This window comes from Hydra vulgaris, chromosome 15, assembly GCF_038396675.1.
Source record: "Hydra vulgaris chromosome 15, alternate assembly HydraT2T_AEP".
Taxonomy (NCBI): Eukaryota; Metazoa; Cnidaria; class Hydrozoa; order Anthoathecata; family Hydridae; genus Hydra; species Hydra vulgaris.
In genome coordinates, this window is record NC_088934.1 from 42,117,643 (window position 1) to 42,261,821 (window position 144,179).

General features: G+C 28.4%; 3 protein-coding genes and 1 long non-coding RNA gene across 4 annotated transcripts in view; 2 read left to right on the forward strand and 2 right to left on the reverse strand.

Moving 5' to 3' along the window:
• Positions 1-10,287, forward strand: part of LOC100211593 (probable ubiquitin-conjugating enzyme E2 C) — a 20,281-nt gene extending 9,994 nt beyond the window's left edge. Inside the window, exons 4-7 of the mRNA XM_065818714.1 lie at positions 1,931-2,071; positions 2,206-2,269; positions 9,554-9,613; positions 10,095-10,287. Coding sequence (XP_065674786.1) covers positions 1,931-2,071; positions 2,206-2,269; positions 9,554-9,613; positions 10,095-10,156 — 327 coding nt within the window. The 3' untranslated portion in view covers positions 10,157-10,287. The remainder of the gene's footprint in view (positions 1-1,930; positions 2,072-2,205; positions 2,270-9,553; positions 9,614-10,094) is intronic.
• Positions 10,288-22,427: 12,140 nt separating this feature from the next.
• Positions 22,428-25,270, forward strand: LOC136091300 (uncharacterized). The gene is made up of 2 exons (XR_010643888.1): positions 22,428-23,129; positions 23,468-25,270. It is a non-coding gene; the product is annotated as an uncharacterized LOC136091300 (long non-coding RNA).
• A 2,293-nt stretch (positions 25,271-27,563) lies between these two features.
• LOC136091968 (uncharacterized) lies at positions 27,564-30,197 on the reverse strand. The gene has a single exon (XM_065819688.1). It carries the CDS (start codon positions 30,195-30,197, stop codon positions 27,564-27,566), a length of 2,634 nt encoding a protein of 877 aa, XP_065675760.1.
• Positions 30,198-42,421: 12,224 nt separating this feature from the next.
• LOC100204511 (vam6/Vps39-like protein) lies at positions 42,422-91,528 on the reverse strand. The gene is made up of 5 exons (XM_065820229.1): positions 90,945-91,528; positions 68,788-69,124; positions 54,844-55,163; positions 53,776-53,828; positions 42,422-44,080 (listed from the first exon to the last, which is right to left on the reverse strand). The coding sequence occupies exons 1-5, from the start codon at positions 91,480-91,482 to the stop codon at positions 42,653-42,655; spliced, it is 2,676 nt and encodes an 891-aa protein (XP_065676301.1). The 5' UTR covers positions 91,483-91,528; the 3' UTR covers positions 42,422-42,652.
• Positions 91,529-144,179: the final 52,651 nt, after the last annotated feature.

Below are 144,179 nucleotides of genomic sequence, written 5' to 3' on the forward strand. Positions count from 1 at the left end.
TTTAACAGGGCCAACATCACCGGGGGCTACTTTTTTTCTTAAAGACTTTTTTTTTTTAGCTATTGACGATTGTGCTCCTTCGCTTCAAAACCTGTGTTGTTGGACCTGTTTAAAAACGGAAATTTTAACTTATGAATGAATGTTTTTACAGCGCTGATAGTTCTTCACGTTTAATACTGAATAATAACCTAGCATCTATAAATAAAAAAATTTCAATTTTTACTGCTATAAAGTTGAAGAAACATTTTAACTTTTTTACTAATTGCTAGGTTTATAATATGTATAAATGGGTTTTAGATTTAAATTGAACCCTTTAATATTTTATAAGAATCTCTTGTAAAAAGTTATATTTTTTAAGCTGTATGCTGATGTATAGTCTATATTAATATACTATAAACGTTTATATGATCTTTTTTTACAATATATTTATACATATTTTCTGAAATCAGACTATCACATGCCAAACAATAGTGTGTCTTTCATATTATCATAAGATCTAAACAATGTCTTATTTGCATTAATAAATATTGCTGTATGCTGTCTTTTATAATCATAAATAAAATGCCAATAAACAGTTTATTAGTAATAAATTGATTTTCATTTAACAATTTTCTACTTTCTGTAAAACAACATTCTTACTTTCTGTGGAACAACATTCTTACTTTCTGTGGAACAACATTCTTACTTTCTGTGGAACAACATTCTTACTTTCTGTGGAACAACATTCTTACTTTCTGTGGAACAACATTCTTACTTTCTGTGGAACAACATTCTTACTTTCTGTGGAACAACATTCTTACTTTCTGTGGAACATTTTTTTGAAATATTCAGTGACTGGAGAGTGCTCTAATAGTTTGAGTAAAACTCAAATTATTGATGCACTCTCTTCAACAATTTGAGTAAAACTTGATTAAAACTTGTCTCCATAGGTACATACTAACTACATCTACATGCTGAAAGACTACTGATGTAGTTTTGGTTATGTACCAAAATAATTTACTCCTTGTGTGAATACTGATGTTCAGTGGTGCATGCATTGGATCTTATTCTCTATAGTTTATTTTAAAAAAACTATGAGGCTCTAAATAAAATATCATCTTCACAATATATAATAAAACATCATCTTCACAATAATAACCTAATATTTCTCAAAAAGGTTAAAACTGTTGGCCAGATTTTGTTCTCCATGTGGGTGTTAAAACACTATTCTGAAGCTATAAAAGTATTATCTTTTATATTTTAAATTATGCAAAAACTAATAGTTTGATCAGCTCTCTAACTTCTTGTAGACTTGGCAATTGGTTTGTATCTAATGTTCTTATAAACTTGTTTGGTTCTTGTTTTGTAGACTGCTCTTCAACATTTTTGTAGACTTGGCAATGGGAATTTTACTAGCACTAGGGTTTCATTTCAAACCTAAGTAGAGTTTGGCATTTGATTACTATACAAATGATTTATTAAATTATTTATAAGTTACCTGTTTTAAATTTGTTTCTTTCTTTTTGTGATATGTGAAATAATAAAAATGCCTACTCTAATTCATTATTTAAAGCATATATTTTTTGAAAAAAAAAGTATAATATGCTGTTTCTTTTGCAGATCACAGAACTTAAGTGTTTGCTTTATTATTTACTTGTAATTGTTTTATTTTTTATGTGTTTTTATTCAATGAATATCATTTGTCAAACTGGGTTAACACAAGTAGAAGTAATCTTTAATTAAAAGTTTGTATAACTGTCAAGTGTAAAAAATTTATGCACTGTAACTGTTTGAAAATCTGAAGATAAGTAGAACTCACAGAAATAGTGTGCTTGGTAACAACAGACAAATCATGATGAATAGGCCACTGTAGTAAAGAACATTGTAAACATTTAAATTTTGATTTAAAATTATAAAAACTGCTTCATAAAAAATATTTTTTTTTTTTTAGATTTATCAAGGCTTAGCATACAAAATGAGTTTAAACTTTCCAGAAAACTACCCTTATGAAGCTCCAACTATTAAATTTGTTACACCATGTTTTCATCCAAATGTTGATGCACAAGGAAATATATGTCTTGATGTTTTAAAGGTAACAATTATATTTAATGTTTGTCAAGGTGATTAAATCAATGTAAGCTTTAGTAGTAGTTTTATAAATACAGTTTAATGCAAAAGCTTATTTATGAGTTATATAATTTGATTATATACTTAACTTATTTACAGGAAATGTGGTCTTCATGTAATAGTGTTCTATCTGTGTTAGTTTCCATACAAAGTCTTTTACAAGGTATGTTTGCAATGTTCAAAACAAGGTTTGTCTATTATGTCTAAAAATATTTTCTTTTATATAATTCTTTAAAAAATTCTTTTTTCTTTTATATAATTATAGACTTTTTGACAACAGTTGTATTTAAACACTAATGTGCACTGCAATAGATAAATTGCTAATAAAATTTTATATCTTTTATAAAAGAAATATATATATATATATATATATATATATATATATATATATATATATATATATATATATATATATATATATATATATATATATATATATATATATATATATATATATATATATTATCACTTCCAACAAGGCTGCAAGCAACCATTATTAAAGTTGGAAGTTACTGGAAGAGAAAAGATAAAGTTTATAAAGAAAGATAACTATTAACAGACAACTTAATAGGTTGGAAATTATATGAATCAGAAAAATACCAGACAAAGGGAGCAAATTCCAAAGAACTGATGTTTGAGGAAAGAATTTTTGGAGCACTTAGGAACAGTCACAATAAAAGGATGAGACAATTGAATGATGAGTAACATGAGAGAAAATTATAGTAGATGGCACAAAAAATGCTAGCTCTTTTGAGCAGCCCCCATCAATTTATTTAGAGAAAAGAGAAAGAAAAGTAACATTATGATGATGTAACAATGGTTGAAGGTTGGCTGCAAGACCCAACAATGTCCAACTTTGTTTGCAATATGTTTTTGCACTTTTTCTAAAAGAGAAAGGACATTCGAAGATTTGCTCCAGATAAAGCAACAGTATTAAAACCAATGATATTGGCTGAAGGATAGAGAGTAATATAGAATAAAGAGAAAGGTAATAGTGTGAAGTATATATATATATATATATATGTATATATATATATATATAGTGTATGTATATATATATATATATATATATATATATATATATATATATATATATATATATATATATATATATATATATATATATATATATATATATATATGTATATATTTATATTTATATATATATATATATATATATATATATATATATATATATATATATATATTCATATGTTTTTAAAAGCAAAAACTTTTTTTCAAATGCAAACATGTTTGCAATTTCATGTTGTCTCAAGTATTTTATAAAATACATTGAATGTAATCTAAATAAAAATCTGAACTCTTTTTTTTCATTAAAAAACTATTTATAGAATTGTTTAAGCATCTGTAAATCATAAAAGCATCTGTAAATCATAAACTTTTAATAAAATTATTAAAATTCAATGCTTGTGAGTTTTTCAATTATTAATAGAAGCAAGAAAAAATGTTTCTTAAAAAAGGTTTTCTTTATACTAGAGCTGTGTCAAAGGTAAATTTTTTCCTGATACTGACACTACCAATACCTAAAAAGTAGATAATGCGTACCAATTCTTAAAAAAATTGTTATACCAATATTTAAATATTGAAAGAAGGTTATTCAAAATTTACAAACTAAATTTGTGAACATATTGTAATCAAGCTGGTTTATTTTCTTAATGCTTTAAGAAAAATTATTAAGTTTTAATTAATTTTTCTGTTTGAAGGAAATTATTTGTGTACTAGTTATTAAAATTGTATGTTGTTCTTATTAAATAAATGTTTTGTTTTAATGCTGTATAAAATTAAATTGCTAAAAATATTGTTTTTAAAATGAAAAGTATTTTTTTCATCATTTAGTCAAGATTCTTCACACCTTAAGAGTGGACTTAATGCATAATAACAGTTATTAAAATTTCTATAAGAAGTAAACTTTCAAACAATGTTAAGTTTCTAAAAAAATGTTTCCAAGCTATTAATTACTGTTATAAGTAACTTTAAATGCTTGCTAAATAGATTAGCACATTGCTTTGATTTGACTCTTTTCATAGTGGAAAATATGATTCACACAAGTATGTTGAACTAAAAATTGAAATGAATTTTATACTAATCTTTTTTTGAAGTTAGTTTGACTTACCTTCAAGAACTATTTTCCAAAATCCAATTAAATTAGTGTTTTATGCAGCATCATAAGTTTTTTTGATTTTCTTGGTGATCTAATAATTATATTTCAAATTAAGATATATCTTTAATCAGTTTTCTTGGAATCAGACTGCCATCAATAATAACATAAATTAAAAAAAGATTTACTACAAATTCTAGAAACAATTAAAGTACATGAAAATGTATTTTAATAAAAATTTATTAAAAAAGTCTTCTAGTAAATCTTTTAGTTTTTCTCTTTAAGTAATCATTTTCTTTATTTTAGGAGAATGATTTAGTTTTTAAGCCAAGATCTCTCTGTTAAAGAGTAATTTTTTTTTGAAAATTGATTGAGCAAGATCAGATATATTTTTTCTTTTCCCTTGAAGAGACTCATGCATAAATGTTGCATTACATCAGTTCTTGCAAAAATTTCAAAGATTTTAAATGTTTTTAAATTCAATAAAAAAAAATTTAATTGGTCCTAATTTAAAATAATTTTAATTTGTCCTATTTGGTCTCTTCAACGCTGATTTAAAAACAATTGGAAAATTAAAATGTTTTACTGCAAAATATTCTTGGTGAATCATTCAATAAACTGAGATAAACCTAGGGTTCTAAGGATAAATTTTTAATAAGCCTCAAAGCCTAACACTTTTCCCAACAATTGTTGATGCACTATCTGCAGCAAAACTAATTAGCTTGTTGGTAGGTGCATTTTCTTTAGTCATAAAAGTTTTAAGGGGTTTCTGTATATCGACTTCACAAATTAGGTTATCCAGCTCAACAAGTCAAGTAATTCTATCGCAATTACATCTAAAGTTACACATCAAACATACTGCCATTTAAGGTCTTGAATATCTGTTGATTTATCCCATGCTAAACTAAATGCGGTAGTGGTGCAGTGGTAGGGCGCTTGCCTCATAAGTTAGGAGTTCCTAGTTTGATCCCCACCACATCCCTGGTAGTACTGCGCTAAACTTGTTTTTCCATGCAGCCGCCTAATTTGTCAAGGTTTGTGTTTTGGAGTTATAAAGTTGAGAAAGGGTTGTAACCACAATTAAATTAGCCTTCTCGACTATATTGCCCTTCTCGGCCTTGGAGAGGTGAAAGAACATTAAAAAAAAAACATAAATATCGATTTATTATTTTTTTTATTTAATGTCTATTTCCTTAAACTTTATTCTTGTTTTTTTTCCATTCTTACTTATTTTTGTGAAGCAAACTGCTGTAAATAAAGTATTTGCTTTATCCATTTTTTTGAAGCAATTAGTTTATTGATAAACTAATATTATTAACACTTTTGAAATAATAAAAAATAATGATATTTCAAGAAATGTATGGGCTTGTTAGCAGCTAAAGTGTGTCATGAAATAAATGTGAAAGTAGAAAAACAACTAAAAAAACGTACTCCTCAATTTTTATTTTGATCCAAGTAATTATTTTAATACAATAATATAAGAAGATCAAACATTTAAAAAAAAATAATTAATTATTCCTGTGGGAATCTAATAAAATTTCGAGCTTTTGCTTTAGCGGTACCCATAAGCTTGCGCACAGAATAAGAATCAAAACTATTTAATGCTTTTTCAAGTGATATTTAATATCTTTAATGTTTCTGCAAAGCTTTTTTGTTTTTTTTATTTTTCTTTTAATAATAGCCCAGTACTTTTCAATAACTCTCAATTCTGGGCAGTTTAAAGGATTTTCTGTTTTAGGCACAAATTTCACATTATTCTTTTTATACCATTCCATAGCTAGTTTACAATAATGAATTGAAGCTAAATCAGGCCAGAACACAGGTCTGTTATTGTGTCATTTATTGAGAGGTAAAAGGCGTTTTTGTAAACATTTTTTAACATATATTTGATCAGAAAGTGTGGATTGAGAAATATAAGGTGCTGATTTTTTGCCACAACTGCAAATAACTTGCCAAATCAAAGCTTTATTAGCGAACTTGTCATGTTTTGTGTATTTAAGATTCTTATCTGCTTTTCCTCCATATTTGGCAATATAATAAACAGCACCAGAAATTTGTTGATGATCATACTTGATATAAGTTTAATCGTCTTCAATAATACAAAAATTTTTAGAAATAAAATTGTCATACAACTTTCTGCCGTGGGTTCTTGCACTTTTTTGTTGATTTTCAGAATGGTTGGGCACTATTGTGCTTTGAAAGAATAAAAACCATGTTTGTTTCTAACTTTTGCAACAAAACTATGAGAAAATCCATATATTTTTGCGCGTTCCCTTAGTGAAAAGCTTGGGTTATTCTTAAAACTGTTAACCAGTTTTCTAACTAGTTTTATATCTTTAAAATCTTCCTCTCTTCCACCACCAGATTTGCGTTTGATCGATTTTGTTTGATAAAAACGTTGAATAACACAATTAACGGTGTATGGATGTATTTGCAACGATTTTGCTATCGAATTGTAGCTACTATTAGGATTTTGTAAATATTTGTGCATAATTTTTTCTTTTATGTCTTCTTCTTTTGTCATTTTTAAAACTAATTTCAAGTTAAATCCAAAAATCAACATATTTTTTTGAAACCACAACACGTTGTAAACAAAATACAAAACAATTAAAATGATTTTAATACAACCACTGAAAAAAAATGACGTTCTAATTCTTTCACATTTATTTTGTGTTTCGTTAAATACTTTATTTGTCCATTCAATTTTCTAAAATATCAACTAGATAGACTGTTTAGTGTAACACTAAAGCCTTGTGTCAACTATATTGACTGTTATGCATAGAAGCAACCTTTATAAATCAATTAAATAAACTGCTTGTATGGAGGAGGGGGTGTTACCCCTCCTCCATACAAGCGTACATGCTTTATCGTACATGTAAGTGTACATGTTATGGAGGGGGTGTTATGATTGAAATGTGTTATGATGTTATTTTATGTAAGCATACATGTTATGGAAGGGTGTTATGAATGAAATGTGTTATGATGTTATTTTATGTAAGCATACATGTTAGAGGGGGGTGTTTTGAATGTATACAAGAATGTATGTGTGATGAATGAACAAGTGTTATGAATGTATACAAGGGTGCGTCTGTTAAAGACAGCCAGTATGTATGCAGTTTTATTATCTCTCATTCTCTATCTCTTTTAAAACCTGATTTCTTTTTGTTTAACAAAATAATTGAATTTCACTTGGTAAAGTAATCAGTATTATGTTATGAAATAGAAATAGGTCAAGTTAACTAAAAGTTTTTTTCTTTTTAACATTTATGTGTAAGAGGAGAGGATGGGGTTGATTTTGCAGGAGGAGGGGGGTTGTTAAAAGCATACAAATGCAGTGGTTTTAATGTGTACGTACTTTATGGATGCCTCCTTTGTCTGAATTTTAACATCTTCTAAAATGTCTTTAAGTAATTTCTTAGTTTTAAAAGCTCTATATAAAAGCTATTTAAAAGCTATAAATGGAAAAAGCTTTTCCGTTAAACATTTTGTTTAACAGAAAAGCTTTTCCCATTTATAGTCAAGAACATAACATATTGGCATATCTCCAAAATTTTTATGCATATCTCCAAATTTTTTGCTTTTTTGGCCTACTTTGGCACTATGCTTATTAATAGTTGACTAGATTGTTTTATCTAAATATTCATGAATATCAGAACTACAGTTAGTCGTCTATATTTTGATATTTAATAGTATCATAATGACTGTTAATCATCTTATATTGTGATATTTGTAAATATCTAAATGATGTTTTTAGGTATACTTAAAAAAACAATATTTTTTTTTTATTTTCATGTTTTTTTTTTAAATACAAAATACATAAGATGGGTAATAAAAAAAAGTAATAAAGTACTTTGAGAAAATGTATACATATATATTGTCTTGATTTTTGATAACAGAGATTGTGGCATTCTTGATTTAACAGAGATGTTGCATGTTTGATAACAAGATTGTTGCAAGTTTTTGATAACAGAGTGTCGCATATATAATAATAATGCAACACGTTATTATCTACGTATAATGCATACAGGGCAATTCTGAAGAGGTCTTTTATGGACGGTGTCGCATGATGTTTTTTTGCCAACTAATGACAAAAAGTAAAAAAAAAAAAAAAAAGGTCTTTGGTATTTAATATTTGCCAACTTAAGTTCAAAACTTGCCCAAACAAAAACTACATGTACACATGTGCTGCTTTAAATGCACATATAACAGCTTTAGGGGGGGGGGGTACACCCATACACCCTCTCTTTTGGGGACAGCTCTGAGTGCATATCATGCTCTGAAGCCTGTTTTACTACAGGCCTAAAAATCACGCAACTGATAGAAAAAAATAGAGTTTTTGTGGAATTAAATAATTCTTCTTTAATATAATTTTTTTTTCACTTACAATGAGACAAAGGTTAATGTTTTTAACTTTGGTTTAAAGTTTGTTTTATGTTTGTTTAAAGAAAATTAAATTTTTTTTTATTACTTGTTATTTAACTTAAAAAGAATGTATTTAGCTTGAAAAAATGTAGTTAAAGAATCTATAGAGTTAAAATAAGTTTATATAGATAATTTAAATAGAGTTAAGATAATTTAAATAGAGTTAAGATAAATTTTTAGGCATTTTTATGTTTTTAATCATTCATTTAAAAACTTTATAAAAAATATTTAAAGAAAATTTACATATAATTTTTGAAAGTAGTTATTTATCAGGTCTTTGTACTTGACTTAACACAACACCTAACTCTAATACTGCGCTGCTTGTAGGATTTGCTTTTTTCAACAAAAGCAAGGAAATGATAAATGCTATAAAATTTTGTTATGTGCTTTTTGGTTCTCGGTAAAGCAAAGATTTTTATAGATGTCTTGATAAGCATACACGCTCCAACTATCGTATAAAATGCGTTTGAAAACAAATATGAAGTTCTCGGTGTCTTTTCACTTCTTCTTCATCTGTCGACTGGGTTAGATAAAGTTAGTGTAATATGCATTACAAGACATACAGCATTTCATAACGTAACTGAAAATTTTTTCCCTTTTGCATTTAGTCGCATCAAACTTGGGCCCTGTTCTATAAAAAATTTATAAAGTTGTAAAACTTACAGTAAAACTACAATTGAATATACGTTTTTAGCTGTTTAAAATTGTAGTTAACTCAACTAAAATAATTTATAGAAAAAATCAATGTAAGTTTTTAGTAATATGTTCACAACTTATACGTTTTAGCTACGTTACAAGATAATTACTATTGTTAACTTATTGCTGTTAGTTTTTTGGTTTGTTATAAACAAACCGAAATGTTTATTTGTTCTTTACTTTTATTTTGTTATAATTTTCTTATTTTAGATCCAAATATTGAAAGTCCTTTAAATCCTCAAGCAGCAACACTTTGGAAAACACCAATAGGTATTTAATAAATTTAAATTTTTTGTAAGTTTTATTAAAAACTTACCAATTTCAGGCTAAAATTCAACTTCATTCAACGAAGGGATGAATGACATTAAGCTTACATTCAGGGTCGGACTGGCATTTACGGGCCCGGGGGGAGACATAAATGCAGGACTGCCTTATATATTAAAATTTCCCTATATTATATATCAAGGACCTTTTTTTTTGTACGTTTAACCCTTAATCACGTAGTTTTTTCTCAAATTGTATAGGAAAAATAAAAGTTACTTATATCTTGATTTGAACCTCCAACCCCCCTCGCTAGTCCGACCCTGCTTACATTCCTGTGATATTTGCGTGTGTTTTTATTTTTCTAATATCTATTAAAAATATCTTGTTTTTAAATAAATTTTATATTTTTATTTATATTAAAGATATGAAACCCGGAAAAGAACTTTTTAAGAATGTTATTATAAACTTATATTTTACATTTTCTCAGAATACAAACGAGCTTTGATATCTGCATCCTCAGACGCTATCGAGGTGTTCAATTCGTGGTAATAGTGAGATTATAAAAAAAATAACTCTAATTGTAAATAAATTCATAATTAAATTACTGGAATTCTATTTAATACAATTTGTTGTTCGTATTTTTATACACATGTGTATGAAATATAATATTTACAAGTTTATATTATTTTTGTGTGTGTATGTATATATATATATATATATATATATATATATATATATATATATATATATATATATATATATATATATATATATATATATATATATATATATATATATATATATATTTACTAGAAAAAAACTTCCCTAAGACACACAAACTTCACAAAATGTTAAACAGAAACACTGTAAAGGTAAGCTACAGTTGCACTGAAAATATAGAAAAAATTATAAAAAACCACAACAAAAAAATTATCTTCCCTAGAATTGAAAATAATGATCCAAAATGCAACTGTCGAAATAAAGCAGAATGCCCCCTGAATGGTAAGTGCAAATCCACAAATATTATATATAAATGCATCATCGCAGCAAAAAACCAACCCAGCAAAGTTTATATAGGATTAACGGAAGGTGAGTGGAAAACCAGATACAACAACCATAAATCATCATTCAACAATATTAAATACAAAAATTCTACCGCCCTATCAAACTATGTCTGGGATTTAAAAAACAATTTTAATGAAACCCCTATGCTAACATGGTCTATTCTCAAATCAGTACCCCCCTACTCAAATATTTCCAAAAGATGCCCACTATGTCTATGAGAAATTTACTATTATATCATATCCAAAACCTGAAGAACTGTTAAATAAGAGAACCGAAATTATATCAAAGTGCCGCCACGAAAATAAATTCTTATTAAAAAATTACAAAGCTCGCTACAAACCTGACTAACAACTATAAATTAAAATAACTATACTAATCTGCTCCATATATCTCTAGGCTGACTAATAAATTACTCACATACACAGCTTTTGTAATATATTTCATAATATTATGTGTATTTTTATATCAATTTTAATTCTTATTTTTATTTTATTATTTTTTAATACACAAATAATACACATAAAGATTATTTTAAACAACATTAAACATATAACTATTTCACAGTTATTAGCCAACTAAAAACAAATTAATAATATTATTAACCTAACTACTAATCAATTTCCGTCCCGTAACGATCTAAAATACAAATATAAACCTTAACGTCCACAACAAAATAAAACGTTCAAAAATCACCAACCGCCTTACAGTGGGTTAAGCCATAATTAGTTAACCTTTCCCCTTAAATGCGTTATGGTATCTGTATGTACGCGAAAGTAAACAACAAAAATAAGTCGAGTAAAATGTCAAATATTGAAAAGAGTTGAGATTGTCCGATTAGACTTTTGTGTATCTCATTTCACACCTATTAAATTTTTTAGTTCAAATTTATAAACTATATTATTGGAATAAACTTTGCACTATATAAACTTCGAAGAAAAGATAACAACAAGTGCACCGAACAATGTTATTCAACTAACATTGTTTTTCAAATAACAAAAACAAACAAAAAAGAAGTTAGGATTTTACATGTTGTGTACCTAAATGCTTTAGCAACTAAGTAAAACATAAAAATTTATTATTTTATGCCATTCCCAATAAAGAAAATATTGAAGAATAAAAAAAATATTAATTTCTTATAATATTTAATTTTTACTTTGTAATTTTTACATGCCTTTAAATCCTTTCAAATATTTTTTTAATCATAATCTAAAAATAAAATGTATTTAAACATGGTAAAATCTTATTTACAAATTTAACTGATAGCACAAAAAAAGTCTTCATATTTGTATAGAACAAAGTCAATTTCGCTCTTTTCTGTAAAAGCTTTGATACCTTGACATTGGTATTTTACTTATGGGGGATTTTAATATGGATATACTAAAATATAATGAATCAAATCCTATATCTAGCTACCTTGACTCGCTTATTTCTTTTTCACTACATCCTGTTATTACTCTACCGACACGCATAACAGCTAAATCACAAACACTTATTGATAACATCTTTATAAACTTTAATTCACCTGACCAAATCTCTGGCAATCTTACTATCTCAATATCTGATCATATGGCTCAATTTATCTGCATTCCAAGAAAAACTAATCACCCTAAAAAAAGTAAATTCTACAGGCGATGCTTCAAGAACTTTAACAAAAATATATTTATTGAAGATGTTTCCAACATTAACTGGGCCCTTTATATTAAAAAAGATGATGATGTAAATCAATCTATCAGTTTTCTTTTAAAGACATTTGAAAAAATATTAGACCAACATGCTCCATACAAAAAACTAACTAAGCAGCAAATTAAACTTAAATCAAAACCATGGATCACCAATGGCATACTTAAATCTATTTCTATTAAAAACAAACTATATAAAAAACACACAAAATGTAAAGATATTAGTACTAAAAATGAGCTGTTTTCTAAATTTAAGTTTTATAGAAACAGAATCAGCAATCTACTAAAAAGTAGTAAAAAATCTTATTACACAACCTATTTTAGTAAAAACTTAAACAATATTAAGAATACTTGGAAAGGGATAAAAGAAATCATTAACATAAAACCTTCCTACTATAGTTCAACTCTCAAACTTAAATTGAAAGAAAATATTATAACAGATCCAACTACTGTATCAAATATATTAAACAACTTTTTTGTTACTATCCAAAACAAACTTCAAAACAAAAACATACCTTCAACATCCAAATTTACTGACTATTTCAACTCTCCAAATTCTAATACGTTCTTTATTGATCCTGTCACAGAGAATGAAATCTCTGGTCTTATTAAAACCACTCTTAAAACTGGAAAAAGCTTTGGTCCTAATAGCCTTCCTACATTCCTTCTTAAACTTATTCCAGACATAATTTCTAAACCTCTCAGTATTATTATAAATAACTCATTTCAAAAAGGTTTATTCCCAGATGCTTTCAAAGTTGCTAAAGTCATTCCAATATTTAAGAAAGGTTCTATAATGGATATGTCTAACTACCGACCTATCTCTCTCCTTTCAAACCTAAGCAAACTCTTCGAAAAAGCTATGCATAAGAGGCTCTATGCATTTTTGAATAAATTTAAATGCCTTTACAAACACCAGTATGGGTTTCGTGCTAATCATTCCACGACTCACTCACTTATAAAAATAACTGAGTCAATTAGAAAAGCTCTTGATAATAAAAACTTTGCATGCGGTGTCTTTGTAGATCTACAAAAAGCTTTTGATACAGTAGATCATTCTATCCTACTCAAGAAATTAGAATATTATGGAATCAGAGGAATACCTCTTAAATGGTTTACCTCCTATCTTCACAACAGATCTCAGTTTGTTTCAGTCGGTGACTCAAAATCTACTCAAATAAAATGTTCCAACGGTGTTCCTCAAGGCTCAGTATTAGGACCACTACTTTTTCTTCTCTATATTAATGACCTCAATAACTCAATTAAGTATGCAACTCCTTACCACTTTGCTGATGATACTAACTTGCTCATTATCAACAAATCTTTAAAAAAAATTAACAAATACATTAATCATGATCTTGCCAATTTAATTCAGTGGCTTCGCTCAAATAAGCTTTCCCTCAACTGTAACAAAACTGAACTGGTCATATTCAAATCTAAAAAAACAAAAATCAATAAAAATTTAAACTTCAGATTAAGTGGCCAGAAAATCATTCCTGTAAACTCAATCAAATATCTTGGAATTATAATTGATTCCAACCTATCGTTTGTATCCCACCTCAAAGACTTAGCCTTAAAATTGAGCAGATCAAATGGAATGCTGGCTAAAGTTCGCCATTATGTCAATCTGAAAGCATCGTTAAACATATATCATGCCATTTTTGGCTCGTATATACGATACGCTTGTCAAATATGGGGACAATCTCAACAGCAAGAAGTTTTAAGGATATCTCATCTTCAAAACAAAGCTTTAAAAATAATACATTTTCAGAATTACAAATCCAATCCTAATGTGCTTTATCTTACTTCTAAGATCCTTAAACTATGTGACCTTGTTCAATTCTTGAATTGCCAGTTTGTCTGGAACCACCAACACAAAAACCTACCTCTTACCTTCAACAATTTCTTCCCAAAAAATGCAAATAACCGATACTATCTTCGATCAGCTGATAATCTGAATCTTGCAGTCTTAAATCATCGTTCTGTTACTTATGGATATAAGTCCATAAAAAACCAAAGTATAAAATCTTGGAATAACCTTCCCTATGACCTAAAAGCTCTTCATTCAATTTATGTTTTTAAGAGTAACCTATTCCATTCCTTCCTAATCAAATACAGTTTATAAATCCAATGATATGCGTATATATGTATAAGTGTTTGTGATAAGCTCATGTGAATAAGTGTGAGTGTATATGTATGTAAGTGTATATGTATACATGGATGTGTATGTGTGTATGTATATGTTTGTATATATTTATATGTGTATATATATGTGTGCGTGTGTATGTAAGTATATATATTTATATATATATATTTGTGTGTGTGTATGTGTATGTATATGTATGTATATATATATATATATATGTGTATATGTATATATATATATGTATGTATGTATGTATGTATATATGCATGTATATATGTGTGTGTGTGTATATATGTGTGTATGTGTATGTATATATATGTATATGTGTATGTATGTGTGTGTATATATATATGTGTCTATATATGTGTGTATGTAACATAATGTGTGTATGAACATAATTTTATATTCTAATATTTTCATAATTACTGTCGTGTAAGGTTTTTATATAACCAACTTTATTAATATATTTGATTATCTATTTGAGTTTGTAAATCACAGTATAGTATAAATCACATTAATAAAATATGATAATAATATAAATCACATTAATAAAAGGTGTATGTGTGTGACTAATACTAAATGACTATTATTCTTTTTATGATTATTGTAATTATTTTTATTGTTGTCATTTTATTTTTATTATTATCATTATACTCTTATCATTGTATTGTTAGTATTGTTACTACTACCACTCTTATTATTATCATTATTAGTATTTTACTCCTTTAACTTTTAATGTTTGCTTTGTTACAGCTGTGGACGATTATTACTATTAGCATTAACAATATATTTAGTAGCATTTATTTACAAGGTTTTTACTTAAGATTAGTACATGTACTATTTGTAAACTTCCGTGAATGTAACAACTATTTCAGAATATATATGAATTGATTGATTGATTGATTGATTGGTAAAATTAACTGTTTGATTATTAGTTTTTGCTAACTACTTCCATACAAATAGTTTTTTTGGTACAAGCTTTTTGTACACAAAGGTTTCTTTTTTAAAATGAGCACTTCATTTCGTAGCTATCTTAGTTAATACACAACCCATCAGGGTTAGAACCAGTCATGGCATTTAGGATTTATAACGAGATCACATTTTTTAGCATCACAGATAACTTTTTCTTTAAACTTATCATTAGTAATATCTTCATTTTCAATACTCCACTGACAAGCTTGTGACTGAAAACTACTATCACAGTTTCTTATAAGCTTTTTTAACAATGAAGTTGAAGGAGTATTATTTCGGTTTATAAACTGTGCCAAAATTTGATGCAGTAAGTTTTTTTTTTTGTTCTTCAATTCATTATTGTTTTTCTATTGAACTTTAGTTTCTGACTTAATTTGAATTATTTTCTCAACATTAATTAACATTATGACAAGCTTTAATTTTCCTCAGTCAAATTAGTTTTAATTAAATGGTCCACATAATGTAGAAATTTTTCCATTATAACTAGGCTTAAATTTTTCAACATTTTTTTCATTTACTTGTTAATAAATATTTCATAAAAATGATTTTGGCCAAATTTAATTTCAGTAATTAACACAGCCATTGTCATTCCTTGGTAACATTCTATGTAATAAAATATCTGGTTTAACTCTAATCTATTTTATTTTAGTTCTCTTTGAATAGCTGATAACTAGCTAAATAGCCAGCTATTTTATGCTTAGCAGCTCTTTTTTCAAAATATCGTCTTAAACTATGTAAGTAGATAATGTAAATATCGTCTTAAACTATGTAAGTTGTCTTTTAACCATTAAGTTACATCTTTAGAGATTATTTTGTTTTCATCACTATTAAATTTCTCGTTTGTATTTATACAAAATGTTGCATTTAGTGGAATCATGCTAAGGCTTTTAAAAAAGCTGGAACCAACAGGAATATTTATAGAATTAATTATATATTCTTTTACTTATGTATATTTTTAAAATATATTTAAAACAAGCTTCTTAGTATCTTCAAAATCTTAGTATACAAATAAATTCGGTACATTCTCTTTTTAAAAAAGGTAAAGCGTCTTTAAAAAAAGAAACTCGACAAAAATCTTTTTCGGATTTAAATTGTACAAATACTGTCCGCTCCGTTACTAAATCATTACCATACATCATTAATGAGAAGAAAGTCGTGGTCGCTCACAACATCATTTGCTTTAATCAGCAAGATATTCAAATTTTCATCGAAATTAACCAGGTCAATGATATTGTTGCTTAAATGTTGAAATTGGTAATCATTGACATCCATTGCATTGGCCGAAGTAATACTTTCATCACTGTTAAAATTCTGCAATATTAAAAAGAAATTCACGGAAGTACTTAAAATAAATTTAGTTATTATAGAAACAAATAAATTAGCAAAATAACAAAATACACAAATATTTTTTAACCGTACTAGTGTTTTTGGAAAACATATATCGCTTTAAATTGTAGCGTGTACATACTGTAGCCCTCTTACAGAAGCAACTTAAATCTCGATACAAAACATTAAATTTTCTGTCTGTGTGCAGCTGATGCAATTTCATAGTGCCTGTAATAGCCTTTAATGTTTTGGTACATTTTGAGTCAAAAGAAGTAATTTTGGATCCCTCAATATAGTAAAACTTTATTAATGAATGTCTATTGTTAAGAATATTATATAAACTTTCTGCATCTGGAAGGTCAGAACCCATATTAGGCAATTGATCTGCCTGACGTTTCACAGATCCTCCTATCGCATCTGTGTCTCCCTTGCCATGCCCGCTTTAAATAAAATTCCAACTGGCTAAATTAAATTTTAATTCGTATATCAATGTAGAGAATAAGAAGAAGTTTTGCTTATTCCTATATTGTGTTGTTTGTCCATCAGAAAAAAAATGAAGATCTGTAACTTGTGGGTTATCTATCTTGAGTTCAATTAGCACGGGTTCCAGATGTGCCCATATAGAAGGAGGATCGTACCTCAAAGAGTCGGATATAGTTGTAAATGACTGATGTCCATCCATTTTATAAATTACTCCTGTATGCAATGTAGCTTGTTTGTTACTTGCTCCAAAATGTGAAAACTGAATTGCAGCAAAATTCTTACACACAGTTCTCTGAAAAATCTATATGTATAACAGTTTTGTTCTCATTTACTGTTTCTTTTAATTATTTGTACATTCTGAACTGGTGTCTTATTATAAAAACATGCTTGAATAGCTCGTTTCGAATTGATTCACAGAATTTTAACTTAAGATCTTTAAGTGTTCCACGCTTCACACTTTTCCTGATAATATTTGTTGTTTTCTTTTCTCCCATCTTTTCGTATTCCTATTTTTCTTTTTCTCACTGGAACCAAACTATAATACTTTCATCTTTTAGCAATCCTTTTGCTTGAAATTGAACACGAGACTTAAAACAAATGTTACATTCTCTGAACATGCATTCTCTTCTATCAGTACTACAACAAACTTGTTTCACTACTTCTTCAATATTTTTTCTTTCAAAACACGCAGGTTAATAAGTTTATCACAAAGTAATTGTATGTTCTCGTGTTTTTTGCACAGATATGTATCTCTATCTTTAGCCGACGGATTGCGGACAAAAAGTAGGCGATAACGATTAAACGTTGTATATGAAATGTTGTTTCTCGTTTATTCCGCGCTAAATTTTTCATAAAAGTTAATTAACGAATCGAGTAGTAGTCGCTTTTACTTTTTATCTTTATTTTTTGTTACAGTCTGTTTCTTTCCAGTTGTTAATCTAGAATTGTCATCACATGTAAGAAACTCTCTGATCAAATCCTGTGTCAGCATCAAGCAATGCATTACCACGATGGCATCGCTGTTTGGATTTGTACTTTTTGATGAAAAAAAGAGTTTGGGGTTTTATTACCTGCTAATAAATTTGACATTCTGCTTGTTTCATTTGTAAGAAAACCGTTTTCTACAGAAGAAGTAGATGATCTATCAGTGGTTGTAGGTGAATTTGCTTGTAAACCAGACAGGAAACCTTTAAGCCTTAACCAACGTTTTTTTATTTTTGGGCTGAACAATTAACCCTTTCCAACTCCTCCGTTAATGTTTGTATTTTTCTATAAGTCTTTTTTTTTCGGTAAGCAACCTTTGCTCTACCTCTCTGTTTGCGTTCGTTATTCCTACTCAACTCGCATTCCGGTGACTCTGATAACGATGTTTCAATCTTTTTTTTTGCAGCTCTAAACTTTGCTTTCTGGACGCGCCAACAACGACGAACAACTCGTTTTTTTCTTTCTGATAATTCTGATATCACTTTAACCTTCTTCTGCTCACGCCGCATATGCCAACGTTTGCGTTCTTTTTCGCGAAATATGTGTGCATTTTTTTCTAATTGTCTGTCCCAAAACGCTTTCTGAATCTCAGCACGAGATTTCTTTGAAGTTTTCATGTTATATGCCTAGTTGTATTTCTTTTGGAAAAATAGTATAATAACTGTAATTGTTAATACACCAAAAGTTTATTTATTAATTATTTATTATTATTAAAATATATTTCAAGATTTACATTTATTTTAAAAGCCAAATGTATTAGAGTCAAATGTAAATAAAAACCAAACACTAAATGAAATCCTAACTTGAAAGTAAAAGAACGCAGCGTACATATGGTAATCATATTTAACGCTGCAAGGTAATCATATTTTATCGCTGCAGTAAGTCCTTAATGGTTGACGTGTTTATTTAATGCAGAAAATAGCTTAAATTAAAGCTTTTGATATCTTTATCTTCGTGATGTCAGCTCCGTTATGTTGTTGTCAACTCCGTTATTAAGAGGAAATCACGGAGTTGACAGTAACGGAGTAGACATAATTATACATAATCAATAATATCTCATTATTACTCATTGGAAAAAATCTTTAAAATCTTTTATTGCTATATTGTCCAAAAGATTTAAAGAGTACTAAAACACGCCATATAAAAATTTGTAATTTTACGGAATAAAAATGTGTAACGGAGTAGACTTCGAATAAGAATATCATTTTTAAAATAAGGTAATTAGGCATTTTTATATAAGTAATGCTTGCAGCACGATATAACTTTAAATATTAATAAATTCCATAGAACTGGACTTTTTTTCATTATTTTAATTAGTAAATAAGTAAAAACTACAAACCTGTGACTATTTTAGAATGTAATAACGGAGTGGACAAAAATGTGGGGACAGCAAGTTTTTGACAAGAGCTACATGAGGATAAGGTGTAAATTAATACATGTATTAAAGTACCATATATTAGCATGTCTAAAGCACCAAATTATAATACAAAAGAAAAAAAATTATTGAGTATAACAATATAGTCCTAGATGCAGGACATCTACGGAGTGGACAATTGTGCACACAAAGTTACAAAAATTTTAGTTGGAAATATCCGACAAAATGCTAGTTTATATTAACGATAAGTATTACTACCCACGGTGCTGTTTTTTATGTTATTTGTACAAGAATTGCGTTTTTATAGCTGTAGGACAAAATTTCAGTAACGGAGTTGACGGATTGAGAAAATGACTCAAATACCTGGGGGTTTTCATTGATGAGAGCTTCACATAGAAAAATCTGTCTGCTCGAAAGTTTCAAAATGTATCGGAGTTTTATATAAGGCGCGTACTCATTTAAATAAAAATAATTTTACTAAACTTTATTACTCTATTCATAGTTGAATAAGTTATGAAGTTATTGCCTGTGTAGCACAGACAAAAGCAAGTTACAATGTCTCTATCGCCATCAAAAACATGCAATCCGTTTAACTAATTTTGCGGATCAGTTCGCTCATTCCTCAATATTTTTTAATCAAATGAAAATCCTCAATATATATAAACTAAACGTATATAAAAATTTATCTTTTGTTTATATGTGGAAGTAAGATTTATCTCCTTTAATTTTTAAAGAACTTTTTTTTTTTGAAACCATTAAGCAAGTTTAACATAAGGAGTAATAATTATTTAAATGAACCACTCTGTCGAACAAAATTCAATCAATTTTGTATAACTTATCATATAGCTCATCTCTGGAAAAAATTATTTTGCCTAACTTCAACTTACCCCTAACTTATCCTGTTTTTAAAAATAAGTTAAAAGACCTCATTCTCTCTATTGAAAATATCTTAAAATATTATTAATTTATCTTGTGATAAAAAATAATTTTTATAGTCATGTATGTTCAAGTTTTGTTTTATACTTGTTTACAATTTATTTTCTTTTATCAAAGTACGATTTATTGTTTTTATGTTATTTTTTGCGTACTCTTATTGTAAAAAGGCGTTTTTTAATATTTTACGTACTCTCTTTTGTAAAAGGCTTCTGACAATAAGATCATTATTATCTTATTTTAGAAGTCTTGTTTGTATTTGAAAAATATGTAATTTATATATATTACGTCAAATGTGAACAAAACATTAAAAAAATTTTTTTTTGGTTCAAAGTCAACGCAAATATCTCTTGAGAGTATAGTATATTCTTTATTAAGCTGTTATTATTAAATAAATTATGAATACTTGCAGTAAGCAACCCGTAATACGGGTTAGTAATAAATGAATAACTAATAACAATTTAACTTGATATATTATCTAAAAAATATAAAATGCAAACTCATCTAAATATAGGGATGCAATTGTCCCGATTTTTCCGCAGAAGAATGCTATAAAAGTTTTAATTTTAATTAGTTTAGCGCTGCGCTCTCCTCCGTATAATTGGGTAGTTGGCTGCCCTATCTTTAAAAATATATATATTTTTTTTGCTTTGCTCGCTTTTGTTTGTCTTGGCATTTAATTAACGACAAAAAAGACCCAAAACTTAAGTTATTAGGTTCTTTTTAATAACAACAGGCACCAGAGAAGGAAAGCCAAGTTCAACTATATAGGTACTCGATAACTATATAGGTACTCCGAGTACCGTACTCGATGACAAGACTGACTTAAGTCATCTGCGAGCTTCCTATGACTACAAATAAGTAAATCTTTTTATCAATCTTACACAAATTTCGTTTTATCATATTTATACACTAACATTATTTTGAAATGTGGTAAATAAACTTATAGTGAAACATCAGCAGATTTATTTTTATTTATTTTATTTTTTATTTGAATTGGAGTAATATAGAGATATATTTCTCGGATTATTTTTGCATACACGTTATTATATTGTTGTAGTTGGTATTTATTTTATTCATGGCTCGGAGTTGTAAGCAACTGTATTTTTATTTACTTCGTATATTTCGAACTTTATATTTATGATTTAAATTTGTATATCTTTACTGCCAATCAGTGATTGGTTACTAGGCCACTGCCAGGATTAAAATTTAATAAGAATTACCCTGGAAAATGTTTTTAATGTTATAAATAAAAAATTTCCAATAAATATAAATTTAAAAAAATTAATGATTGTTTAGGGATTTGAGTTCAAATAAATATTGACTCATCTGTTTTAGGGATGAGGGGCGCTAGGAATTTTGGTAAACAAAAAGTTTCATAATTAAAATTCCGAAGTCATAACTAAAATACTTTAAACTGGAATTTTTGTTTTTACGGTATTTATGTTTTCATTTTACACTATTTCGAATGTAATATTAAATAAATATGTGTATATATATATATATATATATATATATATATATATATATATATATATATATATATATATATATATATATATATATGTGTATTATATATATATATATATATATATATATATATATATAATATATATATATATATATATATATATATATATATATATATATATATATATATATATATATTATATATATATATATATATATATATATATATATATATTATATATATATATATATATATGTATATATATATATATATATATATATATATATATATATATATATATATATATATATATATATATATATATATATATATATATATATATATATAATGTGTGTGTATATATAATATATATACACACACACTTGAAGGGAAATGCCTGAAATAATAAAAAACTAAGAACTTGTAATGAAAGCAAGAGGTATACTGGTTTGCCATCAGAGCTTCCAATAAGCGAACTTCCAACCTACAGATAAGTGATTCAATATTCATATCTTATTTGTAAAAATATGTATGAAGTAACAAGTATTAGTTCTTCAGAGATAATTTTAAAAGTAACAAATGAGTTGATCAGTCTCTGGAATGAGTTGATCAGTCTCTGGAAGAGAGTTTTATCAGCTGAAGGAAAATGAAAAAATGCATACAAAAACAAGGAATATCTTGATTACAACTTTGAGCATTTGTTTGATTTGTCTTCTTGTGGTTGTGAACTTTTAGTAGTAGCTTGCAATATTAATAACATTTTTATATGCAATACTTATTTTTAGCTTGTGTTAAACTTTATACAAATAATTGTTTATAACTTAATATCATATTTTTTTATAAGTTAAATGCTAAATTAAAAAGATTGTATTGGATAATTTTACATAATTTTATAATTTTAATGATATGTTTTTGTTTTCGTTTTTTCTGTAATGCTTTTTTATAAAAATAATATTAAAATTATTTTAATAGATTTTAAATATTTTTATAATGCATGCAATTTTTTTATGCATAGATCTGTTAAGTGTAAGAATCCTTTGGATTGCAAAACAACACACTTTGCTTGTCTCTGTGAAAGCGGCAAAAAAGTAAATAATTTTAATTTTAAAAATTAGACTTTATTTAATTCTTTAATCTTTATTTAATTCTTCAATCTGTAGTAACAATCAAATACACGTCAGAGTGAAAAAATAAAAATAGAATAAAAACTTCTTCCATTTTGTCAGCAAAATACTTTATTTTGTTTTATTATTAATAATAAAAAGGCCTAAGAGATGGTTTAAACTGTAATTTTCTTAAGTGTTTAGGATAATGTATAATATATTTGAGACTATTTTATTGTATTCATTCTATTCTAGAGTTACTTTAACAAGTTTGTTATTGAACTGAGTAAACACCTTTTTAAAAAAGTTTAAAATTGTTTTAGGTACCACCATTGGATAGAGAATATTTAAAAAAGATCAAACATCGAAAAGTGGAATAACAGGAAGATTTGGTACAGTTAACAGGAAAATTGGTACAGTAGATAAAAAAACAGCTGCCAGAGAAAAAAGAAAGCAAGAGAGAGAAACTAACGAGAAGATAAAAAGATGTATTAAGCTGCTGAAATTCAATGTGATTCCAATCTGAATACTGAGTTATTTGATAACAATAATAAGTTTGAATCTGTTCCAGACTTTTCTACAACCATGTCAGTTGAAAAAAATTATACTCATTTAATAAATTTGGCAAAAGCTGCTTAACGGTTTAAAATAAGCTATGGAGCAATAGCTGCATTGGCAACAGCTATATTAATAGACTATGGTATTGTAAAAAAATCTAATAAATCACAAATAATAACTGAAAAAAAAGAATCAGCACTATCATAAGTTCTAAACACTTAACTGATGTTAAAGAATTAAAGGTTATTGGAATAGATAGAAAAATTGACAAGTCTACATTAATACATTCTGTCAGTTATAACACAGATGCAGATCCTATTATTGTTGCTTCAACCAAAGAAGAACATCATCTTACGTTTACAGCAGTATATGGGCCAACAGCATAATTTTATTTGACTCATGTAGTTATACCTAATGGAGCTGGCGCTACCATGGCAAACGCTACTGCAAATGTTTTAACATAATATAATAGTATTCAGAGCTTAGTCGCTGTTATTGTAGATACCACAACTTCTAATACAGGTGCAGATAACGGTTTGGTTATAAAACTCAAAAAAATTCTTAAAAGAAGTTTGACCTTTTAGGATGTATGCTTCATCAAGTTGAACTTCCACTGCAACACATATCTGAATTAGATGGAAGCACAAATGGTCCTAAGTCTTATAAGGGGCCTATTGGAGAAGCTGCATCTCATCAAACTCTTCATAAACAGCTATTAGTTGAGTTCCCATATATTCGGAAATAGAGTTGTTTATAAGCAATCTTAGTACAGACCAGCAAAGGCTTTTTGAGTACTGTGTGGGTATCTCAAAAGGTTTTATATCTAAAATATTTTTTGCAAAAAAACCTGGAACAATTTTTCATGATAGATGGCTAACTCTAGCTTTAAAAATAATGATGGTTTATGTTAGAAATGATAAACCATCTCCTGAGTTGTTAGTAATAACTAAATATATTGTTTAAGTCTATTGTGTAATGTGGTTTGCTATTAAGCTCTCCGGAAAATACAAAGATGCATGTCAACTTCTGTACAAAACCATTCAATTAGTCAAACTTCAAGACAGCAAGATTCAGAGCATTGTTTTTTTACAACTTACAAGGACATTCATATTGTTATTTGCAAGAAAATTTCTTGTACTGCGTGCTGCTGGATGAAAATCTGAATATAAGAAATCAAGCCCTCAACCAAATCCTTAAGATAAGAGCATTGGCAGAAGACATTACTTTTAAACCAAAGCTTAAGCAGAAATCCATAATGAAAATAAATTTTGATGCTGTGTCTTGGGATTATCTTGTTTCTGTTGATGATATTCAGGTTGAGTTCCCAACAACTCTTTGCATAACGTCAGAAAATCTGAAAGAGGTTATTAAATCAAACCTAAATCTTTGGGTAATAGATATGCCTAACAATTCTCAATCAATTAACCTCAGAGGCATCTAAACAAGTTTATGGTTACGAAAAGAGACACAAATTCATTTTGACTAAAACTCAAAGTCGAAGAGAGAATAAAAGAAACTTAAAAAAGTGTGTCACTCTTTTATAAAATGAATATCTAGTATATTAGTTATACTTTTTGTTTATTTGTTTTTTTCTATAACAGCTGAATGAAATATTTACTGTAGTCAATAATCTAAGTATAGTTCTATTGATATTAAATTCCTAATTACATATACTTCCAGGGCCGGTTTTCTAAGGAGGGGGGCAGTTGGCGAAATGGACAGAGGTTCCACGATTTAGGGCCCCCAAACGCTAATGAACTTCCAATTAATACTTTTTTTCTGTAATTAGTTTAACAACTATTCAAAATGACTAAAAATACGCATAAATTTATTGTTTTTGAATTTAAATTTGGTTTAATCTTAGTTTCAATAGTTTTTCTGTTTTTTATCTTTGGAACCTTTTTTTTCAACCAACTGCAAAAATTCAAAAAGGCTCTTACTATAAAATTATATTTATATCTGTGGGCCCCTAAAATTATTATAGCACCCGGGCACCAGAAGTAGAAAATCGGGCTTTTAGACCACTAAAAAATAGGCTATAAAACATATCAAAATGGCTAAAAATTGTGATTATTAAATCAAATTTCCCGAAGTGGAAATAACTTTAAAAAAAGTAAATGTTATTGTTTTGTGTTATTAACATTGCAATAAACAAATGGCAGGGTGACTCTTTATATTAATAATTATATATATAATAATTATGTCTTATACAGATGTGATCGTAAAAATGGAAAGCGTGGAGGTGGTGTATGTATATACATTAATGATAAATTTAATTCTTATGAAGTCACTTTCAACGATATAAATATTGAAAATAATGAACAAATATTTACATGTATTAACAGTAGTAACTTAAAATTATTGGTTGGTTGTATTTATAGGCTTCCAAATACCGACAACACTTTGAATGATAAAATAATCAGCACAATCTATATTGCTAAACGTTATGTTGATAATAAGGTTTTTACTAACATATAAATTGTTGGAGACTTCAATTATAACACAATTTTATGGTCGAATGAAGATGTTTCGTCTCATAATCCTCATGCTTCTAATTTTATCAGTTGTTTAGAAAATTATTATTTTTTTCAATGTATTGATAAACATACATTTCAAAAGCTAATGGTACTGCTAGTAACATATTAGACTTATTAAAACTGATGATGCTAATCGTATCGACTGTAATGAGCATAATGCACCTCTTGGCAACACAAAACAAAATAATATGTCAAGTATGGTTAAATTTAACTATAAACGTGGTGATTATGAATCATTATCAACATTTCTAAATAATACTGACTGATCCAATGCGTTTAATAACAACATTAATGAATCTTACGACGTTTTTATAAGTCTTTATAATTCAGCCTGCAATAAATTTATTCCTTTAATGAAAAGCATCAACAAGTCTCGCAAATTATGGATAAATGATGAGTTAAAGTCACAAATAAAATAAAAAAACAAACTTTGGTTGAAAAAAAAAATTTGAATTGGTCAAATAGTGAAACAAAAAGGGAATATAATCGAGCAAAAAGAGCAGTCTCTGAGCAAATTGAACAAGCTGTCCGGAACTATGAATCGAAAATAGCACAAAAAGCAGAACCTGATCCAAAATTATTGCATAGTTATATTAAAAGTAAGCAAAAGATAAAAAAGTTATAATAATACGATTGAAGACCACAATGGAGTATGTACGAATGATTCAAATATAGTTGTTAATATCTTAAATGATTACTTCCATTCTGTATTCGTTAATTATGGCTCTGGAAATCTACCATACTTTGATATACGTTGTGTGAATAAAATGGAAAATATAGTTGTGGAAGAAATACTTGATAAATTAATTGCAATCGATACGAAAAAAATTTATTGGTCCTGATGTTATTCATCCTTAATAGTTGTAGTAGAGTTTTTGCTCAACCATTGACATTACTTTTTAAAGATTCACTATCTGAAATGTCAGTCTAATGTGATACCATTGTTTAAGAAGGGTAATAGAAGTAAAGCATCTAATTACCGGCCGGTATCATTGACAACTGCGGTATGCAAACCGTTAGAAAAAAATCAATTAGATAAAATCATTTTTATCAAATCATAAACGAAGAGTGGTAATAGGTATTTCTTTGTCTAGTTAGAAAATGGTTCTGTAATATTAATTCTATATTTGTTTTTCTCCCACACTTTGTAAATATCTTTACTCAATATATATACATTTGCAAATACCCCCGAGGGTATAATAAACATTATAAACGTTATATACAATGTAATAAATGACACACCCACAACGTTCCTTCTGTCGCAATACAACAATAGTTTATATATAATACAGTTATTTACACTAATTACAACACCCCTTGATCTCTAGATCACAAAGTCCGCATACTTATTCGGAAACCTCCGCACTCGCGTCGATCTTCGGAGATTTAGGTTATCCGCGATGGGTTCTTCCGATTCTCTGATAGACAAGTCAGCTACAATGGGAGCAGGACGGACGTCCGACATGTGTCTCGGCAATCCATTGATTTCTACCGAAACTCCTCGTCCTTCATCTGAGACTCTTCCTCTGTTCCATTCGCTCGTGCATTTTGAGTCAGGTGGTTTTACAAATACTTCTTGTCCTTGTGTATAGTTGTGGAGAACTTCCGCGTTAGTTTTGGCAGAAATTGTGTGTGGTTTCCACTCGTAGGAAAATATAGCTTTGTAGGGGAGCGATGTTTCCTCGCCATTTTTTCTGGGAGCTATGTTATACCAATATACCATTTTTAACGGGTCTTTGCCACTTCTGGCTGCCATGCGCTTGATTGTGCGATGATGACGTTCAACAATTCCATTTCCAGATGGCCTGTAAGCGCAACGAAACAAGATGGACACTCCCCAATCTGCGCATAATTCACCAACGAGTTTTGAGCGAAAAGTCTTGCTGTTGTCAAGTAGAACTTGCCACGGAGGTCCTCTTTCTCGGAATATTTCTTCTAAATGGAAGCACACTGTTGTTTCTTTCTCGTTCTGTAGCCTTCTCCAAATTGCAAACTTGCTCCTTTTTCCACAGTCAATAATAGACAAGTAAATCTCTGATTTGTAGTGGGTTATGTCAATAGCCAAACGATGCCAGCTCTTTCCAACTTCAAGATTTCCTTCTTCCCATCTAATCGGCGCAGGATCCACCGATAAACATCTTTCGCAACTTTTCACGACTGATTCAACGTCTTTTCTGCAAACTTTCTCCTTCGGATATGTTTGTTTCATCAAATAAAGTGTTCGATTGACTCCAAAGTGATGAAGATTATGAAACGACTTCACATCAGGCGGTACAACGTTTGCTGTCATTGCAGAATGGTTTGCATGCAGCCAGTTCTGTGGTACTCTCGTAAGAGCATCGGCTTTGTTTTCTGCTGACTTTACCAGGAAAAGTTTTAATTTTATATTGCACTCCTTCACAAGGTCTTCAATTAATGACAACCGGCGACGGACAAGTGGTTCTCCAAGACCGTGTACTCGAACGGGTTTGTCACCGATAATTAAGGATCTCAACCAACCGACAACAGTAGCCGAATCACACTTTATGTTAATACATTCGAATCCCCATTTTGTTGCTAGATTAATTCCTTTTATCACGGCTTCTAACTCTGCAAGATTAATGTGAGCCGTATCATCTTGTTTCCTCAGCCACGAACAGTCTTCTACTATTTCCCCAGCCACTTCCAAAACTATGCCAACAGCTAAACTGCTTGCATCGCACCACACTGTTGCTTCAGAAATGTTTTTGACGTTCCATGACCCATGAACGGGATCTTCTTTTGTAAGTCTTTCATTCAAACTGCTTACTAATTTAACAACTCGTTCGTTCACCAAAGAGTCCCATCCACAACTACTCGAAACTCTTTTTAGATAGCTGCACGAAGGGCGCAGCCAATTTGCTATTGGAAAATGTCCGGTCAGCTGTCCGCACCAAGAAAAGATTTGCCGACGTGTCATTTTTCCTTCCGGAACTTTGGGTATGTTGTCACGTTTCCAACGGACTTGGTTGCATTGTTTGTACACTCGCAATCCAAGCACACGACCACCGACAAGTTTTTCTGGCAACTTAGAATCCAAGCCATATTTTTTCAAGAGTTCTTGAACTCTGCAACTTGACACTATGTTATTATTGACAATGATATCATCAATAAATGAATCCGTCCCAGACTCGACAAATTTATCTAAGGATAATACCTTTTTTAAGATTTTAGTCATTATTCTGGGCGCCACATTTAAACCAAAACCCAATCTTGTTAGACAGTAACGCTGCCCTTCATATTCCACAACTTGATATTTCCATAATGCTTCGTCGACACGAATTTGCAGGTACGCTTTCTTTAAGTCGATTATCTCAAGATTTTCTCCCAACTTTCTCCAGTTGCGAAGTTTGGTACTGCAAACATCGCCATCTGCAGTATGACTGGATACAAATTGATTCAACTCCCGGTAGTCCATCACCGGACGTATTTTTAACTTATTTCGTTGAGTTACTGCCATCAATGGAATGATGCCATTACATCTCCCTTCAAATGGTTTCAGCCATCCCTGTGCTATCCATTCACTTATTTCCATTGCGTACTCACTTTTAACGTCCTCAGAGATATGATAGTTTGGAATTTTGTTAGTTAACGTTGGTGGTTCCATCAGCCATTTCCAAGACACGCTCCAACTGCCATTTTTGAATTCTGCTACGAAGTCTTTATCAATCAGCTTTAGAATAGTAGACGAGGATACTTCACTCGTTTTTTCTTGAGAAACAGCAGTAGCACCGATAGTTAGTTGTTCCACATTGAAGTTTATGGTTTCGCCGTCCCTCCCGACTTGGACACCTCCAAGCAGTCGTATTGCGTCCATACCAAGTAGCATTTGATATTCGGGAACAATGTCTGCCACCAGGCATTCCAAATCGATGGTGGTATCATTTATAGAAAGATTAACAACAATCTGGTGTTTTATTTCAATTGAGTTTCCATTCATCATAACAACCTTTTCTTTTGCGAGTTTGACATTTTTTTCGTTTATAATTTCCCGACTTAAAATGGATTTGGAGCATCCAGTATCCAACAATGCTTTTATTTTTCTTCCATTAACATATACGCAGAGAGTTGGCGGTTTTAAATTTTGTGGGAAGCCGCTCGCACAAAAACGGGTGGCTTCCCTTCCACGTTTTTTGAGTTTGTACACTTTTTATAGCAGTGCAGGGCCAGGTGATTGTCCATTCCACACACAAAGCACCTCTTCTTGTCAATTTCTTCGCTACAATTTCGACTGATATGTCCATCCTCGCCGCAACGGTAGCAAGTTACGGTCTTTCTTCCGCGTCCTTGAGGAACCTGCCTTGGACTGATGGCAACAGGATTCACGCAACTAACAAAACATGATTCTTTACGACGTAAAATTACCAAACTTCTTGATTTTTCAGCGATCTGGAACAGCGACATTGTTGATATTGAGCATGCGGTTTGCAGCTGTTTTCTTGCTTCGTCAGGTAACCCGAGAATGAATGCGCACCTTATCCACTCTTCGCTTACGTGAGTTGATATTAGCTTGCTCAGCCTCGTTAATTCTGCGAGATATACGTCAACAGACTCGTTCTCTTTAAGACGGCGATTTACGAATTCTTCGTATGCTGTTAGCGGAGAAGCAGAGAAGGCAGTAGTCAGTGCATTTTTCACTTCTTTGTAGTCTTCTTTTATTTCATCACTAAGACCTTGATAAACGGCAAACGCTCCGCCAGAGAGAAATAAGGGGAGCACCACATGCAACTCGTCAACTTTTTGAAGTTTTGCAACTAGTTCCAATTTCTGTATCCATTCTGAAAACTCACCCGAACCATCGTATTGCGACACCAAATCTGCAAACTTTATCACTATACTCATTGCCGAAATAGCTTGTAATATTAATTCTATATTTGTTTTTCTCCCACACTTTGTAAATATCTTTACTCAATATATATACATTTGCAAATACCCCCGAGGGTATAATAAACATTATAAACGTTATATACAATGTAATAAATGACACACCCACAACGTTCCTTCTGTCGCAATACAACAATAGTTTATATATAATACAGTTATTTACACTAATTACAGGTTCTTAGTGGTGTCCCACAGGGATATGTTCTGGGACCCTTACTGTTTTTAATCTTCATAAACGTTTTTTCAACTTTATTATCCAATCCATGTAAACTATACGCTGATGATAATAAAGTTATTGCTGAAGTTAATGATGTAATTGGTAAGCAATCACTGCAGGAAGATATTTGGTTAAAAGTCTGGTTGATGAACTTTAATTTTGATAAATGTAAAATTATGAACATAGGGAAATACAATGCAAATAATGATTATATGATGGATAATAATGGTAGTATTGAAACTTTAGATAAAGCAACGTGTGAGAAAGATGTAGGTGTCATAATATCAAATGATTTAAAATGGGATACGCAAGTCAAGTCAGCTTTTACGAAAGCTAATAGTAAATTGGATATATAAAAAAATGTTTTAAATTCAAAAATGCTAACAATATCAAGTTATTATTTACATGTTATGTTAGACCACATTTAGAATATGCGGTACAGGTTTGATCTCCTAATCTTGAAAAAGATATTAAAAATCTGGAAGATGTTCAACGACGTGCAACTAAATTGATTCCAGAATTAAAGCACCCACACTATTTAGAGCGTGTTAAAAAACTGAACTTAACAACACTTAAAGAGCGTAAAATAAGAGGTGATCTTATTCAAATGTATAAACGGTATAATGGTATTGATACTATTAACTGGAATATTGCACCTGTATTAACTCATTCTTCACAAGTATCTGGTCCTGCATCTCAGGCAATAAGTAATAAACATCGCTTATGGTTAAAAAATAGCAACAACTTTTCCATCAAATTACGCGAAAACTTTTTCACGGTTAGAACGATACGTGTATGGAACAAATTACCAAATGAAATTATTGAAGCTGATAACCTGAATGTATTAAATACAAACTAAATAAACTAATGTTTTTATTTTTAATTTCTTAAACTTTAATTAATTTATTTTTATTTCTATTTATGCATTTATTTACTGATTTATTTACCTTTTATGTTACTCTTCATTTAGTTGTTCAATCTATAGTAACGTCATAGATCTAACTTGGTGTTAGATCTCAACAGTTTCTTTAAAAAAAAACATGCGAAAAAAAAAATGCTGCTATATTTGTAATGGAAGACTGTTTCCAACAAAAAGAATCAGGAATTTACTCTAAATCATTGTGGACATACTTACATGGATTTTAAGTTTTATAACAATATCTTTAACAATGGAGTGGTGCCGGAGTACCTATCAACATTTATAATTGTCCCAAAAGTAAAATCCTATAAAATATTCCCTATAACTATCGTGGAATTAGTATCACGCTCATTTTGAGAAAGCTCTTCAAATATGCTAGTATGGAAAAATGTCCGGAAAAATCAGATAGCTATTCTGATCAATTTGGTTTCAAGCACAGTAGCTCCACTGCTCATGCAGAGTTCCTTTAAAACAATAAAACTATTACATAATAAAAACAAATCAATATATATTTGTAGTTTAGATGCAAATAAGGCTTCAGACAGCTGTAACTGAAACTTGTTGTTTGAAAAACCTTATTACAACAAAAAGCTACTGCTATCAGTAGTTCGCGCACTATAGTGCACGAACTACTATAGTATAGTGATAAGTATAGTGATTGTATACAATCACTATAATTTTCGGTACTACTAATATATCGTACCTTGGACATAAATCAAATCATTTCCGTTTATCAAAAGTGCTGTTGGAAGGTCAGCATTAAATTCTTCTTAAATATATCAAAGTACAGGAAAAACTTTAAAATTGATGACATATCTACCATCCTCATTCGAAACAAATTAAATCTATTTATGATACTACTGAACAATCTGACCTGTTTTTCTCTGATTTTGACGTAGATATTTGATGTTACTAAAGATAACCTATTTATCAATGAAGAAATATAAACTTGCAATCAACTTGAGCTAAACTTCATCCAGTGTTTGATAAAGGAAAAAAAACAACAATTAAGGGTTGCTACAATGACGTAGGAGAAAATGTAGCGGCAATTTTGGATTATTCCTTTGAATTCTAAAATATAAGAGAACAAAGGCAAATATTTACAAATTTGATGGAGAAAAATATTTCAAGAAGAATTTAAATTAGACTTTAGGCTGAAAGTATAAAAAATTAGTTTTATATACTTTGTTTGTTTTACCTGTAAATTGGGTGATAAAAAGAGTAAATAAATAATATAAAAACAGACCTATATAGGTGATCTTCTATTAAGAGAACTTTCTCTATAAGAACATCTAACGATGTTTTGTTTGAAATTTTTTATTTTTAAATAACAAATTTTATAGCTATAGTAGCTTTTAGCCATGTTTTTTTTATTTGGTCAATAATGAAGTAATCTATAATCTATACAATAGTAATCAAAACAATAGTAATCAATACAATAGTAATCAAAACAATAGTAATCAATAGTATAGTAATCAATACAATAGTAATCAATACAATAGTAATCAATACAATAGTAATCAATACAATAGTAATCAATACAATAGTAATCAATACAATAGTATTCAATACAATAGTAATCAAATATCTATAAATTTACTTTCTCAATGTGGCAAAAATTTGTGTCAATGGTTTATATTTGAAGTTATTTTTTTAAATCTATTTTCTCAGTTTGGTAGATATTACAGATTTATCTTAATATTTATTTAATAACTGACATCTTACGTATTTTTTATTAAACCTATGTAAATATATTTTGAAATTTTGAAATTATTTTAACCTGCCAAATACTCGTTATAAAGAATCTTTGAAAATTTAAAATCTTCTTGCAATATCAGCAGTTATTTTAATTAGCTTATTTTAATTACGATATTTTATTACATCAGGGAGTTCATGTGAAGCTTGAGGTGGTATCGCATCACTCGTATCTACTTTGAGTTTAGTTCTGCTTAAACACGTTCCGTTCCATTTAAACAGCGAGTTTTTTAAAAATTGATAGCTTTTGTTGCGAGCATGTGGCTCGTATATTTCTTGAGTATTACAAATGATCATCTTTTTAATAATTTCTTTCATGTTACAATTAACTACACATATCGCCTTAAAAACTAGTTTAAATAATTTATACTTTGAAGTATTAGATAACTAAACCTAAATACTGCTTATAATATGCTGTATATACACTTGCTGTCAATTATATATATATATATATATATATATTATACAAATTAACGACTGTGTTTTTATTTATAATACCAATACTTCCATCCATATTTTCATGAACCGCATCTGGATTATATAACACTTATGAAACACATTTAACATTAAATAACACTTTTTTTTATAAACATGTTCGCTTCCAACAAGGCTGCAAGCAACCACTAATTAAAGATGGAAGTTACTGGAAGAGAAAAGATGATGATTGTAGAGCAAGATGAAGAAAGCGAATTCCATAGAACTGATGTTCGAGGAAAAAAAACTAGATAAATAAGCGATTTTGGAGCACTTAGGAACAGTCACAGAAAAAGGATGAGACTTAATTGAATAACAAGTAACACGAGAACGAATTTTAGTAAATGGCACAAAAGGCGCTAGCTCTTTAGAGCAGTGCCCATTATAGTACTTGTAGAAAAAAGAAGGAGAAGCAACATTACGATGATGTGATAATTTTTAGAGGTTGGCTGCAAGAGCTGGTCCAACTATGTTTACAATGCGTTTTTGCACCTTGTCTAAAAGAGAAATAGCATTATTAGAAGATCCGCCCCAGATATGGCAACAGTATTCCATACAAGGCCGGATTTGAGATTTATAGAGATAGAGAACAGAATCCGAAGTAAGAAAGTGTCGAGCTCGATAAAGAGATGCAACCTTAGCAGATGCTAATTTTGCAACTGATTTGATATATGGTTTCCAAGAAAGATTGGAAGTAAAAGTTAATCCTAGAAGATGAAGACGCATCGAGTTCATCACCGTTCATAAATATAGGAAGATCTAAATTATTGCGATAACGATTGACTTAAAAAAATTGAGTTTTATGATTATTGAAGTTCACCAGCCACTGTGAGCTACATGCTATAGCAATAGTGAGATCCTTTTCAAGCTCAAATGCCCCCTCAAAGCAATCAGAGAGTGTTAGTTTCTTATCTCGACAAGAGTAATTGGTAGTATCATCAGCAAACAATGCCACCTTAGATGTGAGAATATCTGGAATATCGTTAATTTAAATTCAAAAGAGTATTGGGCCAAGGATAGATCCTTGAGGAACCCCTGAAGTTACAGAGTAAGAAGAAAAGTGCTGTCCGTTGAGGGCAACTTTTATACTACAATTGAAAAGGAAGGATTCAATAATCTTAAAGGTGTTGCCAGATACACCATAAAAAGAAAGCTTATGGAGAAGACCAGCATGCCAAACTTTATTAAAAGCTTTTGAAATGTCAAGAGCGATGGCCTTAACCTCTCCACCTTTATCTAATGCACAATAAAACATATCAGTTGTTACTATTAGCAAATCAGCTGTAGAACGAGAAGATCGAAATCCATATTGATGGTCAGAAAGTAAATTATTAGATTCAAGATGAGAAATTAAGTGTTTGTTAATTGAAGATTCAAAAACCTTGCTTATTATAGGAAGAAGACTAATGAGACGATAGTTGGACGAATCAGATCGCTCTCCAGAATTTTTGAAGATAGGGATAACAGATGCCGCTTTTCAGCAGGCTGGAAAAAAAGACTCTGATAAGCACTTGTTGAAAAGTTTAGAGAGTATAGACGACAGCTCAGGAGAACACTTCTGCAAGACAATAGCAGTTATGTTGTCCGGGTCACAAGCTGTAGAAGAGTCTAGGCAGGAAATCACTTTAGATACAGAAGCTGGAGTGATACGAATGTCACGCAGTGGATCAACCTGTTTGTTGGCAATATCAGGTAGAACGCAACTAGTGGAATCAAGAGATGATATTTATGAAAAGTTTTCAGCAAACAATTCAGCTTTGTCTTTAGGTGAGGTGACAAAGTCTGAACCCTACAAGAGAGGTGGAATTAAAGGTTTGCCCTTATTATTAATACAAGTAAAGATTCTCCAGAAGTCACGAGAGACTAATTTTTGAGATGAGATGCGAGATTTCATGACCTGAGAATAGCGGGTTTTGGCGTTAGACAAAACCTTTTTACAATGGTTTGTAGCAGTAATAAACAGACGTCTGTTTTCTGGAGAATTGTTTTGCTGATAAATATGGAAGTAACGGTTTCGATTGGCAATCGCAGAAGCACAGTGTGAGGAAAACCATGGAGGAGAGTGAGGCTTGACCTGGAATCGTCGAGAGGGAACAAAAGATTCCATGCCAGCCTGAATCCACGAAGTTATGTAATAAGCATTATGTATTTGTCGACAGGAAGACAAAAGATTTCTACCCAAGGGCCATCACGGAGAAAATCACGGAAAGACCGAGTCAGCTTTAAGGTAGTTGTAAAAGCTACGATAATAGTGGTATTCAGGTGATAAAGAAGAACGAGATATTAGTTTTAGAGAGATCAAACTGTGGTCAGAAGCACCTAAGGCTGAATGTGGAGAAACTGACTAGCATCAGAAACAAGACATAAGTCGAGTAGAGAAGGTAAATGATTCCGGTTGTCTGGAAAGCGAGTTGGAAAGTTGACTATTTGAGTTAGGGATTGAGAAAAGTTAAAGTTGTGGGCTTTAATGCCTGCAGAGTCACTTACACTAGAGTCAAGCCATTCAGAGTGGTGAACGTTAAAGTCACCGATAACAACTATATCAGCTGATGGATAAAGAGAGAGGGTTGGTCAATAAGATCAGAAATAACATTAAAAAGAGTGCAGTCTTGAGATGAAGGATAGCTATATAGAACAATGAGAAAGGCAATAAAGCGAAGTGGTGCTAATCGAAAGCACATATAAGAATAGTCTGTGGATTCAAACCTAGTTTCACGACAAATGGGTGAATTCTTACGAATGTAAATGCCCAGGCCAAGCATGTGACTATTGGAATTTTTACGAATTATAGGAAGATAACCATCAACACTAAGATCGCAAGATGAGACAGTCGAACTCAAATTAGTCTCATAAAGAGCAAGTAGGTCTGGTAAACTTTGCAAGAGATAAGACTCAACAGGAGAAAAGTTACTTCGAAGACCACGAATATAAGTGAATGATAGGTTTAGAGAACTTGATGATGATGATGGATTTTTTAAAATATTTTTTGGTACTTTATTCAATTTTAAATTTGAATGAAGAACTTGACTCATAGCATAGATAGTACTCAGAACACTGTTTAATAGCCCAAGCAAATGCCTCATTACTACTAATAAACCCTAAGCCGTAACAAAGGGCTCCAAATGTGGCCTCCGCAATGCACTAAAAGTACAAACAGGGACACCATCCATGCGCAACATGGCACTGTTAATACTTTGATATTCTTCAGCTGTTTATGGAATCAGCCTCTCTGAGAGCTACCACAGAGTTTGGGAAACCTGACTACCAGCCGGCCTCAGAACCATAAAACTGAGTTTTAGAGCTGTACCCTCATTAGGAGATAATAGAATGAGTTGCCTAGTCATAAAAACAGAGACACAAGCAAAACCCATGCATTAAGTCAAGAAGATCCAGCATTCAACATCCTAAACTGGAAACAATGTATTAAAAATACATCTGCGCCAGTCTAATAGATGAAGAAGGGGTGCGAGGCTGATCTCTAGCCTTTACTCAACCAAGAGCCCCAAGGCAGGGGGTGTTTTAAGTCGGAGTTAGGATCTCCTAGCCTTTGCCTAAAAAGACGTATCCTACAAGGCAGCAGGACATGAAGCAGATTGTACTGGGTTACATGTTACAAGTTGCAGGATAAGCTGACCAGACATAATAACCTGACCTGACTTATGAAACACATTTAACATTCAATGATTAGGATTAATAAACAGATTCTTTGAAATTATATTAAAAACACACTTTTTTGCTTTTTAACTAGCAAAAATTATTATTATTGTTTTATATTATTATTATTTTTATATTTTTGTATTTTATATTGTATTTTATATGTCGGATTATGAAGATTTTGTAAATAAGCAATTCTTTAGTGCTGAAACAGCAATTTCTCAAACTCTGAAATGTTTTATAATTAACTTTAGGCAGATTGCATACATCATATAAAAACATATTGCTAAAAATTTGGTTAAAAACTGATCACTAGAAAATAAAATAACTCTGACGGGAGATTGAAAAATAGAAATTAAATGCAAAAAAATATTTTAAAAATAAATAATGTATGTAAATTTTAGAGCAAAATATTAAAAAGCTACCAGCAGCATAAAGAGTTCCTTGCTCTTGCTTTTCCTTATCATTTTTATTCTTTTTAATGTCCCTGATTGTTTTTCTAGGCAACTTTACATCGGATTTATTTTTGTATGACGATTGATATAAACGTATTTTATTTTCTCAATTGCAGCCATCTATCATAAATGTTCCTGGAGTCATATTGAGTTTTTCATAAGTCATTACTGATGCTTTTCATTCAAATTTCAAATGTAACAATGAACAGAATTTAGTTTTCGGTTACCATATCATCATGTTAAGGCTCTCATTTTTAGTTCTAAGTTTTTCCATGCATACATTTTGCAAGCATTTCATTAGAGTTTAGTTTTTTATAAAATGGTTTTAGTAACTTAATAGTATCACGTGGCAAATCAGGGCCAGGTTTATAAAGAGAAGGTTGGTTGGGATGTTTTCAATCAACATTGTTCTGGCACCAAGTTTTTTCATCGTATGGACAATAGCTGTGATAATTTTGTATGCATCAGGGTTTGTATTTTTTTTCTTTCTTTTTTCTTCTTTCAATATTTGGATAGTACTTCAAAATCCAAAAATTTTCCTGTTGACATAGATATTGCAGTATAAACACCGTTGTATGAGGAAAAACTTCAACATTGTCAAGTGCCATCTCAAGAAACACTGGTGTTTATTAAATTGGATTCATCAGTAGTATGTTAGGATGCTTTTACAATTTCAAGTGCAGCACCAGACATTTTTAGTGCAATTGCTTCAACTTCAATAGCAATTTTTCGAACAATTTTAATGTAAGTGTTTTAGCCATTGGCGGTCGAGATCGATAAGATAACAGAAGCTTTTTAGGCCAGTATGGCCCTGACCATATGAACGCATTGCTTAAGTAGACCTTTGGTAAATATCAAAAGTTCTACAACTTTCAGAACCACACTTTTTGGATGTAAAAAATGGTTCATCATTGAACCCACATTTACAGAATATAATCAATGAGCTGGAAAGTCTAATTTTTTTTTTGTTATTTTAGCTAAATTAAGTCTACAAGTTTTACATTCTGGACAACATAACAATTAAACAACAATGGCTAATAAAGTGCTATCAATTATCCTGCATCCCCCTGCTTTTTTTATTAGAACTTGCAGAATTATTAATAGGGTTTACCTTGGAATAAGATACATTTATTGAGCTCTGTGAATCTGTTAGTAGAAGGCTAGTATTTGCTGAATTTGTTTTATTTAAATTAGGGAAGACCGGCGCTAGTTGGCTCGGTTTTTACTCTATGAGCTCTGTAGCCCTAACAGTATATATTTTTTTAAAATATTAAAGTGTAGTCTTAAAGAGTATGAATTTGGGTAACTTATAAAACTTGCATTCATTTACAAAACTAAATTCTTGGGGCTTTTACGGGCCCTCAAAAAAAAAAAAAAAAATTGCGTCAATGTACCCCACCACGGGGTATGTTGGCGCAAACTATAAAAATAATTATTAATGTACTATTAAGTACAAAATTAATAGAAATTTTTTTACTATTATTTTTGGAAACAATTTTATTCCAAAATTTAATATTACTTTTAGCTGGTACCAAATATTAGTCCGTATAACAGTCAAAACAGTAGCCCACTTTTTATCTGTGAAAAAAAAATCTAAAAAGAATTTTTTTTAAATTGTTTTGTAAGAATAAATTTTTTCAATATTGTTAAAAATTAAAAAAAAAATTAATTATAAAAATATTTTTTTTTCCATAGTAAATGCTATGAGCCAACCCCGTGAAAATTTTGGCAACTTACCCCGAAAGCCTTTTTTTTAATAAACAGTCTATAGATCCTGAAAATCGGCAAAAGTCTGACTGAAACCCAATTGTGACTGTAAACCAATTGTGACTGGAACTTTTACAATAGTTTTTTTTTTATTACGACAATTTTTTTTGAAAAGTAAAAAGGAAGAATTGTTACATTTTACATTTTTGTCCAAAAAACGCATAAATCTTAATATCTCCCATGCGCATCCGCGAATCCTGACAATACTATAGTGATTGATGAAATGGTCAATTAGGAAGATTCTGTGCAATTTTTGTCACTTTCTGATGAAAGGCTCTGAAGTTTAACGCAGTTTGACAACTTACCCCTGCGGTCAACTAGCCCCGGTCTCCCCCATACAGATTTCCATAAAATCTTTTTTTCTTTTGGAATTGGGCAGCAAATTTCACACGTTCTCTACCCATTAAAAGTATAAGGTTTTAATTATATAAACATAAACAGATGCACAGATATATATAACTTTTAGATGACATTTCGTTTAAAAGAAACTTCTAGAGGAAATTTATGAGAAATCCAGTTATTGCTTTTAATCTTACAGATGGTTTGATTAATGGAAAATAGAAATAAATTATAAACTTATTTTAACAAGCTTTCTCAGTTATATTTGTTATCAAAAGTTATATTTGGGGAGAATTTTTTGGCCAAGTAAAAATTTAATCGTTGCTATGGAAATTGTCAAGGGCGCATAAAAAAGTAAGGTTTAGCTAAGTTTGCTTTCCTCAAGTTATATGCTGAATTTAAAAAAATGGTTTTTAGAATATGATTCGCTGATAAATTTTAAATAAAATAAAACAAATTTTTTTTGAAAAATTTGATATTTCTGAGGGTATACCAGTTATATATATTAAATTTTTCAAATCAATTACAGTGTACGAGGTCACTACGTTTTTCGAATATTTAAGCCGAGTATTTTTAGTTTTCGATCGTCACTAAAGTGTTTAATTATCGTTAATTAAAGTGTTTAATTAATGATAATACGCGTAGTCGGACACGTTTGAGTAGAGCAAATTATAAGAAGGGTTAATCAAGTTTGCGTACAAAACTCTACATGACGTAGCTAGAGGGCTCCGACACAGAAATACCTTGCGACAACCAAGTATTCGATTGATAACCCAAGTTGCTGATTTTAATTGTATTTTGACTTTGAGGTTGTCGGATATTAGTACTATAAGGTCTCGCTCAATACATTTTGGAACTATATTGCACCCATTACCGTCAATATCAGCCACAATATTATTAATTAGTTTTTGCAACAACCAACTCGTATTTTGGCATTGAAATTCAAAGGCCACCTGTGCAACCAATTTACAGCGCTGTCGTTGTCCGCTTGCAGTTTTTTATAATCCGAGGAAATTCATTATCAAACTGATTTTGTCATTATCAATGTGATTTTGCCATTATTGGTTTAAAACATGGTATAGTTATAAATGTATTCTGGTAAGTCATTGACGAAGAACACAAATAACAGTAATCCTTGATTTGGCAAAGTAGGTAAAAATTTAATAAAGCAGGTGTCCTCGAACAAACTTTCTTTAAAATGTTACAGGATTCAATCCAGTTTGTACGGCAGCCTTTGTGATGTACAAATCCATGTTGAGACTTTGATATTGGATTGTGCACAGTGATTTAATATGATATCTCTGATAATTCTCTCCGTCACAGTTTGCAGTTATAAGTCTTGCCTTTACTTTTTTTTAAAGAGTAGGCGTGACAATTGATTTGCATTGAGATTTTAAAACTCTATGGAAGTCGTGAACCCTTATTAAATAAAGTTAATTACCAAAGCTCTAATTGCTTTGCACATCACCAAGTATTTAAACCTCATTAATAAAAACAATTTTACTACTTTGTAATTAAAATCATGTTTTTTTTTGTCTTCTGGCGCTCCTATTATTTTGACGCCCAGGACACGTATGCTCTATTTGCTCTTCCCTCTCGGCGGCCCTGATTGTAACAGTTCGAATACATTACTCATAAAATTTTCTTTTCATTTAGTTGAATAAATTGAATGCAATAAAAAAATATAACGCAAAACAATATTTATAATTTACTTTTTTTTATAAGTATAAAAATCTATATAAAAATAATTTTATGTTAGAAATGTGCATATTACAATCCTTGCAGGAAAAGGTTTCGAATTTTTATATTTACATCATATCGTTATATTAATAAAATATTTTTTAGAAGAAATTCAAGATGGATCTCAAAACAAAAATTTTCCATATTCTAAAACAACGACAAAAGAACTGACTACCATTTTACAAAAAGAACTAATTATCAAACAAATTTGGTGGGCAGGTGTTGCCCGGCAAACCTTTCCAACAGAAATAATGAATTATTACACCGTTTGGGTACCTTGCAAATGCACTTGTACCAATCCTTTTGTGGCAGATGCGACAGTTACGTTCTTCAGTAATTTCACATTTTGTGCTCTGGTAATAAATTCGTTGTTCAGATATTTGCAAATAATCAGCATATATAAGACTTTTTCTTACAATAGCTGAGTGTTTGTTTTGTATCTTATCTTTTAGTGCTGTTGTTAAAAAAGCCAAAATATCTTTGATTTTAGTGTAAGGAGGCAAAAGTTCTAGCGCGTCTTTGATTTCGATTCTTTTTGCGTGCTTGCATAAAAGATCAAGAGCAACTTGAAGATCGGGATTCATTACCACATCATTGAATACAGAGTTAGGTGCAGTAAGAGAAGGTAATTGTTCTGGTTGTAAATACATTTTTACTAAGCTCAAATAAACATTTCTATCAGATTCATCTGTACAGTTTTCTGCAGAAAATATCTTGTGACAATGTTGCTCCGCCATTTGACGGTCTTTTAAAATATATATGTAAATAGCTAGAGCCTCTTCATGCCGCTTTTCTCTCCCGTATAATAAAGCACGCTCCTCATGTAGAATGTTCTGCGGAAAATACCGAAGAAGCTTCGATGGCTGATACTGAGTAGAATGTTCCAGAAAAAAAAGAAGCCTTGAACGTAAATCTCCTAGTTTTTCTGGCTCTTTGCCAGCTGGTTTTCGCTTATCACTACTTCGCAACGAAATAAGATAATCGCGCATTAAAGGAATAATTGACTCTATATAGCAACTAACCAGACGATTATGAAATTCGGATTTTGTTTCTTTCCAATCAAAAATGATGTGTTCTAAATACTTAGTAACAGTACTTGCTGCATACTTCTTCAAATGCTCTAACACGCGATCACGTGGAAGTTGTTCGATCTCTTGTGTATCGTTAGTGAATATTGTTAAAGCTTCATTTGGATATTTTTCTAAGACCCCAATCGAATATTTAAATATAAGAGATAAATTTGATTCACCAAGTTTTTGTAAATATTCTATTGTTTTACTTGGTCCTTTCAGAGGGCTTGAATCAATATCTGATTGCTCCGAAAGAAGATTTAAAGCTTTCTCATGTTCATTATTACTCTGATAAAGAAGCACAAGTTCGTTGAACTTCTTTTTTTGCTTAAGCGCGGTCTCGCATTCCTCAACGTGACAGTGGTTACTAAGACGCAAAAGAGGTGCTATAAGATTATCATTTACTTGTAGGTAGCATTTAAGTAAAGTGGTATCAATTAAACAAAGAAAGCTTTTGCTTGTTTCAAATTGCTGACTGTTTGACACCGATGGCTGTCGGCTTCGTGTGACTGCTGACTGTTGAATGCTTGTGAAAGTAGATTGTTGGGTCTGAAACAAAACAATAATTTAACTCCTAAAAGATATATGCAAATGTAAAACATAAAATTAAAATTAATAAAAAAGTATAAAAAATAATATTAAAATTAATAAAAAAAAAAAAAGAATAATACTAAATATTGACGACTTGCAGTAAATTAGTGGTTAACTACAAAATGTCAAAAAAATTTATTAAAAAAACATGGTTCCCTTTTTGGTCCCATTTTATTTTATATCTACATTAATGATCTTCTAACAAAACCTCTAATGTTGCTGATGATACATCTCTACACTCCTCTAGTCTTTATAAAAAGTTATCACTTTTGATTGCTTAGGACAAGTATTCATCTCGAATAGAGTTGCAAAAAAACGTGTTTTTTTGGTGTTTTTTGACTTTTTAAACAAGTTTTTTATTTTTCTTGGTAAATAATTTGGAAGAGTTTTTGTTTTATTCTGTCTATTTATAGTATATGATCATTATAATCACAAATATAATGTATAAACACCAATTTAAAGTTAATGTTTTAATAAAAATTTTAAGAGCAATTTATTAAGTGTATTTATTAGGCGGTTTAGTATTAAGTTAGTTATAAATCTAGGTATATTGTATGAGAATGTTTATTTGTCATGTTTTACTTCTTAAATATTGCTATACATCCTAAATATTACACTCATTATATACAGAAACTATACTTGTCCATGACAAAATAACCATTTTTCATAATTTAAATATACTAATATACAACATGATGCTTATTTTATATCAGACTTCAAATCTTTAAAGAAATAGACAACCCTAATATTTATTATGTAATAATTTAGTTTTACATTGTTTGTTACATATTTTGAATTATATTGCCAGTAACCCCTTATAAAAAAACCCTTAACTTTATTTAATTTACATATTCTAATATTTTTGAATAATAATGTTTTATTAGTTTTAATTCGTTATTAATTTAGTGCTAAGTAGTGTAGCACTGTGTAGTGTAGTATATACTCAATTAAAAAAAAGGATAAATATTTAAGCAAAAAAATTCAATAATTTAGTAATTTTAACATGTATTTAAACTATAAGATATTCTAATTAGGTGTGCTTTCTGAGTTCGAGTCTTCCTGCCCTAGACTACCCTCATCTAATGATTCATAAACAAAGTCACTGTCACTTTCTATATTAACTGCTTCAGACTCTGACCAAGGCATTGAAGTGCTAGGAACTTTATTCACACTTGCATTATTAATTTGAGGAGTAGTTATGCTTGTACCATTTTCATAACTGGTGTTTTCAACATTTTCAAGTTTTAAATTTTGTGAAATGAAAACTAGTTTTCCAGCCCTTTCAGTCGTTAAGTGATTTCTTTTTGCTCTATGAATGTTAGAATAAGTGCTAAAACTTCTCTCACATACTGCACTTGAAGCTGGTAGCTGAAGAATTCTAAACAAACTTTTAATAGTTCAGTAAAGGAACACAACCCTTTCCACCAATTTATGGGTTGAGTTATTCTACCTGCAGTCCAATTAAAAGGTTTTGAAAAAATACCACCATTTGATTGGTAATTAGCCAAGTCAAACATCATAATTTCTTTGTTTACTTCAGGCAATGAACTTACATACTTGCAGCAATGTTGTGTATTGCCTCACATGCATCAATCTATAAAAAGATTTTTCTTTCAATAATTTTACAATTATTTTATTAATTTAAATAGTATTTTCAAATTTGAAAATAGTATTTAATATTATTCAAAATTTTTCCAAAATTTTACTTTTAATGCCCAAGCCATTTTAGCCTTGGGCATTAAAAGTAAAACTTGGTTTTAAGAATCATATATGAATTATGTAAATACTTTTTGTTCTCCAGTCAAGACTCTGCCTTGAAATTTGGGATCTAGTATATTGGCAGCCAAGTGAATTTCTGTTAAACAAAAATCTTTTCTTTTCTTGAAGATTTTTTTTGCTTCTTCTTCTTCCTTTTTTGAGAATGGGCTAACTGTTAAGTTTTTAGAGTAAAGTAATTTATTAAACCTATTTTTATGATTGTATAATAAAATTAGTTACATAGTTCAATTTTTTTGTAATATACATTATATTTATACTTTTAGTTGTATTACCTAGTTCGCACAGGTAGTTTCAAGGAAATGCATGTTACTAAACCAGCTGATTTTTTTTGTATATCTTTAAATGCTGCAACAGATAAATGAGAATTTTTTATCTCTTTAACAATATCAGTTACTTGTGACATCAAAACACTTTAAGTTGTCAATTTAAAAAAATCTGTGAACAGTAAATTTAAACCATGTGAAATGCATCCATAGCAATGAAGATGGGGATAACAATCTTTTAGACGAGTCCATGCATTTTTCATATTTGCAGCATTGTCAGTCACAATGACCAAAACTTTATTAGGATTAATTTCTTCTAAAATTTTCTTTATTTCATTTGCCATATATTCACCAGAATGGCTTAATGTTCCAACAATATAGTTTAGGATATATTATATACTGTACTATATAAGTATTATAAACCTATTTACTGATATATTATTTCTGCTTACTAAAATGGTTTTCAGTGTTGTTTGTTATAAATTTAATATCAAAATTATTTATAAAATAATATGCATATTTTAAAAGTCTACCAGTCTGTTAAGTAAATCATTTTCTATTTTATGTGGAGTGACGATCCAGTAGCATATATTGCTCTGGCTAGGTGTGTATCAATCAGTTCCTGCAAAAGAAAATGTCATATTGGTACATCAGCCAATCATGAAACAAATCTTAAATCTATGCATCATGAACTTTTAATAAGCTAGTTGCCATATCAGTTAATTCTTCAATTAAATCTTAAAATTTAAAAATATAAAACACACCTTTTCAGTTTTTGTCATGCTGTCAAACACGGAACTTGGTGTTTTACTTCTACAAATTGATTCAGAAGAGGATGTTCCAAAAGAATCAGATTGTGGATTTTTTGCTTTTGGTTCAGCATCTCCAGAAGAGTCTTGCTGTTTTTGACTATGAACTAATATATTTGCATATAGACTTTTTATTTCTTTAGGACATTTTCAACATTTTTCAATATGCTTAGTCATTTGAGTTCCGTTTTTAGACATAATGTCAAAGCAAAAGGAACGTTTAACTCTTTCCATTTTGCTAATTGTTTCATGGATATAAATAAATTGGCAACTATGGTTTTATTTCTCCCTCTTGTATGGCCTGCTTTACTCATTTTTAAAACTAAAAGTTACTATGTTATGCAAAATATCTAAAATTTAAATATAATTAAATAAAGAACATAATTGATTATTAAAAAGAGCTTTTAAAACTGCTTATAACTTTTTATTTGCAACTTAAAACCTTATAAGTACAGTAAATTAATAATAATAATAATAATAATAATAATATATATATATATATATATATCAAATATTAAATAAAATTAAGTAAATGTATTTAAGTATAATAAATTTAGATAAAAAGTGTTTAATGTGTCAATATATAAAAATAAAGTCAATAAAAATTAAATAGAGGAAGATAAAGTTAACTAATAATTTTTTATACAGGACTGCTATAACCGTGTTAACCTAAACATTAACAATAAAACCTTTAAACATACCAAAAGAAAAAGAATTTTAGTCAAATTCAACCTTTGTTTTCCAATATAAATCTGAAATTAAAATGTGTTTAATAATATTGCCATTAAAGTTAAATTTAGTAGCTTAAATGATGAATTTTTAAATATTTCCCAAAAAAACCAAAAAAACGGACCCCTGCGTTTTTCCCCCAAAAAAACGATCAAAAAAACCAAAAAAACAAGAACCAAAAAAACGCGTCACATCTCTAATCTCGAATATGATTTTTTTGTGACAGCTCAGCTGATTTTATTCTTTATGCCATTTTCATACTCATGATTCCTATCCAAATTATAAAAATCTATAAACAATCCTATATTATATATTTCAGGTATATTATCATATTTCAGCTTGGTTTTTTAAAAATGTCTGTTCATTTTTAGTCATGTAAATATAGTTAGACTAACTCTAGCAGCCAAGTCTGAGCCTTTGTAACATCATTGAAACATTGGGCCTTTTTCCTTTTTTTTTCGAATACTACCATGGTTGTTGGTCAAATTAGATACCATATTGTTCCTAAATTCAATATTGTGTGGGTTGCCATTTAGCAAAATGGCAACCCACTATTAAATTAATATTATCTAAACTTTTAATTTTTTCTTTATATATTGAATAATAAAATATTATGTTAATATTAGTGTATTTACAACTTTGAAATAATTGACTGTCAACTAAATTGATTAATATACTTTCTTAAGTTGACCGAAATTGATTAAATTTTAAAACTTTTGAACTCGATCTTGAGTCAGAATACTGTAGCTCAACTTAAAATTGAACCTGTCATTTCGAAAAGGACATAAGTCCAAAACTTTTAACAGTTAGTTTATAAGTTTGAATTAAAAATTTCTGTATGATTTATGTTTTTTATAAAAAATAAAAAATACATAACTTATATACAGAACGCATATAAATTATGTATTTTTTATTTATCTACTTCTATGTTTAATTTCTTTAGCAACCTAGACATTATTTTAATAAAAATCATATTTTTGTTGATTTTGAAAAGTTTTAGTAAATGAACTTGTGCCCTTTTCGAAATGACAGGTTCAATTGACTTTTACAGAAAAGAATTTTTAAAAAAGAGTTTTAAACGATTGAAAAACTCAACTTTTATAAAAATACTCATGAAGTTTTTAAGCCCATTTTAATTTTTGTATTCGTTTAATATGAAAGTATTTATGCAAATTACAAGCAAAAAGTAAATAAACAAAATTAAAAGACAGATAAAATGAAAATTTAATTTTAAAAATTATAAAAACCAAAGCTTAATCAAGTATAAGGTAACCATTATATATATTATGTATAATATACATATACATATAACCATTATGAATAGGGCACATTTACTTAGACATATAACCATATATACTTGAATAGGGCACATATAATTTTACATATGAATAGGGCACACATAATTATACATATAACCATTATGAATAGGGCACATATAAAATACAAAAATGCTTAAATTTTTATCCAATAAAATGGTAATAAAACTACAAAGAATGATTTTTTTTGTCATATCAAAGGCCTACATTTCTAAATATTATCTGGTAAAATCAAACCTCAGTAGAAAACTGAGGTTTGATTTTACCAGATAATAATAAGTTTTTTGCTCTTCACCTTGCATAAAACAGCTAAAAGCTGTTTTATGCAAGGTGAAGAGCGAAAAACTGTTTGTATAATTTGTAGTAGAAACACTTAAACTATATATTTATACATCATATTTATATTTATATATCATATTTATATTTATATATCATATTTATATTTTGAATAAACCACACACATAAATTTTAAGTTTATCTTAAGTCATCTTTATAAAATATAAGTAAATAATAAAAAAATAATTACTTATAAAAATTAAAGACCTTTTAAATAAATAATAAATTCTATCTAGATGTTAAAAATGTTATTATCATAAATTTTTTACATAGTATAAAAAAATAATTTAATGATACATTTTTAAATTTGATTAAAAAATAAAAATTCCAGGACATTTCCGAATATTTTTTGAAAAAATTCTTAATTTCCAGGACATTCCAGAGCACTTGTAAAAATCCAGGACATTCCAGGACTGTGGTCACCCTGCCATCCGGAAATATAAATGCATTTTGTGTAATTAGAAATATCGCATGTGTTTAAAAATTTTTTTTTTTAATAAAAACTTATAATATCATGTCATATCATAGATTATTTATATTAGAAGCACCAATATTCATATATATATATATATATATATATATATATATATATATATATATATATATATATATATATATATATACACATACATATATATACATATATATTACATAAAGTAATTAACTATTTAAGTTGCAACAACAAAAAATAATTTATCTATGCTATCTAGGACTTTTTGCCATTTTGTTGGTGACTTTTAATACCCTTTTAATAAAATTCCTTACCCTTTAGAAAAAAAAAAATGCTGTTATGTGAGTTCAAACCTCATCATTTTAAAATTTTTTATGCTTTAGATAGTGTTCTATGGACCAGAATAAATAAAATTTAAATAATGCTATGTCTGGGGAATACGGAGGATGTAATAAAACTTCCCAGTTAAGCTGCAGCATTTTTTCTTTAACCTTGCTGAATGTTGGTCGATTTGGTCAAACTGTCTTCCCGATTTCGTGAAGATGTCTTTGAACTCTTGACCAAGTGATCTGAAGAGTGTTTGCTATTTCCTGGATACTCAGTTTGGGATTTGTTTACACTAGCGTTTTTTAAGCCCCATTATTAAACCCTACCTAGCGTTAACTTTAATTGCTATTGGTAAAGTTAAAAGCACAATTGAAAAACTTTGTAAACCAACGTTGGTACTTATTTAAGTCTCCATACACATCACAATTTTTGTGGTTGTCGCAACGGTTGCAATAATACCTGATTGAGAATAAAACAGCATGCAATGAAATAAATGCTCTTCAGTTAATTGTCTGCCAATGTATTGTTGCACAATAAAACAGGTCTATACACATTTAAGCTCTGAGACTAAAGTAAACATTCCACACCAAAAATAATTGTATACTTATGGGTACACCTAATAGATCAAAGTAGAGATTGTTTGCAATCACTCCTCCACAAGATTTTACTTATCTCTTAAGAATTTAAATTGAAAGATATTTCTCATATTTTATGGAAAAATATCAAAAGTTGCCAGATAAAAATCAAAAAATTTTCTGTATCACAGCTTTTAATATTTTTCATAAACAGAATTTTTTTTATGAGTAGAGTTCTTGATGCATTTATTGAGTATATAATTAAAAACTTTTTCTTATTCAAAATTTATACATACTATACATTCATAATAACTTCTTTTCTACACATTTGAAAGAAGAAAAGAGTTTTCCTTTTTTAACATGATTGTTTGATCAATTCCATGGGGCAGGTCATAGTTGGTATGAATTAATTTTATTGCTTTTATTTGTTACAAAATTATCTTGAGTACATTCAAAATTCATGAATAATACGTAATAGTAATAATATAGAATACAGAATATTACATAATAATAATATTATAGACTGTTGTTTAAAAAATCTTGGAAGAAACAGAAGAAATAAAAGCAAATTTTTTTTTAATGTCATCATTTTGTATGCAATTTAGATAAGTTTTATATAAAATTTAAATACAGAATGAAAATTTTTTATAGATCATATAATTTAAAATAGAAAACTATAGCATGATTTTTGTCAATCGACTGGAACTTGTGTTTCTATTTTCAGAGGAAAACCACAGAGAGTTTAATTTGTGCAGGGAATGTTAAAGGAAAAACCACAATTCTAGAGCTACATATGAAAAGGTTGCTATAAAGATAGCAAACTTTGAAAGACTGAGCAAGACACTAATTAAAATATTAATTGGTAGTGTAGATGAAAATCTTTTAATGGATAATTTTATTCAGCATAATGCAGAACTTCATAAGTTGTGTAATAATAAATTAAGTGTTATAAAATTAAAAAGGCTGAACGACTTTTACTACTTTAGCAATTAGAGTACAAGAAGATGATGGTGTTGAGCATTTTTTTTCTTTTAATGAATCACCTACTAAGTAAAAGTGCTCCTTTAAAAATAGTTTGTGAAACCATTTTGAAATATTTTTCCTATAAAAGCTTTGATGGGGCACTTCATCAGGTTTCAACATTTGAATTGGAAAAATGTATTAGAAAATGTGCCACAATCCTTGAAGATAGCACTTTGTTATGTAAGCTTCGTGCTCTTGCCCAAGATGCTAGATATCACTTGTCTGTTGTCTACAGAAGATCTAATAAAAAAGAGATAAAATATCATTCTGACAAATAAAACAATGTTCAGGAGCTTGCAGAACTAAACACTATATGATACGAAGGATAAAAAAATTCCTGTTTTTTTTAAAATTAAAAGTTACAAGTTAGTTACTTTGCTGAGCTATACCAGAAAAGGGTCAGTGAACTTGGCGGAAACAATTCTGAAAGAATCCGTAGAACAAAAATAAAGGTTGTTAGAAAAAAAAATTAAAAGAAAAAAATGATTGTAAAAAATCTAAGGAAGTTTACTGATAAGAAATTTTTACATTTGACAAAATGGTTGCAAATGTTTTGAAGATTTATTATGAAAAGAATTATAAAGACGAATTTTCATATCATCTACAGCAGCTAATATCTTGCAGCAAGATATTCTTCACACATGTTTCTTCATATGTATGATGCTGCTGTAAATAGTGGACTTAAAAAAGCCAAAGTCAGAACTGTAGATACTGATGTTGTAGTTATTGATCAAACTTATTGTTATATATTATATATATTGTTATATATTATTGTTATATAAATATATTATAAATAGTCAGAAAATATTTCAGTTCATGAAAATAAAAATAATTTTTCATCTTCTTTTGACTTATTCTGAAAGAACAGAGTTTACCTCTAGTTCACCAAAACAGAAATGTTTACAACAGAAGATTTACAGTTGTTCCTTGTAGGAAGATATCATCAGCAATTTTCATTTAGTTGAAAGATTTGCAAATGGTCCTATGTGCTATGATCCTACAAGTTCTTGCTGTAAATAATGAATAAAATGCAAAAGTAATAAAAAAAAGAATATTTACCGGATACCCCCCTATATAAGATGGTTTGAAATTGCATATCTCTGTTTATCAGGTAATATTTGTGCAAAAAGATTGTTACTGTGTACCAATGATCCTGGAAGCTTCAAAAATGTGCAGTGAACTTATATGATGTGGCTGCAAAATAGAGAAAGCCTTTCTCTAATTTGTTCACTGCATATTTTGGAAGCTTTCAGAATTGATGGTACATGGTAGTAATGCATTAACACATTTGGGTGATTTTATGTAAAAACATCTAAGGCATGCAACCCTAAGCCTTAGATTTTGGTGATTTTTACACCACTCAAAAATTTTGATAAGTTTTAAACATCCCTAAAATTTAATCATCTAATTACAACTGATCACAGAGATATAATTAGTTTAACTTTGCCTTGAACCAACAAAAATCTGTCATTTAAAATAATGGTTATGTTCCGTTTGCAATGGAAAGCTAAAAATATGTACACCTACATATTTTCAGGCAAGGAGTTCTATAAAAAAATTAAAAAAAAAAATATTTTGAAAATTGAACCTCATTATAATGGGGCAAGTTTAATTACAAAAATGCTGATATAACATGTTTTTTTTTAAGATGTTGCCCTGAATAATTTAGAGTTGTTACAAAGAATCAATCTTTTCTTTAACAGAAAAAACTACTGTTACATGAATTAACAAAAAAAGAACAGAAGCACTTGGTAGACAAATTCAATTTTTTTGATTTAATTAAAAAAATTAAAATTTTTTAAATTAAATCAAAAAATAAAAATAAAAAATTATAAACTGCCAGATTTGAATTTTCTTAAATTTGACATGTATCTAAAATTTATAAAAAGTATAACAGTATAAAAAATAAATAATTAAATACACACTACAATATTAAAAATAAATAATTAAATACACACTACAATATTAAAAATAAATAATTAAATACACACTACAATATTAAAAATAAATAATTAAATACACACTTCAATATCAAAAAATATTACCTGTTTTGCATTACGCCTTATTTCAGTTAAATAATCTATCAGGACTTTCAAACCTTTTAAAAAAAAGTAAAATTTTAACCTTTTAAACAAAAATTTACTAGAAGTTACAATTCTTTATTATTATTTCTTACATTATATTTCTATCTTATTTAATAAGTTAAAAGTCATCAAATTTAAAAGTTTAGACAATTAACATATTTATATAAGTATAAACAATTTGATAAATAAAGAAATAACATAAAGCTTTTAATTTAGCATTAACTAGTCTCTGCTAGAGATGATACAACTACTGAAGTTGTAAAGGTTTAAACAGGTGCTGTTTAAATAGAAGTTGAAAAAAGGTGGCCACTCAAAAAGCTGAAGGAGGTTGGCAACTCAAGAAGCTGAAAGAGGTTGGCCACTCTAGAAGCTGAAATAGAGTGGCCACTTAAGAAGGTAAAACAGGGCAGCCACTTAAAAAGGTGAAACAGGGTGGTCACTCAAATATTTTAAAGTAGAAGAACATTTTGGGACAAAAATCAAAAGGTTTTCAAATATATATATATTTTATACACATCAACATACATTAATAGATCACAAACTAAATTAATTCACTGACTGACATAAATCAGAAACCTAAACCGAAGCAGCAGCATAACTTAAAGACACAAACTACAAATCAATAGGCAAAAATCAGAAAGAAAAATCTAAAAACAAAAATAAAAAATAAAAAAATCAAATAGCCTTATGTACTTCAAAAGATTATACATAACATCTCTGCTTCAAAAATTGCCTTTATTTTTTCCTGAGTATCTGATATCTAAAAAATTCCCTGAATATTAAAGGTTTTCATGGAAAATCTGTTAGGGAATGACTAATAGTTAGGAAATAAATAAAAATAGTTAGGGAATAGGGAATATATCTAAGCTCTGTACAAACCTTATAACGATCTGATGTAATTCTTTAAGCATAATAGATTTTCAAATTTCTCTCATTATAAAATTGTGCTTTGTAAGCAAAACATTTTTTTTTATGTTTTATATTTTATAGCATTATATTTGTTTTGCTTATTTAAAAAAATTAGTTCACCTTTTTCTATATCTCCATCACTGAAATTTGGAAGTGTTGACGGATATTTTATGCTTTTGTGAAACTCTTTAGGTAGCAAATTTGGAAACAATCCAATTACAAACGATGGATCTTCGTCAATGCTGTTAAATAGTTTTATAGCTTCTTCAAACCGCCTTTGACAGAACTGTGAAAAACCAAGCAACTTTTTTATTTGTTTTATTTTATTTTTTTTTTTATCACTAACTTCATCCATGAGCTCAGTAAGCGTGAGTGCCATTTCATATTCTTTTTCTTCAATTAACTGGTCAATTTGTTTATTAACATCAACTGGACACAGTCTAAAAAAAAAGTAAAAGAAAATGACAGTAAAAGCAAACAAAAGATTAAGAAAATAAATTTTTTGTCAGCCTACTCTATACTTTTTCACATGATTGATGTATTTTTTAACATTGTTTTAACATTCGAAGACATAAACTTGTATGTTTAAATTAAAAAATGATAGCTACAGTAAACTCCTGGTTGCTCGAACTGGCACTTCTTTGAATTTCCCACTTATTCAAAGCAATTTTCATTCCCCGTGAATTTTCCTTACCAAACTCATGAAAATATCCATCAGTTATTCAAACCAGCAGTTATTTGAAATTTTGTTTATTCGAAATAATTTTTTGCACCCCTTTTCAAACACCCCATCAGTTATTCAAAGTTTTCTTTCAGCTCAAGATACTATTGCATTACATTTTGAAATATAACTTAATCGAATGAAATCAAAATATTTGTATGTATATTTGTAAAAAAAATAATGTTATCAAAATATAAAAAAATTGAACACATTAAACGTAGTGCAATGAAAATCTTAACATGGCGTCTACACGAAAGAAGGCAGAACCATGCCTGTACTGTGGGGGTTGTCAGACGCAATCGACCACCCTTTTTTAATAAACTCTCTTTGTTTCTTGCAAATTTTTTAGTAAAAAGCGAAAATGTCAAATTAATTGATTAATTGATTAATGTTTTTAAAGCACGGAAAAAGGTCAAAGTAAAAAGAATGTGGCCTAAAAGTTTAGTGTTCCTCAAAACACTTTAACTTACTGGATTAAGCATTAAGAAGACATAATCAAAAAGAGCCAGTCAATTTGGAGCTAAGAGACAATAGTTTTGGAAAGCATGATTTCGTTGATAAATTTTGTTGAGAAATTGTAAAGATTTTATTTTTTTATTTTTAATTTGTTTTTTAGAAGGTAAAGATTTAAAGCAGCTTATTTAGAAGGTAAAGACTTAAACAGCATTTTATTCCAAAGTTTTTCTTCTTTTTTACTCCTTTTTTCTGTTAAAATTTGATAATAATTTGAAAAAGGTCTGTTTAAAGAAAATGTTTAGTTATTCAAAATAACTTTGGTTGTTTGGAGTAAATTCTAATTCCCCTAAGTGGTTCGAATAACCTGGAGTTTACTGTATATATATAGTTAAACCTGCTAATAATGCTAATTAATCTAATTAATTAGCATAATTAAATCTGCTAATTAATTAGATTAATATTGTTATTGTATTAAATTTTTTAATTCTCAAAATGTTTTACTAAAAACAAACAATTGCTCAATAACTTTTTACCTTTTTACTTCCTTATAACACTGTATTTTGCTGTCAAATAAAGCACATTATGAAAGTGTTGTAGAATCAGTTGTTAATTAACTTAAATATATAATAGATTGAATTTTGTTTTTATCAAAGTTGTTAAATTAATTTTATAATATAAGAATGCTATCATAGTGAATTGAAGAAAATTTGTTCTATATTTAATCTGAAAACATGTTTTGGAACACTTTTTAAATTATAAATCAACAAATCTAGGCTTAGAATATAAATTTGTAAAATTAGGAGGCATAAGCCACCATTATTGCACAGTGCAAGATGGAGCTTTAGAGCATCAATGCTCTGACTATCTACATTCTTATACCATTATGAAAGTGTGGACCTAAAACGTAATCTTTATTGCAAACCCTTCAAAAAAAATTTGGTTCAGCAAACAACTATTCATGAATAAATCATATAAAAACATGCTAGGTGCATTGAACGATATCAACCGAGTAGGTGATTTAAAGTGCTTTACAAAACATTGGAGCTAAGTACCTATATATATGGTAGCTGTTTATTTATTATAGTGTGTGTGTGTGTACATATATATATATATATATATATATATACATACATACATATATATATATATATATATATATATATATATATATATATATATATATATATATATATATATATATATATATATATATATATATATATATATATAATAGAAAAAATCATTATAGCATACAGTGTTTTCAGAAAATGGAGAAAAAATGAAAAATAATTAAAGATATGATTGCTGCCTCATGCCAAATCCTCAGTGGATCTAGCAGCACTCCAGAGTGCTTATCTAAATACGCATTCATAGTTTCTATTAATATATTATTTAATATTATTAAAATTTTTCACGACAAAAAAGTAAAATAAATAATATATAATGGGACATATATATATATATATATATAGATATATATATACAGTAGCGTGCAAAAGTTTAGAAACACTTACTTTTTTTAGTTTTTAACTTTTCACAAACTTTCTCAAGTAACCTGAAATTTTTACCAAATGTATTTTATATTATAACAATTCAAAATCCATTTAACAAGATTTTTAAAACTCACCGGTCAATTAATTTTTATTGCTTTTTAAAAAGGCATCCGTGCAAAACTTTAGAAACAGCTGAATTTGGATTATTATTTATTTCTATAAAGCTGAAATATTTACAAAAACTTTCAGAATTTACAATTTTTTAATAAAATAGTTTCAATAAAAAAGTTAGTATTTGGTGGCATATCCATTTGCCAATAAAAAAGCATCACAGCGACGAGGCATCGAATCAACTAAATTAATGAGAACATCCAGAGGAATATTATACCAAAATTCTTTAATGAAACCAAATAAATTGTCTTTGTTGGTTGGTATTCTACCAACAAATTGCCTGTCAATGTACTCCCAAAGATGCTCAATGGGATTGAGATCTGGGCTCTGTGAAGACCATTCAAGAATGTTGACTTTTTTTGATTAAAATTATTCCCTAACAGATCTGGCACAATGCTTTGCCTCATTATCTTGTTAAAAGATCCAATTGCGATTGATTTTGTCCTTTGCATGGGGTAGCATAATGTTCTTCATTATGTCAAAGTAAACTCTTTGGTCCATAATACCGTCTATGTGATGAATGGGACACAGGTTGTCACGACTAAAACACCCCCAAACCATAACATTTCCTCCTCCATGTTTAACAGTAGGTAACTGATATTTTGGATTGAATCTGTCTCTTATTGGATCTAATTCTGTCACTACTGAATAGCACAAACTTTAATTCATCAGAGAAAAGGACTTTTGACCAATCATTAACTGTCCAACTGAGATGATCTCTCGCAAATTTTATTCTGGTTCTTAAATTTCTCGCAGATATAAGAGGTTTCTTAACTGGACGGCGACCATACAGATTATTTTGTCGTAATCGACGTTTAGTTGCATCAACGCTACAGTTTGTGCCATGAAACTGATGCATAATTGAATTAAGTTCGACAGCAGTCATGCGAGGATTATTCTTGCAAAACTTTACTAATAATCTATCAGCCTTTTCAGTTGTAACTTTAGGTCTTCCAGAGCGAGGCTTGCTTTTAATAGTTTTGCGCTGACGAAACCTATAGTATTACCATCAAAGATCCACAATCGAAATTCCTTGTCGAAAAATATTTGGGTTCTTTCCTCAAATCATGCCAGTAGCCACTAAAACCATCAGGCCCATCAAGATTAAACTTTTTCTCGTCCAAAAAAATCACCTGGTATTGAAAACAAAAATATTCAGTTATTTAAATATCTTACGTATTCATGAGAATTTAATCTAAAATTTCATACTTGTTCCCAATCGTGTGCCATGTTTTCGCAGGCGAATTCCATCTGTTTCTGTTTGTGAACGAGCTTCAAATTTGGTGCTTTATTTATTTTTGATCGTACAATGTGTGGGATGTCTTTAAGAACTTTCCTCATCGTCTCCTTGCAAATATTTAAACCCAAATCTGACTTAATTGTTTTCAAACTTTTTGATGAATTTGATGCGAGTCGAACAAATCTGCATTTTTCACGGTCCGAAACCCTAGATTTCTTTGGTTTCCCCTTGATTGTTGCATAATCTGATGGATTTTTCAAGAAATTACTGATAACGTGATCTGATCTCTTCAATCTTCTAGCAATTTCTTGATTTAGAACTTTTTCTCGATGATAAGCCTTTCTTTCGGCATTTGGTTAAGTTCAACCTAATTTCGACTCACAAAATAAAAAATACTACAGAATATAAGAAATTTGCGACAAAACTCATAAAAACTTTAGTGCGTCTATAGAAAATTGCTCGTCAAAACTCTCAAAAACTTTAGAGCGTCTATAGAAAATTGCCACGTGAATATTAAAAATTTAATTATTTTAATACAATCAAGACAATTAATGATCAGATGCATAATGGATCATTGTTTTCTTACATACACTTATTCAAAAGTACCATTAGAACAATTTTATTACCACTGTAACACTATAAATCCGCTAAATTCTACATGCGTCTATAGAAAATGGTCGCAGTGTAGTTTTTAAGTTTTTTTTTTTAAAAATTAATCATTATAACAAAACAGACAACAATAAAAAATTAAAATATCAAAACTGGCGCTACTTTTTAGCTAATATTTTTTTATTTAAAAAAAAAAAAGAAACAAAACGAAAAAATTATTATTTTTTTTTTTGCTGAACATTTTTGACGAAAAATATAGGTTAATAAAAATAAAATTAATCGTCATTCAAACTTCATGAGTAGTTTTTATAAAGTTAATTACTTCTTTTATCCTGCTGCTTAAACGATATCTTTATGCTTAAATATTAAAAAATGATAAGAAGCTCGACTGAAATGACTGCTTAAGTTAAATGGATTAACACATACATGAATGCACAACATTTTACACTTGAAAAAAGACCTGATATAAATATATATTTCATAATTAGTATAATTAGTGGTTAATGCATAATTAACAAAACTTAAATTACTGAAATTAGTCATAATTTCTGTAATTCAGGTTTTGCTAATCAAGATTCCCAGCTGTTGGGCTTCATTGTTAGATATATATTCTTATATGTAAAGATTTGAATAAAAAAGTAAAAAGCTGAACATCTTCAATTTGTTTTATGTTTTGCAATTTATTTATAAACTTAAAAAAAATTTAATTAAAATGAAAAAGATTTGAATTGAATGGTAGGGAAGAGTTACCATAATTGGAACAGCGCCTTAATAAGAACACTTGCATTTTTTTTTTTGAAAAATTATGAATTATGGCTATGATTTGCATTTTTTTTAGTAAAATGCTACTAATGCTAACTAACATAATAATGATTATAATGTTTACATTCAGTCAAAAGAATTTGTATATGTTATTTCAAAGTTTTTAGCTGTCATTAATAGGAAGTTAACATTAGCTTTGTTTCCCCTTAGATCATCTTGCAGTATTCCCATTCTTCTATCAAGTAAGGTATCATAATGTTGTAAGTATTGGTGGGTCTTTGATGAGATCATACTTTAATTAAAAAATTAAGGTATTAGCTATAAAAAAATTGTATTACTCAAACATATAGACCAAATATTTATGTCTCAAAAGAAAGTTGACAAATTTACCTAATCTTCTGATATAATTACTTGAGCAATTGAATATTTTGCTATATCTAGGACTCTGTACACCCAGATTTCTGTCGACTATAAATTACTAGTTATTAGAACTTTGATAAGAATCACTTCAAAACTTTAGATTACTAGATAGTTTAAATTCTACGTTTTGACTTTTATAGTTATTAAAAAAACATTTAAGGTTTCTTTGCGTCATTTTTTTCAGTAATCTAATTTTGTATTCACACCACATTGATTGCACTGGGTAAACTATACTGCTTTAGGTTATATGATTTTTTGTGTTTAAATTGATGGGATTTAAAATGAAAATAACAATATAAACTTAACTTATAAGTTGCTGCAAGCATGATGTTGCAGTGATATAACAAAATAGTCTAAAAACTCCTTAATTAGAACTTTAAAGTTTTCCTTACTTAATCAGTAATAAAATCAAAGAGTTGGAAATAGTTCAAGAGCAACTTAAAAATACTTATTAACAACCATAAACCTTAAAAATAATACTTTTTTTCATGATTTTAATCAATAAATTAAGAGAACATTAAAACAGTTGAAGCTTTTATACAATTTTTTGTTTGCAGACAATTTGTCAGGGTAATATTAATCCTATTATAAGTTTTGAATTAACTGTTTAAGTTTTCACGGTAAAGATAAAAATCATTTTAAATCATTTGTTGTTGATTTTATCAAGTTTTTTTTAAAACAACCTGTTCTGATTAAGGAATCAAACAAAAGAACCAGTTAACTTGATTGGAGCAAAATGGTATCTTTGCAAAAGCATATTTATTTGCAATAGCAATGCAATCAATTAAGTCAAATTATGGTTAAAAGTATAGTGGGTTGTCTGTTTGTATTAATCTAATCATAAATGTTTTCCTTGTTAAGTCATCCTTGGTTAATATATATTTATTCTTTAAGTGTTCCAATTAAGACAACTTTCCCCTACTAGTGTTAAATGGTAGCACTAGTTTTTTTTCGGGTTATAAAACTAGTCAGTTACCATTTTTTAAAAGGAAACTATTTTAGCAACCCTGCTACTAAATGAGGACCTCGCAAGTTACTGAGGTATAAAATACTTTAAAACTATAAATTTCTACATTTAAAAAACTGTGGCGAGGTTGTCCGAAAAATGAGGAAAAAAGTGAAAGCAAAAATTATCTAGAAAGTTATAAAAGCAAAAAAAAGTATTAACTTATTCAACAATAATTCAAATTAGAAATAAATAAGTTTGATCAGATATATATATATATATATATATATATATATATATATATATATATATATATATATATATATATATATATATATATATATATATATATATATATATATCTGATCCAATCAAATATAAAGTTAAGCAATGTGAATAAAACTGCAAATACTTTAGATTGAAAACTCCCACATAATCATTGTAATATACTTTCTGAAATAACTTTTGCAGTAGATAATATTTATGCCAGGTTAAACATTTTAATTGGATTAAGTGTTAAGACTTTATATTTACTAAACTAATTTAGTAAATATAAAGTCTTAATACTTAATCCAATTAAAATGTTTAACCTGGCATCAAAACAGGTATGAATGATAAGTGAGGTATTAAAAGATAAGTAAGGCTTGTATTAAGCTTTTTTGACATGATGATAAGACTATTGAAAAAATGATAAGGAATTTTATAAATTAAAAAAATGTAAAGTATTAAATAAAATATTATTTAAAGTCTAGAACATATTGAAAATATTACTAACCCTCTCCTCCAGGTGGGGTGGGGCAGGGAGCTTCCAGTAAAACTTAATTAGGTGAACACAAGCATAAAAAAAAAATCTCCTAATTAACTCTAGGATTATCACTGCTTGAGATTTCTTTTGTCTCCTTCTTTAAGAGTCTTAGTAATCCCAAAAGATTTATGTATCTCTACACCTAGAAGATTTAGTTACTTGTGCATGACATAAGTGCCTTTCATATTTTTAATTTAATTTTAATTTTTTTTAAATATAGTATGAGTTTTTTATTCTTCTTCCTCACTTTTTAAAACTATGCAACAGGTAATAAAGAAACTTAATTTATAATAACAAAGTTAATATATATATATATATATATATATATATATATATATATATATATATATATATATATATATATATATATATATATATATATGCATATATTTTGTAATAAATAAGTTTTGTTTACTATATTAATAACATTTAACTATTTTAACTGTTTCTAGACAATTTATTTGCAATGATGTAACTGTTTACTTTTATAAAAAACTGTAAAAAGTTGCTTAAATTAAAAAAAATTTAAACAAGCAAATGGCATAGCAAAAGGCAAACGAAGTGGAAAATCGTAGACATTAAACTTGAAAAACAATAACACAAATTCAAGAACATGTGAATTAAAAGCAAATGGAATTATACATAAATTTAATTTGACTTATTTTTTCTGTGGTCTATTTATTTTAATTAGTCACCAGTCGATATAGAACCTGTTCCAGGTGTAGAACCAAGAACAAATATCATAAAAGAAGTTAAATTCAATATTTAACTATTACTATGCTATGTGCATAATAAAAGGTAAATGTACTTATTTTTGGCCCAAAATACGATGACGTAGTAATGGCATTAACAACATCTAGAGCAGAACCAAGAACAGCACTTATACAATAGGTATATAATTATATTCACATTAATTTTTAAAGTTTATTAGTTTCCAAGATATATAGTATTATATCAACTTTATGATTAGGTGTCTATAAATAGAATATATGAACCCGTCTGCAAAATGCGCAAAAATAAAATTTTGAGTTAATCTTGGTTTTTAGCATTATGATATATATAGTAGCATAATATATAAAAAAATTATTGATAAAAGTTTTTCAGTCTGAAATACTGATTTTGAGTAGAAAATATCTACGTATAAAGCAATTAGTGTATTTTTGTTTCAATCAAGTTCATGAAGAACTATTACTATGATAAAAGTTTAAACACACAAAAAAATAAAATTTATCGACCACCCAAAAAATTTCTTATTTTACATGCTAATCATGAGCAACTTTTCCTTAACCACTCTGGTTGCTCCCAAAATAAATAATTTCAGTTTTTGATTTTTTGGTTTCTAATTTATGGTATTTCCTAAATTTTGCATACCATTTTCATTCATACCACGTAGCTATTCCAACAGTGGGATATTTGTGCTGCGTGGCAGGGAGCTCAATCTAGCATAAAAATACATGCTACTCCTATTCAGAAACCAGAAATCTCTGAGCTTTGGAATCAAATAATAAAGTATTTAAAATAGGCTTTCTGCTGTATCTTTTCTTTCAATTCATGTTTACTAGATTTTCTTTTTTATTTGTGATATACTAACTTCAGAACCTCCAGAAATCTTAGTCATATGTTTGAAAATATTTTAACATTAATAAAAGGTCTTTATTTAAGCTTTTTTTCAAGGTGAAAGTTTGTCTCTTCAACCAATAATGAAAACGGTCTAATTTATTATATAAACACAGCAAATAATTGTGTGGCATAAAAAAGCAAAAAAAAATAAATATAGTGCATAAACCTACAGAAACATGTCCACAACTGTCACTTAAACCCACAGAAACATGTCCACAACTGCCACATAAACCCACAGAAACATGTCACAGTCACATGTCCACAACTGTCACATACAAAAGAATACAAGTAAAACTGGTTCATACTTTGTTTATGTTCATGTATTAATTGATTAGCATTGTGATGTCATACAATCAATATAAACACAAATAAGAAATATATAAAAAACTTGCTAGCAGCTTTTTCACATTTAATGATCACTGATGACATCATACTGATATAGTCATCTGTGGGCGCTTTAATACACACACATCAACTGAGGGTTTGATTTTGGGTAGGGAGTATCAATGTATAAAAGACATTTACTACAGAAAAATTTGTCTTTTTCATCATAATTTTTAATTTTTATTTCTTGTCTGGAAAAGTGTTTGTAAAAGTCAACATTTTATAAATTTTTTTGTTATTCACCTCCTCAAGGCCGAGAAGGCCACTACAGATGAGGAGGCTACTTAATAGTGGTTATAACCCTCTCTCAACACTATAACTTCTAATCACGAACCTTGACAAACAAGGCCACTGCGCGGAGAAACAAGTTGAGCGCGGTATTACCAGGGACGAGGTGGGGATCGAACTCGGAACCTCTTGCTTATGAAGCAAGCGCTTTACTACTACACCACTACAGCATTGAAAAAAGCAAAATATATTTGTAAAAAGCAGACCTAATCTGCAATAGTTCCAGTGGGCATATTAAAAAAACATATTAAAAGGTATAAATGCATTTTTAAGAGGTCTATAACAGATTTTACTTTAAAATTAAAAGTAATAAAAATTATATTTCTGATAACATAAAAAAAATACAAGAGTTTAATTAAATCAATTTTTACTTTATAAATCTTCAACTAAATAATTACTTTTGAGACCCAAAAAGTCTTTTGTTGTTTTTTTATTTCTGATAATTTTTGTGGTAAAATTTAGACTTAATGGGAAAGAAAGAAACCAATAAAAAATTGACTTATGTTTATTTAATGAGAAAGAAAAAAATGAAGATAGAAAAGAATTCTAAAGTTTTGATGTTTAAGGAAATTAAGTAGATAATAGGTACAATAGGTAAGGAAATTAAGTAGACAATAACGAACTATTTGAGCGAGAAGAAAGAGTTACAATAAAATAATGCAACTTTACTGATTAAAAAGTATGCAAGATTGCATTTTGGCAGGAGATGATTTGAAAACTATCAGTTTAGTTTAGATAAGCATTTTTTTTTCAGCACATTTCTGAAATGTTTAAATGAAACAACTATTTAGATGTTTAAATCATTAAAACATAATAAATAAAACACAATAGGGTTCAATTGCATGCCATTCCTGTCCAAGCCTGGCTTAGCAGTTTTAAATAAATAAGTGTGTTTTAAAAGATAAAGGTCATCATTAGAAAAACAAATTCTGAGCAATCTAAAACTTTGTGTAAAAACTGGAGTAGTCGTAACCAGCAAGGGCTGTTGCTCTTCTCCTTCTTGATCCATACTGATCTTCTCCTTAAGCTTGCTTTATATAGTGTATCTGGGAAAATTTTTGAAATTATTAAATAATTTCTTTCTAACCGCAGTATTAAAGTCATCCTTGAAGGCCAAAACTCTCCTTTGTTCCTAGTAACTTTTGGGGTACCTTAAGGCACTATACTTGATCCTGTATTGTTTTTTATCGACATTATTGATCTTCCTGACATCTAAAACGGCTCTATTTACTGACAACTCCACTTTATACTCCTGTCTTGACAAAAAGTCTTCTTTTTTTATATGCTTAGAACAGGCAGCCAACAACATCACATTACAGTCAACATTCCTATATTAATGAATGGCAACCATCTTTTAAGCCCTATTGTTTACATCTTTTTGGATTGTCATTTGCTACTGATCATGGAAACCATATATACAACCAATTGAAAAGTTCTACTAAAGCAAAAAAAGAAACCATATATACAATCAATTGAAAAGTTCTGCCTCTCTTGATGCTCTTTCACTACTAGACAAAACCCAAAAGTGCATTGTAAATGTAGTTGGATTTGGTTTATCTGCCAAGCTTGAGCCTCTCTCCCATCATTGAGAGGTTGAATCTCTTTCTATTTTTTATAAATACTATCATGGTTGCTGCTCATAGGATCTATTATCCCTAGTTCCAACAATTAAAACTCATTCTCATATGAGTTGTCATTCAACAAGGTTGCATTCTTTTACTGTATCTGTTCCTGCATGCTCTGCAAGCTCTAGTTTTTTCCCTGCACTTCAATCCTTTAAAACTCTCTCTCTTCTTCATGTTTTTCAGACTCATACAAAAAAAAAAGAAAGAAAGATTGCCTTTGTTAAAGATATTATTAAAGGGATTTCTACCTGTCGAGACATTTTGTGTTCATATTTAAAAAAATGTTTTAAAAAAAATGTTAGGCACAAATTATTATAATTAAAACAAAAGAATAAATGCATACCAAGAAAAACTAACTTTTTTGTTTTAGTCGAATCTTGCCTTTTCTGTTTTGTAATAGGTCAATTAGTCTTCATAATATATGCCGCTCTCTACATACTTGATAATTTATTCAAGCACATTTTATTTCTAAGAACTTTTGTACATTAAATCATTGATTTTTTTGTTTGTTTAAAATTTATAGAAACAAAAAAAACAATGATGTCATTTTAATTTTCAATAATAAACATTTATTATTAAGTTTTAATCTAAAAAATTAAAACAAAATTTTTTTAAAAACATTTTATTTAATATGAACACATTTTGTCTTAGCAAAATTGGGAATCCCTTTGAAGATTTAAATGATTTTTATTTATTTATAAATTAAATTCTGTTTACTTTATTAGAAAAAAGCATCTGTGGTTCCTCGCTGGAGAACACTCTGACCCATCTAATTACTGTGCAGTCAAGCTACTCTTTATCATTAGCTTGAGTCTAATAACTTACACTCTGACAATCATTATGTACTTTAACCTCTTGTTCTACAGATGACATGTTACTCGGAATTAGGAAAAATGAGGTCAGCAATAACTTGCCAACCTAAATCTGTGTGAGGTCAACACCAGGTTAGCAGAAAAAACATGAAAAAAAGTTCAACTATAAAACATAGAAACGAGGTCAGCAACTTTTTGCTGACCATAAACACTTCTAGGTCAGCAGTTAGTTCGACATTGCCGAATGCTGACTGAGAGCTGTAGATGGAAAGCAACAAGGCAAAGACTATTGAAGGGGTATTACTCTTGAAATATCAAAGACTTTCAATAAAGTTTAGCATGCATTTTCTCTTCTTGACGAAAATGTATAGTAAATGTAATTGAAACCGCCAAGTTTGAGCCTCTGTTCCATAGAAGCAAGGCTTCATATAAGAAAGAACTATCTACTGTCTTTATATTCTTCTGGCTCAATCCAGAAAAATGTTTGGATAAAATATCCAGAATATGTTTTCCCTTATTTTCTTTTAAAATTGTTTTTAACTTTTTTTTTCAGGCATTTTCCAATTTTCGAATGAGTGATGAGTGAAAAAGCTTAAAAAAATATATATATTACAAAAATTTATACCTAAACTTGCATGTATAGAAAATGTTTTGGATATCTGTAAAAACTAAAAGTTGAAAAAAATATCTGGAATTCTGGAAATATCCAAAAAAACTTTGATATAAAATATGATTTAAAAAAAAAAAGTCACAAAAGAAATCCCAGTCAACCTTAAGTTAGTAATAAGAAGTGTAGTAGTAGAGTGAATCTGATGTAAAAGAAAACAAGATAAACGTTTTAGTGAGATTATAGCATGAAATCATTTAAAAGAGAAAAATAAGAAATTGAGCACAAGTTAGGGTGAGAGGAAAAACACAAATCAAGGAGCAAAGTTAAGTGATTTCAGATGTCTTTAAACTTAGTGTAAACAAACTTGAGTCTTGAGTCATTGTTGTCTTCAGTTATGTTTTAAGAAAGATATTTATCTAGTTGACATGCTTGTTCATCATCATGCCTTGCGCAGAAAGATCTTACGTTTAAATTCTTTTTGATGCGCAGAAAGATCTTCATCTAGTTGACATGCTAACACGCTATGTCAAGAATAAGTGCTATCATAAGCGCAAGTGCTGTCATAATTATACCAGCTATTATAATAGCTTTGTTATGGCAGTTATGTTAAAGACAAAAAAAATGTATTTTTATGATTTATGAAAGTAGTTTATTAAAAACTAATCAATATAAATTGATAGGTCAAGATTATTATAAAAGCTATACAAAATAATAATAATTGTAAAATTTGGGTCCACATATAATCTTTTACAACATGACAACTTCTTTAAGATCTCTTTTAGACAATTTAGAGCCCATTAGGTTTTTCTTTTATTTTTGCAAGGTAAGCTAAATTACATGAGTCATGAAGTAGATGCAGGAAAAAACTCACTATTCCAGGCATACCTGCATATCTAATACTATGGATTAATGCTGAAATCAAATATCATCAACGATGTCATATTGAAAGTACCATAGACTACCTGCTACACCACTTAATCAAAAACTTATTAAATGATTTATGTACTTTTGTCTACTATTTATTCAGTATTATATTATTAATGACAGAACTTAAAGACATAAACCCACAGTAATTCAAATAACTACACACACTTATACATACCTCCATGTGTGGGATGGTGATGCAATATAGCAGTAAGAACCAACAACAATATTTGTTGCATTAGGAGCTTCTATTCTTTGTACAACATGTCTTGGATTGAGAGAACAAATTTCTATATACTTAGGCAGTGCAGCAATTATATAAGGATGAATAAACTCCAACGCAAGAGGTGTGTCAGACCAGGTAACAGCAAGACTATCGGTATGTTCACCTTTTTTACTAACATGAAGAAACACTGTTACTTCATCTCTACATAGTGCTAATTCACCAGTAGGCACATTTGCAATTAATGGCTCATTCTTTTTAATTCCTGTGTCAAAAAGTTCTATTATGTCACCTAAACAAAAAATTTTAAAAATTTATAACAAATAATTATCAATGTCAATACTTTTATATTATAAAGAAATTAGAGATAAATATTTTTAAGCAATTAAATTATTTAAATTTTCTATATTTATATCTGTCTAGTGCTACCAATATTCCAAAAAAAGACTTGCCACTAGCGTTTCAATTTAAAAGTTACTATAATATAATATTATTACATTCTATTTAAATTTATTTAAATTTTATTAAATTTGAAGGGGCCCCTTAAAACTTTAATAAATTTAAAGGAGCCCCTTAAAGTCTGAATTTCATAGCAAAATATTTTTTTTTCTCAAAAAAAGTCAAAAAGAGTCAAAAAAAAAAAAAAAAAATCAAAAAGTCAAGCATGCGACAAGAGTTAATTTTGAAATACATTTTTGTTAAATAACGCATTGCACAATTTCTTATGTTATGTAACACTTTGAAATATTTGTTACAATTTTAATTCATTTAACGTTTGTTCATACATTAATTACCATAGACTTAGTTTCATAAACTACCGAAGGATCCAATATATGTGGGTTTTTTGAATAAAGCTTAAACCTTCCCTTGGTTAATAAATTCAGCAAATGCCAGCAAATCTGCCAAATTAAAAAAAAATTTTTGAAAATATTTCAAAAATATTTTTATTTTTTCTTCAGCTGAAAGATTTATTCAATAAATAGAAAATTGCCTGTATCATACAGAGGATTATTTAAAACAAAACTTTATTATTGCAAAACAAGCAACAAATATTTATAAAATGATCCACCTCAACTGATTCTTATCTACCTTACATCTACCTCAACTGATACTTATCTACCTTACATCTACCTCAACTGATACTTATCTACCTTACATCTACCTCAACTGATACTTATCTACCTTACATCTACCTCAACTGATTCTTATCTACCTTACATCTATTTCAACTGATTCTTATCTACCTTAAATCTACTTCAACTGATTCTCACCTACTCTACATCTACCTCAACTGATTTTTATCTATCTTACATCAACCTCAATTGATTTTTATCTACCTTACATCTACTTCAACTTATTCTTATCTACTCTACATCTACCTCAACTAATTTTTTAACTACTTTACATCTATTTCAACTGATTCTTATCTACCTTACATCTTCCTCAACATATTCTTATCTACTCTACATCTACCTCAACTGATTCTTACTACCTCAACTGATTCTTATCTACCTCAACTGATTCTCTTCAACTAAAATTAAAAATAATAATACTAAAAATAATAATATTATAGTCCTTAATAAAATACTAAATTTAGCTATTGACAAAATTGATTAGAGTAAAGAAAACAACAAATTTGAATTAAAAAAAAACAAAACACCAATGAGGATATCAAAGGCGATAAATGTATTTTTAATATTTATTCTGAAAAAACTTTGGTGATAAAAACCACATACCATCAACAGCTCAAATGACCTTAAGTGAAGAACAGACAACAAGCAAAATCAAGAAACTATGCAACTATTGTACATTGTTTGATTTTAAAAAGAACTATTGTAAAGCTATATAATATTTACTTTTTTTGTGCAACATATTTTGATAGAATTTATATTTACTATTTTTTAACTTTTGTTAAACAATATTGTACTAAATATAAACAATATCTTTTTTATTGATTGTACTAAAAATAATTATTTGGATCAGTTTTTATATTATTAGTTATTTGATAAATTATGTTAATTAATAAATTATGTTAATTAATAAATGTTAACGTTACTTTGCAATAGAGTATTCACAAATGAATATGAGGAGCTAGCAATCAAAATGTGATTTGTCACAAAAAATGAAAAATGATTTTAAAATTTATTTTTTTATCGATATACATATTTTGCTGAAGAAAGAAATTGATAAAATTGTGTTTTGTATTTGAACAAGTGAAATAAATTATGAAACGTTTGAATAAGTGAAAATATTATTCATTAAAATGCATTCTGTTCTTTATCATGATAACATCACAAAACGAATTTTTTGTCTGAAAAACCAATCACAGACAAGTGGAAGTCATTTTGACATTTAATAAAACATATTTTAAATAAATGAATCACTATTAAAGAAAAAAAAAATACTCGTGTAGGAGTCATACTATTTAAGACATCTGATTTTCAACTATTGTTGTATTAAAAAGATTTGAGCTAAATTTGACTGGTCTTTAATCGGCTTCATTACATTTTCTTCAGAATATTTTTAATCACATAGTATTTTAATTGTTCAGTGATGGATTCTCTCAAAATAAAAATAATATTGTAACAGGTACAATTATGTCATTTCTTTAAACTCAAAGAACATGCCTTATAGAAATTCATATGCATTTTCCAACACAACTGCATTCCTTTTTGCCAATGGAGAGTTTTTTGTAGACCAGAAAAATTGTTGTAAATTATTTGTTTTCAATTCAAAACATGTTTTGTCTATTTGATTTACGCATGTATTTTCAATAAAAAGTAAATAAAAAAATACAGACTAAGTTTATTGTTATTAATTTTATTCAGTAAAAATTTTTTATATAATTCATTATAACTTATTATGATCATAAATGTTTATTGTTCCCAATTCTAAATCTAAGTAACATATTACCTTTTGATTGTCAGCTACTCATATTTAACAAATCTACATTCATTATTAATATTAATTATGGACATTTTAATAGAAAACAATTCAAAATTTAAATCACCTCGCTACTAATAACAATGCAGGATCAAAACAATGCAGAGGTGAAGAAAAAATAATTTCGCTTGAGACCTGGATCAAAGTAGAGCTTTTATAAATATTGAATTTAGGAATAAATATCTGATACAACAACAAAAAACAACAACTTAAGAATAAAAAGAAACAAAATTTCACTATGTAATTATTGAAATTTAAATAAGTTTTCAGATGGGAATAAAACTTTCAACGCAAAAGTTTCACTATAACAACATAAAAACAAGGCTGGTAGGTAGTAAGTGGGGCTATGAGCCTGGCTAAATGTGGGGCTTTTTACAAACCCAACCCCAGTCCTGACAAAATTAGAAGCTTTAGCTGGGATTAATAGCCAGGGCTAGGAAAAAATTCATAATACATTAAATATTATAAATTTATATATATATTTATTATTTATTAAATACTGGCTCTAGCCATGGTCAAATATCAACCCCAGTTGCTTACTATAGTTAAGCAGTTAGGTCAGCCTAATACCATATTGCCGAATACCAACTCTAATTTTGAGGACTGGTAAATTAATAATTTACCAGTCCACAAAATAAAATACCAGTTAACAAAATGAACTTCTTAACAAAAAATTGATGAAATTCTAATGAACAAAAGAAAAAACTTTTTAAACCTTTAATGAAAATGAACTTTTTTTATTTCAACACAATTTATTTAATATTGACAATATAAAAATAATGACAATAAAAAAAGTGTGTATAACTGAATAACTAAGTACTTAAGACACTAAAAAAGAGAAAATTGATTCTTGTGGGTAAGTTATACTATTTGAAAATGTTTATAATGAGCATACCAATACGTTAAAGCAGTTATTCTTATAAAAAAACTATTCAGAATGGTATTAGGTTTAGATCTGAAAATTAAAAATAATTTTTTATTAAAAACACAATAACACTAAGTTTATTCAACTCCAAAATTATTTTCTAAAGTTCATTGGACATTTGATATTTCATGCAAATATCTATTAATAATATAAATCTTGGTTAATTGAAGTAATTGTTAGTTTTTTGAAATGTTTACTTGAAATCATTTAACAGAAATACCACAAAGTATTTGGAAAGCTGCTTATGTTAGTAACTTAAAAGACAAAGTCAACACCATGAGCTGTCAATACAAGTACCAAAATGAATCCTGGAAAAACTTTTTTATAGAAGGGGGAAAAAGAAGCACACTAGGATATTTTTTAAAAAAGATTTTACAGCTTTCATACTGTTTGACAAAAAGTTAAAACTTTCGCTGAAAAAGGTAATTTAGTTATTAATTCTTAAAAAAAATCCAAACTTGAGCTAGTTCAAATGCAGTTGCTTTTTTACCTGAAAAACAAAGCAACTCATTGTCCAAAACTACCCCACAAGAGGGTGTAGATTTGGACATTTGTAACTTAAAAATTCTGTTTTTACTGGTGTGTCTGTTAAAATTCCTTCCTTTTTTCTGCCTCTTGATTATTTTTTTCTTGGAGGTGCTTTCAGGTATTGTCTAATTATCTCAGGAGATACAATTGGTACAGAGGACTGTAAATTTTCAATAAAAACTTATGACAGCTCATCAGTTTTGTTTTTATATAAAATAAGTGATTCACTGTTCAACATAGCTGCTTCAAAAGAAGTATTTACCACAGAATGATCACTAACATTTGAAGTTTTAAAATCTATGCAGCTTTTTTTTTTTACCACATTTTTTGAACCCTGCTGTAATATTATTTAAGTTAACCCATAATTTACAACTTGATGATTCAACACATAGTTTTGTAAAATAGCTTCCTCTGCATAAATATTTGTTTTATAGAATATTAGGTAGAAAAGTTATCTTTTTTTGATATTCTATTAATTCTGAACATTTTAATTCTGTAGGCAAACAGAGCCCAAATACACCTGCAGCCTCTCTTACTTTCATTATTTTATCAAAAACATTTTTTCTTGCAATTATTAAATTATCTTTGTTTATAAATCTTTTACATTTCTTTTTATAATTGCACGCTATTTTTACTTGATCTAATTTTATTTGAAGATAAATTTGTTATCAGGTGTGCAACTTGTCCTAACATGCCCCATGAAAATTGTCCAATTCTGCCTTAACCCTGATCTCAGGAAACATTTTACAAAATTTTTACAAAATTACAAAATAACGTGCACCATGAAAACTGTTCAATTCTGCTTTAACCCTAATCTCAGGAAACATTTTACAAAAGTTTGTGAAGAATTTATGTTTTATCGTTGAATTTTTCATTCATGTCGCAAAACATATCCCTTTCACTGAAAATGTAAACAAAAAGTCATTGTACATTTGATTGTAAATCCTTATGCTTAAGAACTAAAAAAATTAGAAAAATTTTCAAAAATCATAAAACATTTGTAGAGAAGCGCTCTAACCGCTTTCGTGAAAAAAAATCCTGTGACGCTTATGTGTGAAAAAATTTAAATCGACTTATATATTAACTTGGTTGATGAGTTAGTATTTTTTGAATACTTTGCATTGTCCAAAACTACCCCTGTCCTAAACTACCTATTTCTCCCTCATGTAAAAGGGCTTGACAAAGTTGCATACTAAAAGTCATAAATTTGTTTTATTTATAGAAAACTGCTTTTATTGATAATCTTAATGCAATCAAATTAATTATCACCTATTACAAGCTTCAAGACCATAAGAGGACCAGAGAGCCATAAAAAAAACAGAAATCATTTTATTACACAAATGTTGCAAGGAAGTAAAACAACCTACATGGTCAACCTTAAAGTCATTTACATGTTGGTCATATGAAGCTATATTTAAATATATATTACAAAAAGTATGCTCCTTTGTGCGTTTTTGACATTTTAAACAGTCTTCAAGACAGCAGAGTCTTTTAAAAAACAAAAAAAAGAGAACATTAATAGTAAGCTTTGTGTCGTATTTTTTTCAATAAGTTAGTTTGCAATCTTTTGTTATATTTGCATATCTAATTGTGTTAAATTATGGTTCTATTTTAAGTGTCAATTGTTTTTTGAGCTTTTAATGTCACTTTGGTGAGTTGTTTGACTTTTTGGAGGTAGTTTGTTCTATACTTTAGGCTGCATCTGTAAAATTTCAATAATTTATTTTTCATAGAACATTTAGCATCCAAAATTTTAATGAATAAAATAAAGCATTTTTTAAAGATTTTACTTTATTATTTGATATTTTATATATCTATTTTTTGTAAAAATCAAATTTAAACTAGCATTAAATTTGTTTCTTTATATTTTTCGAATGTTTTGCTTAGCAAGTTCTTGCGCATTCTAGGTCATCTTTAAATATTGACTTTCTTCATGTTCTTTTCAGTAAAATTCTATCAATATATTACCAAAATATCTTTTTTTCTATTTTATAGATAAAAAGATACAAAAAGTATTTGTATTTATATTAAACTATTGTTTTATATTTATGCATTTTTTATTATTTATATACTTATTTGTTATTTATATTTGTGTATATATATATATATATATATATATATATATATATATATATATATATATATATATTCTTTTTATTTTGTGATTTATATTCTGGACTTTGTTATCAATAAATTAAGTATGTTTTGTACTATAGTTTGTTTATAATTAGATTTTTTAGTGTTGATTAGGTATAAAGTACAATATTTATTTATTTTTATTATAACATTTATTTTTATTAAGTAAATTTGTTGTCGGTTGGTTGCTGTAAGGTTGCTGTTGTCAAGTTTTGTTTTTTAAACCTATTAAGTGCAAACAAGCTTTTGATTTGTCAATTACAAGTTTTTTCAATTACTAAGTGTTGAAACATAGTTTTAATTTATTAAACTTTCATGATTTGAAACTTACTTTATGAATAATTGCTTAACAGTTAGGAGAAACGAAACTCTATGTAATTAGGGTAAATATGCAATTATATGCAATTAAGGTAAACTCTATGCAATTAAGGTAAAATATTTTTTACCTTAATTGCATAGTAACATCACAAAACCAGCTGTATAATTAAAATACGGATAAATAATTTATGTTATTTTATAATACCAAATAATTATAAACCACTTTTTAAGGTAATTTATAAATTATTCCAAGTTTTAAATTTCTAATTTGCATGATTTTTTTAGTGTGTAATGTTCAAACAAGAGCTTTAGAATTTTTTTTGGCAGTTCTTTTTTATTTTTAAATTAGTTTTTATGTTTAAAAAAAATATTTCTTTTTTTATTCAATTTATAACACTTTAACTATCACTAACACATAAACTAAAAAACAACACAATGGAGTCTTTAGAATGATTTCACTTAAAGCGCTAATTAGAGTTTAGTTTAGATTTGAAAAAGGGGCATTTATACACGTTAGATCCTAGTTCTAATCTAATCTGGTGCATATTAAATAAAAATATTTGACAAAATATAACATTTTCATAAAAGTTTCTGTGTCTTGTTTTTAGTCTAATCACTGTCTGTGGTAAAAGAAGTGTCATCCAACCCATCATCATTTCCATATGATAACGAAGATGCTGGTACATCACTTTTCTTTGATACCCAACTAGGCACGTTTCAGTCTGCCTTGATTGCATTGCGTTATTAATGCATCAGCATTAGTTTTATTCAATTACTAAGCCTTTAGTGATTAAAGCAGTAATCAACAAAAAATGACCATTTATGAACAATATAAACCAACATTTTGAAGATCACAAAAGCTAAATGGCTTTCCAAACTGTAATTAACTGAGAATTAACGTAATGTAAGAAGTGATATAGAGGGCTAAATAAAAAGTACTATGTCAATTTGTTGCAAATTAAATAGTTTTTTATGTTAATTTTTTATTAGAAACATTTAAACATTTATTCAATAGAAATTGCAGGAACTTGTTTGCTCCAAAATCAAACAATAATTAACAATGATTAGGAGATATTAATTTTAATAGATGTGCATGAGTTCAATGAGAAAAATTAGAAAAGAAAAAAAAAAACTTTGTAATAACTTTTTCTAAAAGTTTAATTGCATTTACTACTTTATCGCAAACTTTTCTTAATGTTTTAAGAAGAATTTTATTAGAATAACCTTTCTTATGCAGAATATTTGTATAAAAAAAGACAACATGCTGTACCAAAGAAAACATCATTCAAGGAAGTGTACAATTAAACTATTAAAAAAAATAACTTACCAAAAAAGAAGAATAATACTTACCTATAAAGGAGAATAATACTTACCTATAAAGGAGAAGGAGTCCAATATCATTGGTTTTACTGTATATATACTTAATAAATGCATTAAAAAAAAATTAAATGTCTTGAAAAAGTTTTTTTTTATTTAATTGCTTTGGTTAGGCAATTCACTTTTTCAGAAACATCTGATATTTGATTGTCTCATTTTGAATTGTTATAATACACCCTTATGTCACATTATCTGATCAAGATGTAGAAGTTGATCAACATTAAGCCTTTAAGATGATGAGAAATAAAAAGTTCTTCTGCATGTGTTAAGAATAATAAAAATATATGGCTATTTCCATGATGGAAGAGATAAACTTCGTGTTTAAAAATATCTTTTTTCAAAAAGTTTTATTTCTTTAATTATAGTTTAAACACCTTAAAATTTTTGTTAAAATAAATTTTGAGTAGAAAATGTTTGATCCGAGTAGATAAATTTGATGAATGTTAGCAACTGTTTGTTCTTTTTATTATTCGAAAAAGTGAGTAAAATTTGAGGGCGAGTTATTGCAATATTTTAAACAAAACAAATCCATATTTTTGTTTAGAAAGAATCTTTGAGATTACATATATGTCTTAAGTAAAAAAACTTTTACTCTTTAAAAATAATTCAAGTGTTTTTTTGTCACATACACATCTGCAAAAATTACGTTATGCCACCGAACTAAAAGCTAAAAAAGTTTAATTATCGCAATGAAATTACGCTTTACGGCGAGGTTTTTTTAGAAACTATATATTTTAATGTAAACTTTTAATTACTACTAAAAAAAAAATTGGTCAAAAAACATTGTATTCACATAGTTATAGTTTAAAAGCTGCTGCGTCACTGAACCGACAGGATAATTAGCGTTTTATAAAATAGCGGTAAGGAAGTCAAAATATCATCCAAAAGTTCAGATTTCGTTGTGGGTTTTCAAATTTTTCAAATTCGAATAGATTTTTGCATTTTAGTATTGTGAAGGACTATTAGTAAATATTAGTAAACTTTTGGATTTATGTTAACATTTTCTTATAAAGTTGTAAATTTTTAAGAAATGGAATCAAAATTTGAAGTAAAAAAAAAAACATTATGCAGAATACCAAGCTAATTATGTTTCTCGGAATGCTGATAAAAAGAAAGAAATGTCCAGAGTTAGATCTAAGAGATATCGAGAAAAATTGAAAGCCGATCCTAATAAAAAAGCAGCTTATGCTGCTAAAGCAAAATTAAGAGTTTTAAAAAGTCGCGCTTTAAAAAAAAAACTTTTAAATAAATATCAAAGACCAAGCTCAACTTTTAAAAAGTTCAACAAAGAGGAAAAGCATTGAAAAAAGTTTTAAAAGCACCAACTTCAAGGAGAAATAATCTGAAATTCTTTCTATTCTTTCAAATAGCTCTGCTTGTAAAGATAATTCGGGGCTACCTCCAGCATATTCAAAGCTGTATGGTCTTTCTGAAAGCGATGTTTTAGCAGTTGTAAACTTTTATAATGAAGATGAAGTTTCCCAAATATCACCAAACAAAAAAGATGTCACTCGAATTCAATTATCTGACAGAAAAGCAAACAGTATTCAGATACGTCATTTATATTATATGCTAAAAGAAGCTTTCGAGTTATTCAAGGAAACGCATCTGCACATAAAAATTGGACTCAGCAAATTTTGCGATCTTTGTCCACGCAATGTAAAATCAGTTACAAAATTTCCGCATAATGTTTGTGTTTGTAGTTTGCATGAAAATATGCGATTTGACTTAAATGCATTAACAAAATCAAGTCAAGCGCCTTCAATCAAAGTTGGATCTGAAATGATAAATAACTTTGTTTGTGAACCGTACACATACGATTGCGCCTATGACAAATGTGTTGCATGCAAAGGTATGAAACAGTTCGACAAACACTTGCAAACTGTTAATACATTTGGTTTCGAAGTATCCTGGGACGAGTGGAGAAAGCCTGAAACTAAAACATATGCAAACATTGAAAAAATTTCAAAAAAGTTTACTGTAGCAGAATCCATTCAACACATATCAGCGATGCGTGATAAGTTCGTTAAACACGCATTTGTAAAGAAAACCAATCAACAATTTTTAATAAACTGAAGGAGGTTTCGATGAGTGTTAATTCTGAAATTGCGGTAATCCAAGTTGACCGGGCTGACAACGCTAGGTGTTTCTATCAAAATGAGCCACAAGCGTCTCATTTTAGTCAAAATCAAGTTTCTATCATGACCCTAGCAGTCTGGAACATTGAGTTAAAAACATTTGCCATAGTTTCAGACTCAACTGATCATACTAAGTCTTCCGTTATACCATACATTGACAAAATCCTTCACTTTATTCCTAATCAAGTCAAAGAAGTACACATGTTCAGCGATAATGCCACTTCTCAGTTCAAAAACAAAAGCATTATGGCTGCAATGGTTGTGTTTGAAAAACGCTTTCATAAAAAATTCTTCTGGCATTTCTTTGCAGCGATGCACGGGAAAGGAGTGGTTGACGGAATAGGAGCTACTGTTAAACAAATCGCAGCCCTGAGAGTTAAAACTAGTCAATACGAAATCAGGTCAGCAGCAGATTTTGCGTAAGCATTACAAGATTTGCAAATATCTGTAATTCACATGTCAGAAAACGATACAAGACAACAAAAAAATGAACTTGGATTCATTTCAATTTTAAATTATTCAAGAAAAATCTAAGGTATATCAAAATCACATTATTTTTATGTTCAGAATGATAACGTTGTTCTGATGCTATTTTCACCTGAGTATAATTTAAAATAAATTAAAATTTATTACAAATTAACAAAACTTTTTAAAATGATTTTAATTTCGTCTTTTTGTTTTGACACTGAAAGTTGCATCACTGAACTGATAGTTTTTTTTCTGTAAAATAAAACGATATGAAAAATTTATTGTTTGTGGCTTTTTTTATGACTACCTTATTGCCAAATGAATAAATTACAACAAAAATCTCTCCGCATGATGCGTCACAGAACTATGGAATTGGCCATATTTGAATTCATTTTTTACTGAAGTATATCATTGAAAATATATAATCATTGTTTACAAAAGCAATAATTTGTTCATTTATCAGTCATTTATTAAAACATAAAAATCTTATCTGTTCGACAAGCAAATAAATAATTTATTATTTATGTTTGTATGATAATAAAATAAAACACAATAAAATGAAATATAAAACAAAATACTTAAAAAAATGATATTTTATTAAATGTTTAAACTTGTATTTTATACTTGACTTCTTTTCTTATATTATTGGGCAGATCATTGCATCTTTATAACAATTACTCTTTTTGGGAAATTTAATTGGACTATTGGTAGTCTTATCACATGAAGATTGTTCTGGTTTCTTTAGCATGGTAATTTATTTCTGAAAGTTATAACAAACATTAAAAAAAAGATGAATATGTTTATTGATTGTGAATTCTTTATCAAGCATTGCACTCTTCTCTCAATAAATACAAAGTTACTGCATTCACATTATTATCAATAAATACAAGCTTACTGCATCGCCACCACCATCAATAAATACATGCTAACTGCACTGCTATCGCCATTAATAAACACAAGCTTACTGCATTATTATCACCATCAAAATACAAGCTTACTGTATCATCATTGTTATCAATAAATACTTATACATTGTTATACATAAATACTTATACATGTTATACAATATTATACATAAATACTTATACATTGTTATCAATAAATACTTACTGCATCATCATCATCATCATCATCATCATCATCATCATCATCATCATCATCATCATCATCATCATCATCATCATCATCATCATCATCATCATCATCATCATCATCATCATCATCATCATCATCATCATCATCATCATCATCATCATCATCATCATCATCATCATCATCATCATCATCATCATCATCATCATCATCATCATCATCATCATCATCATCATCAATAAATACAAGCTTACTGCATCGTCATCTTCATTAATAAATACAAGCTTACTGCATTGTCATCATCATCAATAATTACAAGCTTACTGCATCGCGAGCTGTTTAAAAAAGACTTATACTGTTTTTTCTATTTTTATAAGAAAAAAAAGCTTCATGAAATTTTTCTTTTGTATTAACTTTAACAGGATTATTAGATTTTAGTCTATATTGTACGCAAATTACGTTTTTTATTTTGTGCTGTAAATTGTGCTGATGAATGATTTTGTACATAAAGAGACTTTGCTGCACAAAGTAAAAAACAAAAGGTGTGCTTACTTTGTACGCAAATTACGTTTTTTATTTTGTACGCTGCTGTAAAGAGACTTCAATGATGTGAAGTTAACCATGATCAGTCCATGTAAAATTTCAAAGCAAATTTTTTTCTTTAGAATTTTTCCCTAGCATTTTTACAAGTTAACATAAAAATTTAACAACTAATATTGTTAATAACAAGCTTAAAATGCTAAACAAGCTTAACAAAGTAAATATCTTTGTGAGTTCTTCAAATTTTGCTTGAGATGAAAATGAAACATACGAGCTGTAATAGTGAGAGATTTTAATGCGGTCATTAAAGTTTATTTTGGAACAATTATCTCTCTTTGTGTGGCTAAATAAAGCTTTAATTTGCAATTGATATAGAGCTAAAACCAAATGTGTGTTTTTATCATTAATTGTTGCTAAATCACATGTTCTACCCAACAAACTGAATAGATGTGCACCTTCAGGGAATAAAATATTGTTGACCTTATTGATTTTCACTATGTTCTGCTTGTAACGAATGATCTGTTTTAAAAATGTTTTTTTTTTTTTATATTGTCAAGTGTGAAATTTAAATTTTTCAAAGAATAAAGAAACATTAAATTAACACACACCTTATTGTAACTCAATACTCACACCTTATTGTTGAGTTACAATAGGGTGTGAGTTACAATAAGGTCTGATAGTGGAAAACAGTATTTATGAAAATGATATATTTTTTAATGGTACAGATATTAGATTTTTGATAAACATCTTCAGACGCTCCACATTTTCCTTTTAATTTTTCTCCTAGTTTTTGTATTATTTTATAAATTCAGACACAGGCTCCTTTAAACAAAACTTAGACACTGGGTATATACAAATACCTTTCTTGAGTTTGATGCATGTTTGATTTCTGCATTGAAGATAGTAAGCTTTTCATTTAAAATAACCTTTCAGAACTAGATAAAATTTTTTACAGTAGCGAATGTTATTTTCACAATAAAAACGCTGTTATTTAAAATTTAAACAAACCTGTTTTGATCAAGTTAAATATTTTCTTTTTATTATAGCTCCCATTAACGGCTGTGGTACTCTGATTTTAAGTGACTTTTAATTCAGTTTGACCTGATAGATGAATATATTTCTTTTCTGCTGTCTCTGGTTTTTCTACAGTTCACAATTTAATGTTTAAATTCAAGTTTGAAGCATCTTTGGCATCTTAGTAAAAAGCAATTCTTCCAAATCTTGCCTCCCCCATCACCCACTTGGCTAAATAAATCTTCTAAGTTTTTTTAACCACACTTGACACTAATTACACAATTCAAATTATATTTAACTCCATAATTTTTCAGAAAAAAAAAAAAAAATGTTTACAAATTAATCTTTTCACAATCAAAACATCTAATTATAATCATTTCCATTATCACTTGTTAAAATAGATAACTTCATATATAACAAATTTTTAAAATTTGTTATTATGAAATTATCATTTTAATTTTAACATTTTTTAAAAATGTTAAAATTATATATATATATATATATATATATATATATATATATATATATATATATATATATATATATATATATATATATATATATATATTTATATATACATATATATAAAATAAATTAAGAATTTCCAACATCAAAACAATCATATTTCGAAACTAGGCAGAATTGCACCAAATGTGTATTAAGTAATATAGTTTTTCATATTACTGGATTTACTAAATTTTGGTATTAGCGAGACACCATGGTATTATTGACCTAAGATACAATAACCATTTAAAACATTTTTGAGGAGATTTGGAAATTTGAAAAAACATAACAGAAACAATCTACTTAATAAAAAATACTCTTTTTTTTTTCTCTTTTTAAACAATTTTTTAATTGCTTAAATTAAACGGTTTTTTACAATTTTGGTTTTTTATTTTTTTTAAAACCTAATTTAAACAATAACTATTAATTGGGAGTTTTTCACCTCCCCAAGGCCCAGAAGGCCACTACAGATGAGGAGGCTACTTAATTGTGGTTATAACCCTCTCTCAACTCTATAACTCTGAAACACGAACCTTGACGAAGAAGGCTGCTACGCGGAGAAACAAGTTGAGCGCGGTACTACCAGAGACGTGGTGGGGATCAAACTCGGAACCTCTCGCTTATGAAGCGAGCGCTCTACCACTACACCACTACCGCATTAACTTTATTTTATAACCTTATTTAGCATAACTTCATTAGTAATAAGATAGTGTAGCGTTGAGATGCCTTATACATAGTGTAGTATCTATTCTATCGTGAATTTATTGATAAACGCAGCAGAGTCTAAATTATTTTTCTAAAATTCAAGTCAATTTAAAAAGTTAATTCAATGTAAAGTTAAATTGGAACAGCAGCAGCATTCAGAGTGTACATACATCAACTGAGGGTTTATGTTTGGCTAGGCACTCTATTAAACAAAAAAAAAATTATTCTAGATTCAAAAAAAAAAAAAAAAAATGGCAACACAAAATTGAAAATCCCTCCGACTTGTTACGAATCATAAAAAATAGGCGACCCCTCCCCTCCCTTCCCACTTTCTTTTGCGTGACTAAATTTGTGTACAATGCCTAACTTCACTTAAAATATTAGTGAAAACTGTTAGGAAACAAAGTTATAAAAAAGCGTGACTTTTTATAAAATTAAAAAATTAAACTACACCTTTTGTGATGTTAAATAATATTATTACGTAATAATTATTTTTACTCATTAACATATATGTCTTAACATGTAGCAAATTACAATACTTAAAAATATATATATATACTTATGCAAAAGTACACATTTTAAAATGTACTAAAAAATTAAAAACTATTCAATTACAGTAATGTAAGTAAATGCAATTCGTTACTTTCTACCACTAATTTCAACCCAAAACAAAAATCAAAAATTGTGTTGTTTTTATTTCCAAAATTGGAAATGAAAACAATAAGTGTATCAGGTAGTATACTGGAACTTGCTGGTTGTAAACTTGCTGACAACTTTAAATATCTTGGTCATATTTTGTTTTTTCATTTTTATTGTAATTATTTTATTTAGAACTTAACTAAAACAATTGTTTTGCTTTTTTATTTTAATTATTTTGTTGTTAGAAACTGAAATAAAATGTTTGTATTTAGAATTTAAATAAAACATTCCTTATGCCATTTTTATTTTGATCATTTTAATAAGAATTACAAACAATTTATTTTTTTGTATTATTTAAGATAAAATTTAATAAAAATTATTGTCGTTATTTTAACGAAATTTTGTAATCAAGTAAAAGTACTATTGAGTAAAATTTTACTCAAGTTACAAGTTAACGTTACCTGTCAAAAAGTTTAGTATATTAAATATGTACTCAGAGTAAAAAATTTACAAAAAAACTACTCAATTACAGTAACGTAAGTAAATGCAATTCGTTACTTTCTACCACTAATTTCAACCCAAAACAAAAATCAAAAATTGTGTTGTTTTAATTTCCAAAATTGGAAATAAAAACAATAAGTGTATCAGGTTGTATACTGGAACTTGCTGACAACTTTAAATATCTTGGTCATATTTTGTTTTTTCATTTATATTGTAATTATTTTATTTAGAACTTTTGAATATTTTTTAAACTTAAACTTTTAAATATCTTGGAACTGGCTGACAACTTTAAATATCTTGGTCATATTTGTGAAAATTGGTCTATCAGATAATATGGGTATAAAAAAAAGAGATGAAAAATCTATATATATATACTTAACTTACTATTATATACTTAAACAAATATGTCGAGGCACTTTTAAAGGTGCTTAAACCTAGTTATAATAAATTTATTGCAATCATGTATTGCATATGCTTATATAATGCTTTCTGTAAAACAATTTTAACACTAGAACATTGTAGAAGCCCTCTGAGGCAAACACTTAAGGGATAAACAGATTCTATCTATTGGCCAGCCGCACACCCCTTCTTCATCCATTAGGCTGGCGCAGATGCATTATTAATACATTGCTCCAGCTAAGGGTTTTGAATGCTGGATTGTCTTGACTCAATGCACGGGTTTTGCTTGTGTCACTGTTTTTATGACTAGGCAACTCATTCTATTATCTCCTAATGAGGGTACAGCTCTAAAACTCAGTTTTATGGTTCTGAGGCCAGCTGCTGGACATGTTTCTTGAACTCTGTGGTAGCTCACAGAGAGGCTAATTCCATCAACAGCTGAAAAATATCAAAGTATTAACAATGCCATGTTGCGCATAGATGGTGTCCCTATTTGTACTTTTGGTGTGCATTGCCAAGGCGACATTTGAAGGCCTTTGTTACGGCTTAGGGTTTATTAATAGTAATGAGGCAAATGCTTGGGCTATTAAACAGTGTACTGAGTACTATCTATGCTCTAAGTCATGTTCGTTAACAAATTTAAAAATAAATAAAGTACCAAAAACTATAAAACACAAAAAACTATTTTCATCACCAAATTCTCTAAACCTATTCACTAATATTCGCGGTCTTCGAAATGAACTTTTCTTCTGTTGAGTCTTATCTCTTGCAAAGTTCACCAGACCTACTTGCTTTTTGTGAGACTAATTTGAGTTCAGCCGTCTCATCTTGTAATCTTAGTGTTGATGGTTATCTTCCTTTAATTCATAAAAACTCCAATAGTCAAATGCTTGGCCTATGCATTTATATTCGTAAGAATTCATTCATTTATTGTGAAACTAGGTCTGAATCCGCAGACTATTCTTTCATATGCTTTCGCTTAGCACCACTTCACTTTATCGCCTTTCTCTTTGTTCTATGGCTCTCCTTCATCCCAAGACTGCACTCTTTTTATTGTTACTTCTGATGAAATTGACAAAGCCCTTTGTCTTTATCCATCAGCCAATATTGTTGTTGTCAATGACTTGAATGCTCATCACACTGAATGGCTTGGCTTTAGTGTCAGTGACTCTGCAGCCATTAAAGCCCACAACTTTAGCCTTTCTCAATCCCTAACTCAATAAGTCAACTTTCCAAATTGCTTTCCGGACAACCCAAATCATTTACCTTCTCTACTCGACTTATGTCTTGTTTCTGATCCTAGTCAGTGCTCAGTTTCTCCGCATTTACCCTTAGGTGCTTCTGACCACAGTTTGATCTCTCTAAAACTATTATCTCATTTTTCTTCATTATCTGAATCCCCTTTTCATCGTACCTCTTACAACTACCTTAAAGCTGAATGAGATTCTTTTCATGATTTTTTTCGTGATGGTAGAAATCTTTCATCTTTCTGCTGCCAAATGTGCTTCTTAAATAACTTTGTGGATTCAGGCAGGCATTAAATCTTTTATTCCCTCTCATGGATTCCAGGTCAAGCCTTACTCTTCTCCATTGTTTTCCTCACATTGTGATGCTGCAATTGCCAATCGAAACCATTACTTTCATATCTATCAGCAAAACAATTCTCCAGAAAACAGAAGTCTATTCATTACTACTAGAAACCATTGTAAAAAGATTTTGTCTAACGCCAAAGCCCGCTATTCTCAGGTCATGAAATCTTGTATTTCATCACAAAAATTAGGCTCTCGTGACTTCTGGAGTATCTTTAATAGTATCAATAATAAGGGCAAAGCTGTAATTCTACCTCTCTTATATGGTTCAGACTTTGTCACCTCACCTAAAGACAAAGCTGAACTGTTTGCTAAGAACCTTTTTTTTGCTAAGAACTAGTTGCATTCTACCTGATATAGCGGTCAAACAAGTTGATCCATTACTTGACATTCGTATCACTCCAACTTGTGTATCTAAAGTGATTTCCTGCTTAGACTCTTCTACAGCTTGTGGCCCAAACAACATACCTGTTATAGTCTTGCAGTAGCGTTCTCCAGAGCTGTCATCGATACTTTCAAAACTATTCAGCAAGTCCTTATCAGTGTCTTGTTTTCCTGCCTGCTGGAAAGCAGCATCTGTTATCTCTATTTTCAAAAACTCTGGAGAGTGATCTGATTTGTCTAACTACCAACCTATTAGTCTTCTTCCTATCATAAGCAAGGTTTTTGAATCTTTAATTAACAAACATTTAATCTCTCATCTTGAATCTAATAACTTACTTTCTGATCATTAATATGGTTTTCGACCTTCTTGTTCTACAGCTGATTTGTTAACAGTAATAACCAATAGGTTTTATCGTGCATTAGGTAAAGGCTCTTGACATTTCTAAAGCTTTTGATAAAGTTTTGCATGCTGGTCGTCTCCATAAGCTTTCTTCTTACGGTGTATCTGGTAATATCTTTAAGATTATTGAATCTTTCCTTTCCAATCATAGTATAAAAGTTGTCCTCAATGCACAGCACTCTTCTTCTTATTCTGTAACTTCAGGGGTTCCTCAAGGATCTATCCTTGGCCCAATACTCTTTTTAACTTACATTGGTGATATGAATAGTGAGAATATCTAGAATATATGAAGATATATTCCAGATATTCTCACATCTAAGCTGGCATTGTTTGCTGATGATACTATTATCTATACATGTCATGATAAGAAGCTATCACTCTCTGATTGCTTGGAGGGGGCATTTGAGATTGAAAAGGATCTCACTTCTGCGACAGCATGGGGCTCACAGCGGCTGGTGAATTTTAATTCAGGTAAAACTAAATTTTTTTCAGCCAATCGTTATTGCAATAATTTAGATCTTCCTATCTTTATAATCAGTAATGTACTCGATGAGTCAGTTTAGACAAGGTGCAAAAACTCATTGTAACTATAGTTGGACCTGCTCTTGTAGCCAACCTCCAACCATTATCACATCGTCGTAATGTTACTTCTGCTTCTCTTTTCTACAAATACTATAATGGGCACTGCTCTAAAGAGCTAGTGTCTCTTGTGCCAACTAATAAAATTCACTCTCGTGTTACTCATCATTCAATTAAGTTTTTTCCTTTTTTGTGACTGTTCCTAAGTGCTCCTAAAACTCTTATTCCTCTAGTTTTTTCCCTCAAATATTGAAAGCGAAGATGTTAAAAAAAAAAATTACAAAGTGTTGCAACCTTTTTGGAACTCACAAAAAAAGTAAAAAAAGAGCTATAAAAGGTAATCTCACATTTATTATAGTTGATACATTAATAAAAAGAAATAAATATACAAAAAAAATAATGTATATGTAATGACAGGTTAGAAGTTCTGCAGCAAATGTAACAAAAAAGCAGTGGAAACTGATGAAGTTTTTAGTTCACAGGAGGTATGGTCAAAAAAGTAAGAAAAAAGGTCGAGTTTGATACCTACGTAGAATTGGGATTTCACCAGTCAAACTATAGACAGAGTTGCAAAAATCGTTTTATTAGACTATGATATTGATGAAAACAGCACAATTTCTAACGATAAATTAAAAAAAGATCATAATCATTTTAATGTTTGATCAAAAATAAAATTTCTGCTTGTCATGCTTCAATCAAAAATAAAATTTCTGCTACTGACTCTCATCTCCATAAAGTGCAAATGTCAATACTTGCACTTGAATCATGAATATGTAAAAGATAAATTAAATTGGAAACCCAATTTCTCCAGAAACAGTCCAGTTTTTCAGCAATTAACTTTTATCAAAATGATGAGTTTTCAAGAATTATGCCAGGAAAAAGAGATTTTGTTATTATCAAGAAAAACCAACATGTTCAAAAAATGTTATAACTTCTCAATCTGAATGAATTACATGTTGAATTTAAAAAGGACTACCCTAATGTCAAGGTCAGTTTTTCAAAGTTGTGTACTTTGAAACTTAAGTGGTGCATTACAACATAAAAATTTTAATTGATGCAATTAAAGGTTAAAAATGGTGGTATAAAAGTTATAAATATTTTATGAGTTAAACTGTGTTTTCTCTTGAAAATGCAGAGTGTATACTGTACCAATATAAGCTATACCTTGGTATTCTACCATTGAAAAGTTGTTTAGTGCACAAGATTATAGACCATGAGCTCGAAGAACATGTAGTATTCAAGAAATGGCAGAGTACTGACTGTACGACACTACTGTTTCAATCAATGCCACTAGACGAGTTTGATGATTTCTTATTTGACTTTAAAACCTTAAAAACTCTATCAATTTTTTTCATCACAGTAGAGACTTTAATCTAAATGCTGAATAGGTGCTTTTTTCTACCAGACATAATAAAACCCCCTGTGATGGTATTGGTGGGACTTTTAAAGGACTAGTTTGTCAAAAAAGTATAATGCTTACGAAGTTTTAAATACTATAATGGACACTGCTCTAAAGAGCTACCGTCTCGTGTGTCATCTACTAAAATTCATTCTTGTGTTACTCCTCATTCAATTAAGTCTCATCACTTTTCTGTGACTGTTTATAAGTGCTCCAAAAATTCTTATTCACCTAGTTCTCTTCCTTGAACATCAGTTCTTTAGAATTCCCTTTCTTCATCTTATTTTCCTGATTCATAAAATTTGCAATCTTTGGAATCATCTGCTAATCGTTATTTTATAAACTTCCTCTTTTCTCTCCCAGTAACTTCCAACTCTAATAGTGGTTGCTTGCAGCCTTGTTAAAAGTAAAAATGTAAAAAAAAAATTAAAAAAAAAAAGTCTAAAACAAGTAACTAATGGGTATATTTTGGATATTAACTTCATTTAATCTTTTTGTAAAGCCAAAAATCTAGTTAGGTTCAAAATTTGAGGAAAATCATCTAACCAATATAAAAATGCCCGAGATGCTTTGTTGTCTCTTCAGATAACCAAAATTATTCAAAAATGCTGAATCAGCACTATTTCAACTGAAGATATCTACATTTTTAGCTGAAATTTTTGATGTAAAATGAAAGCAATTCTGAGACGTTGGGTGGCAAATTTTCTTTTTTTTTGTGGACAATTTTATATGGAATGATTCTATACTAACTTTTTACTACTCAATAACTTTTTAAAAATAAAAAACTATTATTAGTTGCAAAGCGGCAATTACAAATTTAAATAGTAATAACAAAATTTTTTTTATGTATTTTAATTCATTTATACAATAGTTGAGAAAAGAAATAAATAAATTTATATTAAAATTTTTTTTTAATTTAATATTTAATTAGTTAAACTTAAAGTTTAAAAAAGACATTCCATAATAAATATACATAATATATATACATAATATATATACATAAAAGAGCAAATTTTTCAATTGAACTTGCTTTGCATTAATTTATTATAATGCGATAGTTTAAAAAAGTAAATGCCCTTAAAAAAAAAGTTTATTTTTTAAAATATTAAATTTTATGGCGTCAAATTCACATTAAACTTTTTTTAATAACAGTATACATAAATAAGATTAAAATTTTTTTTTTTTCAAAAGGCTAATCATTCAATAATAAGTTAATTTCATGCATGCAAACAAGGAATCATATAAATGTGTAATAAATAGAATAAAATAATAATTCTTAAAAAAATAGCTCATTATGAAAGATCACAAAGTTATGATAAGTTGGAATCCTATTAAACATTAAAACATTCTATAATTTTAGCATACTATGAGAATTAAGCAATTAATTAATTAAGAATTAAGAATGAAAACTAATATCGAAGGTTAGTGTAAAATGTAAAAGCAGTAAATTAAATATTATAAGGTATGCAAGAAAACACAAACAATACAAAAAAGCAAAACAAATGAATATAGTTCAAGATTGAACATATGTTACCTGTATCACATCTCATTAGAATATATTCTTTCCTCATCCCAACACAAATGTAGTCTCCAATCCAAGCAATTTTCTTTGGAGTTTCTGGAAAATTTAGCTCTGGATGAAGATCAGAAAATTCATTTTTATTCCAATAAAATGTCTGAACCTTTCGAGATGTAACGATGCCCAAGCGAAGCATTTTAACGCCATTATCTACAGCATATAGTTTGACCCCTTTACTTTTTGGAAACTGAAATTTCAAAGAATATGAATTTGAGTCATGGACACTAAAAATTTCATCAGAGAGACTGAAAATTACGCCAATTTTTTCATAAATATTCAGCTGTTTTACAGCTTTTTTTCCGAATGTTTTGTTGGATCGACTAAAATGCACTTGGAATTTTTTACCTGCTTGCGATACTTCTTCAATAATGTTATAAACTAGAAGATGACCTTCTTTGGTACCTATTAAAAGTTTATCTCCTGATGTTGCAATTGATTGGATAACAAGAGGTAATCGCTCAACAACTGGATAACAATCAAATGCAGTGTGCATGATCTTCTAAATATTATTTCAGGATAATGAATTTACTGCATACAACTAAATGTATAATAATAATATACAGCAAAGTAGTATACATATAAGTGTGTGTGTGTGTGTGTGTATATATATATATATATATATATATATATATATATATATATATATATATATATATATATATATATATATTTATATATATATATATATATATATATATATAAATATATATATATATATATATAAATATATATATATATATATATATATATATATATATATATATATATATATATATATATATATATATATATATATATATTGTTAGTGCAATCTACAAATAGAGTGCTCAGTGTTCTTAAAAAACAGAGGAAAAAATAAATTAGTAAAAACACTTATCTAACTTCTGTCTTCAACAAGTTGTTTCTTGATCAGTAGGTTAATCAGGAAGATTTTTTCAATAAGTTCATCAGGAAGAAATTCATTTTCCTGATGAACCTACTGATGGAGAAACATCTTGCTGAAGACAAAAATCACATAAATGTTTTTTTTTTTTTTTTAGATTATTCCTATCTCCAAGGCCCGAGGGGGGCCACTTATAATCTAACCTTAATTTTGTCAGTTGATTTAAGTTTCTTTTTCTGTAGGTATGAACCTTCAGAGGGAGAAACAGCCTGTCAAAGACAAAATAAGTCAGGTTATCAGGTTTAGGTCAGGTTATTCTGCTACTGGTAACATGTAACCCAGTATAACCTGCTTTATGTCCTGCTGTCTTGTAGGATACGCTATTTTAGGCAAAGGCTAGGTAAAGCTAACTCTGACTTAACACAACTTAAATCAAGAGCCCCAAGGCAGGGGGCCTTGGGGCTCTTGGTTGAGTAAAGGCTAGAGATGATGTCTCAATAAAATTACTCATCTTGGACAAGTAGAATAAATAAAAAGTTAAACACATTCGGCTAATGTCTAGTAGAAGGACTCCAAGCTCATTCTTCTACATCATCAGAATCCCCCTATCACTATATCTCTTACAACTACATTAAAACTGATTGGGACTCTTTCCATGATTTTCTTCGGATGGCCCTTGGGTAAAAATCTGTTGCTTTCCTGCTAAAAAATGCGCTTCTCACATAACTTCTTGGATTTAGGCTGGAATCTCTTATTCCCTCCTGATAATCCCAAGTTGAGCCTCACTCTTCATAGTTCTCCTCCCATTGTGCTGCTTCAATTTCCAATCATAGCCATTACTTTCATATCTATCAGCAAAACAATTCTTTTTAAAACAAGTGTCTGTTTACTATTGCTAGAAACCATTATAAAAAGGTTTTGTCTAAGCCCGCTATTCTCAGGTCACAAAATCTCATATCTTATTTTAAAGATTAAACTCTCATGACTTCTGGAAAATCTTTAACAGTATCTATAATAAGGGCAAATCTGTTATTCTACTACTCTTTTATGGTTCAGATTTTGTCACCTCATCTAAAGACAAAACTCAATTGCTTGCTGAGAACTTCTCATCAATATCATCTTTTAATTCCACTAGTCGCGCTCTACCTGACATAGTCCTCAAACAGGTTGATTCATTGCTTGACATTCCTATCACTCCAGCGTCTGTATCTAAAGTGATTTTCTGCTTAGACTCTTCTACAGCTTGTGGTTTGAACAACGTACTTGTTAAAGTCTTGCAGAAGTGTTCTCCAGAGTTGTTGTCTATACTTTCAAAACTATTTAAGAGGTGCTTATCAGATGTGTTATACCTATTTTCAAAAATTCTAGAGAGCGATCTAGCTCTGATCTGACTCTAAAAATGCATTGTGCATTGTAAACATAGTTGGAGCTGTTCTTGAAGCCAACTTGAGTTCAATTCCCACCACGTCCCTGGTAGTACTGAGCTTAACTTGTTTCTCCGCGCAGCGGCTTTGTTTGTTGAGGTTTGTGTTTTGGAGTTATAGAGTTGAGAGAGGGTTATAACCACAAGTAGCCTCCTCATCTGTAGTGGCCTTCTTGGCCTTGGGGAGGTGAATTACAATTAAAAAAAACAAAAAAAAAAAAACCTTTAACAATTATCACTTCGTTGTGATGTTGCTTCTCTTTCTTTTTTCTATAAATACTTTAATGGGCACTCTCCAATTTAGCATCTCTTGTGCCATCTACCAAAATTCATTCTTGTGTTACTTGTCATTCAATTAAGTCTCATCCTTTTGCTGTGACTGTTCCTAAGTGCTCCAAAATTTCTTATACATCTAGTTTTTTTCCTGGAACATCTTCGGAATCCGCTCCCTTTATCTTATTTTCCTGATTCATATATTTGCAATCTTTTAAGTCATTTATGAATTGTTATCTTGCTCTATAAACTTCATTTATTCTCTTCCAGTAATTTCCAATTCTAATAGTGGTTGCTTGCAGCCTTATTAGAAGTAAAGATGTTAAAGAAGTAAAAGTGTTTTTACTAAGTTATTATTACTGTGTTCTTTACGAATATCAAGCACTCTATTTGTTGAATACACTAACGCAATTTATATGTATATAAATATAAATAAGACAATCCCTAATTATTAATACCATTTTAATAATAAAATACAATACAAGCATTGACTACCACTTGTCATTTTCAGTTGAAATTAAATATTTGAAGTTTGTTTATGTACCTATCAAGCAGGCCATTATTTTATTCTAATGTCAATATGAGGGCCAAAAATATAAACTTTAATAAATTCACTTATTTAAACTTGAAGCTTTTATTTAGATTTAAAAAAACTGCCAAAAAATTTATTCAATGTGAAACATGGCATTATTTTTTTTTGGTATAAACTTTTAATATATGCAATTACACTAATTTATTTTATAAATGACAAAATTTGTAGAGTATCAGTAAGGTGCTGATCTTTCAATCTATATCTGTGTTCTGTTATAGCATACTTAATTTTTATAGCTTTTTTTTTTTAATTAAAAAAAGGTTTACCACATTTTGCAATATTCAATACATTTAAAAAAATAATTTTGTTAGTGCTGTATAAACTAAACACTTTACTTTTTATCACTGATTGATTGACCTTTTTCTTCGGAAATAATTACAGGTCAAGATGAAATAAGGCTGTAAATTTGACATAACTTTCAGTATGTTTTATAGAATAGTGTCAGTTTACATTGTAAAATTTCACAAGGAAATTTTTTCCTGATAAATGAGTGACATAATAAAAATTATTTTGCTCAAGTAAAAAATATTTGATTATCTGAGAAGGATTAAATAAACAGATTTTATGCATACTTTCAGTATCAAAATGCTGTGTTAAGAATTTTTAAAAATAAATACCATTTAAAATAGACATATACAAAGTTTTATAGCATGTGTTTTATTATGTTTGGTAAGCAAAAAAATTATATTAATTTTTTTTTTCTCGCTAAAATTGCATGTAAGTAATATGTGGACTACTCCTGCAAATAATTTTGCAGGAGTAGTCCACATAAGTGATATGTGGACTACGTCTGAGAATATTGAGGGCTACTTTATAGCTCGCATTGGTCAACCCTTTTATAAAGGTGATTAAAAAAATAATATAAAATGCAACTATCTATAAAAAATAATAATAATATAATATATATAATATAAATTATTAATATAATTAAAAAGATACAGTAAAATCTATAAAAATGTTTAGCATAATAAAAAATAAATAGGAAGTAACAAATAAGTATGGTAAAAAGATATATATATATATATATTTTTATTTATTTAAGAAATCAAAAATTATATGAGTAATTACAAATGAATTGAGGGGAATTTACGAAAATTAAAAGGACCAATTGTACAATAATAATTATTTTGAATTTTATGCTGATTAAAAATCAAATAATTTGTTTTCATCGAATCTTGGTTATAATAAAGAATAATATAAAACAATGGTCAAAAAAGTTTTACAAAGTTTAAAATAATTGAAATTGAAAAACAAGTCTCAGAGCTTAAACCAAAACTACTAAATAAGTTTAATTCTATAAGCCAAAATAATAACACATATTGCATCCTACCATGAGGAAGCACCATTACTATCTTTATCAAATAGTTGCGTAATCTAAACTCGGATAGTGATATCACTATCTGAGTTTACTCCTTATGACCAAGAGTTTACGGTAAACAACGCCAACAGTTCATCTTTTTTATTGCAAGCGAAATCTAGTAGGGGAGAGTTTCCTCATCACTGTTATCTAATGTTAACAATGAGATTTCCTTTATCTATTTAGCAGACATTGCTCTCCTTGTCTTACCACACGTAAACACAGTATTTTTGAAAAGTAGCCCCAAAAAGTTTTTTTTTGCTCACAGCCTTGTAATTCAAGTAGGGTAGAGCGGGCATATTGGGAAAATGGGGCATAACGGGACAGTTATGTCTGAAGCCTTATAAATCAGCTGAGAATCATTTTTTTTTTTCAAAATTTATTTTATAAAGTATTTTAAATTATTGTGCTTCATTATTGAATTAAAAAAAAAATTTAGAAATCCCAGTATGCATTAAAAGTAGCAGAATGCATCAATAAGTTAACGAAAAACAAAGTTTGCGTATTTTTTTAAGCGATACAACGACAAATGAATTATTTTGAACAATTGGTAGTTTGCTTTATTTATGAAAAGTTTATATTATTCAGACAGCCCTTTTTATCTTTTATTTGGTTTTAAAAAATCATCTGGAATTAAACTTTTTGAATAGTATTTATTTCAGTAAAATGCATTTTGTGGGGCATATCGGGACAAAAGGTTATTTATATAATTGACTACATTATTACCATTTCGTGATGCTATTTACAGTTAGTTAATTTTGTTTTTAACCTAAAATATTCTTTTCCTTATTTAGAAAAGTTATATTAGCAATTAACTCAAAGAAATTTTTGTTTTTATAACTTAACTTGATTAATAATAGTGTTTAATGTAAACAACGATGTTGAGAAATTATATAAGAAAGGATTAAAATGAGATAAAATGCAGTTTTAGCTGTGAGTGAAAAGGAACTTAATATAAGAGAAGCTGCTGATATATTGGGTTTATTAAAATTTGCTCTACATTTACATATTGCTATTAAACTTATTTAAAATTTTGCCAAATAGTTTCAGGATATTTTTTGCGATCCATAATATTTTTTGTTTAATTTTTGTTTTAATAGTAGTTACCAATTTATTAATATATAGGTTAGGGTAGAGCGGAAGTATTTCATAATAAATTACAAAAAAGTTAATTTATATTTGTTATTTCTTTTTTGTGATGTATGGGTATACTATACCTATATAGTTTATATAGGTATGTTGAGAGTTTAATATCTGAAGATGTTTAAATGATAGTCTTCATTTTTTATCATTTTTAAAGCTTTACAATTAACAAAAAAAAGCTTCTTTTTAACTGTCCCGTTTTGCCCCATCCACTAGCAAAATGTAAATGTTTTGCTAGTCAAGAGTTTTGTTACTTTGGTTGTCGTAGCTTATTTTTAAATTTTTTTTGTTTTTTCGTTTTCTTATATCAATGAATTTTAGGAAATTTATAAAACACAGTGTTAACTATGATTAGTTTATCCGCAATTAACCTTTGTTTCTTAAGTGTTCCTATATGCCCCGCTTTACCCTATTTTTTAAACCCTGCTATCAATCCAAGGGAATAAAATTATTGCATGAAATTATGTTTTGTTTGTTAAGACTTGTTTGGTTTAGTTCATAAATTATTCAAAAAAGATAATAAAATTTTTCTACAAGTATATTTTGTCCAACTTCTCCCTACGTTTTTTAAAAAAAAAGGTATTAGGAGTTAAAAGATAACCAATCCATACCAATCACTCTTGAAAACAATTTAGTTATGGTTTTTATTAATTGCAATATTACTATTGTTTTTATTATTATTATTACTATCATTCATATTAGTATTATTACTGTAAATCAAATATAAAGATTAAAACCTTCAACGGTGAGGGAATCTGAGTTGATAATCTGAGAAATAATCAAACGTTTCTATTTGTGGTAGTTATTTTTGAACTGATTCATCAATATTGAAGCAAATTTGGGCATGCTTCTTTGACCAAAAACAACGTGGCTGCATAAAAATATCTAAAATTATTTCCTGGTTAGACTCTTCTTCAGCTTATGGTCTTCACAATATACCTGTTCAAGTCTAGCAGAAGTGTTCTCCAGATTTGTTGTCTATACTTTCAAAACTATTCAGGAAGTGCTTATCAGATGTGTTACCTATTTTCAAAAAATCTGGAGAGTGATCTGACACGTATAACTACCGTACCATTAGTCTTCTTCCAATCATAAGCTAAGTTTTTGAATCTTTAATTAACAAACACTTAATCTCTCATCTTGTATCTATTAACTTACTTTCTGATCATTAAAATGGTGATTTGCTGCTGATTTGTTAATGATAATAACTGTTAGATTTTATTGTGCATTAAATAGTTGTGAGAGTGAAAGTCTATTGCTCCGGACATTTCTAAAGCTTATGCTAAAGTTTGGGATGAAGGTCTTCTCGATAAGCTTTCTTCTTACGATGTACCAGGTAACATCTTTAAAATTATTTAATCTTTTCTTACCAATCGTAGTATAAAAATTGTACTGGATCGACAGCACTCTTTTTTATATTCTGTAACTTCAGGGGTTTCGCAAGGATCTATCCTTGACCCTATACTCTTTTTAATTTACATTACCGATCTCCCAGAAATTTTCACTCTAAGGTCGCATTGTTCGCTTATGATAATACCATTTATTCTTGTCTTAACACAATGCCAACACTGTCTAAATGCTTGTAGGGGGCATTTGAGCTTGAAAAGAATCTTACCTCTGCTACAGATAATTCATTTTTATAAAAAAAATTACTCTACTAAAACGATCAACTAAATGGTATAAATTATAATTATTTCTGCATTAGTATAAAACAAAAACTCGATGTTAACCGCGTTAATTCTGATTTAGAATAAATTAAGCCTGATTCTAATGAATAACTAATATTTCCACTAATAGGGTATTAATTATAGTTAAATGTAAACCAAGTATAAAACAAATGGGTCTAATAAAATGATATACACCTTTTAAAAAACATACAACTCCACTAAAATGGCAAACATTTTAAAAATGAATAGTTACACTATAACGTTATAAATTACAATTTTATTTAAACTGAGTACAAACTAAGCTTAATAAGAATTATATGACGAAAACGGTATAAATTATATTAAATATATAAACCAAGTATAATACAAATAACTCCACTTAGAGAGTATACAGTTTTGAAACGAATAACTCCACTATAACGGTATTAATAGTAGTTTTGTATAAACAAAGTATAATGCGTATTGCTCCAAGAAAACGGTATAAATTATAACTATATATAAACTAAATTTAAAACGGTACACAGTTTGAGTTAAATGTGAATTAGATATTAAACAAACAATCCCACTTTAAAAGAATAAATTGGGATTTAAAATTAACTTCGTATAAAACGATATTTTCAGATTAAGGGTATATAATACAATTACATACAAACTATATAAAAAACAAATGATTCCACTGCTACGGTATACATTTTTTAATACAACCCACTCCATAATACGGTGTAATTTAAGTAAATATTACTAAGTATAAAACGAATATTTCTGGTCAAATGGCATTACTTAAAACGATTAAGCATTAACTAATTATAAAACGAACATTACCATAATTATAATCAAGTTTAAAAGCAATAAAGCAAAAAAAGTATAAATCAAATATGTTCATTTAAAGGGTATAAATTAAATATAAATATAAGTTAAAATAAACTAGAACTACATATAAAAATTAAGGGTATAATTAAATATTAACTAAAGTATAACACGGAAAGTTCTACTAAAATGGTTTACATTTTTAAAAAAACAAATAACTCCACTAAAACGGCATAGATCATAATTAAAAATAAAACAAATATAACAAAAACAAATTATAATTTGTTTATAAACTAATGAGTGAATATTTTAAATAAACGGTATAAACAAAAAATAGATATAAACCATGTAAAAATTGAATATCTCCGCCAAAAAAAGTATACATTTTGTACGGCATACGAGATGTAAACGATCAGTGACTAGAATTTCCTCCTCTTTACTCCATGCTTCTATACTGGGCACCTTTTCAACTTTTTTGATCATTGTTTAACTAACACTAACTCCAATAAAATTATAACTGCTTTTTCGCTGAGGTGTTTACGGCTGTATGTGTTCCATAAAGTAACTGGGTTCTTTTGGGGTTCAGATGCGTTGTTGTACAAGAAAAACCCTAATTGTTAAAAACATACAGAAATCAGATTTATACATTTTTTAAAATTTAGTCAAATAAAGCAAGATTATTAAAACGGTCGGAGTGAAATAGACTTATCATGACCAGGATACAGATCATGGTAAGTCCGTTATTCCGCATATTTAAGTCATCTCATGTTTTTTGAAATTTTTTAAACCGATGGTAATTATTTAACACGGGTAGTTATTTCAAGCGGGTATTCTAAATATTATATAGACAGGTACTAATATCAAATCCGTTAATAAAAAGCGATTCGCGAAACGGCTACTAAAACGTTTAAAGCATTTTAAATTTTATTACAACTCTTTTTCCATAGGTTTAAAAAGTATGCAATATGTATAGTTTTTCTAAATGTATATAGTTATTTCTCTGCCACCTACTAATAAGTATTCAAATACAAAATAAGTTTAGAAAACGTCGGTGTGGAATAGATTTACTAAGACCTGTACTTTACGGGTCCGTACAGCTAGTATATGTATATATATCTATATATCTATATATTTATATTTATATATTTATATATCTATATCTATATCTATATCTATATCTATATCTATATCTATATCTATATCTATCTATCTATATATATATTTATCAATAACAGATCAAGCATTTTTTATGTTTAGGATAACTAACTTGCAGACATGGGTTAAAATCCAAACATTTGTATGTTTATACTTTTGTAGGAGGCTGGGAACCAAGAAACCTAAAATTTCATGGCCTTTTAATCCACCCCAAACGTAACAGCAACAAGTTGATAAAATATTTTTTATACTATTCTCAACCAGATTTCTATTTATCGATAATTTCTAAGTTTCATAGTATTATCTCTCAGCGTTCAAAAAATATGACCGTTTAAAGTTTAATCGTTCTTCAAATTGAGGGACAACAAATTTTATATGGTCATAATTGATATATATGTATATGTATATATAAAAATATATTTATATATATATATATATATATATATATATATATATATATATATATATATATATATATATATATATATATATATATATATATATATATATATATATATATATATATATATATATATATATATATATATATTCGTTTTACCTCATACTTGAGAAACCAAAAAAAGGAGTTCAGAAAACAAAGGAGAAATAGTACAAAAACAAACTATAATTGACCTTAGACCCAAGAAGTTTGTTATAAATCACTTTCCTATGGAAGCTGGAAGTAAGCCCTTTAGCATTTAATTTCTATTTACAATAAAATGGGAAGAGTGTGTCACATTTTGATTATTTTAGGTATAATTTTTAGGTAAAAACAATGACTATTGATCATTATTGATCATAATAGTTATTATTTTGCTAATATTACTTTATTTAATTTCTTTACTTAATTTAGAGTACCAACATGATTTTCAAGATGATATCAAAGGTTCTTAAAAACATGAGCTAGTTATTGTAATAATTAAGCAAACCCATAGTATTTTGGTGGTCAAGCATATCTTTTTTATATTTTATATACTTAAAAAAATATATTTTAAGTATAATAGTTATAGCATACATTAGTGATAAGTTATTTATTTTTCATAAATTGTTTAAATTATTCATTATGCTTTATAGACTATTTAAAAGTATCCTATTGACACAGTTCAACTCAAAAGTTCTGATGGAAAGATAGGTTTATCATCAACCAAACTATATTATGCGATTGTGGGTAAATAAAAAATAAGTTTAATACAATAATATTTTTAAATATTGAATTAAAAATCTGTTAAGTTTAAGTTATTTTTAAGGTTTTTGTTCGACAAAAATACATGGTAAGTTTACATTCTACTGTTTGGTAAGTATCTGTACATTTTATTTTATATTCAGAAGTTGTAAAATGAAGATTTTGAAATGGTTTTAAATGCTAATATTAAAAAACAAAATGGATGGTTTTAATAAAATGCTCCATGGAAGAAAAAGACAAACAAAATGAACTGTTATTTTTATTGCTTATAATGTATATATTATTATATGTTGTATAAATTGTTAGAAAGAAAGGTACTTTATAAGGATCCAGCTAACTTTATTATATGTACCTTTCAAACCGTTTGCTTATTTTTATTTATTTTACTTTCAATTATGTTTCGATAAAATGCAACATTAATTTATAAGTTTGCCTAATGTTGTTTTTAATGTTGTCAATATCGGAAGTGAAATCTTAATTATACCATTACTTATGGTATGGTGTACAATTTTCTTAAATTATAACTTAATAAATCTTTAAGCCGTTTTGAATACGGCGTATTAAAGTAGCATTCTGTTAATTTTCTTTTCGACGGAAAAATGGTGACCATTTTTAAACGTTTTTAAGACTCAAATTTTTATCTAAACAAAATACCTAAAAACCTGCTTCAATAAGACTAAATATTGCGTTTTTAATCTGTCTTGATTAAGACATCTTTAAGCAATCTAGAGTAGTTCATCTTTTCGATGGACAACGTAGAAATTTTTAAAACAGATCAGTGTACACCAAGGGTTTTGTTCACCACATATGCTGTGATTCGCTTCATATACTCTTTAAAAGCAATGTATGCTATAGACGATATATGCCATAAACATGCTGAACATTTTGAATACTTTATATGAGGGAGGGCTTACGATACGCAGCGCAATTTAGCAGCGTATTTTAGTTTTTATTTAATTGAATGCTTTCTGCATATATAAACATACAAATTAATCATGATGGCAAGCGCACTTTAGCCCAACGTCGGACCAACATATTTCATATCGGCTATAAAAATGACGTCGTCATTTATATATTCTATATAAAAAATGTTGGTCCGATGATACAGTTTTGTATCGTTTTGAAATGTTGGTCCTTAATGTAGTTTTTTATCATAAGAAGAAGTGGTTTAAGTATACTGTTATATGTTTAAATATTTTATCATCTGTTTAAGTATAGAGATGATAAAATATTTAAAAGCTCTTCACTTTTTTTTAATGTTTTCATTGTTTTATAGTTATATATTTTAGATGATAAAACTTTAATAAGACATTAACTGAATAATAATTTCTTATTTCAATTGTTTTTTCATTTATTCTATATATCTTTCACTTTATAACTGTTATGATTTATTATAATAATTATAACAAATATTATTGTTAATTTTTAAGTACATAGGTATTGATTTTCAAATGCCTAAAAACATACTTTAGTTATAATAACTTAAGATTAATTATTCTCAGCGGTTAACGGTCATTTTTTTTTTGGTGTTAACCAAAGCAATCTAATATCATTTTATTGATCTTGGTCTGACGTCAGCAAGCCTACATTATTCTTATGAAAAAAAATAAATACAAGCTGAACGTAAAAATTGTACCATTGTAAAAAAACGATGTGCTGACGTAGTTCCGACATATTCATGTTATCTGGGATAAGAGTTAATATCCATGTTTATTAATTCTATAAAAAAAAATTTTCTCAGTGAATTTTTTTTATTTGTATATTTATTCAGTTATCAATAATTATTATTTAAAATTTAGGGAAATCACACACAATAAAAACAGTTTGTGGTAAAGACTTTGTTCCAAAGGCATATCCTAATTATTGAAAGAGAGAGGCAGAAAAGGATCCCTTTTTTTTTGACAACATATGCAATTATTACTGCGCTAGCCAAATTGAATGAATAAATTGTACTACCCAAGTTTACATTTAAAACTTTTGAGCGATGGTGCGTTTACTGTGATTAAGTTATTCCAGTTTTTAATTAATCAATTAGTTAAGGACTTACATTATTCATCGTGTTTCAGTTTTTTTTCAACGGCTATTTGAAACGTGTGGCTCATTATTCTTAAACTATACGTAAGTCCTCAATAAGTTTGTATGAATTGAGGTGCCACAAAACTGATTGAGTCAATTCCATTAATGCACTACGGCTGCTCAATTTTTAAATTTCCCTAGAATCTGCTTCCAACTGCAGCTGCATGCTCGGCTTGTAACTTTACTTTAAGGTTATTAGATACTATAGCCCCCAAATTACACTATTTTGCAGTGGTTTCGAGTTGTTTGCAATGAACATCAAGTGTTTATATGGGGTAACTAATACGGAAAAATATTGGATTAAAAGTTACCTTACTAATAAAACACAATATGTTCAAAACAAGGAACACTGAATTCATAAGTTTCATGTGGAGTACCACTAAGATCAATATGTATTAATTAAAGGTCAATACTTATTCATAAAAGCCCTCTCTTATTTTTAGTTTATATAAACGACTTAAGTAACGCATCAGTCAAACTAAACCCAATTATGTTTACAGATAATACAAATTTCTTTCTTTCCAACTATAGTATCTAGCAACTTTACGTTGACATGAACTTTGAATCAAGTAAGATAAATGATTAATTAACAGCAAATAAACTCTCATTAAACGTAAAAAAAACAAACAAAGTACACATTATATTATAAAAAGTTGCAAAAACTATATTTTCTCCTTACAGGTGGAGCCAATTGGTCTGAAATGAGGTTTAAGTTTTGAACACTATATAGTGTTCAAAAACATGTGTGTAGAACTATATACGTGAAAAAACGAGGGGAGCGCACTAAACCCTTAATGAGACACATGAAAATGAAGAATGTTAGGAAAAAAATATTTATCAACACGTAATTTTCATGTTGAAATATACAAATAATCTTATTCCAGCTAATTTTATTTATATGTTTGAAAAAAATACAAAAAAAAGTATTTCTTAAGAATAAATCAATCAATTTTCTTCAAATTGCGTGAGAAGTTAAATAAATTTACAAAGTTTTAAATAGCATTTCGAGGACCTAAGATATGGAATTATAATCAAAAGAAAAAAATTAGCTAAAAAAGAAAGGTAAAATCATTAAACTCAATATAGTTTCAACCAAAAAAACACATTTTTAATTCTGAGGAATAATAATAACTTAGAGCTTTTTCTAAATAGTTTTACTTTTTATTCTTTAAAGGAAGTAATTTATTCTTTCAGTTATTTATGTATTGATTTATATATTATATATCTTTGAGTATTTAAATTGGAAATTTTACATCTTTTTATTAGCTGCAGTTTATTAGAGCGTTTTGACTATATTTATTTTTTTATGGAGCTCTGTGAATAGATTAAGGTGGTTTTGCATTAGCCATATCTTTTTTAAGTCCCGGTCTATTTTTTAAATTGTCTTATTTATCTATATTTTTTTTTAAGGTGAAGCTTTTATCTAATTTATTTTATTAAAAAGTAAAATGTATACATCCAAAAAAAACAAAACATTTTGTGATTCTATTGTATATAAATGATATGCCTTATTTTTTTTTTTTGCCCATAAGCATAACTTTGCATTTTTCAATGTTAAATGGAATGAGCCAATTTTTCGACTAGTTAACAGCTTTGTCAAGATCTTTTTGAAGACATAATGCATCTTTATCATACTTGATAACTTATTGATACCTGACAACATCTATGAGCTTGTCAACTGTATATACCTTTATATGTCTTAAAACTAATTCCGGTAAATTGTTAATATAGACCTCAAAAAAGGAGCGGTCCTAAAACCGAACCATGAGGTATTCCGCCAAACGCACTTCTCCATCAGGACAGTGTATTATCAATTTTAACACCTTGTTTTCTATTGGTCAATCAATTTTTTATCCAGATATGTAATTGACTACAAAGGCCATAGACTAAATCTTTCAGATCAAATATAAAATAAGAACGGTAATTTATTTTCTAAACTATCATCCCTTATTCTTTATTTGACATGAACGCATTTCGAATTAGCTAAACTATAAGCTTTTAAAGTTGCACACTATTTTCAACTTTTTATTTTGAGTAGCAGAAAAAAATATGAGTTTTATTTTCAGTATTTTACGACTAATCACTTATATTTATTTTTATCACTTATATTTTATTAACTATCAAAGTCCAATTTTAAGGCTCTAAAAAAAAATCCTTTTGTATTTTATGACAATAACTACATGATTTGATCACAGTCACAACTAAGCAGGCTAATCAGATTAACTTTAGGATCAATTACTGTAAAAATATACGAAAATGTTAAACTGCATTGTGCAAAAGCTAATGACAATACAAAGTTTTTTGTTTAGCCCAAAAAAAAAAAAAATGTATGCTTTTGATGTTTGCACTTATACTGTAAAAATAGAAAACACTGAAACTAATACGATTAAAAAACAATATAAGATCCTTTCAATATCTATTATCACTTCTGCATTGGAAACATATTAACTTTAGTGATGACGCAAATACAATATATAGTAAGTTCTTTGATACTTTCTTCTCAATATACAATTGAATAGTCCTTGGATTACCAAAGGACTTAGAAAATCCTCTAAAATCAAACAGAAACTATACATAAAATATTTAAAAACAAAATCAGATGAAAACCAACAAAAATATAAAAATTGCCAACATTTATTTGGAAAAATTCGTATAAAACTAAAAAGAAAATAATTATTCAAATTTAATTAGTAAATTTAAAAGCGACTCAAAAAATACTTAGACAACGTTAAAAGAAATAACAAGAAAACAAAAAAAAATTCAAACTACCTTCCCAAAGTAATTAAAATAAATAAAACAAATATATATGAACCAAACGAAATTGCAAACGAGTTTAATAAATATTTTATTGATATAGGAACTAAATTGGCAAATAAGATTCCTATTACGGAAAAAACTTTTAGTGATTTCCTAGAGCCTATAAATAGTTCGCTTTTTATTGATAACTTATATTCTGACTTATCTTTTAATGAGTTTGAGAGAGCTTACAAATCTCTTAAAATAAACAAAACTACAGGTGCGGACGAAATAAATAGCAACATAGTCGTATATTGGTTTGAAAATTTAAAATGTATTCTTTATAAAGTGTTCAGTGCATCTATACAGCAAGGTGTATTCCCCGACCAATTAAAAATAGCTAGTTACTCCAATTTACAAAGACGGAAAAAAATCAAATATTAGTAATTGTCTCAGTTCTTTCAACCTTCTCAAAAATTTTAGAAAGAATTATACACAATAGAACATACAATTACCTTAATCTAAACAAACTTCTATATAAAAATCAATACAGTTTTAAAAAAAATTGTTCAACTGAACAAGCCATTACACAGTTCATTCGTGAAATCTCCAATTCATTTGGTAGATCACAATACACACTAGGTATTTTCATTGACCTATCAAAAGCATTCGACACGGTCGATCACAAAATTCTACTTAAGAAACTCAAATTTTATGGAATTATTGGCAAATTAATAAAATGGTATAAAAGTTACTTGACTAATAGAAAACAATTTGTTTTCTATGGAGATTATTTTCAAAATAAAAAATTAATTGACATAAAATGTGGTGTTCCACTGGGTTCTATTCTAGGGCCACTTTTGTTTTTAGTCTATATAAATGATTTAAATAGAGCTTCTAACCTTATGAGTATCATTTTTGCGGACAATACTAATTTATTTCTGTCAAACAGTGACATTTATGAGCTTTTTTCAAGTATGAATAAAAAGTTCAATCACATCTCCAGCTGGTTTAAGTGCAACAAGTTAACTTTAAACATTGACTAAACAAAATGGATCCTTTTCCACTCCCTCGTAAAAAAGCGTTTTTTACCAAATAATTTAGCTAAACTTTTTATTGATAAAATTGAAATAAAAAAGAAGTCGGTCACAAGATTTTTAGGCATTTACATTGATGAAAATATTACATGGAAGTATCATATCGACTTTATTTCTACTAAATTGGCCAAAAGTATTGGAATTCTATATAAGGTCAGATACTATCTAAATAAATAAAATTTAATTCAACTCTACTACTCATTTATTCATAGCTATATAAATTATGCCAATATTGTTTGGGAAAGTACCTCTAAAAGTAAGTTACGAAATCTCTACCATCGTCAGAAACACGCGATGCGTTTAATATGTTTTGAAAATCGTTTTTCTCATTCTAATTTTTTGTTTAAAAATGTTAAAGCACTTAAGGTTTACGAACACAATGTCTTTAATATTTTATGTTTTATGTTTCGTTATAAAAGTGAACAACCATTGTTCATTTTTAAAGATCTTTTTACCCATGAAGCTATAAACAAATATACTTTACGAAATAATAATTTAATAATTGAACCCTTTTGTCAAACAAACTTTAATCAATTTTGCATAAACTATCGAGCACCGTATTTATGGAACAAAATTGTTGTTTCAAATTTTGATTTGTCAACTTCGTTTTCTGTTTTTAAAACTAAATTAAAAAACTTTATTCTTTCTACTGACAATATATATAAATATTTTTGAAATGTAAAATTATTTTCTTTTTTTGGATATTTTACATTTTTAATAAGCATTAAATCAACAGTATTTTTATTATATTATATATACACGTTTGATATATTTTATATGATTCTGACGACAAGATCTTTTGGATCTTCTTTCAGATACCAAGTTTATGTATTATTATATTGTTATATTACGATTAATAATTGAAAAGTAATAAAAAATAAAAAAAAAATAAAAAAGTGTTAAGAAATATGCTATTGAGACTTGGAAAGTCTCTATAGATATTAGATATATATATATATATATATATATATATATAATTAAAAAAATCAGTTGTTAACTTTTAAAACTCTAGTCGATATTGAAAAAAATTGTTTATCAGTTTGTTATGCATCAAAATAATACTATGTTCCCAAGACTATTATCATCAGTTTGTTATGCATCAAAATAATATCAGATTCCCAAGACTACTATTATCAATTTGTTATGCATCAAAATAATACCAGATTCCCAAGACTACTTAAAAAACGCCTTTAAAAGATAAAAAGACTACAAACAAAAAAGAGGAGATGAAACTGTAATAGCAAAGGACGATGATTAACCAATAGCGGATTGGCTTACAAGTTTCACAAAACTTGATTATCCGATTGGACAGGAGGACTTGATGAATATTGGCTGAAATAAGAATGCTCAGAAGCAACAAATTGTGACCAAAATTCTAGAATGGCTATTCCTTGTCATTCAGAATATACCTTTTTTTATGGCGCGAAACAACAATGTAGCAATAAGAAAATTAGAACCCTCGAGTAAAGCAAAGTAAAGAATCATCAAGTAAAGTCAAATTGTTTAACATTAGTTTTTTAACATTGTGGATTTTATAACAAAAATCTTTTTTATAAAAAACAAATATTTAGAGCATCTCTACAGGCCAAGTGTTTTCGTGAATCTTGACGAAACTTGCTTTGAAATAAATCCAAGACTTTTTTTGTGTAAAAAAGGCAGTTCTAACTAACTCTGTCAATTCTGAAAAAGTAAAAAAGTTAAATACCACTGTTTTTCTGCTGATTGTTTCAACCTTAAATCATGTTCATTTTTTCAGATGCATGATATTGCTTTTTCTTGTTGCAAAATTGCTGCCGATTTTCTCTTGACTTACACGTTTATGAATGGTAAACTAAAGAGTCTTTTTTAGAATCACATAAAGAAAATAGAAAAAAAATTTAGTGAAGTATAAGTTTAGTGACAGCTGTTCGTTTTTTATGAAAACCACACCAAATATAGCAACGTCAATTTGTTTCGATGGAGCAAGGAAAATTAAATTCACATAATAAGTTTTCCACCAAATTGTAAGCACATTTTATAAATGGCAGACGTTTTCATGTTTTGAATAATGAAATATGGTCGGCTTAAAGAAATATGTGATTGGAAACAAATAAATAGACTCATGAGAAATTTTTGTAAAAAGTTTAAAATAGATGAACGAGTATATGACAAAACCACAAAAAATGATAAACGGTTTTTGAAGCAAGGACATTCATTCAAATATCAAAAATTACAAACACATTGTTGTCTTATATCCGCCGTTAAAAATTTAACGTGGATAAATAACAAAGTAATAATTTCCGTCATTTAAATTCAATACGTTTTTAAACTTTAGTTTTCTGGTTAAAATAATTTTTATTGCCTAAAGAATATTGAAGTTACAATTCTTCCATTAATAACAAATCGGAGCAATTTGCAAAGTCTTATTTTTAAACGTTATAAAAGCCTAATACAGTATTTCATTTAATTTTCTTATGCAAATCCAAGAATTTTAAAAAATAATTCAAAAAATATTCAAATTGTAAATATTAAAATTTAAGTTGTTCGTACTTAGACGAATACTTTGTACTTAGACGAATACTTTGATTCCATTTTCATCAACATCCTAAGACAAAAATATCCGAATCAATATAGGCTGTTCTTTAAGTACCAGAACCATTTGAACTGAAAACTAAATTGAGGGTTAAAAAACTAAACAATGGCGTTTTTACCTACCAGCAAGTTGTTGAAAAACTATAGAAAGAAAATGAAGTCAAAGAAAAGGCGGTAGAGGTAATTAATGGAATAATTTGCGCTGAGCAAGACATTTTTATTTCAGTCAATAAAAATTCAAACATCAAAAAAAAGATACATATAAATAAGACAAAGAAACAGCGTGATTGCCCTCTACAAAAATTAAAAGCATCTAATTACAGACCAGTATCACTCACTAGTATCCCTTGTGAAGTTATGGAGTGTTTCGTTTGAGACTAGATTTTTAATCATTGTATAAGAACATCCTATATTGATTTCGATATTTTTAAGCGTTCTCATATCAAAAAGCTTACACGGTTTTGTTTTCAAAAAGTCGTGATTGACAAACCTTCTGGAAACACTTGTTCTTTTAATAGAAGCTATGTACCAGGAATACGGTTGAGTAACTTCGATTTCAAGTGGCAAGACAGAAGGTCTGCCACTTGCTATCAAAGTTACTCATTTAGAGAGAAATCTTGGAGTTTTTGGATAATCTTAATTTAGGTTTTAATGCTCAAGTTTCTGTAGCTGCGGTGAAGGCTAACCGCTCCTAAGGGAGGTTGAAAAAAGTTAAAAGTTAAAGGTTGAAAAAAGTTAAAAGAACATTTTTAAACAATAACTGGAAATAAACTCTTAAAGTATTGCACTTGTGTCGCAAATGTGCACGAGTATCTTAAGACTGTCAGTATAGAGGTGCCAGATGCTGCACATCTTCGTTGATAATTTAAACATAGCGTACGCTTTTATTTTGACTTTTCTACTCCCTTCATTTATACATATTCTAAAATGTATAAATGGAGGAAAAAAGGGTAAAAATAGTTTAAATTGTGGTACTATCATGAAACTGTCAACAACTATACAAATCGATAGAGAAACGGACCCCATTCATAATCGTCTTTGGTTTTAAGTTACAGTTTTTAATTTTTAGATAAATGGACTTAAAAGACTTCATCTTATACTGTAAAATAAGTTTTAAATAAAAGCGTAAAAGATGCACATAGTCATATTGTAAACGTTTTTTATGGATACAGGAATAAATAGTTTTTTTTAGGTAAGTGTAAACAGTGTACTTAAACAAAAAAAAACGACAATTAGCTTAATAAGTTAGTAAATGTATCTTTCATGAAAAGTAACATGAAAAGAACAAAAAGCATGCAAAAGTAACTTTCATGAATATATAAAAAACGGATTACTTTTTTAGATTTTCCGGAGTTATTACAAATTATAACCATAAGCAAGATCTCGTCTCGTTCTCGTTTCTCGTGAGAAATAGGACTTCTCGTGAGAAACGAGAATTAGAAAATTTTCGCGAGAAGTAAAACGAGACTTATAAATTGTATTATTTTTCAAATTAAAAATCATTATAATTTACAAATTGCCTAACAATTTGTTTTTTTAATCAATTAATATTTTGACTCCGTGATTTTAATAAATCTAATTAAAAATTTAATTTGTTTTTGACAAAAACAAATTAAACTTTTAATTAGATTTTTAATTAGATTTTTTAATTAGATTTTTTAATTAGATTTTTTAATTAGATTTTTTAATTAGATTTTTTTTAAAAATCTAATTAAAAAATTTTAATTAGATTTTAAATATTTTTTATTAGATTTTAAATACAATATAATTTTGTATAAAATCGTGCACCTTCGATTTAATTTCATTAGTTTATCAGTGGAATTCAACTTAATACATATTGCTCATATTAAAAAGAGATATTCTTGCCTCATTTCAACGATCAAAAATGTCACCAAGAAAAAACGAACCTGGACATATTTTCAAAAAACAAGTGACGGTGCTAAATGCAAGGTTTGCAAAAAGTCTTGGAAAACAAAAGATGGAAATACAAGCGGACTTCATCGTCACCTCGAAAAAAAACACAGCCAAGATTACGTTGAGAATTCTGAAAAAACTGACGACTCTCTTCTTCCTCCTCCTAAGAAGAAACAACAAACCATGGTCGAAATGCTTGAAACAAAGTCCAAATATGACAATAAGACAATAAGGCAATTCCATTCAAAAACAGTTTGACTCTGCAATGCTGGATTACTTTTACACTAATTTGGCATCCTTTTCAGCAGTCGAAGGAAGAGGGTTCAAGAAATTGTTTGACATTGCAAACCCTAAATTGAGCCTTCATCACAGAACAACATATTCTAGAAAGCTTTCAATTCGGTAAAGAGAAGTTCAAGCTGGAATGAAGAGCATAATAACGAAGATTACGCCAAGTCTAAAAAGTGCTGCATTTACTTCTGACCTTTGGACTTTTAGAGCTCAGGACAGCTACATCTCTTGAACTTTTCATGCTATTGACAAAAATTGGAGACTACATCACTGGACACCCCATATCCAACAGTTCCCAGGCAGACACACAGGTATCTTAATTAAAGGAAAGCTGGATTCTTTCTTAGAAAAACGAAACTTGCCTGCTGATTTGCCAATGTACTGCGTGAACGACCAGGCAAGAAACATGAAACTTGCAGTCAAATTGTCAAAGCGCCTTGACCAATACTTGTGCAACAATCATATTTTGCAATGTGCAGTTCGAGACTCATTTGCAATGACTGCTGGAATAAATGATACGTTGCAAACATGCAAATATTTGGCTCTTTAACTCACCAGTTGCAGCTGAGTTGCTTGAATCAGAATCAGACGCTCAAGAAATCAATTTTAGACAGTTACGCCAATCTGTTGACACAAGATGTAATAGTGAACTGGATTGCATGGTTTCTGTCCTACATCTAAAGAGTGCAATTATCAGCGTATGTGCAAATGAAGATATTTTTCTTCAAAGACCATCAGTGCATCACAGTGGAAATCAATCGAGGAAGCAGTAGAAATTTTGGCACCACTTATAGAAGCTACAGAAACTTGTTCGGCTGAGTCTATTCCAACAATTAACACTGTCGCCGATTCTCTTTATTTAATCCATGACAAAATTGATTAATTTATTGAGACGGATGGAAAAAATGACTACGGTGTCTTGTATGCAAAAAAATTGAAAAGCTGCATTGAGAAAAGATTTCTTATTTGTCACACTAGAAACTTATTGAGTGCTGCAGCAAACTACTTAAATCCTGCTTTAAAGGGACTTCACTTAAAGCTCTTCAAAAAATTTTAAACAAAAAAAGAATGGTTAGCCTCGCTGGATATGGAAAATGTTGAGTGCCAACCTGTTGCCAGAGTCCTTTCAGCAGATTTGTCCCCTAATTCAATACTGAAGCGCAAGTTAAACATCAGACTTGAAACACAAGAGCCAACATCTGAACTGAATCCTATTTTGAGCGAAATGTGCCAGTATGAATATCTCCCTGATGCCAAAAAAGACTTTCCGGTTATTGATTGGTGGAATTTGCGTTCAAATACATTGCCAGAACTCTCTTCACTAGCTAGACAAATTTTAGCTATTCCAGCAAGTTCGACTAAATCAGAGAGAGTTTTTAGCTCAGGTGGAAATGTCGTCCGATTATCCAGACACAATTTACACCCAGAAAAAGTAGAACAAACCATCTTAATCAGAGAAAACATTGTCTTGTTGGAAAAGTTTGGCAAAAAATTTATGAATTAATATTTGAAAAAGTTGTTTACATTTGACAAATGTCATTCGTGTTTATTTGTCAAAACCATGTTTACATTTTTTTTTAATTGGATTTTAATAAATTTGTTTTTAAAAATTGTTAAATTTCTCGTCTCGTCTTGTTCTCGGTCTCACGAGAAGTAATATCTTCTCTTCTCGGTCTCGTTTCGTTTTGAAAAAACCTAGTCTCGCTCATGGTTAATATTTTCCAATAAATTACCTTTTCTATATAATTTTTATTTTGTTAATTTTTAACTATTTTCAAGCTTTTACCAACATCATAAATTTTTGTTATGTTTGTTTTTACTGATATTTACAGTTGTTTTTACTGTTGTTTTACTATGTTTATGCAAAATAAGTGAAACCTTTAAAAATAAATATAAAATTAAATAACAAAAATAACCTTTAAAAATTAATTAAGTTTCAAACTTGTAAGTGCTGCAATAGGTTATAAGTTACCAAGAACAAAAAAATTATGTGAGGGGGATAAACGTTTCATATATCAAGTGCAATCATCAATGAATAGCGAAAAAAACAGAAAAAAAAAGATACTTCTGTTTTTTTGTAAACCCTTAATGTATTGATAAACTCAACATTTATGGTACGACATACTTTTAATATAACTAAAAAAGTTTATAGCAAAAATCAATCAAAATTAAGTACCTATAATAACTGCTGATCAACAAATGTACTCTTTAGATAAATAAGTTCAGTGGAACCACCCGTAAATGTATGACTATATGACGAAGATAAAGTTTTAATGATAATGGGTGGGTTTCACATAGAAATGTCCTTCTTACCTTTGGTCGAAGATTGGCTAGATCGTAGAGGTTGTTGTAAAACCATAACTAAAGCTGATTATAAAATTCTGGATGAGCTTAATCTATGCTGACTGGTAGAAAAGTAAAACGTTCAAGGTATGCAACACATGTTTCATTTGCTGGTTTATATACACTATTGACTAAAGCATAGACATTATTGACTAAAAAATATCTACGACTTCCTTTGACTAGTGGGTTCAATAACAAAGAAGGTTTATTGCTATGAAGTTACAAGTAATTTTGAAGTTTATTACTATGAAATTACAAGTTAAAAGTCCTGTTGCTTGTTAAGAGTTTTCAGAATGGGAAATTTTAATATGCTTCCCAGTGCTTTGGAACAAATTGTTCCTTGAATGTAATGTTTGCAACAGATCACACACGCACACACACACACACGGACACCCACACACTATTCAAGATGGCTTCAAATTTTTTTTGTTAATATGAATCTGCTCCCTCATAAACACCATAAGGTTTACCTAGAGTTCTGCAATAGATTTTCCATATTGTAAATAACAGAACGCCCTTTTTCACTTTTGGCTACAGATCAAGTCCATTAAAAAAACATCAAAATCATAAAGGGGGATGGCGGCTCAAATAAAGTGTTAGATAGCTCAACTGTATTTATAAAGTGTATGGTGTGTAAGCACTACTTGCTGAGCTTCTAAAGGGATTTGGAGAAGAATAAAAAGATAATGAAAAAAACCATTACGAAGATACACATGTCTTTGAAAAGAATTATAATCAACAAGTCTCAGAGCTTATTGAAGTAATAAAAGGTTTCGGAAACCCATTTTTAGAAGAAGAAGTTCTCATACATTTATCAACAAAGTTATTACTTGGAGCAGAAGCATTTTGACGGATGCCCGTCAAAAAAGCTAACTAAACGAGTATTGAGTCATCAAGTTATATTCAGAATAGCTTAACAAATGGAAGGGATTTAGTATATATAAAAGAATCCCCAAGATTCAGATAACTATTTTGACATGAAAGTCATGCTTATCCTTCACCAATATCCGAATACGGTAAACACCAAAAAACTAATAAATTAGAGAACCTTGAAGAGTATTTAGCTCCTACTTTGATATCTCCTGAAGGTATCACTGCAAAGGTATTAGATGGAGGAGCAGTTATTCATATATTTCATCTGGTAAATTCAAAGACATTCAAAGAGTATTCAGAAATTGAGTTACGAGAAAAATTAGTTGATATCTCATCAGCAAAACATAAAGTAATAAAAAAAATTGATATTGTGTTTGACCGTTATTTTCAATTTACTTTAAAAACCCAGACAAGAGAGAGTTGTGGAAATAGTGTGAGAGTTCTGATTTAACTACCATTTGGAAAAAATGGTCACAGTTCTTAATATTTGATGTTAATAAAATAATTTTTTTTAAATGCTCGCATTAAACTTTGTACAAGTACCGACATTTGATTTACTTTTAGTAACAACGTTAGATGAAATGTTAGATGAAGTTTTGTCCAATTTCTTATCTTCTAACCACAAGAAACCTGAGACTAGAATTTCGCTACATATAAAACACTGTTGACTGTTGGCACCAAATTGTCTGTATTTAAACAGTTAACACAGATGTTGTTGCAAGCTCAATTTTTGTTTTAAAAAAATTAACTGGGTACAATTTTGAGTTCGAAAATTTAAACAATGGTTTCCAATTCACTATTACTCATAAAAGATAGGTTAAAAAGCAGAAGCTGTTTCGTTAAGTTTGTATTCACTGGTTGTGGTACCATTTCTTTATTTGCAGGACTAGGGAAAAAACTTGCATGGAATCTCTGGGACAATAGAGATGAAGTAATAGTTAGAGCATTTTTAGGTAACTTATGTTTATATAGTATAAAAAAGTAATAGTTTTAATCTTGTTTGCTGTTAACTTCTAAATATACTTTCTTATAAGCTGCTTATTCATGTAAATTTAGTCGAATATACTTTATTATATTATTTAGCTTGTCATTTTCAAATGCTGGAGTAATTTCACATAATGCACTACCAAGGTTTGAGTGCTACGTTATTCTAAATTAAGATAAGACAAGTTCCACAACTGACATTGCTATATGCCCAAGAATGCTGTCCTCTAAAAAGTCATGGCAGAGTGAGGGGTTGCCACCTACAAAAGATGTTCTCTTTCAGCATTTGAAAAGAGCTGTGTTTCAAGAAAGGTACATAATTTTATTAAATGGACTTATTAACCTATTCAGCAGATTTTATTGACTCAAATATTTAAATAAAATGACATTTACATATAATTATTTATTTAGTATTATTTGGGGATAATCCCTTGCGCCACAACAGGCTTTACCAAAAGCTACTAAATGAGGCTAGAAAGAAATAAATAACGCGTTTTCTGAAGAACCTTTTTCTTTATATAGAAATTTCTAGATAAAGAGAACTTTTTTAAAAAATTGACTGTTGTGCACCTAAACTTTGAAACCCGTGTTTCATTGACTTAGAATTGACTTTGAAATAGATCATATGAGTTGTTAGCATCGTTTGATTGCAATACCAGAATCCAATTAACATTGTTTCTTAAAATGTTTTGAAAATGTTTTACGGCGTTTTCATTAGTCTGTCGCCTAAATACGGTAATTTTAAAAGGAATTTTGTTATTTATTATGTTATTAGTAACTAAGAATGTTGGGAAATCATCTGATAACTCAGTTTTGATTATACCTGTGTTAAGACATTAATTAGTTATTATATTATCAAGAGGTGTAGAAGAGTTGTTAGTCACTCTAGTTGGCTTGTTTATTGTTGGAATTAAGTTATTTTGAAGAAGAGTGTTTATAAATTATTATTTGAAGCATGCTTTTTTAAGTTAACCAAAAAGACATGACCTCGCGTTTTATTGATAGTTGTTAGGGATAATTTAAGATGAGTTTTAAACTATTTCAAATTACCTGATGGTGGTCTATATGTTGCGTTTATAACTATGTTTATTTTTATTTATTAATTCAATGAATAATGACTCAGTCTATTTTATTCACGCAGAGGTAGTTACGTAAACTATAATTAATTGAATTGTAGATTAAAATACCTACGCCTACACCAATACCGAAATTACGTGGTTGGTGAACTTATTTGTAATTAAATAGTTCAAAATAGGTTTTTATTCCATTAACACATTTTTAAGAATGGAAAAATACTTCGACACTTTGCAAACATTTATACACTGATGTGTAACATAGTGAGTCCAAATAACCGTATTTTTACGTTATCCGGGTAATCGAGTATTTATTTATTTAATTTCCCGGGTACCCGGGTATGCGGGTAAAGGAAAAAAAATTTACCCAGACCATGTTGTGTTAATTAAATTTAAAATAAAATGCAACAATTTTATTTTTAAATCTATTTTTTATTTAAAAAATAATACTTTAAAAATACAAGTTTGTCAACCGTTTCCATTTTTAACTGATTTCGGGTTTTTGTGACAAAAGCTGAATTTACCGAAAACACTCTTTTACTTATTGTTGACGTTGGTTGTATTGTCAATAATGCTGTAAAAAGTTTTTCAATAGAGTCACCTCGTTTTGAACAATCTTTCTCCCACAACTTTATTTCTTCTTGCAATGTGGATTTTCCCTCATTATTTTCTTTCGGAACAGTCATAATTAATTCAATTGTTTTTTGGAGTTCATCATAATTTGAAACCAAACCATTATTTGAAATTATTTCTTCATTTTCAATTGTTAACTCTGTATCCATCTGTGTGTCTGCAGGATCTTCATTGAACAGCTTTTTGAAGGTTTCTATAGCCAATAAATGAATAGAACTTTTTTTAAATAAGTAAAATGGCAGGTAATCTCTGGTTTAGGATAATTTCCAGATTGTAAAAAACGCAAGAGTGATACAACATCCTCATTTCGTCTTTCTTCAATTCTTTTCTTCAAAGCAGTGAACATTTTCATGGCTAACTGCGTATTTGTTTCTTTTAGTTTGTTTAGCAAACAAATGCATACTCTTTCAGCTTTTAAAAGATTATTATTATCTTTAACAGCTCTTTAACAGCAAGCTCAACCGGTTGTAAAACATGTGATATTTCTTCTAAAACTTTGATATTTTTTTGTGAACATTTTTGCTGACCTAATTCCATTAAAGCCTTTTGTATACAATCGTATATTTTTAATAAACGGTTTACCATTGGTATTATTGAGTTCCATCTTGTTTTGCAATCGAGTAGCAATCGTAAATTTTTGCCTTCTTGATCTATTATATGCTTTTCAAGAACACTGCTTCGAACTGAAGAATGTTTGAAAAATTTAATAATTTTTCGTGTTTCATCAAGAATTTTGCCAATGTCTTCACGAAAGATTGGTAATTGTCTAACTAAATCATTTTGGAAACTTAAGTTACCATCAAAAATAAATGCATCAGCTACCTCATCATTTTGTTCGGTAGTTTCAACACAATCATCATCTGCTAAATTTTCATCATATTCTAAATTCTCATCATCTAGGAAATTTGTATCAATTACCGCATCATCATTCGTAATTAAACTTCCACTTTTTTTATAAAATACATCAAGTACAGCAAGATGTATAGCATGGTTGTAGCATAACTGAGAAAATGGTAAAATATTTTTCCCATATTTTACCATGACTGATGCTCCATCATGTGTGGATCCGACGATATCATTACCCATTTCAATTCCATAATCTGTAAGTTTTGCTTTTACCAAATCGATAGTGGCATTTGAATCACAAGAACCTATTATTGCAGATAGACCCAAGACTACAGGTGGCTTTGTTGCTGAATGAAGAGTGACATTCATGAACCTTCTAACGTTTATATCACTCCATTCATCGACAGTAATACTGAATCTCTCTGCAGATTTTTTTGGCTCTAATAACGACGCCATTAATTCTTTTTTTTTTTCTTTATAAAAATCCATTATATATTTCATTACAGTTGTTTCACTTTTTGGCATTTTATAATTACGACTTGCAACGAAACCCCTAATGGCTTCAGATGAAGTAATTCCTTTGATGCTAAATCCATCTTTTGTTGCACATTTCGCCAATATTTCATTCAATGATTCTCGACTTATGAAATTTATTATTCCATTTCCAACTGATTTTGTGTTTTTCGAAGAAGACGCATCAGTTTCATTTGTGTCGCCCAAATTTCTTTTCTGTAAAGATATGCTATGTAATTTTAAATGATTAATCATTCCAGTAGTATTAGATCCCGGACGTTGAATTATAGATTTGCATATGTTACAAGCTGACTCCGATTTCTCTTTTTTTGTAAAACATTTCCATACCTCTGATTTTTTCGAAGACATTTCTTGGTATATGTAAATAAATCTAAAATAAAAAATCACAACATAAAAATTGAAAATTGTAATTTATACGTATTTAAATATGCATTTATTACTTGAAATTTAGTACATTTTACTCAAAACACTTCACTTACGGAAGGCAGCTATATATATTAGAAAATTAAGTATTTTATTTTATTTATTTCACAAATTTTTTTTTAAATATTTTACTTTCTTGCAAATTTTACGTCGTACAACTTCAAATTACAAATGTTATTTATTTTATGTAACTTAGTTAAAAAAAAACTTTCGAAACTTAGTTAAAAATCAACGGTTGCTAAGCAACTTTATTATAGAAGTAAAAGAAGAAAAAAACGGTAGAATACCGATACTCGATTGATTAATAGTTAAATGAATGTGCAATATTTACATTTTTTTGTTTAAATATTATACTCGATACTCGAAAAAAATATTCCGAGTAGTCAATTACTCGGAACTTGCTTATAAAGTATCAATTCTCGGGTAATCGATAATCGTAGTTGGATTCCCTAGTGTAACAGCTGCTGTACCTTCTGGTTGATGTCAAGTTAAACCTTTGTGTTATTTGCAGATCATTACATCTTTTTTTTTTGGTGGAGTTCCATTCTTAAATGATTTTTTATGTTTTGAAGCAAAATTTTTAGCATATTTTAGAAATTGCAACCAATAAAACCCAATTCCTAAAGCTGCACGATTATATGCAAAATTAATTAATTTCTTTTCTTCATCTAAATTAGTTGGATGTCCAATTTTGGCTCCCATTTCCGTTACTCCACGAAGTCAAAACTGTAACGAACATCCTGGAATGTAAAAAGCTTTACATGCTGATTGCTGCAAAACTATCTATTTTTAACAGCTTTAATTGCTGATATCATTGGTTCATCATTCCATAAACAGTGTTTTCTGCGTTTGCTTCTCTATTTTTTTAATTTTAGTTAAATTTTCTACATTTTTAGTTTTTATTATTTTTTTCCATCAACGTAAAATCCAAAATAAAACCATGAAAATTTAATTATAAAATGGTTATGACTGTCTAAAAGTAAATGTCAATGTTTTGATGACTATATCAATACATGTACACTTACATTACAATCATACACATGTACTTTATGCACATGATACATATACATAAGGTTTAGATGGTTTATACATAAAGACCTCTAGGGTTTTCTAAAGTATCATTTTTGGTAAAATAATATCATAAAAAATTTGAAGCAAAGTTTCAAAACTGTACGCCCTTTCTAAAAATTTATTAACGTAAGCATTTTTAGAGTATTTTTATAGTGACACTGTCACTGAAATGACAACAAGACTTTTTAAAGACTTTGTAACCTATCCACATTGTTATCTTATATAAGCAAGTAATAAGCAAAACAACAAAGCAAATCAAATAAATAAGGGCGAGGTCAAGCCATTAGGACTGAGGTTGAAAAACTAGTCTAATGTTATTAACTTAAAGTCAAATATGTTGTTAAGCAGCATAATGTAGCAACAAGTATTGCAATAAGTCCAAACATACTGCAATAAGTCCAAACATACTGCCCAACATTTGAGAGGCCATAACTATTCAAATCATTTCAAAAACTTCTTAAACTGCCAAAATAATACAATTTAAGATAAATTATAATTTATAATTATTTTGTAATTCTGTAATACAATAACAATAAATATTGTATTGCAATTCTTCTTTATAAAACAATAACAATATCTGAAAAAAAGTATTGTAATGACCCACTACAATAACAATAATTATTATATTGTAATTCGTCTTTGTAATACAATAACAATATATTCTTATTGTAATAAAAAACATTAACATTTTTATTTAAAAAGATTTATTGTATTTAACTGTTTGTGTTACTAAAGTTAATTTTCATATATATTTTAAGTTCCTTTCCGGCATTAAAATCAAGAGGAAAAAATAAAAGGGCTGAATAAAATAATTTATGAATGTTATTTTTTATAATAGTAAGGCTATCATCAGACAGGCAATATTTTGCGGCCATTTAGAGCTTAGAAATACATAACAAGATAAATGATGCGAAATCTAAATATGTGAAAATAAAGTTTGCAATATATTAATAAAAAATAAAAAAATAAAGGTAAGTGCGTCAGAGATGAATATAAATATGTTAAAATACGTTAGCTTTTCTACTTTATTGTAAAGTAATACACTACAACAGTTATTGTAAATGTTTTCATCAAAACAATACAATAGTTATTGTAATTTTATTTCATTAAAACAATACAATACAATAGTTCTCAAATTTTATTGTATTGTTAGAAAAAAAACAATACAATACTTATTGTAATTGTTTTTCATCACAGCAATACAATACCAAAATAAAACTTTTTTATTGTTTCTGTAATATTACAATACAATATTATTGTATTGTAATGTATAATTGTATTTAATTTTTACAATTACAATTACAATAGTCCTAACCCTAAGTTAACGTATATAAATTGTTTAGATCTAGTCTAAGTAAACGTTTATTAAACTTTTGAATTTTGTCAAATAGTTTCTTTGATTTAGTAAACGTAATTTCAATTTATTTAAGCTTTAAAACTGATATAAATTAAATTACGTTATAACTTTTTAACTTTATATAAGTAATAAAAGCTATATAGGTCTTGAAATTTATAAATAAGATATAGATATAAAAGATCTGGTCTTATTTTTTAAAATTTGTATAACTATTATAATATGTTTATAAACCTTTATACTATACTACTTAAACTGTACTTTTGTTTTATGAAACTATATTCTATAATTTATTATAATTAAAATTAAAAATAAAATATTATAATTGAAAATATTATAAATAAACCATCCATTTTTATTTTTGACATTAAAAAGTTAGTAACGTCGTGACATAACATATACAGTGGATTTTACCAGCTCTGTTCCACCAATTTTCTTTAGAAAATGTAACTAAATTAAGGTAAAATGCATCTAAAATAAAAAAAATAAATATTCAATTATTAAACCTCGTGATTATTGCAAAAATGAATACCCACTGTTACACAATCATATTAGCATTTACAAAATGAATTTAAACTGTTTATAAAACTTACAAAAAGAGTTCTTGCAGCAGGACTTTCATAACGAGAGATCAGCATCTCATATTTTTTAACTGTGTAAATGTTGCAATTAACAATCTCTAAAATATTGTCCATTGATTTGTTGGCATTTAGGAAGGAAGATTGTCGCAATAAGAGTTTTTTAACTTCGATGAATTAAAATGGCGCACCTGACACTCGTTTATTATTTATTTATCAGTCGTTTTGCTTTCATTTGTTGTAATGAAGTGAATCTTGAAAACGCATTAAAGTCTAATTTAATTATTTAGCCAATAAAAACAAAATTTTATTAAGTTTTTTATGTCGTTTTAATTATGCCTTTTTAAACCGCGTGACTCAAGATATTATTTGAGTCTTCTAACCGATGGCTGTGTTAGTATATTATAATATAATAAACGTTTATTAAACGTCAATAAAACGTTTAGAACAACGACTTATATTAGTTAATATTGTAAACGTTCGATCGACGTTTAATAAATGTATACATTAAAAGATTTAAAGCGTAGATTTTAAATCTACAAATGTTTACGTTTAATTAAGGTCGATTAAAGGTTTACAATATTGACTAATGTAAGTCGATATTCTAAACGTTAGATCGAAGTTTAGTTAACGTATATGTATAAAAGTTTGAAATATAAACTTCAAATCAAGCGTCGATTTTTAGTCAATAACAGGTCGCTAAACGTTTTATCCATTTTTCGACCGATTTTGACGAAATATTGACTAATTCTGAACCAATCTGTATTTACTTGGGAGTACCATAATGGCGTCAAGAGAAATATCAAAAAAATAATAAAAAAGTTTTTTTTTTATTGTTAAGTCCAGACATAAAAAACGAGTTATTATAAAAACAAGTATCAAATATTGTAATTTAAGAAGCTAAATAATTTTTTTGATGTACTAGAACCCCAAAAAAAGTAATTTAAAACAGTATATGTATTTGTCAATAAGTGTAAATATAATAAACTATAGGGAAAATGATTTGAAAAATCTTCTGGCTTCTATTTAAGAAACTTTGAAGAATAATCTTTATTCACTGATGGCATCATACAGGAAGCCGAATAATTATCTTAAATAAGCCCAGGATAATGCAATTTATATTACCCATTTGTATTTGGTTAACTATGCCCCAACTATTTCTTATTGAGTGCTTCTAATGTTATATTTAAAACAATAGATGTGTAGCATTTTGTTTATAATTAATATCTCATTTAAAAAACCAAGTAACTCTTATTTGGCAAATTTTTATTCCAATTATCGATTATTTTGATTATTTTGCTTATAGCTACTCAAAATAGATTGAAAAAATGTTTATGCTAAATATGGTATTACTTTTAAGAATGTTTATGCTATATATGCTATTACTTTTAAGAATGTTTATGCTATATATGCTTTTACTTTTAAGAATGTTTGTGCTATATTTGCTATTACTTGTTTTACTTACAATAGTCAGTCTTGCAGTCATAAAGGTTAAAAATCAAGATTCCAAGAATTGATGACATTAAGTGTTTTTTTTATTGCATCAAAAGTTTTACTTTCAGATACAAATGTTGCAGTTATTAGAAAATCAACATTAGTTTTAACAACTAAGAAAAACAATGGTAATGAATATCTAGTGGTCTTGTAAATTGCATCTTCAAACACCATTTCATTACCATATTTATTTAGAAGCTTTTTTTTGCCAACCAGCTTGGTAAATAAACAGCAGCTTTATACTTCTTTTTGGATGGTAATGTATTTTGACAGTGGCATCAGAAACCTCCCACTCATTTATTTTGTTTTCTAAACAGTCTTGATCAATGTTTGAGAATCTGAAAAGTTATTAAATCAAAAAACGTTTTGATAATATGAAACATCTAAAAGTACTGAAAAATAAAAAAAATAAATTACCTAAGCTTTTGACGTTCAATGACTATGTGCGTACAAATTATATTATTTCTTGGATAGAACATTCTGTTGTTAGAAGAAGGCAAATCTTTTTTTCCAAACATATCACTAACCGTAGTTTTTCAAAGCCTCTTCATCTCACATACATTTAAAACATCTTGTTTCACAAATTCAAAAATCTTCGTTGACAATCGATGGTCAATTTTCTGAGACAGGAGTTCACTTTAAAAATAGTATTGAGTAACACAAAATGTAACTGGCAATCTGCTATAGTTCTACTGCATCAATTAATAAAACATTAGCAAGATATGAAAGGTACGTACTTATTATTACGCACAAATAATAAAAAATTAGTTGTAACGCTGTGCATGTATAAAACCCTGTACATGTATAAAAAAATGCTCAGCATGACTACTAGCATTACACACTAAAAATTAAAGGTAGAAATTTTTAGTTAAGGTAGGATATGTGATATACCCTTAGTAAGGTATAATTTTCTACCTAATAAGGTAGAAAATTATACCTTTAAGTTAGAAAATTGTATGACAAATAAGTGTTTTTAATATAATTTTCTACCTTAAAAGGTAGAAAATTATACCTTACTAAGGGTATATCACATATCCTACCCTAAGGTAGAAATTTCTACCTTTTTTTTTAGTGTGTACAATGCTACTTATATAATATACAATAAAAAAACATAGAACTATTAAAATATATGTTTCAAAAATATAGCAATAATAATAAAAATAATATATTTGTTAATCATTAATTATTTTATATATTATTAAAAATAATATATAAAATAATTAATGATTAACACAGCTTGCAATATCATTGCGTATCAAAGTAACATCATGCAGTATCAAAGCGTAAAGTAATTACTTTTCCAAGTAGATGATTTGGGTGACATAATAGGCATCATATTTCAACTTTTATACAAAACACAAAATTATTATACTTCATCAAAGAGTTTCGAATATCTCTTGATACTTGGTTTTTGTAAGAATTTGTCATGTTGACAACCTGAAAATAAAATGACAGAATTGATCATTCTTTTTATTGTTATAATTTTTCTAACAATGATAGACTCATAAAAAGTGTGACTAAAAAAAATAATAAAATAAAAAAATGCTGTTTTGCAAGTATTTGTAAAATACCTTTAAACTAGTAAAATACCTTTAAACTTCTTGCTGTCTTGAATAAACACAAATTCACCTCTGTACCAATGATCAAACTTCTGTAATATAATAATAACAATAATAATAATAGCATATTGTTATTATTATCATTATTAGTATAATAAACTTAAACACCTGCATTTGTTCTATATAATTTAAAGAACTTTAAGTAAAATTAAATAACATTTGTTACACTAACAAATAAGACAATTTAATTGTCACTTTTTGATTTTCTTTTGTGTCAATATAGTTATGCTTAGCATTAGAATTTTAATCAACGCCATGATGACAATCAAACCTTTTTGATGACAAAATAACGTAAGGCGTATTAAAAACTTGTCGGGATGTTTCACTAAGTGTACTTTGTGGTTGTGTGAAAATATATCTTAAATGTGATACAAAAGTTATTCAAAAATGTATTTATATATTATTAAACTCATTAAGCTTTAAGCAGTTGAAAACAAATCTTTAAAGAAAAATGGAATCATTAGGGTGTTTGTCTAAATGTCACTATGATTTTCTGCAACAAACTAGCGAAGTAACCAAAAAAGTTCAACAAGTTAATTAATCTTTATTTCCCTCTAAGACTCTAATAGCTTTTGGCTTCGGTTTGCATACTTTAAGGAAGTTTCGGTTGCATACTTTAAGGAAGAGCTTCCAAATATATGTTGCTCAACTGCTTTTTAATAAGATGAAAAGGCTAACAGTTTACTTTTATCTCATCAATAAACAGTGTTGTCTGTCATTTAAAAGCCATTCAAAGCTATCATCGATCTCCCTCATTGAAAACCAGTTTTAAAAGCTCTTTTAGTTTAAAGACGTTTTGAGAATTCCTGTTGCTCACACTGCTTTTTAATAAGATCACGAGGTGACCAGTTTACTTTTGGACTATCCCCACACATTATTGTCAGATTTATGCAATTGATTGTTGCCAAAGATGTGGTTGTACTCAAATAAATTTATTTGCCGGCCCACATTTTGAGTCAAAGTATTTTTATTTAACATGATTTAGATTGCTGTTCCGAAACCGAATATTTAGATCGATTTGAAAATTTTTAAAAGAGCCATTCAGAGATTTCTAGATATTTTCTTATAAAAGTGTAAACGATGCTCAAGATCAAAACTAATAACTAAGTTTTTTTAGAATAAAACTTAAATTTTTTTCATAATGAATAATTATTAATATATTTGAACAATCTTTTGAGCGATACGACTTTTAAAATAGTAACCAAAAAATAATATTATTTCTGTAAAACATTTTAAAACATTAAAATAAAATAGTACAAAATTAAAAAATTCCCTGACTTTTCTTGATTTTAAACAAAATCAAGCTTTTCCATAGATTTTCCCTGATTATATCTAAATTCCCCAGACTTTCCCTAAACTCCCTGATTATTCGGTGGCAACGCTGTATGAACTGTTTATTATTTAAACTGTATCGATATAACCATAAGCTGTAAACACAGTTGAGACACAAAACTCCATAAATTTGAATAACTGTATTTCAAAGTGTATATCACAACTTAAATAAAGTAACTCTGAAAATTCATTTAGTTTACATTGTTCCAAAACTTTTACCTGTACTACCAAAATCCTTTGGAGTTGAAAAAGCAACAAAGCGAACAGTATTACCTATCTCATAGTAATGAAGACACTGATTGGCTTGTTTATCCGAATCACATAAGAAGATATCACTTTTACCTGAAATGTGAAGATCTTATTAATTTCAAAATAAATGCAAAGAAAATATATTAGAGCAAATAATAACTAAAAATCTTGCAAACTTAAAATTTTTGTTGGTTCATTAACAGATAGAAGACAGTGTTCAGCTTCTTCGAAAGAATTGTAAATACAAACCGTTTTTTTATCTAAAATTTGAATTTGCATAAATCAAAACCATAATTAATTTGAATACTTTTGATATAAGTAAAAATTCAATATTTAGAAAAAAAAAATTTAAACTAATCCCCCTGAAGACTTAAACCATTATTTGCCTCATTACTTGATATGTCTGAATCATTGTAATCTGATATATTTGAACTAATAACGTAATAATAAAATTTGATAACAATATTATTGTGATCAATAAATAGTATTATTATAATATTGTAATAATTCTACTACAATAATATGATTAATATGATATTGTTATTATAGTAGTTGTTTTTAAGTAATAACCTACTACTAATAATAAATAATAAATTACTACTATTTATTTTATTTATATAATATTTCTAGTAATATATAGTACAATGATATATAAAGTATACTATAAATTATATGTCAATAATAATGTATTGACATATCAGTATATATACATATATATATATATATATATATATATATATATATATATATATATATATATATATATATATATATATATATATATATATATATATTTATATATATATAATATATATATATATATATATATATATATATATATATATATATATATATATATATATATATATATATATATATATATATATATATATATATATATATATATATATATATATATATATATATATATATATATATATATATATATATATATATATATATGTATATATATATATATATATATATATATATATATATATATATATATATATATATATGTATTTCAATTTTATTGACAAAAAGTGTAACCTTTTATTTAAGTTACGCTTATTGACAATAAGTATAAAAAACTTATACAACTGGAAAGATCCAAACAACGACATATTAATCTTTAGAATTAACATACACGTTGTCATTTTTAAATCCATTTAAAACTATTTTTAATAATAAAACTATAATTTTATTCTTTTTTAGCTTACGAGCCTGTCAATACCACGATGTAATAACAACTTTTATAAAGACGGAATAATTAAAATATAATTCGCAAAACTTAATTAAAATGATACACGCATAATTACGTATTTTTGTCATTTAACTTTGATCGTATTCTGAGCGATACTTTCTTGCACTGATCTATAAAAAATGGTGCAACATTATTGATATTAATAAAACACTGTATATATTAACAAAAAAAGACAACTATATATTTATAAATATTCTCTTTTACAGTTTTTTGTTAAATGGTACATGTCTCATTAAGTATAACGATCATAGTTCATTTAGTTGTTTTAATAACTTTATTTAGTTTTAATTGATAAGGAAACTGGTGAAGATCTAGCATTAGGCTCAGCATGTTGCTTTAAATGATTATTCTGATGTTGAACGTGTTCGAAAATTATCAACGCATTAGCATTGATTTGTTACCAATCACATTGAGAAGCAAACGCAATTTTTTCAGAAGCGAAAATGCAAATACCAATGGTGTAATCATGACTTGTTAACAGTCATGATTAAACCATTTAATCTACATCAGATACAACTACATCAAAAACAATGTATTTATATAAATTTTACGTTTAGGTTCATAGCGATGTGGACCAATCCTTTGGTCATCTTAAAAACCATTAGAGGTCACAATAGAGCTAGAGCACTTCAGTGCTCCTAACATTTGCTCACCCTAACAATTTACCGCAAATTATATTTATGTACAGTTTACTGGAAAACCTTTGCAATTGCTTAGGATTAGAAACTCCAGATGTCATAAATTTTGAGGGCAATGATGAAGATGATGTACACGATGTTTTGGCTGAATTAACACAAGCCAAAAAATTAAACTTGGTATTGCACAAAGAACACTAATTAAAACTATTAGTTTGCAAATCGAAGGCGATAATATTTTGTTAAATGTTACATAGGCAAATGTTACAAGGATTTTTTTGATATTTTATATATGACTTGTTTAGGCATTTTATAAACTCCAAACTTGAGTTTGTTTATGCTTAGGTAAAATTAGTATACAAACTTTTAATTATTTGTATTTTAAATAGACACTATTTACGTAATATTTATGATTAAAGAAAATGAAAGTTTTTTAGCAAAATTAATTGAGTATTAAACAACTGTCAAAATTTAACTGCCTTTAATAGCGTCTTTGTAGATTAATCAATTCTGAACCTCTTTCCCTCTTTTCTAGTTAAAATTTAGTTTTTATTTGTTCAATTAAAAGTATTTAGCTTTTATCGCAGAGTTTTATAAAAATATTACTTTTATTTAATTAGGCTGTAAAAAATACTAATTAGTAATAATCCCGAATTTAAATTTGTGAGAAATTATATGAATTCAATATTAGAAAAGTTAGTTTTATAAAATTACGAAAACTTGGTTTATTAAAAAAAGAAATCAACTCGATTGTTTTTTTTTTTTGCGTAAGTTTTTTCGTAAGTTCAGCGCAACTAATGCGTAACCCTAACTTTACGGAAATGTTGCGAAACATTTGTGAATACCAAATAGTTGCGAAAACAACGCTGAACGTACAATTTTTGTAACCTTAGTTGAGCTACGCAAGAGTTACGAAAATTTGGTGAATCCGCGCCGAGTTACCTAAAACGTATGCAAAAAACATACACAAAATTTGAGACAAATATTTTATACCTATTTGTATAAAGGAAGTAGTTAGTATTACTAACTCTTTTTTTATTAAGACATGCAGGGCATTGTTACCAAACAGTTAACGCATCTTTTTTTAAAGGAAAGGCTTAGATTTACTTTGATTTAGAATTCTTTTTGTTATTGCTATATTTAAAAATGTAGTTCAAGCATATAGTGGCTATTCAAATAATACGTGTCATTCTCAGATGGAGGTGGGGAGCGGGTGTTTGACAGTGTCATTAAATATCACATGGGACAGAGGGTGGCTGACCGTAGTATGGCATGACGAAATTTTTCAAATTTATATTTTAACCACATCGGAATAATAAACTTTCAGTAAAAAATTACAAACTCGAAGATATATTTGTTTAAGAGTGTCACGTTACGAAGAGGACGGAGAGGGATTGTTTAAAATGTCACATGTACAAAGGAAAGGAGGGGGAAGGGGGAAGAGGAAGTCTAAAAACAGCAACAAAAAGTGTCTCATTTTTTTAACAGCCCCATATAGTATATACGTGCAATTCCATATAGTATATACGTGCAAATCCGAGTTCGATCCCCACCACGTCCCTGGTAGTACCGCGCTCAACTTGTTTCTCCGCGCAGCGGCCTTGTTCGTCGAGGTTCGTGTTTCGGAGTTATAGAGTAGAGAGAGGATTATAACCACTATTAAGTAGCCTCCTCATCTGTAGTGGCCTTCTTGGCCTTGAGGAGGTGAATAACACAAAAAAAAAAAAAATTGCTATTAAAACTAATAGCATATATAGCATAAACTTTTTGAAATAAATTTTTTTTTTGCTGCATGGTTCTTATGGTGAACGGACGTGTTTTTTACTTTTTTTACTGAGTAAAAACAAAGAAAAAAAGTTATAATAAAATGAAAAGATGGCTCCAAGAGAAATTAACGAGATATTCTCAAATTTGGATTCGAAAAATATATGTAAGTATTACTTAAATAGTATCGTAGAAATATGCTCTCATTTTAAATCTAAGAGTAACTCTTTTCACCGAGATCTTAGAAAATTTAGATATGGATCAATACTCCTCTATCAACATTACTCTTGACGCTGAAGATCCTCTAAAAAAAATCTCACAAAGCGTTATAAAATTGCAACATGTCTAGATAACATATATTTGATGTCGATATCAATAACAGATAAAAAGCTTCACAAAGATTTTAATAAATTGTTATCTAATTGCAAACAAAGTAGTCAACAATTACACCAATTACATGATGTATATCTGTTGTCGACCTTTAAGAGCTCGTCGAGTGCGTTAAAACAATCAAATTAGAAAACAAGAATATCAGAGACGATCTACACTTATTACAAAACAATTATGATGAATTACAGCAAACGTGCAAAAAAATCGAAAAAATCAAAACCCGCTGCTTTCTAAGAGCTGCAGTAATTTATCATCGCAAAAACCGCCTAACCCTTAAAAATCTTTTGTTTCTGGTTTAAAAGAAAATCTTTCCGCAAACACTGAAAATACTCTAAATGATATACCTTTACGTTTCCTTCATGATGAGACTACATCTTATTGTTATGGAGTCTATTTTAAAAACATACGAAACCGAAAACCAAAATAGAGTTACCTATAAAAGGTCCAAATCCAACCACCAATTATTGAAAAAGGAGAGGATTGGAAAAAAAAAGATCGTGCCTTTACGGTAATTAAAAAAAACAACGATGCAGCAAGTAAAGTTCTAACAGAAAAACCTAAAATAAAGCCAATTTTCGGAATTAAAACTGCATTAAACAGAAACTCAAATTGGAATGAACGTACGGTGAGAGAATTTTATGTTTTTGTAGGAGGGGTCTGTAACACATTATCGGAAGAAGATCTGTCTAACCACATTAAAAATGAAATAGGTATCGAACCAATTGATGTAGAGTTTTACCGTGAAAAAAAAATACAATCGATCGATGCATTAAACAGAAATTCCATTGGTGGTGAACGTACGGTGAGAAAATTTTATATTTTTGTAGGAGGGGTCTGTAACACAGTATCGGAAGAAGATCTGTCTAACCACATTAAAATTGAAATAGGTATCGAACCAATTGATATAAAGCTTAACCGTGAATATAAATACAATCGATCATTCAATGTGAATATAAAAAGTACTGAAAGAGACATGATCCTAAACCCTGATGTTTAGGACAATAATATTATTGTTAAACCATTCAGGTTTCATCGTAATATCTCAAAAATTGAAACACCACAGCAGAGTGCATTTAACACGCTACACTTTATACAACCACCTCAAAAATTATTTTCTACATTTTAAAAACAACCTTCTCATGCACAGCAACATTTTTACTCAACTCGGATACCAAGTTTAAATTCAAAATGGAAGGAAACAAAGTAAGTAAAACCTTTGAAAATATTACTTTTTGTGCATATAATTGCCAAAGTTTTAAATCAAACCCAATTTATAGTTCCGAACTGGTCAAACCATTTGATATTATCTTTTTATCGGAACATTGCCTTTTTAATATTGAACTCTTTTTGCTAAAAAACATAGCAATGCCGACACGCAAAGTAATTTTTCATGCGGCAGAAAAAAAGGCATATGGAAGACTATTTGGAGGAAACGCATTCATTGTTAAAAAATGCTCTCCTGTCTCCACATATAGTTTATCAAGATAATAATATTCTCGCTATCAAAGGTAAACAAAACTGTCAAAATCTAGTATTTATTGGTATCTATCTTACCTCGTGTCGAAATAACGAGGAATCTCTCTCAAAGTACACACAACAATTAAACCTTATTACGTCAGTCATTAAAAACTGCGAAAATGTAAGTAAGGTTATTATTGCTGGAAATTTTCAGTCATATCCCGAGATTCTGAGAATCGTAATAATAAAACATGCAACAAATTCTCTAATCATCTAACTAATTTTATTAAATCAAATAAGCTCTCATTTATTGATACCACCAGTGGCGCTGGTCCAACATACACTTATCAGCATAAAACTCTTCGTAACTCATCGTATATCGATCACGTCACTGCTCTAAAAGAGTCATCCTTATCTTTTATAAATACCAAAGTTATTCCTTCTTCGCCTTTCAATTTTAGCGATCACTTACCAATCGCTACAAGTATCGTCGTTACACATATTAATCCGTCAACCGTAATAAATAGCGTAATGCAAAAATATATTCATATTCCAAAATATGCATGGAAGAACAAAAACTTCATCAAAATATATAACCATAATCTTTCTATAGCTTTCAATAACTACACCTTCAACGAGGAAAGAATTGAACTCGAGTTAATAGAAACAAACAAAAAGATCAAAAATGCTGCTTTATTAGCAGTTAAGCAGTGCTTTGGAAAACGCGAAACCGGTAAGTATTCAAAACCGTGGTGGACAACAGAACTTAAAAAATGCAAAGAAAATCTTTCATTTAACTTTAAGCAATGGCAAAAATCTTTATATAATAAGTCACCCGAATGCATGGCATACAAAAGATCCTTGCACGTAAAAACTTTCGAAAAGCGGTTAAAGCAGCCCATAACAAAAAGATCAATTAAAAAACAATAAATATTGAAAATATACGAACTACAAGTCCTCAGAAGTTCTGAGACAATATTCTTAAAGTTAAAAATAAAGCAACAACTCGTTTTTTAAAATTAATAAATTGCAAAACATAAAAGATATCGTTAAAGAGTTTAGAAAACATTTTCAATCTATACTTAATACACCCCTTATTACAAATAATGACCATAATCCTCATCAAATTTCACCTTTAAGTAACGAGACTAATTCACTAGTTATTACAGCAGCTTATATTATAAACCGCATATCACAACTAAATAGTTATAAGTCTCCAGATAGCTGTGAGGTAAGTGCTGAACACCTCAAACACTCTCATAATAACAATCTTTTAATTGTGGCTCGCTAATTTTTATAATAGCAAGTTGTATAAAAAGGGCGTTCCAGCTCCTTTTTTTTTAACCATATACCTATCCATATTCTTATATCATATTTCAACCTTATACCTATCCATATTTTCATATCATATTTCAACCATATACCTATCCATATTCTCATATCATATTTCAATCATTTCAACTGAGCCAAAATAATATGTATATATCAACCATAATATAGTAATATATCATGGTTACAAACTCTCTAACAAACTCTGAGCTATTGTAATTTTGTAAATTCGAAGAATTTTCAGGTCTTTTAGACCCATAAGAATTAGATTCTTTGGATCCATGGAAATTCGAAGAATTTTTCAAGTGAAATCTAGTTTGCATTAGGTCATTGAGACCTTAAGCACAACTGAAATCTCATTGAGGTCCTAAGCGTAAAATAAATTTAGCTTAAGCTATAGCTCATTGATTTCACAAGTGAAATCTAAGCATAATAGTAAATTACTCCTATTAAATTAGACTTATTAATTCTTTATTATCAACTCATGAGTTGAACAAATCAGGATACCCATACCATTTTACTAATGACTTGTTTTTATGTTTAGGAATAACTTTTTCAATCCTAAATATACTTTGATCCGTTTTTTGCATTTCTTATTCATAAAAAGTTCCTTGTATTTCGTCACCATTATCGTCAATTATTTTATACGTTGGTGGATCTGTGAACTGAATATGTGACACTGTAAAAACTTCTTCAGTCCATCTCGGTGTGTATCCTTTTTAAACGTTCCTTTTTTTTTAGTTATCCTAACTCTTTCACCAATTGAAAACTTTGGGTTTACAGACTCTGATCGTACATTTCCATTTAGAATGAACCAAACAATATTTTCATTCTTTTTATCGCTAGCTTCAACTGGTGTCATTTTAATTGAAGAATGCTTTGTATTGTTGTATTTATTTACCATTTCATCTAAAACATCGATATATTTTCTAGTAGAATTAGCTGAAAAATATTTAAACATTTTATCTTTGTTCTATTCCTTTTATCTTTATCATTGTTCTACTCCAACGTTCAACTACGCAACTTTTTTCTTCATTTTCAGTTGAGTATAACTCAACACCAAGAGCTTTAACATAAAATTCTAAGCCTTTATCTACCCATATTTTTTTGCACTTTCTTTCTTGAGAGATTTTTTTTAAAGCATTAGCAACATCAACTCCAGTTTTACTTTTCAATGGAACAATCGATCCATACTTAGAAAAAACATTTATTAAAATTAATAAGTATTTTATAACGTCGTTGAATTTGGAAAAAGATTTCATGTCAACTAAATCAGTAGCCCATATTTCATCGATCCCATTTACAATCACTTTTCTTTTTCTAAAATGTTTTACAACTGGTCTATGAAGTTCGTTTGCAAGGTCTATGAAGTTCGTTTGGACTGTCAGTCTATTTCGGATACATAATATTTAGGTCTTTCAGACCCATATGAATTACTTCTTTATCCGCTTCTTTTTTACTGATCGTTTGTAGATTTTTTGAGCAGTTTTAACACCCAAACCAAATTTTACTTTAGATGATATAATAGGTTTTATAATACCTCGTTAAATTCTTTCACGTATTGTTGGATTTTTTATAGAATCCATTTCTTTGATCATAATTTTATCAGCTAAATTTCTTTTTGCCGTTACATCGAAGTATTTATAAGCAAGATCGTGATGGTAAGCTGCATTATCAACTCTATCTATAGGTTTACTCCATCCTTTATATGCGTCATTAGAATCGTTCATCTAAATTAGTACCAGTACCATTAGCGTCAGTAGAATCGGTCATCTAAATTAATACCATGACCTGCAAAGTTCATTCCAGGTAAATGCATTTCACCTGGAAACTTCGACCATGATAGTTTGATTTTACAAGTTGCTGAATTAAACGAACTCACTAAATGTCCTCCTGTTTTTGATGATACAAATTGAGTTTTTAATTTTTCGGCAAATAGCGCAAATTCCACGTTGCATATTTTTTATTTTACTCACAACATTTTGCAAGTTTAGTGTATTTGTTTTTACATTTAACGCAGTAAATTTTTTATATATTCAAGAAAAAAATCTTATATACATATATAAAACGCCTATTGATATTGAGGATTATTTATGGAAAGCGAATAAAAATAAAAGAAATAATAGTAAGTTATTTCCTAAGAGTATAAGAGGAATTTTTTTTGGAAAGTAGGGTTGTGGAAAAACTACTTTATTATTGAATTTACTTTTGAGACCTGGTTAGTTAGACTATAATAATTTACAAGTTTTTGGAAAAACTCTTTTTCAACTAGAATACAAAATATTAAAGTAATCTTTTGAAAAAAAATTGCTAAAAGAAATTGTTGATGAAATATTTAATCTACAAGACGAAATCGAAAAAATTAAATGCAAGCCCTGCTCTTTTAATTGAAGAGTTTTCAAAAAATATGAAAGATAGGCAGATAATGAGTACAAGTTTTTTGAAACAGCTGATGATGTACCAGACCCTGAAGATCTTGAGAGTAGTAGGAATAATTTAGTGATATTTGATGATATACATTTAACAAATGAAAAGTGTGAAAAATATTATACATTCAAATTTCATACGTTTATTTCCTCGAGATTTAAAGAGTTTAAATCATACTTATTATGATCATGTTTCAAGTGATATGACAAAAGATGAGTTTTTAGATTTATGTACTAAAGCTTGGTCAGAACCAGAAAAGGAATTATGGAAAATATAGAAGTGGATGAAATTGTTTTTATATTCCAAATTGATGAAACTAAATAAATTTTTCAAAATATCTTCTATATAAAAACAAAAATGACATGTTTATTAGTGAGCGTAAATAGCAGTATAATAAGAACTGATTTTTCTTCTACAATCGATTTTGATAATAACAAAGAAGATGAAATGGCTCTAGTTAGTATAACTAGAGCCATTTCATCCTGTTATAAAGACATTTTACAGTTTTAATAATATTATTTCTTCAAACAACAATTTTAAATATAGCACAGATAATGGATCAACTTGGAAGGATATAAACATTCCAGTTGGATGTTATAAAATTGATGATATAAATAATTATATCCAATTGATTATGATAGGAAACGGTGATGCAAGTTTAAGAGTTTCAAATATTAAAATTGGAGTAAAAAATAATACATTAAAAGCATCTTTAACTATTTCAACTCGTTATAAAGTTGATTTTACAACACCAAATTCAGTTAGAACTGTTTTTGGTTTTGACAGTGGAATATACTTAGCAGGCTACTATATAGCAACTAATATGATAAACATATTAAGTGTTAATAGTATACTAGTAACAAGTGATATAATAGAACCATCGTATGTAAATGGAGTAACTAGTAACGTTATGTATTCATTTTTTCCAGACGTAATGGCTGGATATAAAATTGTTAAAGGTCCGAATTACATAACTTATGTACCAGTAACACTAAAAAAAATATCAAAAATGGAAAATAAATTGCTTGATCAAAATGGAATTCTTTTGGATTTACAAGAAGAAATATTAACTATTAGATTTCATATGAAAGAAGTGAAATAAGTTTTGGTAATTTGAAAAAAAATTATTTTACTTACATATAAAAATAAGTAAATATACTAATATTAAATATTTCAGAGGGACAATTGAAAAAAATTAAGAAAGCAATTAATGAAGATGGTTATGGAGCTAGTATTAAATTAGCTCATTGAGATCTTAATGGTGATCATGTATTATCTGTAACAAAAAGACAATTAAATAAAATTACGAAAGCATATGAAAATGGTACTGGTGTATTAATGAATTTAAGTAAAGCGCAACTCATTAACAATGCTAAAATATAGCGTAGATTTCTTGGAGCACTATTACCTTTCCTTGGTACAGTTGGAAGATTTTTATTATCAAGCGTCGCTCCAGCTCTTACAATAGGTTAAATAACAGGAATAGGTTCAGCAGCTGGATCAGGTATGGATGATAAAATTGCTGGAGGGGGTGTTGTGGACATGAAAAAGAATGGAAAAGGAATTAAAACGACTGCTGCAGGAAATGGTTTATATTTGAGAATATGAAGTAAAGGTGGTCCTATAGGTGATGGAATATACATACGTAGTGGAAATGGATATACATCAACAGGATCAGGTTTACTATTAGGATAAATTCACCATTTGCTAATATTTCATTTTTGAATATACTTTTATGAAATCTTAAAATTTTTTTCAATCTTTATAAAAAGAAATGCCAGTACATAAATTTTTAAGAAAAATACCCAATGAACTTCCAAAATCAATTCTTCATTCTAAAAAACACAAAGATTTGGAGCATCCTTCAGTATTATTAGATGATAATAAACATGAAATATTTGCGCAACACGACATTACGATAAAATCTCTATCACATCAATATATTATTTTAAAGTTTGGTGTAGTTAATGAAGGTGTTGCGTTGGTCTCATTAAAATAAGAACTTAAACTAAAAATGTTAAGCTTACAAAACTCTGTAATATCAGAAACTGTTGATGATATTGTAGTAAATGTTGTTAATATTTCTGATTCTGATCTATTGATTAAAAAAGGAGTTTATGTTTTGTTAATTTATTGTAAATATTTTTTTTAAAAATAATTAAAAAAAAAAATTATTTTTACTTATTAAAATGGAGTTTAATTGCAAAAAGCTATGTAATAATATTTATTCAGGTATACAAAATGATGCAAATGATAAAAATTTTAATAAAATATATCCAAATCTTGCAAGTGCACCTGATGAAGAAAATAAGATTATTAGTGCACATATATATCGCCTAAACACAATTAGTGAGATTCAAAAAGAAATAGAGAGTGAAAGAGAAAAGAGAAATATGTTAACTAAAAAGAATCATAGAGCTGTAAAAATAATTTCAGCTATTGATAATTCATTACTAGCAAATATTATGGCGCTTGGGACTATTGGAAATGGCTTTTTAGCAACTATAATAGCAGCACCAGTAGCTATCGCATGTGAAAGTGCGGCATTAGGAGCAGGTGTTTTATCATTAATAGGAGGGCAAGTTAATAAAAAATTAAATTAAAAAGCAGAAAAGCATGAAAAGAATAAAGTACTTGCTGATTCAAAAATACAATAAGTGACTATATTTCTGAAGGTTTAGTAGATGGAAATATAGACGACAATGAATTTAAATTAATACTTAGTGAACTTGAAAAATTTAAAGCTATGCTTGAGCAAATTAGGACAAATTCAAAAGAATTTATTAATGAACAAACTAAAGTATTGTTAATTAAACAAGGAAGAGATGAAGCAATTAATATTCTCCAAAGCAGGTTCAGTGAAAATTTAAACGTCAAAACATAAAACATAAAACGTAAATCGTTTTATGTTGTGTTTTTTTTATATTTATTTATAAAAAAAGCAAAATGTCATTTTTAGAAATTAAAGATATTGAAAAAAGAGAAAAAATTTCTGAAGAATTCTTAGAGATTAAAAAAAGAATACGTCAGAATAATTTGAATGAAAAAATGGGTGAAATTAATTTACAGTTAGACTAAGAAAAATTGTACAATAGTTGCCCCTATTTGGAGAGACATAAAAAAAAATAGGAAGCGTCAATCAAAAGAAAATGAAACTGGAAGAAGAATAGGAACAAAAATAAAATCTATAATTTTTAGCGTCTCTGATGCATTAGTTGAAAAACTTGATTTATGTATAGCTGCATGTAGAGCAGGTAACACTGAAGCAAGAAATGAAGCTGTTGCAATTTGTGATGAATTATTAAGACAAGGTATAATAGATAGTTCACAGTATAAAGCAATACAAAATAGTTTATAATATATATCAGTGTATAAAAAAATATATAGTATATAAAAAAATGCTAATTATTAATAACAAGAGATATATAAAGAAACATGTTGTTGGAGGAAGTGGTATATTCGAAAGCATAAGAGATTTATTTAAACGAATAAAAGCGTCAAATGTATCAAGAGTGTCACCAGCTGTGTTAAAAAAGATGGATGCTACTGATTTAGGAAAAACTGCAATAACTGCTGCTAAATTACCTGGAAAAGAACTTTCAACATCAGCGATAGAAGCTGCTAGAAATGCTACAGTTGAAAAAGGAAAACAAATGAATAATAAAGCATCTTCAAAAATAGTTTCAAAACCTTTTATTAGTGAAAAAATTAAAGAAATACTTTCAAATTTGGAAACATCTAATGATCTTATTAATAATGGGTCTAAAATAACAAATAATATAAATAAAATGATGATGGGGTCTGCAATAAGATCAGTAAAAAAAGTATCAAATAAGAATGCTATAATAATAGAAGATCTAGTTAAAAAAGGACACGGCCTTCGACTTGCTTAGGGTCTCATTGAAAGATTAGGGTCTCATTGAAAGATTACATTTACGCGTAAATTATGCTTTTGTAAAATTATATATATATTTTTTTAAGAATTGTCAATCAAAGAAAAAAATTTTTATATTGTAAATAAAAAAATAAAATGACGACTTCTGAAGTATTTAATTTTACAGAAATGCCATTTATAGATAATGGAATTGAAAGATATGAAGAACATGAATATGAACCAAATAATGGCACAAATCTAAATAGTCCTGGAGAAACAAGAATCAACATTGAGCAACAAGATTTGTTAACACTTCCATATAAAGCGTATCTCTTATTTGAAGGACAACTTGTTAAAGCTGATGGAACAGCTTATGCTAATTCAGAAGCGGTGGCGCATACAAATAATGGTCTTATGCAATTATTTAGTCGAATAACTTATGATGATAGACCAATGTCGAATTTTTAATTCCCGAGACCCGCCCTCGCTAGCGTGGTGTGTAAAGGGTGGTGTAAAATTATTAAAAAAAGTTGAGAAAAAAATGGTAAACGCCAATGCGCCCTGACGCCCTCGGTAATAAAAAAAATATTTGAGAATTTTAATTTGTTTAATAAAGCGTGATTAAAAGTATATAAAGAATAAAAAAAATCAAATAGGTTTATAATAAATGGAAACAAAAAATAAACCATTACAACAATTTCAAACTCAGTCAAATGTTGCAGTAGTTAAACCTTAAAAACCCGATCCTTCGATAGATAATGGTGGCACGAACAACTCGCATGGCAACTTTATTCGACCGTTTCAAGTCAGTCCTTTTTGAAATTTTTACAGAAAAAAAACTGACAATATTAGTGCTTTCAAGTCTAAATATTATCTTTGTTGTTGGAGATTATTTATTTCGAGCGTTATTGGCTGTTTTCATATTACTTGGATCCATGATGGGTTTATATATTTGTAATAAAATAAAAAAAACATTGTGAAGATTTTTTTTTTATATATTATATTAACACTATTTATTAATTCGATTGATTCCGTAAGAAATTCCACCTGAAAAAGCTCCACCCAAAACAGCTTTACCAATGGTAGGTAGAAGAGCGCTAGCAAAGGAAGGTAAAACCACTTAAGATACCATTCCTAAAAGAGGTCCTAAAAATTTTTCACGCATGTGTCTTGTTCTATGTCTTTTATGTTGTCTTTTATAGTGTCTTTTTTTATGTCTTTTATTATACATTTTTTTATCGCGGTATAAGAGATGATAATAAAGTTGGTGCTAAAACAGCTGCTAATAAGGGTAGAAATTTATCACGCATGCGTTTTCCTTAATGTCTTCTTAAACATTTTCTACCAGCGTCTTTTAAAGGAGGTAAATAAACTCTTCCTCCTCCTCTTTTTCTATGCATTACGACGTGTTTGAGCTTAGTTAAAGTAATTTATATTGTAAAAACGTGTTTTTTTAACATGTTCAAATTTAGTTTTTTGCATTTGTTTCTTGTGACATTTTATTATTTTACAAATTAACCGGGTGAAAGAAATTTAGTCAAACCTCTATACATAGGAAAAATAGAAAGCGCTTTTATAAAATCGGCTTTAGGGTTGATTGACCGTAGTTCTCCGCCTCGAATTCTTTTTCGTCTTCTTAAACGTTTTCTACTTGCGCCTTGTAATGGATGTAAGTAAACTCTTCCTCTTCCTCTTTTTTACAAAAAGTCTTTTTTATTTTACATGCGCTGCAACAAAATTTTTTAGACATTGCATTGTTTTTGAAGATAATCCAAGGCGTAACCTCCTACGTTTGATCTCAGTAGTCGTTTGGCGAAATTTTTAACTTTTGTAAAAAAAAATTTTTTCCTCTATGATGTCGTGCGCTACCTCTATGATGACGACGACGGTGACCGCTTCTTCTTGTACGCCTGCGAGCCATTAACAGAAAAATAAAAAATAACAAAATTTTGATTTTTAAAATTTTTTTAGAAATAAATACCCGTTTGCTTATAAGAATACAAAAAAAATAGGGTTCGTTTAATAGAAAGTAAAAATGTTTTATGATAAATTTAAGATGATTTAAATTTGGTAAGAACATAGGTTATTTGTGATTTGTCTGCTACCCCAATTTCTACAAGTGAAGTTAGATATTGCAGATACATAGTATGTACACCTTTAATTTTACCTGCAATTTGAAATTTAATTTAAACGAGTTATTTCCAGTAATAACAGCTGGAGGTTTGTTGTTGACGAAATTGTAATCACTAGTGGTGTCGATGACTAAAGGTTCTGTAGTGTTAGTAGTGCTAAAATATCGACTAGGATGTCTCAAAAAACTGTCATTGTCACTACTATAATAATCTGCAAAATTGTTAATATTTTAAGTAGAGGATATATTTCCTTTTCGTCAAGAAACATAACTTATCCAAAGTTGCCATTGATCGTCTTGATTAATTAAATCGTAATCGGTACTGTCACCCGCCGAATTAACAAATCTTCTTTTAAAATTATAAAGAGTAATTTTTTAAATTATATTACAAGCCATTTCGACTGGTGTTAAACAGTTTTTGTTTAAATAATCGCTTTCTTTTTTAGAATGAACGCAAAATACAATGCTGTGTGGTACAAGATCAGCTGTTTTTATATTTCCTAAATTGACAGTGACTTCTGTGACATTTTCTATACTTGTTCGACGCTGAATTGAAAGCTCTAATAACTCCATTAGGATCGGCAGCTTGCATAAGCGTTTTGGTTTCGGCAAAAGTAATGGGGTTTGTAGCATTTTCAGTATCTTATCAAACCTAAATTAGGAATAATCATAAATTCTCTAAAACTTTTCGTATAACTTTTTTTAATCTGTAGAATTCTAAAACGATCATAAGCGCGACTAGTTACAGTGTTGTTAGCGCAAGTAGTATTGTTTTTTTGATAACTGGGATAAAATTTGACAGTTTTAATTAAAGCGTGAATGAAGTTTGAAGCTAGACACAGTTTTCCTAATAAAGCATCGTCTGTTGTCGGTGTAAATCTTGTTTGTGTGCTCAAACTTTTAAAAAGAAATAAATCAAAATCTAAATACCAATTTTGTCCATTCGTTAAGTATGTTGGTAAAAGTAATTAAATTAGACATGTTAGAAGTAAGACCGCAAAAAAATTTCTGACTATTAACAGCAATGACTTTATCTTGAGATTGAGCTGCTTGAAAACCAGGATATTTTTTAATTAAAATAGCTTTATATTCTGCGCCTATATTACCACTTGTTGCTTCTTGTAATAAACGATTTTCGTTGTCAGCTTGCGCTAAACGTCTTCAATAGTAACTTGACCGTTTGTTTTAGGCGTATAACGATTACCGTCGTCCGCTCTCATATATTTAGCCAATGAACCCATTTTTTTTTAAAAAAGAAATTAATTTTTTTTTCTATTTATTTATCTTCTGATTCTGAAATGTTTTTTTTTAATGGTAATTTTTTGTTTTTAACGTCTTTAAAAG

Excerpts from the sequence above, each read along its gene's own strand:
- LOC136091968 (XM_065819688.1), bottom strand. The coding sequence starts at position 30,197 with ATGAATGGAAACTCAATTGAAATAAAACACCAGATTGTTGTTAATCTT.
- LOC100204511 (XM_065820229.1), bottom strand. The coding sequence starts at position 91,482 with ATGCACACTGCATTTGATTGTTATCCAGTTGTTGAGCGATTACCTCTT. Across the intron at positions 69,125-90,944 it reads TCTAATGAGATGTGATACAG|GTGACATAATAGAACTTTTT; the intron begins GTAACATATGTT and ends TTTTTTGTTTAG. Across the intron at positions 44,081-53,775 it reads TAAGGCGTAATGCAAAACAG|ACCCAACAATCTACTTTCAC; the intron begins GTAATATTTTTT and ends GTTTTGTTTCAG.